Source organism: Periplaneta americana, chromosome 9 (assembly GCF_040183065.1).
Source record: "Periplaneta americana isolate PAMFEO1 chromosome 9, P.americana_PAMFEO1_priV1, whole genome shotgun sequence".
NCBI classification, from domain to species: Eukaryota; Metazoa; Arthropoda; class Insecta; order Blattodea; family Blattidae; genus Periplaneta; species Periplaneta americana.
This window is the reverse complement of record NC_091125.1, coordinates 162,654,160-162,798,338: the sequence shown is the minus strand read 5'-3', so window position 1 is coordinate 162,798,338 and position 144,179 is coordinate 162,654,160. Positions and strand designations below refer to the sequence as shown.

At 36.0% G+C, this 144,179-nt stretch overlaps 2 protein-coding genes across 5 annotated transcripts; one reads left to right on the top strand and one right to left on the bottom strand.

The window, feature by feature from the left end:
• Positions 1-2,249: 2,249 nt before the first annotated feature.
• LOC138706692 (uncharacterized) lies at positions 2,250-41,647 on the bottom strand. Of its 3 annotated transcripts, none has more exons than XR_011334050.1 (4): positions 41,141-41,647; positions 19,439-19,573; positions 6,092-16,797; positions 2,250-5,939 (listed from the first exon to the last, which is right to left on the bottom strand). XR_011334050.1 is itself a non-coding variant. In XM_069836275.1 (3 exons), exons 1-3 carry the CDS (start codon positions 41,141-41,143, stop codon positions 11,479-11,481), a joined length of 5,457 nt encoding a protein of 1,818 aa, XP_069692376.1. In that variant the 5' UTR covers positions 41,144-41,647; the 3' UTR covers positions 2,250-11,478. The 3 variants fall into 3 exon arrangements, 1 of the variants encoding a protein (XP_069692376.1); XR_011334051.1 differs by lacking the exon at positions 41,141-41,647 and adding an exon at positions 29,704-30,035; XM_069836275.1 differs by having other exon boundaries at positions 2,250-16,797.
• Positions 41,648-55,807: 14,160 nt separating this feature from the next.
• On the top strand, positions 55,808-143,756 carry LOC138706688 (G-protein coupled receptor Mth2-like). Of its 2 annotated transcripts, none has more exons than XM_069836270.1 (5): positions 55,808-55,923; positions 125,939-126,843; positions 135,485-136,066; positions 139,005-139,376; positions 140,594-143,756. In XM_069836270.1, the coding sequence occupies exons 2-5, from the start codon at positions 126,099-126,101 to the stop codon at positions 140,773-140,775; spliced, it is 1,881 nt and encodes a 626-aa protein (XP_069692371.1). In that variant the 5' UTR covers positions 55,808-55,923; positions 125,939-126,098; the 3' UTR covers positions 140,776-143,756. The 2 variants fall into 2 exon arrangements, with proteins under 2 accessions (XP_069692371.1, XP_069692370.1); XM_069836269.1 differs by lacking the exon at positions 55,808-55,923 and adding an exon at positions 90,489-90,577.
• The last annotated feature ends 423 nt before the right edge of the window (positions 143,757-144,179 follow it).

Genomic DNA, 144,179 nt, shown 5'->3' with positions numbered 1-144,179 from the left:
TGTTCTTTTCGTATTTATTGTGTTTTTTCTTATTGCTTGTGTATATGTTTTTTTAATGTATTATCTGTATATTTAAGTTACTTGGATTATTTATTGCAGTTTCAATAAGGAATTGAATTGAATTGTTTATATATATAGGCCTATATGTTTCACTGTGGTTTTTTTCTTTGATGTCTTGCATTTATTTTATTTTTATTATTATTTTTTTTTTTGAGAAAATTTGGTATGAAGTTAGATTACATTAGTTGTAATTATGATAATGATAATGGTAGTAATAATAATAATAAACTGTTGTTTTACTATTTTATTATTAGTAGTATTATTTTTATTTTCTTTGGAGATTCAAACTGTGCACAGTTATAGCATGAATGGCCGTACGGGCTCATGCGAAGGATCTTGTGTACGTGAGTTTGTATAATTGTGTATCGATAAATGCACTCCATTCATTCATTCATATTATTTATAAATAAAATTTTCCGCTAGTTACAGTCACCTTAAAATTACCTGAAAGTTTCCATTTTTCCCTTTTATTTTTTGTAAATCTGTAGAACTTTAGATTATTGAATAGCTATGTGCTTTTCATTTTACTAGTCATCTAGTGCTACCAATGAATAGTTATCTGTACTTGAAACAACATAACTGGTAAGATAAATCACTACAAAACCTCAATCAAAGTACATACCATGATCCAACAATTGTGACAAGTGCAGTATTTGACTCTGGTTTCTGTGTGTGTGTGTGTTTTTATACATACAGGCTGTTTCAAAAGTTTAGCTACAAACTGCAGGGGTGAGTAGAGGACAGTGAAACAAGGCAGAATATTCTAATAAAGATAGGTTCGAAAATCAATCATTTCTGAGATATGTCGTCACTGTGGCTACCAACTGAACACACCTCGTAGATTTGCAGCCTTATTTATTACCTGGCATACTTAATGGTCGTGCGTACCTCTATTTTTCCAACATAAGCTACACATTATTCTGGACAATGTGGCTTTTTGGGAAGGACAGCTGTTGTGGTACATGCGTGTGGAGCACTGGCTAACTTTTATTTGAACGTTTGAGAGTTCTTATTAAGCACAAGCTTCCACAACAGGTGAAATGGCCATGGCTTGCCAACACCATGGCCTCCCATGTCCTCCGACTTCAGTCCTTTGTATTTTTTTGTTTGGAGATAATTGAAATGTATTACAATTCTGTTGGTAATGGAAACAGTTGGTTTCCCAACCTATATTTATTAGGACTTTTTGTTTTGTTTTGCTGTCCTCTACTCATCCTTGCAGTTTGTACCTATACTTTTGAAACATCCTGTATACAATATTTATATTTTGCTCTTAAAGTAGAAGGGGTCTAATAAATTACTAAATACAGTACAAGATCTGTGGTTATCTGTTGTGAAGAAAAGGCACCTATTATTAATTTTATGCTCGACCATGCCGAAATGTAGTAATTATACACCTGGTAGCAGTCCTTTAATACATGTCATTAAAGTACACCTATTCATTAAAGTTCAGGCTTTCGATTATTCTCGGATATGCAATCGAAAGACAACTATCAAAAGGTCACGAAGGCTGGAAATCCAATACTGTCGCAGAAGGTTATGTTCTGTTACTATAATAATTAGCGTTAATTGTAAATAATATTCAAATAAATTCAATTTGTCATCTCGTTTTTCAATGTCGAATTCAGTTTCAAGGTTATATCAAGACTAATGTTTATCTTACTCTCTAGATTATATCAAGGTCGTCGACATTCGTTTCCCGGAAAAAATCAATACTTTTGCGTCTGCGCACATCTCACAATTCATGAGGTAGGCTATTGCACTCACTCACATAACAATAACATGAATAATTATGAATAATTTCAAGTTAGAAATATGGTCGAGCATAAAAAGTCGTATGAAACTTGCCTATAATGGTAATTAAGACGCTCGTATGAAAATTATGAAACTCGCTTGTGCTCATTTCATAAACATCCTCGCGTCTTAATTACTACCATTTAGGCTCATTGTATAATGTACTATTACTATAATGAATCCATTACCAGTTATTGACATCACTTTAGATTCTTTGTAGATGCCTTCATATTAAAACCATTTGTTGGTCTGAGGTGATTACTATACCCTTTTATTATAAGGCAAATGATACAGAGGGAGTATGTTGAGAAGTAGGTAGAATTATATTGTAGAGGAACTTTTAAAGGATCCCTCTGGGTAAAGTAGCCTTATGAGTAGAAATATAATACGAGAAAAAGAACAAAGAAAATATTTTTAATGCCACATCATGCGTGATTATGAAATCATTTCAGTGCTTATAAATTACTTAGCCTAGATTCTGTACAAAATATATAAATACACATTTATACATAATATATAAAACAGACAAAATGTTCTTTGATTCATTGTCACACAGAATGGTAATTGTTTACTTACATATATACATAATATATAAAAGAGACTCAAAATGTTCTCTGATTCATCAAGTCACACAGAAGGGTAATTGTTTACTTACATATATACATAATATATAAAAGAGACTCAAAATGTTCTTTGATTCATCAAGTCACTCAGAATGGTAATTGTTTACTTACATATATACATAATATATAAAAGAGACTCAAAATGTTCTCTGATTCATCAAGTCACACAGAAGGGTAATTGTTTACTTACATATATACATAATATATAAAAGAGACTCAAAATGTTCTCTGATTCAAGTCACTCAGAATGGTAATTGTTTACTTACATATATACATAATATATAAAAGAGACTCAAAATGTTCTCTGATTCATCAAGTGACTCAGAATGGTAATTGTTTACTTACATATATACATAATATATAAAAGAGACTCAAAATGTTCTTTGATTCATCAAGTCACTCAGAATGGTAATTGTTTACTTTAGCAGCAGCAACTGTGGCCAGATGTGGGGAGACAGTAACGACATCTGCAACTAAGCTTCTCACAGTTCTCAGTCTCTTGTTACTTAGCTATCCCCTTATCTAAGCCACTCTTGTCACATTCCTCAGCTTCATATCACTTAGCTCTCCCTTCATCTAGCCTACCCTCAAATCGCAATATTTACGGAAATCGAGGGTAAAAACATAGTGCAACACGATCCCCATGATCAAACACTACATGTGCCAAGTATGGTAAATCCATGGTGCCATTAAAGTAAATAATTACGCACAGAATTACAGTCTTTTATTATACATATTTACAATTAGCAGCACTAAATTTGAAACATTTTTCTTTATTTGCATCCCAGTGGAAGAATTTGCATTTGTACTCAATAACTTTCTACAATCTGCACTCACGTTTCTCCATCATACAATAATGGTCATCAATACTTTTAAATTTTTTTTTAAGTTGGTTATTTAACGACGCTGTATCAACAACGCGAAGGGGTGGAAAAATTAAAATATCTTGGAGCAACAGTAACAAATATAAATGACACTCGGGAGGATATTAAATGCAGAATAAATATGGGAAATGCGTGTTATTATTCGGTTGAGAAGCTTTTATCATCTAGTCTGCTGTCAAAAAATCTGAAAGTTACAATTTATAAAACAGTTATATTACCGGTTGTTCTGTATGGTTGTGAAACTTGGACTCTCACTCTGAGAGAGGAACATAGGTTAAGGGTGTTTGAGAATAAGGTGCTTAGGAAAATATTTGGGGCTAAGCAGGATGAAGCTACAGGAGAATGGAGGAAGCTACACAACGCAGAACTGCACGCATTGTATTCTTCACCTGACATAATTAGGAACATTAAATCCAGACGTTTGAGATGGGCAGGGCATGTAGCACATATGGGCGAATCAAGAAATGCATATAGAGTGTTAGTTGGGAGACCGGAGGGAAAAAGACCTTTGGGGAGGCCGAGACGTAGATGGGAGGATAATATTAAAATGGATTTGAGGGAGATGGGATATGATGATAGAGACTGGATTAATCTTGCACAGGATAGGGACCGATGGCGGGCTTATGTGAGGGCAGCAATGAACCTTCGGGTTTCTTAAAAGCCATTTGTAAGTAAGTAAGTAAGTATCAACTACGATATTATTTAGCGTCGATGAGATTGATGATAGCGAGATGGTATTTGGCGAGATAGGCCGAGGATTCCCCATAGATTACCTGGCATTCACCTTACATTTGGGGAAAACCTCAGAAAAAACCCAACCAGGTAATCAGCCCAAGCGGGGATCGAACCTGCTCCCGAGCGCAACTTCAGACCAGCAGGCAAGCTCCTTACCTGACTGAGCCATGCCGGTGGCTTCTTTTATAGTAGGTACAAATTTAAAGATTCTTGTCATTTTAATACAGTTCTGGATTCGATTCCCGGTTGGGGCAAGTTACCTGGTTGAGGTTTTTTCCGGGGTTTTCCCTCAACCCAATATGAGCAAATGCTGGGTAACTTTCGGTGCTGGACCCCAGACTCATTTCACCGGCATTATCACCTTCATCTCATTCAGACGCTAAATAACCGAAGATGTTGATAACCTCCTAAAATAAAAATATGATCACAGTCATTGTCATTATTGTCACCATAGAACTACAGTACTTTTGTTATGACTGTTTCCAGCATTTGTGTCCATGCTCACAAGGGAATGTCACTCAATGTTAAGAAAACTTCCAAACAATTTATACATCATTCGAAAAAACATTCTGAAAAATGGTGAAATCTATAATGTTACATCCTGCAATCCACATATGAACCAGCTAGAGAGAGTGAGTCTCTGCCATTCAATGTGAATCTATTACGTTTGACCTGCTGGGCATGAAGATTGAATAATGTGTATATTGTGTTGTCTGACAAAGCAGCGTAGCATAGGGAGCAAGCTGCGATAGCAGTGTACTTCCTAAACGTAGCAAGGAGAGGTTACGTACATTAAAAATAATTAGGAACCACAACTGTATGTTAAGCAAAGTTCTAAACAATTTATATATAATTTTTGGAAATATAATGCAGGGACGTATTAAAACTGCTAATTTTACATAGCTTACTGCTATTATATTGTGAGTGTGTGGTGAGTGATCGAAAATTTTAAACACATTACAATAAATGCATATGAGATTCTCGAAACAAACATAAAATCAAACACGTACTCATTAATAATGTGACAGTTCCTGCTTATTCTCCTTCAACAAATTCATTCTCCTGTGAATGATAATGATAGTTGAACAAAAACACAAAAGTTTCTTGCACCAACTACACTTTACTAAAGAGAGTTGATGACACTCCATTCTTCCATATGAAATTCACATGTACCAGTTGCCCTTCTAATACAGTGGTCAGTGCTGTTTTCAAATGTGTCGTTTGTGCTGATTAAACCTATCAGTTTCTACCATATCTATGAGAGAAATGGAAGTGTGGCTCGCTCCCTATGCTGCTTTGTTAGAAAAAACAATATACGTATTCGATCCTTGTGTCCACCAGGATGGCGAAGACCCCCACCCCATCCTCTTTAACTTTCTCTAGCTCGTTCATACGTGCATCACAGAATGTAATATTAGAGATTTCACCATATTTCAAGATAACATATATCAAACTATAATTAATTATTTATTCCGTCTTATGGCTTAGCCATTGAATTACATATGAAAGGAAAACATTGATGTATTACATCATATTTAGTCTTAATACTAACGTTTTCGCCCTTTGTAGGGCATCTTCAGGTACGAGATATAGCAAAATATCATCTAAAATAAATTAAAAAACATGCTTTACATTTAGAAAATGACATGAATAGAGTAAATATAACATAGTAACAATATTAATCATCCACAGCAACATTAAAATATCCTGTCAAAATTTTAAAATGATGTGAATTTGCGTAGCTATGAAGTAAAACAATACGTGATGTTGGCATACAAACAGTGGCGGCTCATGGGTATTGAATTAAGGGGGGCTGCATACAAAAATAAACCAAGCAACTTACCTACTTTAGTTGAAACAGAGCTTCCGGGCTAAGATGCCGTGGTCTACTGGTGCTGACGTTACCAACGTCAGCACCAGTAGACCACGGCATCTTAGCCCGAAAGCTCTGTTTCAACTAGACACCGGCCGTGAAAGCCTGCATGCTAAGATTACCTACTTTATTTAAACATTAGTTCCATGCGCCTTATCTTGTAAGTTGTGTTTAAATGAGACAGGCTCATGTCAGTAGATTTACTGGCATTTAAAAGAATCCTGCAGGACAAAATTCCGGCATACCAGCGACGCTGATATAACCCCTGCAGTTGCGAGTGTCGTTAAATAAACCATAATTTAATTTTTTATATGCAGATTTGAACCTTAGAAATATCTAACTGGCGATGTTGTACTTGGTTGTATAACTTGTATACATGATACATCAATAAATGGAAAAAATAACTGAGCCAGAAATTGGATTCAGGATATTCAAGAGTACGCACCAGGGCGCTTGCCTCATTTATTGTGATGTTGTTAGATGTTCCAGATTCCATTATGGTTTGAAAACATTCTAGCAATGGCTCCTTCTTCTCATAAACAACATTTACTGTTCTTATTGTAAAACTCCATCTTGTTGCTCCAGCTGATGGAATTGTCTTTGGAACACATTAATCTAATACAGACTGTGTGGAGATCGAGAGAAGAAAGCAGGGATACTGGATAAATTAGCAAAAAATATGCGAGCCTTTGTATTTTGTTTAGCGGCTCTTTCCATTGTGAGATTCAACTGATGGACACTTAATTTCACATTTCTCCTGAATTGTTAAGGTACTGAACTGAATAGACTGTAAATATTGTACAGATTTAAACATTGTTGCACTTGTTATACTCACAACATTAAAGAAAATGTATTTAAAACTGCGCGCTACTGACAAACTGCTGCAAATTTTGCAGCACCTGGAAACTCTGGATTCACGACAAGGGTCAGCAGGGGGAGGGGTAAAACTAACGCGCAAAGCATCCGAGACGACACTGGCAGCTCCAGGGGAGGAAGTGGCTTCACCCTCTAGTCCTTGTCTCTGGTTTTGCTCTGGCAGCACCAGGGGAGGAAGTGACTTCACTAACAATTGCGTGCATGTCATTGAGAGCGATTTTTTTTTAAATCGACCCGCTAATAGAGACAGTATAATAAATGTTTTTCACTAAATAAAACGAGACAAGATCCACAAATGTCTGGGGGTGCTGCAGCTCCGCAGCCCCTCTTTGAAAGCCGCCCCTGCATACAAAGTAGATCTCCATACATGGTGTCCTCAATATATTGTGTTGTTGCCAATAACTTGTTGAAAGTAAGTAGAGAAGCATAGTCATGTCACTTTCCAAATGTAAAGCATGTTTTGTAATTTATTTTAGATGATATTTTGCTGTATCTCGTACCTGAAGATGCCCTACAAAGGGCGAAAACATTAGTATTAAGACTAGATATGATGTAACACATCAATTTTTTCCTTTCATATGTTGTTGTTGTTTTCTAATGCCAGGCGTTTGACAGTAAAGTCATTTGACCTCTTGCACTCCAATATTTTTCAAAGATATTATCATGACCAGCCACTGAAGCACAGATTTTGAGGTGTTCCGAATCCATTTCTTGGTTTGAGTTGCACAATGGGCAGTTAGGGGACTGATATATACCAATTCTATGCAGGTGTTTGGCCAAACAATCATGGCCTGTTGCCAATCTAAATGCAGCTACAGACGATTTTCGTGGTAAATCGGGAATTAACTGTGGATTTTGATGCAGTGAGTTCCATTTTTTCCCTTGGGATTGAGTTATCAAATTTTGTTTGTTGAAGTCTAAGTATGTAGATTTAATAAATCTCTTCACAGAGTAATACGTAGATTTAGTAACAGGTCTGTAAGTAGCAGTGCTGCCCTTCTTTGCTAAAGCATCTGCATTCTCGTTTCCCAGGATTCCACGATGGGATGGTATCCATTGGAATACAATTCTTTTATTGAGTGATAATAATTGAGAGAGCATTTTAGTTATTTCTGCTGTTTGAGATGAAGGTGTGTGTTTAGAGACGATTGATAGAATAGCTGCTTTGGAGTCTGACAATATAACTACATTCCTAAATTTATTGATGTGGCATAGAAGATTCCTGAGACTTTCACTTATTGCAATGATTTCACCATCAAAACTTGTTGTTCCATATCCAAGAGATCTATAAAGGGAGAAGAGACAGCACGTAACACCTGCACCGGCAAAAGGGTATCTGTCGGATACAGGGGGGAGAGCCATTAATCCTTCCCATTGAAGGCTTTAAGGAACCAACCTGGACAAATACCCAATGTCCCATCCCTACCTTCCCGTGGTGCAGCTGTTAGTAAGCATAATTTTACGAGCTGAACTAAAGGGAGGGGCTACTCATCAATTAGCACTGGTCAGCTTGATGAGTTAATGACTGAATTTGGTATAATTTTCCTCTATCCAATACCTAATTCCCTCTTTTCCCTTTCCTATCCAGTCCTCTGACTGAACTCTTACTTTCTTCGACCCCGACGGCATTAGAGCATTCGAGGCCTAGGGGTTCATTTCCCTTTCCTTCCTCCTCTTTCTACTTTTCTGTTCCTAGTGCTGACCTGCTATGGCACTAAAATCGTCCTCCAGTGGCTTAAGGAAGGAAAGCTGGTGATCAACAATATCTCCCAGCTAGGTCCAATGGACCCGTCGACCAACAGCAGGTGTGGTCCTCCAGACATTCTGGGGGTTGTGTGTGGATGAAGTAGCCACCAAAACGTTAAAATATGGTGTTCACTTAAATCAGCTACAACTTGCCATTTAACTCCAATATGAAAATTATCCTTTCATATGTAATTCAATGCTTAAGCCATAAGATGGAATAAATAATTATATTTTGATATATGTTATTAACATGAGGCTTAGCTGACTATTTCCAATATGAATTGTAAATATTTCAGGATGCTCTTTCGAATGGTCTATAAATTGTTTGGAAGTTTTCTTAACGTTCAGTAATGTTACATTGTCAGATGCAGAAACCTCTCATCAGCTTCTTTTCTTTTCTGATCTTTTGCTATATTGAGGGGAGAGTTTCCATAAATGTTTCTTGATCCTATATCTGCTCGAACTGGACCAGCAGTCAGACTGCGTCGTGTAGATCTAGTTTAATTTGTGATTGGTTTATGTCCTAACCGTAAGGCACGCAACAAAAGGGGTTTACAGGCAAACAGCAGAACTTCCAGTCATGGGCAATCACATGGATACATGCATGTGTTGATTATGCAAGCAAAGGTGATATCTTATACCGCACTGCTTTTAAAGCTGTCAGCTCACAGTACAATCGCCTGATTAGATCATTTCTGTGTTGTGTTTTAGCCTATAACTTATAAATTGTAATCAGCATTAGCCATTCTCAATCCTTTTTTTAAAAATGAGTAGCTTTTAAGTTTTCTACAGGTTATACCTAGTAAAATAGAGAAGAAGAAACGTATGTTGGATGTTTTGAAAGAATTAAAAATTGATTGTGTTTTAGAGAAAATTCAAAATTATAGACAAATGGAGATCTCATGAACTCAGAATGCGATCTACAAGAATACCACGCAAAATAATAAACTATCGTCCTTCAGGAAAAACATGTTTAGGCCATCTGCTGAAATGATGGAGTGAGACCACAACAGACCACTAGACCTACTGACACATGATGGAAAGTACGGAAATAAACTGGATGATGAAATGCTTCGTGTATCATAAAGTTTTAAATGTGTAAAGAATTTAAAATACTGAGCCATTACAATAACAACCATGCAAAAGGTTGTGAAAACAACATAAATGATTAGCCTATTCTGCAAGAATAGGAACTCAACAAGAGTAAAAACGGTCTACTTTACTTTATATTTTATATTTTTAAATTAATTACTTCATTAATTTTCGCTTAAATTAATGCACATAGGATTTACTTTACTTCATATTTTTAATATTCTTCCAAACTTTAATTCATTGACATGGATTTATTTTATCATTGTATTTGCTTATTTATAAGGGTACAGTACATCAGTTATTCGTAGATTTCAAAAAGGCGTATGACTCGGTTAAGAGAGAAGTTTTGTATAATATTCTTATTGAATTTGGTATTCCCAAGAAACTAGTTCGATTAATTAAAATGTGTCTTAGTGAAACTTACAGCAGAGTCCGTATAGGCCAGTTTCTATCTGATGCTTTTCCAATTCACTGCGGGCAAAAGCAGGGACATGCACTATCATAGAGGGTTTGGAATTGAACAGGTTACATCAGCTTCTTTTCTATGCAGATGACGTGAATTTGTTAGGAGAAAATCCACAAACGATTAGGGAAAACCGGAAATTCTAGTTGAAGCAAGTAAAGCGATAGGGTTGGAAGTAAATCCCGAAAAGACTAAGTATATGATTATGTCTCGTGACCACAATATTATACGAAATGGAACTATAAAAATTGGAGATTTATTCTTCGAAGAGGTGGAAAAATTCAAATATCTTGGAGCAACAGTAACAAATATAAATGATACTCGGGAGGAAATTAAATGCAAAATAAATATGGGAAATACCTGTTATTATTCGGTTGAGAAGCTTTTGTCATCCAGTCTGCTGTAAAAAAATCTGAAAGTTAGAATTTATAAAACAGTTATATTACCGGTTGTTCTGTATGGTTGTGAAACTTGGACTCTCACTTTGAGAGAGGAACAGAGATTAAGGGTGTTTGAGAATAAGGTTCTTAGGAAAATATTTGTAGCTAAGAGGGATGAAGTTACAGGAGAATGAAGAAAGTTACACAACGCAGAGCTGCACGCATTGTATACTTCACCTGACATAATTAGGAACATAAAATCCAGACGATTGAGGTGGGCAGGACATGTAGCATGTATGGGCGAGTCCAGAAATGCATGTAGAGTGTTAGTTGGGAGGCTGGAGGGAAAAAGACCTTTGGGGAGGCCGAGACGTAGATGGGAAGATAATATTAAAATGGATTTGAGGGAGGTAGGATATGATGGTAGAGACTGGATTGATCTTGCTGTGGATAGGGACTAATGGTGGGCTTATGTGAGGGCGGCAATGAACCTCCGGGTTCCTTAAAAGCCAGTAAGTATTTGCTTATTTTACAGATAACTATAATGAAAGCTTACTGGCTCCCAACCTCAAACATGCCTACATAATCTTGTGCTTGTACATGATCTCATGTTAAAATTGTTATGTCACCTTTACTGTGGGATTCAAAATGGCGGATTATTCTGCTTGTATAATAAAGTGTGGCCTATTATGGTCTCTATCGACTCTTCTACTTTTTTTAACGTCATCATTGTGAGAATGATTTAATTATTCATCGTCAGTGTTGCACTGTTTTGCGCTTCTAAATTGTTCGGGACAGGAAAATAATACGTCTCATTACGAGAAAGATTAAGGCAGATTTATGAACTGTGAGCAGCCTGAGACTTTCACAAGCCTAGTTTAATTAAACAGGGCAATTGCTGAAAATCTCTGAAAATATATGAAGTTTCAGTAATCTATGTCTGTTAATGTATTCAGTTTATAACGGGAATTAGCCTTGACAGAAAATTCCCTCTTGTTGCACCTTGTTCCTGTAATTCTTTTATTATAGCCTGTCGTATCTTCTCCCTCTTGAAGGCTAGGTCAAGAGGTGTCATACCAAACGTATTCCTAGCATTTATCAGCACTTTCACTTGTGTTAAGTATTTTACAACATTCAAATTGCCCAGGTAAGCAGCACGATGCAGAGCTGTCTCCCGCTTCTTATTGTGTGCATTGCGATTAGAACCTAAACCAATCAGAAGTTTAACTAGATCTACATTGTCGTTGCCATAGAACCGGTACACCAATTTGTTGCGACTACTTCCGGCATTTGTGTCCATGTTCAGATGCAGAAACCTCTCATCGGCTTCCCATCTTTTCTGACCTGCTGCTATGTGAAGGGGAGAGTTTCCTTCAATATTTCTTGATCGTGTATCCGCTTTCAACTGGACCAGCAGTCGAATTGCGTCCTTTTTGTCCTCACCTACAGCCCAGTGCAGCGGTGTGTTGCCAACGTTGTTCTGTATGTTCACAGTTGCACCTAACTCCACCAGCTGGGTAATAAGCTCACATTTTCCATTTCCAGCTGCAAAGTGCAAAGGACAGTTTCCGTGGTTGTTTTTAACATCAACAGAACTGAGTGCTGCCAAGTGTTTGATGATCTCAACGGTGCCGTACTTCGCAGCCCAGTGGAGAGGCATATTGCCCTTCCCATTGCCGATATTCACGTCCGCTCCGAGGTCAATCAGAGTCTTGACCTTGTTCCACTTGTTCTGTTTAGCGGCCCAGTACATAGGAGTCTCGAGCTGGTTGTTACGGACGTTGATTTGTGCACCCAGTTGTACTAAAACTTTAATACTTTCCTCTGTGCCCTTCCATACTGCCCAGTGGAGAGGGGTGTTGCCCCCATTGTTACGGATGTTGATATCTGCGTGTGACTGCACCAGCTGGCGTATAATGTCCAGTTCTCCCTTCTCGGCAGCCCAATGAAGAGGCGTATTACCGATGCTGCTACCGATGTTGATGTTGGACCCCAGGTGCAGTAGGTGGTTGACTACGTGCCACATCCCTTGACCTGCAGCCTGGTATAGAGCAGTATTGCCGTCATTGTTGACAATACTTACATTCCCTCCCAGACTCACAATCGTGGTCACGACAGACAGAGACCCATTGCGAGCTGCGCAGTGCAAGGGCGTGTTCCCGAAGTTATTCCGAATGTTTATATCTGCGCCAAGTTCCACCAGCTTGGTGATCGCTTCTGGTTTGCCTTGTCTTGCTGCCCAGTGCAGAATGGTGTCTCCTTCACCGTGCTTCCCATTTATGTCTATGTGGTTTGACACTAACACTTTGAGCACATCCCACTGCTCGTTCTTCACAGCCGTGCGCAGTGGAGTGTAGTTCTCGTACAGGAAGTAATGTTGAGCTCTTTCACTTGAGCTGAGCTTAGTCTGTAGTATAAACTGCAGAAGCTTGACATAGCCCTTGCTGGCAGCTATGTACAAAACATCCTGCTTGTTCCTACGTTTAGAAGCTTCTAGCTTAGTTGCAATTAAATCCTCTGTCGTTCCCTTGTTTTGCAAGAAGTACTCTATGACATCCCATGCTTTCATCTTGTCGGCGTAGCGCAGAGGTCTCCAGTGAAGCACATCGTCTGTTACGTTGATGTCAGCACCGCTGTTCACAAGCTTTTCTAACAAATTGTCAGTGCATGAATCAGACGTCTTGTATGATTCCAGCTTTTTGTTGATGTTGGAGCAGTAACAGGCTGCAAGATGAAGAGGTGTGCGGCCCCCTCGATCCCTTAAATTTACGCCCTCTCCATTTTCCAGCAACATCTGAATGGAAGCTTTGTCATGATTAATAATTGCAGAGTGCAGTGGTAAATCTCTAGCTAGGATACTGTCCAGTATGTTGCGTACAAAATCAAAATCGTGCTCAAATATCATTTCATAGATTGATTCCATCATGGTTTTTGTGAAATATCTCGTTAGTGAATGGTGAATGGAATTGTATTTGTCTGATGGTGAAAATCTGAACGAGAGACACTTCCCCACGAAGTAATCGGCGAATGTCCTGTGAATGAACTGATGTTGACTATCTACAACATTGTTGATTATTCCAGTTTTTTCATGGCCTTCTTCGATTTTGGTCATGAAAATGTCCATTTTTATTTTAGTGTCAATTGTATATAAATGTCCGTATTTTGAAGGAGGAAACAGTGTTGTCATAGAAGCCAAAATATGATTTTCGAGAAATAAATTATGCCAGTATTCATTGTCTTCTTTGACACCAGGTATGGTTGTGTCTACCTTTTTCTTTTCCTTACAGTAAATTTCAACTTTTTTCTCTACAAATTTGTCATACAGCTCCAGTAAGTTGAGGTTTTCTGGAAGATTTTTGAAAGTGGACACGTGATTCTCACATGCTTCTGCCAACATCATTGTCTGAAGAGGGATGCCCATGAAATGACCATCCAGAAATTTCGAGGATAATTTGAAAAGGCGTTGAGCAATGTTATCATTGTTCCTGTTCAAATTTGATATTCTGCTCATCCAGAAATTGAAGATAAAACACTTCTGATCATCTGCAGAGAATGGACGTAATGTATATGCAAATGTTGACAGAATTTTCTCAAGAAAGTTCCTCATGATGGGCCTTGAAGTAACCCACAGCTTCTTGACTTTGCTTTGGCATAAACATTCCAGTATTACGCCCGCTTTCTCCGCATGCGTTGGACTTATTTCGTCATACCCATCCAGGAATACTGCCATGTTCCCTGTTTCCTTAAAGAAATACTCCAGTAATTTCATCTCCAGAACTGATTCCGTATTTGCAGCCATGCACAAGAAGTTGAAAGTCTTCTCCATATCATACGTTTGGGGGTCAATCTTATCAAGATAATTAGTGTAATCATTCAAATTGACCCTAATTACCCACATACCGGGATCTGACTGTTTGGTTCCCATTGCCATGTGAGTCAGTAGTGTTGACTTGCCCATGCCAGCTTCTGCAACAATCAGCGTGAGTCTGTCCGGAGTGCTCATCACGTTATCCAGCTTGTTATAGACTGTTTTGATAGTCTTGTTGAGATGCTGATAGATAATGTCCACATCGCCCTGAGACTTGACCCATTTAAGGACTTCAGCTCCATTTTGTTCATGCTTTGCAAGCCAGTGGACGTTTGTATGGTACTGACACAACTCGTGAAAACCTTGTTCGTTATCTATGATAAACAGCGAGCAACACTGGGACTGACTTGATTCAGACTCATGGCGTGTTAAAATGATGTCAGAAAAACATTGTGCACTTTCCTTTCGTATCAAAGAAGAAACCATTCTTCTTTTCTGTGCTCCTTGAGCAACATCAAATTCTGTTTTTGTTGTTTCTTCTTTTTCTTGTTTATGTCCATCACTTCTAATTCTCTGACTTGGTGACTCGCAAACATCACTGCAGTCCTGCAGTTGTAACGTTCTGATCTCTGTGCCTTTGGGTACATACTTTAGCAAGTCCTTTGCTGTATATCCTGACACAGCTATCACACCAGAAAAATCTATTGGATTCGTTGCTAGAATGGTTGTGTTGATGCATTGGCAACTGTCCATCACTCTCGGTATATAATAACTAATCACGTCTTCAAGTTGTTCTCCTATCTTCAGATTGTAATCGTCATGAATAAGTTGAGACATGAAGTGTACGTTGATGGAATCAGATAGAACACAACACTCCTCTATAATAGTATGAAGGGGCACTGGGGCACCTTGGAATCTTACAGTTGTCTTGTTCAATAAAGTATTTTGCGACTCGCAACTCAGGTGCTCAAAGCTCAGCTTATCTACTACTTTCACGAAATTTTCTTCAACCCTCTGCCTGACTGATGAATCTGAAATGTTGTCTTGAGACTCAGACACGACTAGAGCTTTGTGCTTTCCGTCTACTTCCACTACATTGAATATCAAGTCCCACATTTTATCCAAGTTTTGTAGAAAACCATCACAGTCAATAACAAGTACCGGACACCACTTGCTCGGCCAAAGCGAAAGAACGTCCTTCTCATAGCGTACAAGAGTTTCCATTCCTACCAATAAAAACCCTAATTTCTTCTCCTCTAAAACCTGGTGCACTTTCAGACAGCTCAGAGCTGTTGATTCGGCATCCGACACTATGTTCACAAGATGATTGGATTTGAGAACGTCTCTTATTCTCTGCGTTGCAACTGACTTGAACTGAATTCCTAACCTAGTGAGTTCCCGTCTTTTAATGTCATTTATTTGCGAAATGCGATCAACTCGTGTTTGGACTATATTTCTCCAAAATGGAGTTTCTTCCGACAGATAGAAGTTGTCGTACTTCCACCACTTGTGCATATTTTCAATTAGTTCCTTGAAAATGGCGGCCGTTTCAGTCTTTGTGGTCATAAGAGTGTCTTGAAGCTCGGCCTTTATAATTTCGTCAATCTCTCTCTCATTTGCCTGTGAAGTGAACATGAGAAGTTTAGAAAGAAATTCGCTATAGTCAGAAATGTCTCCAAGATGTTGAACTGCATGAATTAAGTGCTCTATCTTATTGGAATCGAAATTATTTTTCAATCCAGTCAGTTTGAGTGCTAACTCATTGGCTACTGTTTTACTAAACTCCTCAATCTTTTTATTGGTATCATTTAAATAAATCCCTGACTTCAAGTCTTGTAAGAATTTCAGGTAGCGAGGTATATCTTTGAAATAGTTGAATAAATACTGATCATCCTGTTCGTTGAACATCATCATATTACCTCCTGAACCCAATATTTTTTCTGCACTTAAAGCTCTGTAAGTTGTAATTCTCAAAGGCAGATGTTTATCCATAGAAGCATTTGTGTAGATTGCAAATATACACGAATCTATTTTTTCTCTGAATATCACGTGATCATTTTGACTTGCGAGCTTTTTCTTGAGGTCACTGTATGACTTGCAGTATTTAGGAAGACTGAAATCTCCCTTCAGGGCCAGAATATCGCTCTCCTTAATGATTGCCTTTCTTCCATCACTCTTTTTATGTTTCAATTGAAGAAAGCACACGGTATAAGCTTCATCAGGGCCTGGTTCTTTGTACTTGAATATGATGTCATCGAACAGACCAGCATCAGCCAAGTTTGTTGCCAAATAGAATGACGTGCCCAGCCGCAGACCGCGCACAAAGAGAAGAGTTGCAACTTTCACTTCATACAGCCCACCACTCATATCGGCAACTCCTTTCGGCTTGCAGTAAAGGAGATTGTACACATTTTTGAGCAGCTTTCCATGCTGACTCCTATTTTGTGTTGATTTCTTGCTGTTCTGAAGAAATAAAAATAAAAAACATAAATTATACAGTAAATACAGTGTGTCTCTAAAAAATGTTAACGAAAAAACATAAATCATATAGTAATACAGTGTGTCTCTAAGAAAATGTTAACGAAAAAACATAAATCATATAGTAATACAGTGTGTCTCTAAGAAAATGTTAACGAAAAAACATAAATCATATAGTAATACAGTGTGTCTCTAAGAAAATGTTAACGAAAACAACATAAATCATATAGTAATACAGTCTGTCTCTAAGAAAATGTTAACGAAAAAAACATTAATCATATAGTAATACAATGTGTCTCTAAGAAAATGTTAACGAAAGAAACATAAATCATATAGTAATACAGTGTGTCTCTAAGAAAATGTTAACGAAAAAAACATAAATCATATAGTAATACAGTGTGTCTCTAAGAAAATGTTAACGAAAAAAAACATAAATCATATAGTAATACAGTGTGTCTCTAAAAAATGTTAACGAAAAAAACATAAATCATATAGTAATACAGTGTGTCTCTAAGAAAATGTTAACGAAAAAAACATAAATCATATAGTAATACAGTGTGTCTCTAAGAAAATGTTAACGAAAACAACATAAATCATATAGTAATACAGTGTGTCTCTAAGAAAATGTTAACGAAAAAAACATAAATCATATAGTAATACAGCGTGTCTCTAAGAAAATGTTAACGAAAAAAACATGAATCATATAGTAATACAGTGTGTCTCTAAAAAATGTTAACGAAAAAACATAAATCATATAGTAATACAGTGTGTCTCTAAGAAAATGTTAACGAAAAAAACATAAATCATATAGTAATACAGTGTGTCTCTAAGAAAATGTTAACGAAAAAAACATAAATCATATAGTAATACAGTGTGTCTCTAAGAAAATGTTAATGAAAAAAACATAAATCATATAGTAATACAGTGCGTCTCTAAAAAATGTTAACGAAAAAACATAAATCATATAGTAATACAGTGTGTCTCTAAGAAAATGTTAACGAAAAAAACATAAATCATATAGTAATACAGTGTGTCTCTAAGAAAATGTTAACGAAAAAAACATAAATCATATAGTAATACAGTGTGTCTCTAAGAAAATGTTAACGAAAAAAACATTAATCATATAGTAATACAATGTGTCTCTAAGAAAATGTTAACGAAAGAAACATAAATCATATAGTAATACAGTGTGTCTCTAAGAAAATGTTAACGAAAAAAACATAAATCATATAGTAATACAGTGTGTCTCTAAGAAAATGTTAACGAAAAAAACATAAATCATATAGTAATACAGTGTGTCTCTAAGAAAATGTTAACGAAAAAACATAAATCATATAGTAATACAGTGTGTGTCTAAGAAAATGTTAACGAAAAAAACATAAATCATATAGTAATACAATGTGTCTCTAAGAAAATGTTAACGAAAGAAATATAAATCATATAGTAATACAGTGTGTCTCTAAGAAAATGTTAACGAAAAAAACATAAATCATATAGTAATACAGTGTGTCTCTAAGACAATGTTAACGAAAAAACATAAATCATATAGTAATACAGTGTGTCTCTAAGAAAATGTTAACGAAAAAAACATAAATCATATAGTAATACATTGTGTCTCTAAGAAAATGTTAACGAAAAAAAAACATAAATCATATAGTAATACAGTGTGTCTCTAAGAAAATGTTAACGAAAAAAAAACATAAATCATATAGTACTACAGTGTGTCTCTAAGAAAATGTTAACGAAAAGAACATAAATCGTATAGTAATACAGTGTGTCTCTAAAAATGTTAACGAAAAAAAAATAAATCATATAGTAATACAGTGTGTCTCTAAAAAATGTTAACGAAAAAGACATAAATCATATAGTAATACACTGTGTCTCTAAGAAAATGTTAACGAAAAGAAACATTAATCATACAGTGTGTTTCTAACAAACATTACATTCAGAACATGGGAAGAGTGATAGTAGGAGGTAGAAGAATAAACTGCATAAGATTTGCTGATGATATGGCCTTGTTAGCAGAAGAGGAGACGATACTACAGGATATGCTACTAGAGCTAAATGACAGCTGTGAGCAGTATGGAATGAAGATAAATGCAAACAAGACGAAGACCATGGTCACAGGAAGGAAAGTAAAGAAGATAAACTTGCGAATTTTAAATGAGGCAGTAGAGCAAGTGGACTCTAACAGATGCTTTTTCAATTCACTGCAGGCTAAAGCAAGGAGATGCACTATCACTGTTGATTGGGCAGGCAGTGTAAGCAGCCATAGGATGTGATCCAGCAGGCAGTGGTATAATCACATTAAACATAAACTGAATCACTACCCATTTAAGTGTTAGCATTTAATTTACAGTGGGCTGTGTTTCTTATTCACCAAAATAATGATTTAAAACATCTCTGTCAATTGAGACAGTTGATGTCTCTGCAAGATGAGTTTCTTTATATTAGTAGATATATCTGTAGGCTACATGAGGACCATTCTGCTTGACTGGAGTCAGAAGCCATTATCTGTCTTAAACACATACAGTCAATTGCAACAATGATGCATTTTATAATTTTTTTTGAGTTTTCAAGGTTTCATTCTAAGCATATTACAATATAGGTATTTCATTCAACTCACCGACAGGTCCACCTCGTCATGTGTAAATGAATACTGTTCTGATGTGCTTGTATACTGCCCCGCCTGGTCTTGATGAAGCAACAGTGACCGCATTTCCTCTGAACCGCCCGCAACAAATTTTGGAGGAAAAGGCAGCTGTGGAAAGTAATACACTATTTAAGTACTGCATTGATAGTCGAATGTTCTGTGTCACTATTTATGCTGTCAATATCTTTTTATACCAGTACCGTCCCCCCCTCCCCCAATAGTCTGAATAATTTGTAGCCTGCTGCAGCTCTTACAAACTACAGTAGCGTGCAAATTAATCCGAACACGACATATTTTTACATTTTCTGTCATTGTTGGCCTCACAGCTACTCATACAGCTTTAATTGACATCTGTAGTACGTGTAATTCCATTGTTGAAGGTCTGTCATTATTTTTTTTTTATAATATGTGACATTTTGCCTGTCGTTTTGTACTTGTAAGCATTTCAGTTGTGTTGAAGACTTAATACTGCAATCCTGTGTACATTCTATCTTCTTCATAAATGGATACAACTCCACGAAAACGGTCTAAAATTATAACATTAGCAGAGCATTCTTCTATGATACAGAGGCAAATTGCTGCAGAATGTCACATCGGTTTGGCTACTGTTAATTCGATCATAAAACGATACAGGGAGACTGGATCCATCACACCCCAGAAAAGAGGAAACTGTGGCCAGAAAAGGAAGACTTCACCTGCAGATGATCGTTTCATTGTCAGGAAAAGTAAATTAAATCCTAGTCTAACTGCTGTCGACTTAACCCGCGAGTTAATGGCTACCACTGGGGCGAATATTCACGTCACAACAGTGCGGCGTAGGCTTTTGGAAGCTGGACGAAGGGCTCGTAAGCCTATTAAGAAGCAACTGCTAACCCCTGTTATGTGCAAAAAACGCTTAATGTGGGCAAAATTACATCAACACTGGACAGTGAATGACTGGAAGAATGTACTTTTTTCTGATGAGTTTCATTTCGAGTTTCACGGCCACAGAAAAAAGATAAATCTTTACATTAATCCCCAAAACTAATATTTTAAATAAACTATCTTCTGATATTAAAAATATTATAATTATAATATTAACTGCAAGAATACTTTTTACGCAAATAAGACATCCGTGTTTCTTATGTACAGAAAGGATCCGAAAAAGTAACAGCAGCTCATCTCCAACAAGCACCCAAATACCCCCCTAAAGTAATGTTTTGGGGTTGTTTTACACATGAAGGGCCTGGAGCATTAATACCTATCATGGGAATGATGAATTCTGACAAATATATTCACTTATTGGAAACCAGAATCGTACCCCAGCTGCAAAAATCATTTCCGGATGGCAGAGGTGTGTTCCAACAAGACCTGGCACCATGCCATACGTCTCGAAAAACTACAGAATTCTTCAACAAGAAGAATATTCAGGTACTCCCCTGGCCAGGCAACTCACCCGACATCAACCCCATTGAGAACTTGTGGTCAATTTGCAAAAGGAGAATGCAAAAAATGGATTGCTCTACAAAGGAGAAAATGATTTCTGCCCTCATTGGTGTATGGTTTTGCGATGAAGAAATGAAGAATATTTGTGGGAAATTAGTGGAATCCATGCCAAATCGTCTCAGAGCTGTTATTAGGAAAAAGGGAGGCCACATAGATTACTGAGGTATGTCTTAGATCCTTTTTTTTATCCCGTTTGAGTGTTTTTGCATAAGTAATTACGTTGTTCTGATTAATTTGCACGCTACTGTATATTTTGCCATAATTATGTCCTTTTTAATTCTAATTTAGAAGCAAATTTTCACAATTTGCAAAGTTGGAAAGTTCATCATTTTATGCTGTCTATATTAGTGCAAGTTTCATTGCCCACACTTTGATGTGAATCTGTAAAGAAAAGTTATGGTACTTCACTTGTGTGCTGAGTTTTGCATTCTCTGACGTTTGGAAACTTTGCCTTACATTATGAACCAGGATTTGACAGCTATGAAGCTAGCAAGATTGAGATGCAAAGAGAGACAGGAGTTGCTATGGGCACATAATAAACTTAAGTTGCCACATTTAACATACTTAACTTTGTCAACCGTTTATGAGTACCATAGATGCAAAATGATCTAATGTCTAATTTTACGCAATATTTGTGCCAAGAAGCCCTTTGAAATAAAATACATTACAATTATTGAAGTTAAAATGGCGTCATCACAAGGACGTGCACAACCTGTTATATGGTTTGCTGAGTTAATATCAGTGGTAAAACGAAATTTCAGAAGTATGTATAAAAAATATGCATCTCATAAAAACACTATCAAATCATGCTACAACAAATTTCTTGCCATTGGAAGCATCATAAGGAAGCATTGAGGTGGAAGACAGTATCATCTGATGAACGAGTTGAGGAAATTCGGCAAACATTTTTTCGAAGTCCAAAGAAATCCAGGCATCAAGAGAACTACGAATGCCACATTGCACAATTCACGAAGTGTTTCACAAACAACTGCACTTATATGCATATCAAATTCAATTAATGCAAGGAATTATTCGTTGTACTGTATTTTGACACATCTCCACTTGCATCATGCTTTCTTTGTTATACTGTGATTGAAAGTAACTGCTGCTTCTATTCAGGGATGTCATAAATAAAATAGTATCAGGGTGCTTCACGGAAAGTTTATTATTAGTAATTAATAATAATAATAATAATAATAATAATAATAATAATGATAATAATAATAATAATAATAATAATAATAATAATAATAATAATAGGGTAAAACCCCGACAAGATGCTCTTCAAGGAATCACAATATGTAAACTGCATATTTAACAGGCAGGTATTCTAATTTTGACTTACATGCAGTATCTGTTATTTTCGTATTGAATTACATGATTCATGGACAGTACAACACTATTAACCCATTATGTAATACGTCAAAAACATTTGTGCGAGATCGTGCGTATTTGCTTGTTTTCCGCACAGAACCAATACGCGGTAAGTGTGAAATACCACATTCAGTATTCCCAACGTAACACACACAACAATTTCCCTCTTCTTACCGCTTAAGCGCGACATTCATTTTACTGCTTTAGGCTTTTAACATATTGTTTTTAGAGACGTTTAACATAGTAATAATTGTAAATTGGAAACTTACCACTGCAATTTCACCTAAATTGCAATGTTAATTATTGTTTTTAAATATTTGCAAAAATTAAGTAAACTCTACTACTCCACGAAACTTATTGCATTCCTGATACAAGTAACATTAAGGAAGCCGTGAAAAAATCAGCAAGAATCCAGAAGCCGATGTTATTACTGCAATATGTTATATAAATAATATTGTTAAAATATTAAAATGAAAAATAAATCATTACATAACCTTACCGTTTGTTTTAAGTTCGCAAAAATAGACTGGGGGGAAAAAAAGACAGACGTATATCACGGCCTGCTGGCACATAAAACATTTTATAGCAACAATGTTAAAGAAAGATATTTTGGTTTTCCGAAGTTGCCGTCATTAAACAGAAACCAACATGGAGATTTCATTGCAACTAATTAGAAATTCGTCTTTCAGGTATGTAATAAACGATCTTCTCACAAAATAATGTACGATACACGAGCGGTATGCTTGTTTTCATGTTCTCGGAAATTAAAAAAGCTCAACTACGTTTCGCTTTTTCAATCTTTTCCTCGACCATGAAAACGTCAACATACCGCTCTTGTAACGTATTTACTATTACAGTACCAGAGCGTACTAAATTCTTTTGGGGGGGGGGAGAAGTATTTTGTAATTGTTTTCCTGGTATGTGAACCCTTACAATGAATAATCACATTTTCAATGCGATTTAAATATGAATTTACAATGAATATTACTGTATTGTATTGTATTATATTTATTTACATTCCATGGTATTTGTACATTGCTTCACAGCTAGAATATCCAACATGTCAGAAAAATCTTAGGGAGGGTATTAAAAATTATTACTGCCATATAACACACTCCTTTTTTGATAGCACAATAGATTTGCTGATGGAGTATGAAATTCATTTTTTTACGAGTATTTATGCCATGAGCTATTGAATTAGTTACAAAGCTTTCACGATTACTGATGAGAAAATGTATTAATGAAAAAATATACTGACAAGCCATGGGCATTATTTGCAGTTTTTTTTAAATGGTCCTACTCTAGATTTGGCACCTACTGTTATTCTAAATTACTCTTTTTTGTAGTAGGAATATACTGTTACTATCTCTAGAATTTCTCCAGGATTTTATATCAAAACTCATTACTGAGTGGAAGTATACAAAATAAGTTATATTGTTTTTAAGGTATTGATATTTACTATCTCTTGCATAGATCTAATAACAAAACATGCTGAATTTAGTTTGAGGATAATTGAGGGGTTTGGTGCAAAAACGACATAAGTCCACTTTTGGTAAAAAATGAGTTAAAGTATGCATAGTATATAATACGACAGTGCGCATCTTACGGTGCAAGAACCAGAGTTGTTTGTACTTACCTGAATGATATACGCTTATTTATCAACAGAGAACTTGGTTGTATTTGGAGCAAGAATCAGACTAGTCCTGGGCTTGTATATGTACAATTTGTAGTTTGCTCATATTGTATGATTCACATGTCAAGGTATTTAAGATTATTGATAGTTACTAATAAAATTATGACCAAGCATTGTTTATATTTTGTTAGTCATGAACTTTACTTAGACAATAATGATGTTTTGCTAGTAGTATGTCAGATTTTAAATTTTTGATGCAAAAACCAGGTAAGTCCAATTTTGTTTTCACGTTTACTCCAAAAGTGTTTTTCTGGACTTAACTGGTTCTTGCACCAAACCCCTCAATTTCTTTAATATGATTTTTCCAATTTAGCATATTATCGATTTGTAAGCCAAGAAATTTGGTTGTTGTTGTTTCTATTAGAGACCTATTGTTAATTATTGCACTTGAAATTTGCGAGATTGAATTTGAGCAGGATTTAAAATTCGATTTTGTTAGTTTTGTTACAATTTAATACCGGTACTAATTTATTGGCTGAGAACCAATCACATATTTTGAGGAGAATTGCCTCTGTTGACGATTGGAATACTTTGAAGTTATTGGCTGTAATTACTATACTTGTGTCATCTGCAAATAATATGGAATGACCGAAATATTTTATTAGGGAGGGGGGTTGATTGTTTAGATTAGATCTTTATTAGCCGAATAGAATTACAAGCATTCATGGCGTCGTCAGTACACAAGAAAAATGACATAACATACAATATAATACAAAAATAGACTTAATTCTAAATAAATTTAACAGTTTAATATTAAATGATATGCAAATTGATCTTCAGTCTCCACTGTTCTATCTAGTATCTTCTCTTTTTGCTTTTCCCTGTCTTTTCTTCAACTCTGAGTTACCTGAAACATAAATGGTCAAGGGCAGTATCAAGAAACGTTAAATTCTAAAATTTTAAATTTAGATATTCATTTGTGCAAAATGGCATATGTGTTAATAAAATGTTCTTTACCTCTTTTTTTAATTTTCTTATGTTAAGTTCTTTGATTTTCTGTGGAAGTTTATTATATAAATTGCTGCCTCTATGTGATATGCTGTTAAGACTTCTGGTAAGCCTGTGGTAATTCAGATGTATGTTTTGGGATGTTCTGGTGTTATACTCTTGATAGGTTGAATTTGTTTTAAAGGAATCTATGTTTTGATGAATAAAGCACACTGTTTCTAAAATATACAGTATATGCAGGGTACAGGTAAGATTTTTAGTTCTCTGAAAATTTTTATACTTTCAGTCCGAATAGGAACTTTTTTAATGATTTTGAGTATTCTTTTCTGCAATTTGAGGACTTGTGTCACTTGTGAAGATCCCCAGGTAATAATGCCATATGATAGTATTGAATGAACATATCCAAAATAGACTGATATTAAAAGTTCCATGGATGATATCTTCGCAAGGACTCGAAAAGCATAACATAAGCGACTCAGCTTCTCAGTTGGATGTTGTATATGCTTTTCCCATGTTAGACTGGAATCTATCCATATACCTAAAAATTTAGAGCATTCTACTTCCTTAATTATGGTATTACTAAGAACTGTGTGAATCTGGTCAGTTGGATATTGATTAAAAGTTACATAGACAGTTTTATTTACATTTAATTTAAGCTTATTATTTGCTAGCCACTTGTCTAGTTTCGTTGATGTTGCATTAATTTTCATTTGCAAGTTCTCTTCCTTATTATCACTCAGTATTATGTTTGTGTCATCTGCAAATAAGACAGTTTTCCCTTCAGTTATATTTAACGGGAGATCATATATGTATAGGAGAAATAATATTGGACCAAGAATTGAGCACACTGGAAAACGTAAGGGTCCTAAAATTGACCCTTGTGGAATTCCATTATTAATAGTTTCCCATGTTGAGGCAGATTTCATAGTGGTACTGATTTCGACTTTCTGTTTCCTATCTGTGAGAGATGAGTGAAACAATTGGTGTGCAACACTTTTAATTTAAAAATAAACTAATTTGTTTAGGAGCATTTTATGATTTATACAGTCAAATGCTTTGGATAAATCACAGAAAATCCCCACAACTTGGAAGTTTTTTATTAATTGCGTCCAGAATTTTGTCAGTTAAACTAAATGTTGCATTTTCCTTGGACTTATTTTTCCTAAATCCAAACTGTTGTGGAACTAAAATGTTGTATCTTTCGAGATGAAGATAAATAATCTCTTATACACTACTTTTTCAAAGACTTTGGAGAAAACATATCATCAGAACAAGAGCTTTCCATTTAACACTTATTGTAATGAGAATTACAGCCGTCAGTTTGAGAAAGAGAGTATTGTAACTATATGTAAGTAAGCTTAAGGGGTTAGATACAGCTTACAGCAGTTAAATTTTTGTAAATATTCAACATTTTTTTCCTCCATTACTGTATCTTGTACAACAATGAAAATTGGTATACGAAAAAAAAATATTTTTTCGACTTAAAAAAATATTTATTTCTTTTTTTCAAAATTCAAAATGGTGGTAGTTCACTGTGCAGTGATGAAGCATTTCCCTCATAACTAATAAACTTGTTAAATTTTTCATGTTCTCTCTCTTTTATTTTATTGCTGAAACTCATGTTTACAATATCATGCTCTTTCAACTACATTCCTTAATAAATAATATATTTTTTTATTTTGTGTTAGAAGAAAATACTGGTATTTGACCATTATTTAAATGAATTTATTTTTTATCAGATAATCTATCAAAGGTAGAGAAGTGATCTTGCATCATATTGTAGATATGACATACATAAATACACACAAAACGTTTCATCACAGAATGTTGGATAGTTTTTTAGTTGTGTGGAAAACGCTCCATCACTGCACAGTGAACTGAATTTTGAAATAAAACAAATGTAAATGTTTTTGTTTAATGGTAAAAATATTTTTTTTTCATATAGCAGAAGGGCAGTGTTTTACACATACTAATTTTCATTATTGTACAAGATACAGCAATGGAGGAAGAAAAGTTAACTATTTTCAAAATTTTACTGCTGTAAGCTGTATCTAATCTCTTAAGAGCGTAGGTAAAGGGTCGAATAAGACAGTGGGATATTCTATGTAGGCTAAAGTGCGCAGGTAAATACCTATGTCATTATTATTATTATTATTATTATTATTATTATTATTATTATTATTATTAGTAGTAGTAGTAGTAGTAGTAGTAGTAATGCCATTGTTGTTATAATACTACTAATCCATAATATTTATAAAGTACAAAGTTGAGTAAGACGCAATTAAGAAAGTGTAAACAAACTGGACCTGGCAGACAATTACTACTTCCAACAGGACAACCATCCTAAACATACTGCAGAAATTGTTCGTCTGTGGATCGTCTACAACAGTCCTCATCAACCTCACACTCCTCCACAGTCACTAGACATTAAACTCATCGAAAATTTTTGTGATGAATTGGGCAGAAGACTGCGTAAACACGCCATCACTGGCGAAAAACAATTGAAGGAGATGCTTCTGAAATAGTGGCCAAAAAAAGCGGCTGAAGTCACTGGAAAGCCTGCAAAACAGGCTTAAGATGGTTTTTCACAGAAAATGAAATCCATCGAAGCATTAAACGAGTAATAATTTTGCCTGTAGAAGCAAAAAAAAAAAAAAAAAAGAACATAGTTGTACTCTGCTTATACTTGTGTCCACCATTATCAGAGACAAAAAGAACAATTATTTTATTTTCTGTGTTAAAATAACTTTTATTTTGATTTCTAAAATAACATTTTATACTTAGAGGAGTGGAGATTAATTTATTTTCAGTTCCAATGTTATATGTATTAATAGAAATATAATCACTGATTAACTTACAAGTTCTTCACTGTGTTAACTTTTTAGGAAATTACCTGGCTAACTAGTTTCGAAGTGTTATCACAGTCTAGTATATACAGTCACGAAGCTCAATACGTAGTAACTATGCATACATAGATAGTTGCTAACCACTAGGATCGCTAATATCGCCTCATTACAGACAATGCGAAATAGTACCGGCACAGTCAACTGTTCCTAGCACTCTCACAACTCAAGCTTCGTGACTGTATATACTAGACTGTGGTGTTATCCTTCATTGTCCGAAGCCTAGTGAAGATCCCGCGTTATCTTCTGGTTTCCTGTTGTGATGGGGTGTGTTCATGATTGTGTCGAAATATAAATTTGTAAATCTGTAATCTGCTGATGTGCTTAAACTTTTGTCCGTGACTGTACGTACTTCTATATCAGTATCACCATTATCTGTTGTACTCTTTCTCCGCGATCTTTTCCTTGAAAACCTTTTCATAGCTAGATTCACTTTCTCTCGGTGTGGTGCTATCATATGAACCGATTGAAGTTTTATCCAACATTAAACACAACGTCTACTACAGAAAAACAAGATAGTTACATATTAATTACGTTAATAATAATATTATTTATTTATTCTGGCGAAGTTGTACTTGTAAATAAATTAGTTGTCTTATTCTTACGTACTCGCCATAGCCACGGACATTAACAAAATTAAGAACATTTTATAATTGATATAATCAATGGTGCTTAAGGAGAGAGGATGGTATTTTTTAAACCTTTTTTCCTATTTGGTGTAAAATATTAATTTTTTGTATGTAGAGAGCTCATGGCAATAGCAACTCAACCAAATATAAATATTTTGAAAAGACTTTTTGGGAGCCAGATTTGAAAACAAAAATGTACCCAGTGCAGGATTTTACTAAACTCGATATATCTAAGCAATTTTTAAAGATAAATTCAAACAGTTTGTTACAATTTATTTGTAAAAGCATGTTCTACAAACTGTCTATAACAGAATTTTGATATTGATCCCTACATTTGTAAAATAAACAATTAAAATTTAATAAAATTTTTTTTATTTTCTTTCTTGCAACAGACAGACTTATTTTTAAAATGAAATCAATTAGGAAAATTCTGTTACAGAGAAAAGTTTCCTAGTAGTCTAGAAAATGTGTATTCTAAATTTCATACATATATATTTAATACTTTAAAAATTGTATCGATTTTTGTCTGGCAATGTAGCAAAAAAATAAAGTTCCAGAAACAGCAATCAAAGGGAGTGTGATTTAATAATCCAGAGCGCAGGAACTTTAAAAATGGCGTCTCAACATCCAATAAGAGTACAGATATCCACAAAATGTTATACAATGTACGTATTCCACACACATCACAGAGTATTTTAAAGAAAAATTTGGTTTTGAAAAAAAATGAAGTTCCGGAAACAACAAACAAAGGGCGGTGTGATTTAAAAATCCAGAGCGCAGGAAGTTTAAAAATGGCGTTTCAACATCCGATAAGGGCATAAATACCCACAAAATATCATACAATATATTCCACACATATCACAGAGTATTTTAGGGAAAAAATCTTATTTTTCCAAAATTTACTCATTTTTCACCAAAAAATACCATCCTCTTCCCTTAATTATTACATTTTATTTTCATAACAATATTCATATTTAATGAAATATATTTATTTGATATTAATTTCCGGATCCTCGTGGTCATCCTTAATTAAGGCTGGACGATTTATTTCTCTCTCTCTCTCTCTTGAAAACTCCCAAGAACTATTGGAGACCATAAAGAACTCCATTTGCTGAAAAGGGGAAGTTTAGAAAATGGTGACATTATAAACTTGGACAACACTGCAGGTTTGCGCAAATATAAACGATTTTGAAACTGTGTGCTTACCATCTCAAGTTATAGGTTTCCCTTCAGATCGCCAATTCCCAAAGCATCTCGATGTTCATTGTAAGCTGTTCAAGGTGGTCACCCTGCTAATCTTCTTAGAAAACACCCACGAGGCCGCTTCACAGAGCACTCATGTTTACCACGGAAATTAGCGACTTTAAGACTTCAAATCCATTCTTCTTGTTATTACACAGTCTGATACGAACTTAACCTCGCTCGTTGTTAGCTTGAATAAGTCTGATAATGTTCTTCAATGTAGCAGGGCTTTCCCGCAACCGGTAGAATGGAAGTTCCGGTGTTGCGATAAGCAGACAAATGTGTAATCTACGGCGACACAGTTTCTACGTATGAAATTATTTTTGCTGTCTTATGCTTTATCTTCCCTTCCTTATCTTAGAAATTTCTGGTAGGTGGGGTCAGTTTGATGCAGGGCTCAAAGTGGACGTTTTCACGAACCGGAAAACACTGATTTTCATGGACACGGTGGTGTTGACGGCGAAGGAAAGAATGACCAGTGAAATGACGCCGAGAAATACCATGAAGTATTTATATTCACAACAATATTAATATAAACATTTCGGACATATCTTCGGAAATTTTCATCCATTTATCATATTTACATCAGTGGCGTAACGTCAATGTAAGCTAAAAAGCTTAGCTTCCCCAGTTAATAATAATTTCATAATAAACCTGCAGTTTATGAAGAAAATTATTTATTAATTTTAATAGAATTTATATTTACGCCTTAAATATTGTGATGCGGCAGCTCAGGATGATTTGTGATGCAGCAGTAAACAAGAAGCCTGCACACACCAGCTTCCAAGCAGACCGGTTTCTTCTGTGTAATCCACCCCGCAGATTTTCCTTCCCTTTTAAACTACCCTAGTCGCAAGGCTCGCAAAGAAGCTAGCTTTAACATTTAAAATAAGTAGTTTCCGCGTTATCCTTTTTCGTCAGTTAGGTTCAGTTGAAGTGTTAGTGTGCATTGTGGCTAATATAATAAATAATGAGCGAAATAACAGTTCCTGACACTGATTTACTTGAATTCTTTTAGAACAATTGTATTATCAAGACTAACTTACGAACAAAAGTGTGGTTTAAAAAACAAATGACCGACTCCCTTGCTGTGAATGAAGGACACAACCAAAAGACAGACGCATACTTACGTAATGATACTAATATTGTGATTTCTCTAAGTATGACAGGGAGTGAGCTAAAGTTATACGTATACGTGTCTATTTGTTAAGAGATATGTAAACCGTGAAATCATATTTTATTACGTATCATTTGAGGTCATGCCTAATTGGTGTTACTTACGATGTTCCAACCAATCTTCGACTGCTGACTTGAAATTGACTACTATTTATTTTAAGACTGTATTTTTGTAATACGTTTTCTCATATTGCATGAAAGACAACTTGAGTTAGCTTCCCCTACTCAAAATTTCATGCTACGCCACTGATTTACATAGACGGAAACGTCGTTTAGCCAAATGCATAAATAAAATACACACTTCTGACTAATAATAAAAAGTGGTAACCTTAATTTTTCTGGTAATTTTCGGTTTTAAAAAATAATTAATTGGTGTTAACTACACCTCTGATTGAGGTTCTGGCTGATATGTACTGTACATCTATTATCAGGCAGTACATCTCACTTGACGATATGTGTCAGAGGAAGAACATTGTTTGTATGCGTTTGAAGTCTGACTAGTGTAATATGTAGCTAATCGGCGATGTATGCATTGGAGGGGGAAAGGAACTGGCCACCCTACCCCATTATCTCCTGGCCTAGTTGCCTCATAAGTGATGCCTTATTGGTGACACTTATGAGGTTCAAACTTGTCTTCGGACAGTTGACTAAACACCAACAACATTATAATGAATTATCCTGAGATCGAAAATAGCATTTTAAAAATTTATATTTGTATGTCTGTATGTTTTCTTTCCACGCGATAATGGTTGAACAGATTTCTATAAAAATTGGTATGTAAAATAAGTTAGGTCCCACTTAGTTTTAGATTATAAGGCATTCAAAATATGTACTTTCTTTAAAAGGGGGGTTATAAGAGGAACTGAAGTAAATAAATCGAAATATCTAGCTTATTATTGATTTTTTAGGATAATATTACATAACAAAAGACGCTTTAAAAAATGTTTCCGACAAGTTTTACTCTGAGCAATATTTTTGTAGGACCATTATTTAACGAGATAACAATACGCTTTATATCCATGTAGCCTCATTCAGGCTCATATAATAAAATGAAAACAAACGACTCTGTGATTATTTAAAGTGGCCTTGTACAATAAGCTGGTCGGCCTGGGTGGCAGTCGGTAGAGTGCTGGCCTTCTGTGGCCAAGGTTGCGAGTTTGATCCCTGCCCAGTCCGATGGCATTTAAGTGTGCTTAAATGCGACAGGCTCATGTCAGTAGATTACTGGCATGTAGAAGAACTTCTGCGGGACAAAATTCCGGCATACCGGCGACCTGATATAACCTCGGCAGTTGCGTATTTTATATCCACTTATGTACTTTATTTAATATTTTATTTTCTTGTGTGTAGAACTTGGGGTTGGGGGTGCAAGTATAAGAGGTAATAGCTACCGTTCTGTTACTGACGGACTCAGGGCAAGTAGAAGGGGAAAGAAATGCCTTCGCATCCTCTCAACTTGTATGAAATGTCGTTTAGCTAACTTTACTGACAATGGACGCAATCGACAGTTTGGAAATTTAATATCCAAATGTATGTACCAGTCTTTTCTTTCCTTGAGTTCAGTTTTCATGTCAGTGTAGTGGTGACACTGCCAAAAGTAGCTAGTTCCAAAGCAAGCCGTATAAGGCAGTGGCTTCAAGAATTTCCGAACTTTTCGACAGACGGAAAAATTACAGGTATTCTGCCAAACATGTAACAAAGAGGTTAGTTGTTGTGTTTCATTTTTTCGTAGTTATTTCTTGACAATTTCAGAGTTACGATTTTCTTTTCACTACATTATTAGATGAACGCGTTAGGCCTAATATTGAAGTAAGCAAATGTCAAGCAGATTATATTAATTTCGATTCTAAGAAAATTGGTCACGCTTCTATTGGACACACTTTCTATTGTTCATACCGAAATCGTCATATACATATTTGTCACATGTGGATTATTTGTCATTCTTGTCAATTTGTCACTAAGTGTTTTTGTTCACGTGCAGAATATTTGTCTTATGATGCAAATCAAGCGGGCCGGGTATCGAACCCGGGACCTTTGATTAAACGTACAAACGCTCTAAAATGATACAAATCAACTTTACCTGAAAGCTTGATTTGCATAATACACGTCACTGTTCGTTAACAGAAAGCCACAATTTAAGTCACACAGAGTTAGTGTGCACTCAATGTTGGTTTCTTGATGGTTGTCAGCCCACTTTGAGGTCTGTGGATACAGAGGGAAGAGTTGGATCGGTGTCGGGTAGAGTTCCCGGGTAGCTCAGTTGGTAGAGCGTTGGTACGTTTAACCAAAGGTCCCGGGTTCGATACCCGGCCTCGGAACAATTTTTCCCTAAAAATTATTGATTTGTCTTATGAGTTTATGATTTATTAATGACAAAACTGATCATGTACAGGTGAGATTCTCTTTTGAATTAGGTGAAAACAGCTTGTATGAAAGTTAAATTAACATGTTTCCTGAGAGATTATGACCTACCACGAAGATAAGTTAAAAGATTCCCTTGTGTTTTATATTCTTCGTAATTCTGTACAATTCTAGCTATTCGGGAATCCGGCTCAGTATAGTCTACTTCCTTTTTTTGGTAGGTGGAGAGTGTCCAGCTTGTAATTTTTCGATGTCTCTGTCTATTTTAATACTTCACATTGCAGTTGTTCCAAAAGATGATACAGAGATGGATGAGCCCTTCCTATCAGCGTGTTAAGTTTCGTGTACGAACCTTTACAAGTGTTAATTGTACGTGGCAGATTTTCTACTGTCCGCTGATAACAATTTTCCATATATTCGGTGGATATCGTGGTTGCTGCATACCTCTTCCTCGTCTTCTTCCTCATATATAATTGTCTTCCACGTAATCAAACACGGGAATTCATTCTCTATTGTAAATCAGTCTGGCCTATTTTTGTGGTCATTCCTTTACGTGTGACAAATCCTGAATGCGTGACAAATTATAGGCATTATGAATTCTTAATATGTGACGAATTATACCAGTTACGAATCCTTAATGTGTGGCGAATTCTATCAGTTATTAATTCTTAATTTGTGACGAATTGTACCCGTTACGAAAAATCTGTGACAAGTTTTCCGTACATCATTAATGATTCTAGGAAAATCAAATACTTTGCTATTAGCACTCTATATACATTCATTCATTCATTCATTCAGTTATTAATTCTTAATTTGTGACGAATTGTACCCGTTACGAAAAATCTGTGACAAGTTTTCCATACATCATTAATGATTCTAGGAAAATCAAATACTTTGCTATTAGCACTCTATATACATTCATTCATTCATTCATTCATTCATTCATTCATTCATTCATTCATTCATTCATTCATTCATTCAGTTATTAATTCTTAATTTGTGACGAATTGTACCCGTTACGAAAAATCTGTGACATTTTTTCCGTACATCATTAATGATTCTAGGAAAATCAAATACTTTGCTATTAGCACTCTATATACATACATTCATTCATTCAGTTATTAATTCTTAATTTGTGACGAATTGTACCCGTTACGAAAAATCTGTGACAAGTTTTCCGTAATCATTAATGATTCTAGGAAAATCAAATACTTTGCTATTAGCACTCTATATACATTCATTCATTCAGTTATTAATTCTTAATTTGTGACGAATTGTACCCGTTACGAAAAATCTGTGACGAGTTTTCCGGACATCATGAATGATTCTAGGAAAATTGGTCTGAATTATTTATCAAATACTTTGCTATTAGCACTCTATATACATTCATTCATTTATTTTATTCCATAGATCTTACATGAGAGTCCACACCTGTGAAATAACGGCTAGCGAGTCTGGCCGCGAAACCAGGTGGCCCGGGTTCGATTCCAGTTCGGGACAAGTTATCTGGTTCAGGTTTTTTCCGGGGTTTTCCCTCAACCCAATATGAGCAAATAGTGGGTAACTTTCGGTGCTGGACCCCGGGCTCATTTCACCGGCATTATCACCTTCATCACTCAGACGCTAAATAACCCAAGATGTTGAGAAAGCGTCGTAAAATAACCTACTAAAATTTTAAAAAAAATCTTACATGAGCAATGAAGCTTTAAGACGTGGAACAAGTCAAAATTTTACAATATTACAATTACAATTTTTACAAACTTTTACAGTTTTACAATTTAGTAATTGTCTACAATTTTTACAATTTTGTGCAATTTTTCACAATATTTTGGCGAAATGTAGTGAGATGAGGTGAGGTCCGAGGATTTGCCAAAAGATTACCCGGCATTTGCCTTTTGGTTGGGGAAAACCTCGGAAAAACCCAACCAGGTAATCAAATCAAAGGGGTTGATGCCGAGTACTCGCCTTCTTCTCTTTTTCAGGTTTCGAGTGATAAAAAAAAGTCCCATTTAATTCAGCATATACAAGGAGCGTTACATAAGGCAAATGCCGAACACGAATCTAAATTTAAGCAAACTCTTTTGGCACAATTATCTGAAGAATCCAGCAAAAATAATCTATTTTACAATGACTTCTATCTTGCCGTTGTGGCAGCTAACGTTCCATTGCGGAAACTGGGAAATCCAACATTCAAAGCATTTCTCGAAAAATACTGCTACCAGACAATCCCTTCTGAGTCAACGGTGCGCAAAAATTACTTGATTTCAACCTACAATGACGCAATTAACAGAATCCGACAAGATATTGGAGATCCACAATCTGGATAGCAGTCGACGAAACGACTGACGATCTCGGGCGATACATTGCAAATTTAGTTGTCGGGAAATTGAATCCAGAGCTTACCTGATATGCACAAAGCAACTTCTTAAGAAAAACTAGGAAACACTTGCACAATATGTCAACAATGGACTGAAAGTACTATATGGGCTATTCCATCTCAAATCGACCGAAATATAGAGAAAATTGACCTTGCAATTTTTAAGTACAATGAACCTTTTTCTGTCCGAAGACAACTATGTTACAATGCTTTGTGCAAAGTTTGAGGCATCAGAACTTCATAGTGTTTAAATTAAAAATATTTTAATTTATCGTATTTTCATAAAATTAGCAACTTTAAACTGTTGTGGCTCCGAAACCCTTTCACCCAATGATCAAAATCATGGTTTATTTCTATGCTGAAAAGTTAAAGTTTATATTGACATGTAAACAGTTTTTCTTACTTTTTATGGAAATGGAGAAATTTAGATTTTTCTTAATTAAGACACCTTTGCCCACGAAAAAATATTTTTAAAATATATGGTTAGATTTCGCATTGAAAGTACAAATAAACAAGTATTTTTTACTGGTGCAATGTTAATAAGAAAGTATTGAAAAATCAAATAAAGAAAATAAATAGTACGCGCGTGAACTAACCAGCTGACTGTGAGGCAAGCAAGTCCAGGAGACATAAACACGTGATGTTTCGTCTAGTAGCGCATAGCTGGGCTAGCTTTATCACAGGTTTTCATAAACACAGGAGTAAAATGACGCCCAGCGCTCGCTTATCTTCATCTTTCGGCCAGTCCGTGCTGTGTTGCGCCGTTCAAGTCTAGGTGTGTGAAAATAATTTATTTAATACCCCCGAAACTTATTGCCATGACACTAAGCAAACAATGCCGAATCCCTCTTAATAATGCAAGGTTTTTTTCTCAATATCGTTTTTTACATTTTTACAAATGGGCAAAAAGCCTAAAACTAAGTAAAATCAGATTATCTGTCTTTCTGTATAAAATAAAAATAAGGGTTACTTATCATAACCTACCAAATGTCAGCTTCAAAATGAGCTCCCGTTCAATGTTCTGCAGTAAATGGTTCCAGAGTTCTGAGCGCTGAAAGAGGCTTGTTTTTCTAAAATACGCTAAATTTGTCGCTCAACAATACGAAAACCGTTTGACTTTCGATAGTATATTTTTGCAAATGCACTCTCCTCAGCACCTTGTATAAATAGAGAAAAATTAGAGTATAAAAAAATGCGAGGTTTTTTACTGATCGATTTCATATGGAATAGCCCATATGCAAATAATGTTGACGAAAACAAAGTGCTGATCGCATACACAGATGCTGCGGCATAATGGTTGCTGTAGTGACGTTTCTGAGGGCGTTCTATTCTTTTATGTTACACGTGACGTGTCTTTTCCATGGTATGAGCCGCATAGCAGAACAAGTAAGGGTAGGAATCCCTAGGATCAATAAATTAATCTCTGCGGTGAAGAAAGTTTTTGTTAAGGCACCGTCAAGGATATAGGCTTTCAGACAAGAGCTCCCAGATATTTCCCTACCACCTCAACCAGTTCTTGTACATGGTTAAAAGCAGCAGAGTACTACAGTGAACATTTTTTAAAAGTTCAAAAAGTTATTAAAAATCTACCCGAGGATGATATTTGTGTCATTTCGACAAAACCGTTACTCGAAGATCCCTCCATTCCCTGTGATTTGGTCTACATTTAGTTCCACTTTACGTTTCTTGTGGCAATCATTTCAGAATTGGAAGACTGAGGGTACTTAAAAATATATTATTATTTCATATCTAAAAATAACTTCGAATGTTGAAATAGTACATTATGCAACGAGCCTATAATGGTAGTAATTAAGACGCGAGTATGTTTATGAAACGAGCGCAATGGTGTTTTCTGATTGGTGGAACACCTGAACTTTAATGAATAGGTGTACTTTAATGAGGTCCATTAAAGGGCTGCTACCAGGTGTATAATTACTACACTTCGGCATGGTCGAGCATAAAGTTCTTTACATAAAGTAGTTCAGTATATTATACCTGATTACCTCTAAAAATATTTGCGCTTATACCCCTAACACTCTCTATAGTTTACACTTTTTGTAACATGTTTTTGATGTGAAAACATCTTTGTTCGAAGTACAGTTGATGAGAAAGTCTAATGTTTTTACAGTAATACGAAGTTGAAGGAGTTTCCGCTAGATGCTGCACATGCCAAAGCATACGCATGCTGCGATCTATAGAGTTGGGTAATCTATTTGGAAGTCAGCGACGAGGATATGTAACAAGCAACCGGACACAGACAAAGGAAGTTATGACGTTATTGGACGAGCCCATGTTATAGACGGGGGTCAGCTGTGAATGGAAGTGTCATTATGTACAAGAAGATAGACTGACAATACATTAATGTAATATGTTGTTAGTTAGTGTTCTAACATGGACAGTCAAGATCAGTATAAAAAATTAAACAAATATCCGCAACTCCAATGATAAAAAATGATAATAAGGCCGTGTCTCAAAGCTACATTTTCAGCTGAAGTGAACTAGATTGTTGACAAAATAGCCGGATGTGACGTAAGAAGTTATGATCCAAATCTACACAGTGCATAGCAATAAAGTCCGTAGTAGCTAGTAAACGAAAATGCTTCCTTTATTATTGACTTGTTTACTAAGGCCGTGTCTCAAAGCTCAAGTCCATACTACACACTAGTGACTAGCAACTAGGTGACTTGTAAACTACACACTAGGGAGCTTTGAACATGTATGCTTGAAACATGGCCTTCTTCATAGATTATTTTTCTAAAAACCATGACATCACGGTGCAGCACTAAATTAAGAAGGCATTGTCCTAATGCAGATTCATTACGAGTTGTGTGGAAATGATAAGGGCCTAATATATTACAATAATGTTTAAAACATTGTACAGAAGGTACTAACAATGTCAGTGTTCAAAGTTAACGTGTTATTCTACATTATATTTACATTATTTCACTTCCAAAGCATTTTCAGATTTCATAACCCCAATTGCTGATGAGGTATCCATGTTTGTTTAGTGAACAAGTCATCAATCAAGCAAGCATTTTCGTTACTAGCTACTACGGACTTGATTGCTATGCACTACGTAGCTTTGGATCATAACTTCTGACGTCACATCCGGCTATTTAGTCAACAATCTAGTTCACTTCAGCTGAAAATGTAGCTTTGAGACACGGCCTAAACACACATGGATACCTCATCAGCAATTGGGGTTATGAAATCTGAAAATGCTTTGGAAGTGAAATAATGTAAATATAATGTAGAATAACACGTTAACTTTGAACACTGGCATTGTTAGTACCTTCTGTACAATATTTTAAACATTATTGTAATATATTAAGCCCATCCTTATCTTTTCCACATAACTCGTAATGAAACTGCATTAGGACACTGCCTTCTTAATTCAATGCTGCACCGTGATGTCATGGTTTTTAGAAAAATAGTCTATGAAGAAGGCCATGTTTCAAGCATACATTTCCAAAGCCCCCTAGTGTGTAGTTCACAAGTCACCTAGTTGCTAGTAGTCACTATGTGTAGTATGGACTTGAGCTTTGAGACACGGCCTAAGATAGGAAACAAAAGAATAAAGATTTATTTGCTATTATTTCACCAAGACGACGACAAAAAATTTGCTATCATTATTATTTATTCTACTTATTGCTACACGTCTGCGTTCCATAAAATAGTTGACTAAGAATTTTTTTCGAACAGTATTAAAACAATTAAGTTCACTTTATCCTCGTTTCTTCATAATAGTTTAAGAATAATGCAAAATAACTACACATATTAAACAAAAAATGATGTTACAATTTTAAAACTGTTTAGAACTCAAATTATATGAACTTCAATCCATTTATTAGGATGTTTTCGACGAAGTCCGCAAGCTCACATTTTAAACTTTTTTCTACCACACTAGAGAACATTTTGCTATTTCTGTGGGCTGAGCATGACTTCAAGTCAAAGCAATACACATCACGTCAACAATAAACAAACATCTATGACTTACACAGGATTCGAACCTACAAACGCGGGGTTCACTCAACATTAACAGAGGCTCATTATTTACTTACTTACAAATGGCTTTTAAGGAACCCGAAGGTTCATTGCCGCCCTCACATAAGCCCGCCATCGGTCCCTATTCTGTGCAAGATTAATTCACTCTATATCATCATATCCCACCTCCCTTACATCCATTTTAATATTATCCTCCCATCTACGTCTCGGCCTCCCTGAAGGTCTTTTTCCCTCCGGCCTCCCATCTAACACACTATATGCATTTCTGGATTCGCCCATACGTGCTACATGCCCTGCCCATCTCAAACGTCTGTATTTAATGTTCCTAATTATGTCAGGTGAAGAATACAATGCGTGCAGTTCTGTGTTGTGTAACTTTCTCCATTCTCCTGTAACTAATATTCCTAATTATGTTAGGGTAAATCCCGAAAAGACAAAGTATATGATTATGTCTCGTGACGAGAATATTGTACGAAATGGAAATATAAAAATTGGAAATTTATCTTTTGAAGAGGTGGAGAAGTTCAAATATCTTGGAGCAACAGTAACAAATATAAATGATACTCAGGAGGAAATTAAACACAGAATAAATATGGGAAATGCCTGTTATTATTCGGTTGAGAAGCTTTTATCATCCAGTCTGCTGTCGAAAAATCTGAAAGTTAGAATTTATAAAACAGTTATGTTACCAGTTCTGTATGGTTGTGAAACTTGGACTCTCACTTTGAGAGAGGAACATAGGTTAAAGGTGTTTGAGAATAAGGTGCTTAGGAAAATATTTGGGGCTAAGAGGGATGAAGTTACAGAAGAATGGAGAAAGTTACACAACACAGAACTGCACGCATTGTCTTCTTCACCTGACATAATTAGGAACATTAAATCCAGACGTTTGAGATGGGCAGGGCATGTAGCACGTATGGGCGAATCCAGAAATGCATATAGAGTGTTAGTTGGGAGGCCGGAGGGAAAAAGACCTTTAGGGAGGCCGAGACGTAGATGAGAAGATAATATTAAAATGGATTTGAGGGAGGTGGGATATGATGATAGAGAATGGATTAATCTTGCTTAGGATAGGGACCAATGGCGGGCTTATGTGAGGGCGGCAATGAACCTCCGGGTTCCTTAAAAGCCAGTAAGTAAGTATGTCAGGTGAAGAATACAATGCGTGCAGTTCTGCGTTGTGTAACTTTTTCCATTCTCCTGTAACTTCATCCCTCTTAGTCCCAAATATTTTCCTAAGAACCTTATTCTCAAACACCCTTAAACTCTGTTCTTCTCTCAAAGTCAGAGTCCAAGATCATTACTTCAGTTATATATTTAAAAACTTGTGCGAATGTCAGTGTACAGTAAGTGATAAAAATATTGTCTTTGTTGCTACGTGTAACAATGTTATAGGTACCTGGTAGTTGGAAGGTGGAAATGCAGAATGTCAATAATAACATAACGATATTAAAGTTGTTGAAATGTTAAGTAAGCAATTACCATGTTGTCTGTTGTGGTGAGATGATGATGGTTCTTGTCCAAGAAATGTTACCTAAACACAGCCATATTCTGAATTTACACTGCCCGTTCACAGGTCCGTTTATCACAACACACACACATCTTCAGAAATAGTACACTTTTTTTTTCTAGGCTCAGATTACGTTCAGAATAATTTAAATTAAATTACACTTTATCTGTCTTTGAAGACAAGTTGACAGACTGAACGTTTTATTCATGGGAATTTTCCACTAAAAATGATGACACTTCGTTTTTAGAATTAGCCCAGTGCACTGTATGTATACACACGTTTTTATCTCGGTAAACCATCGTCGATAGTACAAGTGGAATGCTGAAATACAGACAATGTCGTTTTCAACTTCTCACAGATAAAGAATTGTGGGAAAAAATACGTGACTCATATCTGAGATATGTATAATCAGAAGAGTGGCAATAGGTGCGTAGAATCACTGAAAACATGAACTTGCAAACAACAGCGACCTGTCAACATAGCTGACAGAACTGCGAGAGGAATTTAGTTTCCGAAATGCCCACCAGAAGCGCTGCCAAGTCAAGGTCTCACGGAAGCATTTACATTAGGCCCTCGTGTTTGGTTACAACAAAGAGCGGGAGAGAGCTTTCTAAATAAGGATAGAAAAATATCAAGCGATATTATGCTAATTAAGGTTTGAGATAATTTGCCGTGTATTCTCATGTTCTTACTGGCTTTTAAGGAACCCGGAGGTTCATTGCCGCCCTCATATAAGCCCGCCATTGGCCCCTATCCTGAGCAAGATTAATCCATTCTCTATCATCATATCCCACCTCCCTCAAATCCATTTTAATATTATCTTCCCATCTACGTCTTACCCTCCCTAAAGGTCTTTTTTCCTCCGGCCTCCCAACTAACATTCTATATGCATTTCTGGATTCGCCCATGCGTGCTACATACCCTGCCCATCTCAAACGTCTGGATTTAATGTTCCCAATTATGTCAGGTGAAGAATACAATGCGTGCAGTTCTGTGTTGTGTAACTTTCTCCATTCTCCTGTAACTTCATCCCTCTTAGCCCCAAATATTTTCCTAAGCACCTTATTCTCAAACACCCTTAACCTATGTTTCTCTCTCAAACTGAAAGTCCAAGCTTCACAACCATAAAGAACAACCGGTAATATAATTGTTTTATAAATTCTAACTTTCAGATTTTTCGACAGCAGACTGGATGATAAAAGCTTCTCAACCGAATAATAACAGGCATTTCCCATATTTATTCTGTGTTTAATTTCCTCCCGAGTATCATTCTTATATGTTCTTAATATTCCAAGTAAGAATATGCAAATGCGATTTCGCTAGAAGTGACATTCTCAAAACATCTTTTAATAAATTAAGTTAAAACTCTACGCTCTATGTTCTTTACAGGTACCTTCTTATTATGTTCGTTATTTATTCGAAATGAAACAAAAATATAATTTGAGGGATTGGAGATAACTTACGTATTAAGAAATAATATGAGAAGAGCAAATGACTCGATAAAACACTATGCAATGAAAAACGCGACTATAAGAAATGTTAGAAAGCCGGAAGAAAATACATAATTAATATAAAAGATTGACTGCACGTGTTTAGCAAAAACAAAATATATGTATATCACACGAAATAGTAATATGCGTTACAAGAGCGGTATGTTGAAGTTTTCATGTTCGAGGAAAAGTTTGAAAAAGCGAAACGTAGTTGAGCTTTTTTAATTTCCGAGAATTGAAAGAAAACATACCGCTCGTATATCGTACATTATTTTGTGCGAAGATCGTTTATACATACCTGAAAGAGGAATTTCTAATTAGTTGCAATGGAATCTCCATCTTGGTTTCTGTTCAATGACGGCAAATTTGCAAAACAAAAATATCTATCTTCAACATTGTTGCTTTAAAATGTTTTCTGTGTTTACTATACTCAGCAGGCCGTGATATACTTCTGTCTTTTTTTTCCCCCCAGTCTATGATAGTCTGGAATCTTGTTGATTTTTTCACGGCTTCCTTAATGTTACTTGCTTCACGAATGCAGTAACTTTAGTGGAGTTGTAGTGTTTATTTAATTTTTGCAAATATTTAAAAACAATAATTAACAGTGCAATTGAGGTGAAATTGCAGTCGTAAGTTTCCAATTTATAATTATTACTGTATTGAACGTCTCTAAAAATAATATGTTAAAAGCCTAAAGCAGTAAAATCAATATGTCACTTAAGCGGTAAGAAGAGGGAAATTGTTATGTGTGTTAGGTTGGGAATACTGTATGTGGAATTTTAGACTTTCCGTGGATTGGTTTTGTGCGGAAACCAAGCAAATACGCACGATCTCGCACAAACTAAAATTCGTAACATTCAAACGACGATGGCAGTGGACTTTATTCACATCCCTGACGCCGCCTGCGAAGCTATTAAATACCTCCCACATGTCTGGACTGATTTTTGGGCTGCCTAAACAAAAACGAATTGCTTAAATCAGACACCTTGTAGGCTACATTTCGACTAGAGTTGGAATGTGCATTGACGGTGGGATCTTCTCTTTCTTCTTATATCGAAGGTTGGCATTCAACACACACTGTAATTCTGACTTCGGCACTGCCGGAGGATACAGCGACCTCTTGTCCATTCAGTACCAGTCTTTCAAGTTTTTAAGCCAGTATTCTTCTTCTAGCAGGTCTTTTTGCCTTGCGTCACGAGCTGTAAGATGCGTTATTTTTCGTCGCGCATAATATGTTCTACCGTATTTACTCGAATATTTCACGCACTTTTTTCCCGCAATTTCGATCTATAAATTAAGGGTGCGTGAATTAAGCGAGGAATTTCACAAGCTGGTATTTTTAAGGGTAAAAATGACAAAACTACGCAGTTCCCTTACATATCCTAGTAACTTGTCTTCAAGATCAGGGAATTTTCCACTTTTTGACCCACGAAATGCTTTCCTTGATGCATTTGTTTTTTGAAGAGCTTGTTTTTGTTTCCTCCAGTAGCGAATATTAAATTCTGGAACTGTGAATTCACGTCCAGCTGCTCTGTTGCCATGTGTTTCTGCATACGCAATAACTTTTAATTTGAAGGACGCAGTATGACTCGAATATCGGGATTTACCATTCATTGTTAAAACTTTTAACAGACGGCTTTTGACAGGTTTCCCTTTTCGAGTCTCAAACTCAACTGATGCGATCCAACACAAAGCTTTCAAACCGTAGGGGGAGGTCAATACCCTTTAGGATACCGTACATTCAGGGTTCCTCAACGTAACACACCTCATTACTTCAAGTTTCAGTATGTACTTGTTACAGTATTTCACGAATATTAAATGCGTGAAATATACGAGGAAATTAATTTATTAAATTATATAGTAAATAATTTGGGTGCGTGAAATATGCGATGGCGTGAATTACGCGAGTAAGTACGGTATTTAATCCAACGTCCATTCTTTCACTGTCCTCATAAATAGTGTTCATACGTTCTATAACTTACATTTTGTAGCTCTTCCAGCCTATGAGATTCTCAACCTACGTTTTATTTACATCCCTATATCAAAGGCCTTTAATTTCGTACATAGGGTCTGTGTTAATACTAGTGAAAGACTACAGTCGCTAATCGCGGTTACCACTATAGCGATTATCTCCGATCGCGATTACCGAAAATGTGTGGACACGCTAGATCATCTTGTCTGATCAACAGTTGAATTACCATAGAGCAGCATTTCTCAAAATTTTCTGAAGTGGGGACCACTTTCTTAAGTCAGAAAGTTCCGCGGACCACCTTACTCTTGTTCCCTTCGAAAGCAAATTTATCATTTTTGTAGCATATTTTAATATCAATATACTTACATTTTAATGTAGAAATAATTAATAAAAATTAATTTAATTCAATTAATTTTATATTAGTATTAACTAATTAAGTTAATGTTAATATAAGAAAATTTCTTATATCGTCATCTGCAAAAAGAGAAAAAAAAAATTAATGCAGAAACATGCTCAATTTTCAACACGTAAAGATGCAATTTTGCATGTTCTATTATTGGCGTACGACGTACAGTACGTGACCATTTCAATGTGCAAACTATTAAGAAAGTCATAAATACATGAGAAGGTTACAGGCACGACGCCAGATGTGCAGGGAAAAGATAACAAGAAACACCACGTTCATAGTGCTTCAAATCCTTCTTTTTTTTTTTTTTTTGCTGAGAGTAGAGTGGGAAGTTGATAGACGGGTAGGGTAAATAAATTTCATAAAATGTCAGTACTGGGAGAAAAAGTGAAAGGCGATTGCCATGCGTCATTTCCAAACTCTGAGATTTTCAGCTATAGTGTGATACGCAATTCGCTTGAATTTTATTTTTTCTTCTGTCTTTTTTGAAGGGCCACAAGAGCAGATCTTGAGGACCACAGGTGGTCCGCGGACCATTGTTTGAGAAACGCTGCCATAGAGGAAACAATTTTCTCTATGTACTACATACTTTTATCACAGTCTACTATATACAGTTACGAAGCTTGAGTTTTGAGAGTGCTAGAAACAATAGACTGTGACGGTACTATTTTGCATTACCTGTAATGAGGCAATATTAACGATCCTAGTGGTGAGCAACTATCTAATGTTTGCATATTTACTACGTATTGAGCTTCGCGACTGTATATACTAGACTGTGCTTTTATGTTTGTTTTCCTCCTGGATAACATCTGAAGGTCATACTTTCTTTCGATGCTTGTTCATTATTTTTCCTTTGTTTTTTTTTTTTTTAATTGTTGTTTCTTGCAGCTTGATATGGGCATTTATTTATTAAAATTCTTAGAAATTTTATAATCCAAACTGATGCAATTTATACAATTACTGTTTATATTATTTTGGAAAGAGATTTTATAATCTAAATAATTTATATCATTAGGCCTACTATTTATATTATTTTGTAATAAAACACATTTTTGAAATGAACCCAACCTCAACGATATCGCCGTAATGGATAAATGGAGGCTCAAATTAAAAATCTGCAAAATAAATCAGTTAATCCAAGATATATTGAAATGAAACATCTTTCAGCAGCCTTCTGTTGCGCTCCATATATGAATAATTCGTCTGTCATTTATTAATATATTTATTTTTAATTGTCTAACTCTGCATTAAATTTCTCCAGTATGTCTAATAGTAGCCAAATACCATTTTCTAGCCATTTACTTCATTTCCTTTCCTCTTCCATATAATATGGAAGGGGTAACAAAATTCCACAGCAGCAGCTATCACGACTTGCTAAATAATAGAAAACCCATACCTATCCGAAATACTAGTCTTAAAAAAAATGAAAAATATATCAATTTTAGTTTTTATGTCGAATAGTGCGAGAGTGAGGTTAAAGTTGGTATCCTAATTTAGTAACTACTAGTGCGGAAAATAAATCTTACTTTTGTTTATTTCAGTGCTAGTAACGTGTGTTTGCTCACTTGCAGTGTAAATAGATACATACATATAATATGAAGGGTTCAGAGCCATAGTGGGCCAAGCGCCATTTATTAAAAACGGAGAAATCATTGGTTAAATTTAAGTGAATGCATACTTACTTACTTACTTACTTACTTACTGGCTTTTAAGGAACACGAAGGTTCATTGCCGCCCTCACATAAGCCCGCCATTGGTCCCTATCCTGAGCAAGATTAATCCAGTCTCTATCATCATATCCCACTCCCTCAAATCCATTTTAATATTATCTTCCCATCAACGTCTCGGCCTCCCTAAAGGTCTTTTTCCCTCCGGCCTCCCAACTAACACTCTATATGCATTTCTGGATTCGCCCATACGTGCTACATGCCCTGCCCATCTCAAACGTCTGGATTTAATGTTCGTAATTATGTCAGGTGAAGGATACAATGCGTGCAGTTCTGCGTTGTGTAACTTTCTCCATTCTCCTGTAACTTCATCCCTCTTAGCCCCAAATATTTTCCTAAGAACCTTATTCTCAAACAACCTTAATCTCTGTTCCTCTCTCAAAGTGAGAGTCCAAGTTTCACAACCATACAGAACAACTGGTAATATAACTGTTTTATAAATTCTAACTTTCAGATTTTTTGACAGCAGACTGGATGATAAAAGTTTCTCAACCTAATAATAACAGGCATTTCCCATATTTATTCTGTGTTTAATTTCCTCCCGAGTATCATTTATATTTGTTACTGTTGCTCCCAGATATTTGAACTTCTCCACCTCTTCAAAAGATAAATTTCCAATTTTTATATTTCCATTTCGTACAATATTCTCGTCACGAGATATAATCATATACTTTGTCTTTTCGGGATTTACTTCCAAACCTATCTCTTACTTGCTTCCAGTAAAATTATTATTATTATAATTTTATTATTATTATTATTATTATTATTATTATTATTATTATTATTATTATTATTATCATCATCATCATCATCGTCATCCTCGTCATGGTGATGAATGATAATCTAGAATAAGTCAACTTCCACTTCTTCACCTGGAATCGCACCAGGCTGTTTCGCCTCGTAGTCTCAGATCTATAAATATTCCAAAACTTTCCATTAAAATAAACCGTTACAGATAAGCGACTATGCTAATTTACACGATATTCCCGAAGCTCGGGAAATAACAGCGTCGTGAGTGGTGATGCAAGCGTCCCTGTCTCAACTTTCACTCGCTGCAGTTTCTGTGGAGGAGGAGCGGACGATCGTCAGCGCTGCCGTGAAGGCGGAGTGTTGGTTCAGGTGTACAACTTGCCTTCATACAAAGGCCAGGGTCCCGCCAAGTTTTCATGCAGTTAAATATTGACACTATCAGGAATTCTTGTATTGGGGATCACCAGTGCGGTTTTCGGCGTAATAGATCGACTATTGATCAGATTTTTTCGTATTCGACAGATAATGGAGAAAAAATGGGAGTATAAGGGTACAGTACATAAGTTATTCATACACTTCAAAAAGGCATATGACTCGGTTAAGAGGGAAGTATTATATGATATTCTTATTGGATTTGGTATTCCCAAGAAACTAGTTCGATTAATTAAAATGTGTCTCAGTGAAACATACAGCAGAGTCCGTATAGGCCAGTTTCTATCTGATGCTTTTCCAATTCACTGCGGGCTAAAGCAGGGAGATGCACTATCACCTTTACTTTTTAACTTCGCTCTAGAATATGCCATTAGGAAAGTTCAGGATAAAAGGCAGGGTTTGGAATTGAACGGGTTACATCAGCTTCTTGTCTATGCGGATGACGTGAATATGTTAGGAGAAAATCCACAAATGATTAGGGAAAACACGGGAATTTTACTTGATGCAAGTAAAGCGATCGGTTTGGAAGTAAATCCCGAAAAGACAAAGTATATGATTATGTCTCGTGACCAGAATGTTGTACGAAATGGAAATATAAAAATTGGAGATTTATCCTTCGAAGAGGTGGAAAAATTCAAATATCTTGGAGCAACAGTAACAAATATAAATGATACTCGGGAGGAAATTAAACGCAGAATAAATATGGGAAATGCGTGTTATTATTCGGTTGAGAAGCTCTTATCATCCAGTCTGCTATCCAAAAATCTGGAAGTTAGAATTTATAAAACAGTTATATTACCGGTTGTTCTGTATGGTTGTGAAACTTGAACTCTCACTCTGAGAGAGGAACATAGGTTAAGGGTGTTTGAGAACAAGGTGCTTAGGAAAATATTTGGGGCTAAGTGGGATGAGGTTACAGGAGAATGGAGAAAGTTACACAACGCAAAACTGCACGCATTGTATTCTTTACCTGACACAATTAGGAACATTAAATTCAGACGTTTGAGATGGGCAAGGCATGTAGCACGTATGGGCGAATCCAGAAATGCATATACTGTAGAGTGTTAGTTGGGAGACAGGAGGGAAAAAGACCTTTAGGGAGGCCGAGACGTAGATGGGAGGATAATATTAAAATGGATTTGAGGGAGGTGGGATATGATGATAGAGACTGGATTAATCTTGCTCAGGATAGGGACCGATGGCGGGCTTATGTGAGGGCGGCAATGAACCTTCGGGTTCCTTAAAAGCCATTTGTAAGTAAGTATCAGGAATTCTTGAAATTTCCTAAGACAAGATGGTTCCTCGCCCGTTATTGTAATCCAGCACCCGTTATCAGCTGTCCTCGATGTGTGTTATCGTGACTTTGTCAGTTTGCGAACCTCTGAGAACTTATTTTATCACGAGGCAATTATCGCAATGATGGATTTAGTTTTATTGACTAGTGATCATGTCTTCGACTTCTTAGTGTATTTACTAGGAGGAAAGAGAAATCATATTTATTTAGACACACTAGACGAGTGAATACAGTTCAACTTGGCTATAGAGTCATCAAAGAGACCAAAGAAATTATAGCAGTAAACGAGTTTTGTTAAATAAAAAATTAGTATAGTAAATAAATTTAAAACAAGAAATTCATTCACATTATCACATATCACGTCAGATTAAATAAATAAACAAACAAACAAATAAATTTGTAAGTCAGTAAGTAAGTAAATAAGTAAATAAATAAATAAATTAATTAATTAAATAAATAAATAAATAAATAAATACATAAATAAATAAATAATATATTCCAGATTTATGCAACAATCGCTCCTCTATTATGTACTAAAAGATTCCGATGCACACCGCTAGAAGCGCTGATTTACAGAATTGTTGCATCGTAATAATTCACCATTAACCCTTTCCAGCCCAAATTAAATTGAAAATTAAAATAAATATTTTGACATGAAGGAGAATCGCTGCCCGATAGTGTTTTGTTTCGGGATTTCAGGGGTGCCAGCTATCTTAAAAATAACTAAGAATATGGCTATGATAACATATGGAGTCATTTGGCATTTTACATGCATTCTCAGAGCAGGTAAAGTGTATGATGCCATATGGAATCATTGGGCTGGAAAGGGTTAAAATGGGACACACTCACGGACCGGAGAACGCGAATTCGATTATGCGCAATGTTCAAAACATACAGAGGTGAGCCCTCCTGGAGAGACATAAAAAATAGGTTGCAGCCGCCAAATTACTCTTCAAGGAACGACCACTAATATAAATGAGGGAAAGAAGACAGAGGACGGACACTGGAAAGTTTTCTTTTCTCAATCGTACTATCAGGGACTGGAATGCTTTACCTGCAGACTTACTAAAGGCTTTACCAATAACCAAAAATATATTTAAAAATAGGCTTAAGGACTTTACTAATAGACGGTAGTATATTATACACATTACTTAAAGGGTGTAATTGATATCTTGTTATTTGAAGTGCTCTATCAGTGAGGAAGTGTGTTGTGTCAGTGAAGTGTGTAGTGTCAGTGAAGTCTATTGTGTAAGTGAAGTGTGTTGGTGTCAGTGAAGTGGCTGTGCAAAGTATTTGAACAGTGAAATGGTTAGAAGTGTTAGTGAAATCAGGTAGAATCAGTGCAGTGAGTGAGTTGACAGCGAAATAAGTGTAGTGCCAAAAGGTACTTGTGCAGGTATGAACCTGTCACACTCGTGGGTCTTAGTTCGAACTTAGGGTTAAGATACAAATTAGATTTACTTTAAATGTTATTTTAAGTGACCATGCTTCATTTAATTTAGAATTCTCCTTGTTATTATATTATTATTATTATTATTATTATTATTATTATTATTATTATTATTAATTATTGTTTTTATTAGTTGTCTTTATTCTTGTCATTATTGAGTGTAATTAGTTACCACTGCCACCGGGTATACACCCATTTGCATTGTGAATAAATACATACATACATACATTATTTCTTGAATTTTCTTGTAGGCTATATGAATCATAATATGCGGAGACTACTATTGTAAGAGGAAGGCACAAAAAAGAGAAGATTAAAAAAACTGGGTTTGCAGTGAAGGACCTGCCCTTGGGCAGAAAACTATGAGTGAATGAATGAATGAATGAATTAATTAATTAATAACCCAAAGAAAAAATAAAAAAAAGAAATAGTAGATAAATAAATCTATACTAGGCCTAATAATAAATCTGTAGCCGAAATTTTTCTGGTAATTTTCGATTTTCCAAAAATAATTGGTCTTAACATATACAATTAACCACCCTGAAATCGAAAATCGCTCTTTTGAAATTTTTGTTTGTATATCTGTCTGTCTGTATGTTTGTTACCTTTTCACGCGATAATGGCTGAACGGATTTCGATGAAAATTGGAACATAAATTAAATTCGTTATAACTTAGATTTTAGGCTATATGGCATTCAAAATACATTATTTAAAAGGAGGGTTATGAGGGGGCCTGAATTAAATAAACCGAAATATCTGGCTTATTATTGATTTTTGTGGAAAATGTTGCATAACAAAAGTTTCTTTAAAAATGATTTCTGATAAGTTTTATTCCGGGCAAAACTTTGATAGGACTGATATTTAAGGATATACAAGAGTTTTAAAATAACAATACAGTACATTTCCACGGCCACCTCAGATTATAGTGTCGTTGTTCCGTAACTTCTAGGTGCAAAATATTAAATTTTTTTAGTAGGAGGAAAAACAAATTTATTCATTCTATGGCAGTAGTGCATAGGAGATCGTGAGTTCTTACATTTTCGAAAGAAAGGAATATAATTAAATTATATATAGTAGATTGTATTATTTGCTGCATCATTAAGTTATTTAGTAGAGCAAAAATCTGAAAATCGATATATGGCATAGGAGTTATTGCAGGAACGACGACGATGGCTACAATGAAATCAAAACAAATGACTCCGTCTATTTAAGGCGGCCTTGGCGTTTATCAATATTAATATACAGATAATATTTTGTGTGTTTGTATGAAGTAATCTCAGAAGCTACAGTAATTAACCTTCACAATCAACTCTATTAATTTGGAGTGATTTATTAAAGGATGCATTCAAGATTAATTTAGAAAAATGTTAAACAAATTATATTTGAACCAAATGAGTGGTCTCTGGACCAAAATGATAGCATTTTAGTTATTTAAATACAATTTAAATTAAGTACCATATTAAACGATTTATTCTTCTATCAAACACGAATGTTCCCTGGACCCAATGTTGTATTTTAATTATGCAATTACTTTATATTTATTTCTAATAAGTGCAGCGGAGCGCACGGGTACGGCTAGTATGTAAATAAATAAATAAGCAAAGAATGAATGAAGATATTTTATGACGTCGGGCCCTCACTCCGCAATAACTTGCATTCCTAGGCAATATTGCATGGAAATGTTGGATACTCCTAATTGGGCGGAGTTAGAAGAGGCTCGTCAAGGTCAAACCGCTTCTTTTTTTTTTAGTAGGTTATTTTACGACGCTTTATTAACAGCTTAGGTTATTTAACGTTTGAATGAGATGAAGGTGATAATGCCGCTGAAATGAGTCCGGGGTCCAACACCGAAAATTACCCAGCATTTGCTCATATTGGGTTGAGGGAAAACCCCGGGGAAAAATCTCAACCAGGTAACTTGCCCCGACCGGGAATCGAACCCGGGCCACCTGGTTTCGCGGCTAGACGCGCTAACCGTTACACCAAAAGTGTGGACCAAACCGCTTCTTTTTTTCACTTTTTTAACTTGGTTTATTTTACGACACTTTATCAACTGCGATGGTTTATCTAGTGTCTGAATGAGATGAAGGTGATAATGACAGCGAAATGAGTCCGGGATCCAGTGCCGAAAGTTATCCAGCATTTGCTCTTAATGGATTGATGGAAAATTCCAAAAAAGCCTCAACAACTTGCCCCAACTAGGATTTGAACCCGGACCCCTCGTTTCACGGTTAGACATACTAACCACAGCGATGCACTATTCCCTTCTATTACAGTTTGTTTTTGGAACGTATGTAAACCCATATACACGTGACTCACTGCTACCGCATCTGTGCCACGTTTCTTCACGCCAGCATATCTGAACAAAACAAAAGAACGCTGTTGGAAGGTAAATATACAACCGTGAATTCCAGTGCAAGATTCTTTTTAATCTGGAGTGCATACGGTACAGGCCGATCATCTCTCAGCTCTAGAGTCAATTGGCTGGGCTTCAGGCACCACTCTCCCTATCTTTTAGTACACTGTATCCCAAAAGACACGGTGGGGTTTCAGAGATTATATTTTTTTAATGAATAGAGGTAGAAATGTAATATTGGTGGCACATGAAAATAAAACTCTCAGGGCCATATTCATAGATTTTATTTTATTTTATTGGGTTATTTTACGACGCTGTATCAACATCTAGGTTATTTAGCATCTGAATGATATGAAGGTGACAATGCCGGTGAAATGAATCCGGGGTCCAGCACCGAAAGCTACCCAGTATTTGCTCGTATTGGGTTGAGGAAAAACTCCGGAAAAAACCTCAACCAGGTAACTTTCCCCGACCGGGATTCGAATCCGGGCCACCTGGTATCGCAGCCAGACGCGCTGACCGTTACTCCACAGGTGTGGACCATATTCATACATATTCTTAGCGCGGGCTTCCGGTGGAGGATCAGTGAACTAACGTTTTTCGTATTCATAAAGCAGTGTTAGCGATGTGATATGATATAAATCCTGTACAAGTAACCAGTCGATAGCCGGGGCTAGTTTAGCACGCTCGTAGCGCGGGCTAGCGAAATGTCTATGCATAGCACCCTCAAAGTTTGAGGCACTGAAGGAAACAAAAGACGGTAACAATCGAAGAACAACAACAAAAATATCAGTTCAAACGCGCACGCTTAGCGTTGATTTCGGAAGAGGAGTGAATTATTTGCAAGATGAAGTAAGCTTTATACATTATTTTTGGAGATTTTTGCTTTACTCTTAATTTATTTTAAATTATATCTGGTGCTTAAAATATAATAATAATAATAATAATAATAATAATAATAATAATAATAATAATAATAATAATAATAATAATAATAATAATACATAACATTTTAAAATACCGATAATGTAAATTGTGGACAATTTTAATAATGAAATCCCCTCCTTGACAAAATTCTGCGTACGCCAATACTATGGACTACTGCTATAGAAAACAATAATGCCAGTGCTGTATCTATAATTCAGAGATTTTCCAAAAGAGTCCACACCTGTGGAGTAACGGTTAGCGCGTCTGGCCGCGAAACCAGGTGGCCCGGGTTCGATTCCCGGTCGGGGTAAGTTACCTGGTTGAGGTTTTTTCTGGGATTTTCCCTCGACCCAATATGAGCAAATGCTAGGTAACTTTCGGTGTTGGACCCAGGACTCATTTCACCGGCATTATCACCTTCATCTCATTCAGACGCTAAGGCCGGATTGTATAAACCATTTAATCTTAGATCAGAGGTTAAATTGATCCTTGTTTCAGCTGAACTTGGAATTTTGTGTTGTATATAGTCTAATCTGAGATTAATTTGTCTCAAACTAAAGTCAACTTTGACTGAAGAAATTTCTCCGATTAAGTTAGATGATCCAAGTTCAGTTATTTCTTTTCTGTTTGAAATATACGAGTGACAGATTGTGCAAATAAAATATCCATTATTATTAATATTAATAGATATGATAGGTACATTTATATATATATATCTTTCAATTTCTTGCCTTAATACACAAACAATCTTATATTTTATAAGGCTCTATCGTGTTCAGCAGTATCAAATAACATAACCTATAATTATATTATATTTATAACAACCATTAATTATTAATGGATATGATAGGTACATTCATAAATTTTCAATTAACTGTATTACTAAACGAAAATTGTCGTTTTATAAAGCTTTATTATGTTTAGCAGTATCAAACACCATAACATGATAACAACTCGGAGAACAGTCAACCTTCTTCTTATTCAAATCAAGATTTCAGGTATAACTCCCTGTAAAGTTGATTTGAATAATTTCGAGGGAAAAATTGTTCCGGAGCCGGGTATCGAACCCGGGACCTTTGGTTTAACGTACCAATGCTCTACCACTGAGCTACCCGGAGAGTTCCCGGGTAGCTCAGTGGTACAGCATTGGTACGTTAAACCAAAGGTCCCGGGTTCGATACCCGGCTCCGGAACAATTTTTCCCTCGAAATTATTCTTCTTCTTATTGTCCGCCATTATTTACATTGCACAAAAAACCAGTGTCTCCAACAGAGTGTACGGAAAGTCACCAAAAAGTAGTTGTAAAGTCGCTAGATTTCTCATTATCAACAAAGAAAGATTAAATTTTGTCACTATGGGGTGCTAAAAAGGTCACTAAATCCCTATTTAAGCAATGTAAAAGTTAAAAGAAATTGTTGTTGAAAAAGAGTTAAAGTCGCTAGATTGGCAACACTGAACAAACCTGTCCGCGCATCACGTATTTCACTTGTTTATGTGATGTTGCCAAATCCTTTTCACGTGAACTTAGATTGCATTTGAACCAAGGTAATTTGAACGCAGAAAAGTTTTATACAATAGAAGAAGTGTCTGAACTCGGTTCACTTTTCGATCTTCAATCAAAGTTGATCTTTAGTCAGGGAGTTTTATACAATTGGGCCTAAATAACCTAAGCTGTTGATAAAGCGTCGTAAAATAACCCACTAAAATAAAAAAAAAATTCCAAAAGAACGGCATATATACGCATCAATCGCAAACTGATCCATGTGCCCTTCTTCCGGTAAATCCCTTAGACAGCAGCGGGCTCTTCGATGAATGTCATTCCCTCTGTTGACAGCAGATACTCCAGTCTACTTAGTAGTGTGCCCGTCAGCTTGCTCATCGGAGTGCCACGTGCAGGACGTACTGTCTCCACCCGATGAGAAGCATGGAAATAACTGAAGCAAACTGTATGGTGAGTGAAACGAAAATAGTGATTGATAGATTGGCAGTTGCAAATTTAAGTTTCAGTTTCAAAAAATGCTTGCGGGCGGTATGGAAAAATGGAGGTATTTTAATAAAAATGTATAACATGTCGAAAAGTAACAGATTGTATAGATTAGATGAAACCATTAGGAAGTTGGCGGAATTATTATGAATGCTTAATGTCTTGAAACGCGAGTAAGTAGAAAATTACAGGGTGGAAACTTCAAAGATGTTGGTATTGTATTGTATTCATAATCGAAATGATAGCCGTCCAAATCTTGGATTTAAAATAGCTATCGGCATCCTAATCAATTCAAATGAACAAAAAAGAAAATGTAAATTAATGTTAAAAAAATTCATAATGAATTTTTAAAAAAGAATATTCTGCGACAAAATGTGGTAGCTATCAAAACGATAAAAATTTATTGAAAATAAATAATATACATTGAATATTATAAAGATGAATAGAGATGGTGATTGATGGTGTTCAATGAAGATTTTAAAATGGTTGATGCAATTGTCGGAAGAGTCTTTTCAGGAACCTTTAATTTTCTGAGGATCTCCAATGTAAATTTGGGAATTGTTCCTCGCGCACCAAACATAAGTCCAATGACATTCCAATCTTGAATATTATATTTATGACTGAGATCATCACAGCATGGAAGGTAAATAGCGCGTTTCTCTTCATGTACCTGCTTTGGTTGATCTTCATTAATTTCGAACCTTACAGTGGGGTCAAGACTGAGACCAGTTTTTTTTTTATCTCGGTCAATTATTATGATGTCAGCTATTAACATTCCATGGTATTCATACATTGCTTCACAGCTAAAATATGGAACAAGTCAAAAAACTTAATACCATTGTAAAGTCTTAATTTATAGTCACAGTCTAGATGAAATATATATATATATATATATATATATATATATATATATATACACGAGGTTTACAATATAGTCTACTAGTACAACACAAAGTTTTAGTATCAATTTCATGAAGTGTTATTGAATGTCATGAATTTACCTACACAATAGAAGGCGTGAGAAATTAGGTACTTCTTTAATTTGGCCCTAAATAATCATATGTTTTGAGTTTAATTTTTTATATCGATAGGGAAACTATTAAAAAGTTTACTACTTTATAACCAAAGCTCGGAACTTGGGGACTTGTGTCGTGTGCATGAGTAAGGTTACAGGTACAACGTACACAAAGCTCACCCTGCAAGTGCTCAGGGACAGTCGTGTGTACTAAGAAAGTGGCCACAACTAATGACAGGAAGACGGACGAAGAAACTGTTATGTCGAAGCCAATGACATTCAGAGAATTAAAGGTAAATGGTCTGTTTCAGGAAATAGAAAATACGTGTTATTTCGAATGGGTATTATAGAAGTTTGAAAATACATTTTGTTTTAAATTTAAGATACAGAATTTCGTGGAGAATTCGGAGGAGATACATTATTTTTTTTTTCGAATGGAGAGTTTATATTTTGTAAGTTGTGCCACACACAAACTAGAGGCTGGAAACGAAATTCATTGAAAGGCATTGCAGACCCTCAAATTGTAGAAAAGTCTGTCCATAGCCATGGATCGAGACGTAGAGGGCTTGCCCTAGTAGTGACACACTAATTGAAAACTATTTTCGAGAAAAATGTAGGATATACTTATCTTTCTCAGATACGAGATCAGCTAGCAACTGCTGAAAATCGAACAGAAAACAGTAACAGTGAAAACATTCAGTATTTTAAGTCTGCTACCGAAAAATCTTCGAATGTAGATAGTCATAAACTGTAATAAAATGTACACAGCAGAACAGTAAATTTGATATATTTCTCATGTTTATTTTTATTATATATATGCTATGAAATTACGTGTTTCAACCTACCATAATATTATCAATATGTTGTTGCAGCCAGAAACCACTTTTGTAGCAGACCTGACAGTACCTCCGTGCTGAAAGCGGGAGTTTGTTGACATTGAAGTCCGGTCGCTTAGTCACGTGCAAAGACACAAGTCCCCAAGTTCCGAGCTTTGTTTATAACGCACTCCTTTTTGATAGTACGATAGACTTGCCGATGGAGTATGAAAGCCATCTTTTTAACGTGTTTGGTTGAATAGGGAACTCCTGAACCCATTGCATGTGACCAGAACGCGCAATTTACATATGATCAAAGACGAGGCGTAAATTATCGAGTACTGGGCAAGTACAATTAATTTAAAACTAGCAAAGTAAACGGTGTTTATTCGTAAACGATCACGAAATATAACAACTTTTAGATGTCCACGAGAGATAGGCCTATGTAATGTATGAAGTAGACCTACAGCAATTTTAGTAATTGTACAGTAACAAATATAAAAGACACTCGGGAGGAAATCAAACGCAGAATAAATATGGGAAATGCGTGTTATTGTTCGGTTGAGAAGCTTTTATCATCCAGTCTGCTGTCAAAAAATCTGAAAGTTAGAATTTATAAAACAGTTACATTACCGGTTGTTCTGTATGGTTGTGAAACTTAGACTCTGACTTTGAGTAACCGAGATTAAGGGTGTCTGAGAATAAGGTTCTTAGGAAAATATTTGGGGCTAAGAGGGATGAAGTTACAGGAGAATGGAGAAAGTTACACAACACAGAACTGCACACATTGTATTCTTCACCTGACATAATTAGGAACATTAAATCAAGACGTTTGAGATGGGCAGGGCATGTAGCACGTAAGGGCGAATCCAGAAATGCATAAAGAATGTTAATTGGGAGGCCGGAGGAATAAAGACCTTTAGGGAGACCGAGACGTAGATGGGAGGATAATATTAAAATGGATTTGAGGGAGGTGGGATATGATGATAGAGAATGGATTAATCTTGCACAGGATAGGGACCGATGACGGGCTTATGTGAGGGCGGCAATGAACCGGCGGGCTCCTTAAATGCCATGTGTAAGTAAGTTAGTAGGCCTATTATTATGAAGGAACAATTAAATTGTATCCCCTTCCTTTTCTCCATATTTCTCTGCTGGTCACCAGCACGCTCCTGCCGATATTTACCTCTCGTGGTGTACAGAATGTCATTTATGTTTGTTGTGTTTGTCTTATTGTCCATTAGTCCATTAAAACTAAAGATAGTATGTCACACGAGACAATATTTGCCTTCATGGTTGCGGAAATGTAGCAGTGACATTTGAATAATTTCATCAGTATCGCATAACGTTTACATAGGGAAAGCTTTGCATTTAAGTGTGTTATTCAGTACAGACATGAAGTGTAGTCGATTCAGACGATACTGAAGGAAGTTAAAGACAGGATTCTAAACGCTCGTGTACCTAAAATCTTCTGAAATTGTAGAAGAGAAAGGTTTTATTAATTTGGTTAATGAGTTGCTCGAATTAGGGGCCATCTGTTAAGCCGTAGATGCTGAGGGCGTACTAACGTCATTTCGAGTCATAAGCACGAGTTTGCTAACGAAGTCAATGGTGAATTTTCGCCTCGACTGAAGGAGGCTAAGAAAACAATGCTCCTTAACCCTTTCTAACCCAAATTAAATTTACAAGCAATCCATGTTGAAACAAATAGCTGTGTTAGGACCAATTCAGTGACCAAGTTACGGGAGTGGCAACATTTGAAACAAAACTATATTGATGAAAATGTATTGAAATAGAAGTTATCCAGCAAAATTTACCTTCATATGTAACACATAAGTATATAAATGCTATAAAGTTAATTATTGCCATATGGTATCTATAGGTAAGAAAGGGTTAACAACTGACATGTGGCGTGAAAAAAGATCCAAAAATCTTAAATATATTTACTCATTGAAATAGTAAAAATGTACGTTGCTCACGTAATCTCTAATAGCCTATGCAATGATATGAAAACAATTGACATTTGCTATTCATGCAAACAATATAATTGGACATCTACATGCCGTCATTATTAGAAAGTTATGCAAGTTGAAAACATCAGAAAATAAAAAGAAGAATTTAACTGTAATGTACTCGAACACACAGGATGGGAAAATTCCAGGGAAAATGTGCATTTATCTACGTACGAATATATGACGTACAGGCTTCAATTGTTTCCTCATTCCACATTGCAATAGATGACACTGGCCGTGTGCAGGTTCTTGGAAAAAATGCGAACGGCGATTGTCAGCCAGCACGTTCTTGTAGTGCATTGCAAAGCTCTTTCAATATCTGCAGACAGGGGATTAACGGGAGGGATGGGGGGATTCCCCCCTGTTGTAAAGTTATCCCCCTCTCATAAATTCATATTAGCATACCTGCCAGGGATAACTTATATCCCCCTCAAAATAAATAATTGTTGTAATATGAGTATACTTTATAAAGTATTAAGTAAGCAAAGAAATTAATATTGATGTATTAACACAGTCTAGTATATACAGTCACGAAGCTCAATACGTAGTAAATATGCATCTATAGATAGTTGCTAACCACTAGGATCGCTAATATCGTCTCATTACAGACAATGCGAAATAGTACCGGCACAGTCTATTGTTCCTAGCACCCTCACAACTCAAGCTTCGTGACTGTATATACTAGACTGTGATATTACCATCGGCAAACCAACAACAATCAATAACTGAGGAATTACACATCTTATCTTAAGCCTGCTCATGGACATTATTATTATTATTATTATTATTATTATTATTATTATTATTATTATTATTATTATTATGATCAAGATGCAAGACAAGCAAATCAGTGCGACCAAGCGTTGAGCCACTTGCAATACAGAGGTGAGTTTATTCATTACTTTATTATTTTAGCTTCCAATATTTACAATTCATTACAGTAATGTCAATAATAATAATAATAATAATAATAATAATAATAATAATAATAATAATAATAATAATAATAATAACAATTTTATGTGTATGGTATTCTATCTAGGATTCAGAAACCTCAATTCGTACCCTGTCTACAGATGCAGTGGGAGCATTCTTGAAGTGCTCCAAATCACAGAAAATGAGTGTTAGGCCTGTACACAGGAGGACATATTCGCACAGAAGCATTTACAACCAGACTGGAATATGAATTTTTAATGTACGATTGTACACTGGCGTTCAAAGATATCTGACCTAGAATTTTCTGATCGTGTAAGCGAACTTTCTAACCACGAGATAAAACCAAAAATATACAGGGACATCATTTTATTTTTACTAACATTTTTAATATTAACCTGGCTATACCTTTGGATTAATGATTGAGACCCGGAAACACCGTTTGCTACCTTCTTCCACGACTGGAGTTCGATGGTATTGGCGTAAAATACAAACAAATCACTTTACTAGGTATAGGAGGGAAGAAAAGTAGTTCATCCATTTACGTAAACTAGGAACTATCGCGATTTTGAGTGTGACAATTTTCATTAGGTTTTGTTTAAACAACAGTACAGTGTTAACAATACGTGTTTTTACTCACGAACTGAGTTATCCATGCGAACGTAGGCCTATTCATTATGCAGTCTACAGCACATTAGCGCACAATATAGATAATGAAGTTAAAATGAAAAATAATCATAATATGGATATTGTAAATTTTTATACTGAACAACAACGTAATTTTATTATTTCAACAATTACTCTTCACTTTGCAGCTGGCTACGGACTGGAAGGTCCGGGGTTCGATCCCAGGTGGTGACAGGATTTTTTCTCGTTGCCAAACTTTCAGAACGGCCCCGAGGTTCACTCAGCCTCCTATAAAATTGAGTACCGGGTCTTTCCCGGGGGTAAAAGGCGGTCAGAGCGTGGTGCCGACCACACCACCTCATTCTAGTGCCGAGGTCATGGAAAGCATGGGGCTCTACCTCCATGCCCCCCAAGTGCCTTCATGGCATGTTACGGGGATACCTTTACCTTTTTTTTTTTTTTTTACTCTTCACTTTCTACAATTTAATTCCACTCCCGTCAACAATGGGATTTGCTCTCCACACAGTAACACAGTATTCGTTAGTGCACTCCACAGACGACAATGTCAATTTACTTGGACTATTACGAACAACAATGAACTGTTAATCTTAACTAATATTCACAAAGCACTGTTTACAACATAGAACTGTCAGTTCTCAGTTCACAGCTCGTTTGTCTTGGCTAGTTCTTCTAGCTCAGTCACTCGCGTTCACAGAATCTCGAACCCCAGACCATCAGAGACGATCCGCTGCACTTCGAACTCAGGTCCCCCAACTGCGGTCCACTGCACTCGAACTCCGGGCTTCAGGCTCCACAGTTACGGACACAACTCAAGTCGCGCTCTGGTCTCGAAGCTGGCTTCACTGCTACACAAGACTAACTCGCTTACTGTCCAAATCTGCCTGTAACAACACTGGCTTACTGACTGACTGACTCAAGTTCACTCGCGTGCGTAATTTATACTCACACCATAGTTGCGAGAAAGTACGAGTTCTCGATATTTCGACGCGTGTCCAGAGGTAGCACTCCAGAGATAGCACTCGAACAATCCGAACCCCTCTCCTCTCTGCCGCGGTCGCTCTTTCCCCTCTCTCCTCTCCGTCATAGCACATGCGCCAGGAAGCAGATGCGCGCGCAACCCGCCCAAAACACGGCCGACTTAGCCTCTCCTCCGTCGGTCGTGAGATCGTACGTCATGTGGCCGTCACAATATTTAAACACATTTTTGAAAATGGTGGCTGTTCATTTCGATACAGGCTTCACTTCTTTTGTGCCTACTATTGCACTATAGACGATTGCATCAGATTCCAATTACCAGTTTCGTCCTTCATACTTAGTAACTCATGTTGAAATAATTCTGTACCTACTCTATGAAAGAGTACCTTACGTACTGTAAATTCAATCTTCACTTCTGCCCGAGCCGCACAGATAAAATTACTCAGACATGCTATCTACTGTCCGTCCAAGTGGTTATGTCGCAGGATCGTAGAAGGGGGGGGGATCACATGATAGTTAATTACTTAACGAGGCCCGTTTATTTAAGTTATTTTAAACAGTTGCATAATATTACGTAGGCGTCCAATTAATTCCTAATAGAAATTAATGTTTTCAGAAAAGAGCTAAGAAAGCCCAGCCACTAGTCTTTACAGTGGAGCAAGCAGAATCAGGTGGGGGAAATCGGGATGCGACGTAGGCAAACGGACGACAGTACCTGTGTGAAAATATGATTCAATATTGGAAGTTTTCGTCACTGGAAAACGCGAACATATTTCTGGAACGTACTATAATCACTAACTCAGTACTGCGGCCTTGGTTCTGTGTGGAGGACAGTTGGAACTTGGTTAGTGGAAGGGGTGGGAGTGAAGTACATTCAAAAACTCAGGTACAATAAAAGTTGAAGTAAAAATAAAATGATGTCCCTGTATAATGCGAGTATATATAGTTGGCAAACTTTGAAATAGTTCCGTTTGTTCTCAATAGATGACCCTACTATTGGGACGGGTAAAAATGTATTAGGGAAAATAGTGATGTAGATTAAGTAAAAATTATTTTCATAATTGACAGTATCAGCGATTTCCTGCTAAACCAAGTGTTTTTTTTTTTTACAATCATCAGAGGGAGATGAAATTTTGAATTCTACAATGCATAATTTACATGTATTTAAGGTATTCTTTGAATCGGACTGTACCGTGGTGTGTTTCATAATAACGATAATTGATATGAGTTGCTGGTATGAAAATATGAACGACTCAGAATGTTACGCCAGTCATTCATGCAGCTCATATAAACAATATTGTCATCGAGGTCACCTGCCAAAATCGCTGTCTACCGCTCACTTATATACCCAAGATGCTATATTATGATATGACCATATAATAGGCCTATTGGAAGGTGTATAAATAAACTTACCTTGAAATCAGTAAGAATGTAAAATCTTCCAGATGGCAGGTCATGAGTCATGACTAGATCTCGGACTTTTAGGTCCTAAAAATCTTAAATTAGGTACCTAAAATAGGTTCTATCACAAATCAAAATAGGTTCTAAAATTACAAAAATAGGTGAACAAAAAATGGCATTATTTAATTTCTCATTACAAATTAGCCGAAACATTTGACATTATTTCATTGTACATGTCCATAATTAGAGCCAGAGTAAACAACTAACACCTTTTCTAAGTTTTCCATTGAGAAACTGCATCGCTTCTCAGATAACACCATCTTATATGCCGAAAATGAGCGTTCCACATCAACTGATGACACCAGAGCATATTTAAATGTTGGTATTAGATGCAAGGGACCAGCACATTCATGTTCAGGTGTTTTGCCAGCCAAGATGTCAGCAACTGTGAGGAGAACTGTCAGTCCTGGTGTTTTTTTTTTTTTTTGAAGCTCTGATTTGAGTTTTTCAGAAACTTTTTCACCAACATAACCAGGAACCACGTTAATTTTTTTTGTCACCTGTTTCTTTTCTGTATACACCAGTTGCGTGTATACCGGTATGCCTGAAGACTCTAGAGCATTAATAATGGGGACCAGAAATACATAATGTGATTTGATGAATGCAATATACCGGGCAATTGTTGGGTCCTGCAGAAGTTTTTTAGCTGAAGTAATGCTCACTGCATCCTCCCCCAGTTTCAAAACAAAGTTCTTAATGTTCTCCAAATGCTTGCTGTAATATTCCACGACCTGTAACCATGTTCCCCATCGGGTAAGAATAGGTTCTGGTGGAAGTGGCACATTGGGAAGTTGCTCTCGAAATGATTGAATCCTCGTAGGTGCTTTAATAAAAACCTTTTTAATTGTGGAAACCAGCTTATTCACCTGTGGATATTCAAGCCGTATCGTCACAGCTACGCGATTCATGGCATGGGCAAGACAAGTAATATGGAGCAAGGCAGGGTAAAATACTTCAAGTAATTTAACGGCAGCAATCATGTACGGGGCTGCATCAGTGTAGATTACTAGCTGCGATTGTTGTCAAGGCACGACTGGCATACAGAATTATACAGCGTTTCCATATTACCAACTGTAGAAATTGGAAAATGTAAAATTAGGTAAAAATAGTTTCTAACGTGAAATTAGGTATTTTTAGGTTGTATAGGACCACCATTTTCGAACATATATTTCCATAATTCGTAGCCTATACATACAACTTTTCTTTTGTATATATCATGAGGAACAAAATAGGTTTTTACCTAAAATCCGAGGTCTAGTCATGACTTACACAGAAGGAAATGAAATCCATTTCCTTTAAACTCTAACAAACGCATGTTTGTATCCAACTGTACCTTGCCCCAGCTGATTGTTGAAGTGAGTGCGTCAAATTCCATTCAGCCCGTTTGCTGCTGGAGAACAGGTAAATATTTGTTTAAGTTTAGATGACCTCAGACTGGCAAGAGATGCAATGTAAAGCCGTGTGGCTTCTGTAGAGCAGTAAACTGTGTGTTGTACTATTTGCCAATAGTAATCCATTATAATAAAAAAAAAGGACCAAAGACAGAAGGGTTATATTGAACTACATATCCAACTGATGGGAAGTAAAGTGAAAGATTGTGTAGGGCCTAGATGAGAACGAAATAGCAGACAAACTGTGAAGAAATTGCGGTACATGTGTCTTACAGACTGCGAAGAAGAATATTTCTATATTCCGCAATTAAATACTCCATCAAAAATAGGACCGGAATCTTAAATGAAAAGAGGATAGAGAAAGCTACAGCAAACAAAAGCTGTGAGTCTGGAATGAATCACTACAGCTCTCAGAAGATCAGCGATAGCTATCTTTAGAATAAATATTGGCCATGACCGCCTTGCAAGCTAAAATTCACATGTTCGCCAACCTGCACTCAGCTTCTGTGATTCTCAATATAGCCCATCATGGACGGAGAACATCTTCACTCCTGCACTGCTATCACATCGGAAAGTGACGTGTGTAAATATTGGAATGCTCGAATTCCGATGGCTTCATTATCACATATAGTGTATTAGATACCACCACCACCACCACCACTACTTTATCAGAGCGTTGGTTGCCATCACGAACGTGACGTTCCCAATGCTCGTGTAGAATGATTCTTACTATTCGCGACGCCGTTATTCCCGGCGTGACTCCTCTTTGCTTAGTCTTAGGAAGTCAAGGCTCTGTAAAGTCTAGGTAGGTAGTATCGTTAGCCATTTTTGTTCTTTCGTTGCCGAGCTACCAGACGAGGGATCTATTTGCAACACTGTTAAACATTATCATGTCGTAACTCCTATGATAATAAATCAAACGCACTGTAATTCAGCAAATAATTGAGCGGCAAATAACGTCCTCGTATGCTTTCTGCGAACGCCAACGAAAGAGCCAAAATGGCGGGCGATTGTATTAAGTATTTATCCAGCCTTAGGAAATGAATAACGTCTTCCTCAGCGAATCACAAGACGCACACGTTTAAATGTAGCCGACCTGCAACGTGATTGGCTGCCGGAAATTAGAGCGACGGGACTATATTAATATAATAACCCGTGGCGCCACAGCCCACGAAGTGCCAAGACCGATCAGCCGGCTGCTGGCCTCACGGCCACATGCCGAAGCAGAGGTGGACGATCATCCAAGCAGAATAGAGGTATCGTGTGGTTAGCACGATGAGCTCCCCAGCCGTTATAGCTGGTTTGCGTAACCGGATTTCTCTACCTATCGTAGCTCTCCAAGTGCATCACGATGCTGGGTGGGCACCGGTCCCATACACTGGCCGAAATTTCATGAGAAATTTGTTTCCCCCGTGAGGACTCGAACCAGCGAGCATTCCGTAACGCGAGTCCTAGGCAGGATGCCTTAGACCACGACGCCACGGCGCGGGACATTCTTACTATTACATTCGGATAAATTCCCAGCGGAAGGCTGATAATCCTGTACTTTATTTATGAAGACTTCATAGCCATGTATTATGTTGTCTACAAAACACTGCCGTGAAACAATAGGCAGCCAAGCGAAACTGAAAAGCGAGTGAAGGCCAGACAGAGTATTGAGAGCTTTGCTCAGCACAGAATGCGAAGGTCGCTGTGCTAAATGACGGGTTTTTCAGATTTTTTAATGTTTAGTCGGAACAAATCGGAAATTCTAGCCTGGTCACATATTGCTTCACACACTTGTTAAATTGTGACAGCATATTTAAAACTGATTAACTGGTAGAATGCAGTATGCGTCAAAAGAAATAGTAGACTAGATACCAAAATTATCTCCCGATTACTGCGAATGTTTGCTTAGCAACCAAGTATTCATTTATTTGTCAAAATATTGAGATTAATTGTAGATTGTTATACTTACTTACAAATGGCTTTTAAAGAACCCAGAGGTTCATTGCCGCCCTCACATAAGCCCGCCATCGATCTCTATCCTGAGCAAGATTAATCCAGTCTGTACCATCCTATCCACCTCCCTCAAATCCATTTTTATATTATTCTCCCATCTACGTCTCAGCCTCCCCAAAGGTCATTTATTTATTTTTCCCTCCTGCCTCCCAACTAACATTCTATATGCATTTCTGGATTCGCCCATACGTGCTACATGCCCTGCCCATCTCAAACTTCTGGATTCTGGATTTAATATTCCTAATTGTCAGGTGAAGAATACAATGCGTGCAATTCTGTGTTGTGTAACTTTCTCCATTCTCCTGTAACTTCATCCCTCTTAGCCCCAAATATTTTCCTAAGCACCTTATTCTCAAATACCCTTGACCTATGTCAAATACCTAAGTTTCACAACCATAAAGAACAACCGGTAATATAACTGTTTTATAAATTCTAACTTTCAGATTTTTTGACAGCAGACTGGATGATAAAAGCTTCTCAACCGAATAATAACAGGCATTTCCCATATTTATTCTGTGTTTAATTTCCTCCCGAGTATCATTTATATTTGTTACTGTTGCTCCAAGATATTTGAATTTTTCCACCTCTTCAAAGAATAAATTTCCAATTTTTATATTTCCATTTCGTACAATATCCTCGTCACGAGACATAATCACATACTTTGTCTTTTCGGGATTTACTTCCAAACCGATCGCTTTACTTGAATATTAAAAAACACAAATGATAAAATTAATCTCCATAAATGCCTGCTCCTGGGTATCCTGAAAAATTATGTTTTTGCTAAGAAGCAGCAGGATCTGCATCAGTTGTGACAGATGGTCGAAGTCATTCCTGAAAATCGATGAAAATCGTGTTCCGCCATCTTTAAATCAGTGCTTAAACATTTTGAATTGTGTATCGAGAAACAGGGCCTCCATTTTGAACAAAATCTGTAAAGGAATATGTAGTTAAATGTAAATTGAATGTAATTAAATGTAAGGAAGTGTTTGGGAAAAGCGACTTTTCGCTCACTCTGTAGCCTATAATGAACAAGGGGGAAGAATTCATTAAAACATATGTAGTGGTATGGAGTCCCAATCATAGAATGTCTGTAGAAAAGAAGACAGTAGAGATGGAAAATAAGTTTTTATTCAGATTTACTTGACCATCTCAAAATAAGTGTTCAAAGTGTCCGCCATTGCCTTGACTACACGAATCAAACCATCCTCGAAAGGAGGCGTACTATTTAAGCAAATGAAACTTCGTTTCTGGATTCAATGGAGTAAATTGACGCATTTGGGTGGAGCCTATGGCAAGTGAATGGGCGGAGCATATCAGTATAGTACTGTATTGCGGGCTGCATCAGCTGACGGTCGCTAAGGGGTAAGATGCGCGTGACAGAAGGTGTTAGGTAGGGGGTGGCATTTTAGACGCTTGTCTTCAACCAATGCTGTCCCTCAGAGCGGTCATTGGATTGGCCCCCTCTACTCACTACTTGCGCAAAGGACTTGTTTTGATTCCTTTCAATTCCAGAAATGGAGTAGACCTGTAAGTGCTCCGCTGGCTGCATAACCTTCAGGCGAATAGACGACAATATTAATTTGGCATTGCATAGTGCATAAATCACATGTCGGAAATTTTGTTCATTTAGTATTAGTATTACTTATTTAATTAACTTAGTAGAGATTCGGCCATCCGGCCTTCTCTTCCTCTCTAGCAGGGGATTATAACTGCAATATTAAGAATAGAATTAAAATTATAATTAGGGGGTGATGGGTGAAATTTCTCTTTTCTACAATTTTTAGGCAGACTTATTTTGTACACTTCATCCCCCTCCTATAAGTATTCTTAAATGTAAGTATTATTATTTTTGTATTTTAGGAGGTTATTTTACGACGCTTTATCAACATCTTCTATTATTTAGCGTCTGAATGAGATGAAGGTGATAATGCCGGTGAAATGAGTCCGGGGTCCAGCACCGAAAGTTATCCAGCATTTTCTCATATTGGATTGAGGGGAAAACCCCGGAAAAAACCTCAACCAGGTAATTTGCTCCGAACGGGAATCGAACCCGAGCCATCTGGTTTCGCGGCCAGACGCGCTAACCATTACTCCACAGGTGTGGACTAAGTTTTATTATGATCAGATGAATGGGTTTTGAGTTATTCAAATTTTAAAAAATTACATATTTTCAAAATTTATCTCCAAAAAAAAAAAATAATAATAATAATTAAGTTTCACGCAAGACTTTTCTTTTACGACATCTGTGATATGGTTAGAGAATAGTTAATCCATTCATAATTTTCTGTTCTTCACTCCAAATCAAACATTCTCCAATCTTTCCTATTTTCTGCCTTCCTCTTTGCGCATATTATCCGTATACATGTCTTAATATTATCTGTCATATGATATCTTTTTCTGCCCAGAACTTTTCTCCATTCACCATCCCCTTTAGTCCATCCTTAAGTACGCAGTTTTTTTATTAGCTAGTGACCCAGCCAATTCATTTTTTTTTCCTGCTCAGTCTGAGAATTATTCTTTTTTCACGCACTCTTTCCAACACAGCTTCATTTCTTATTCCGTCCGTCCATTTTACACGCTCCATTCTTCTCCATATCCACACTTCAGTTACTTCTACTTGTTTCTCTTCACTTCGTCGCAATGGCCATGTTTCTGCCCCATACATTGCCACACTTCACACAAAGCACTTCACTAGTCTCTTCCTGAGTTCTTTCTCAGAAGGTCCTCAGAAGATGCTCTATTTTCTATTAAAAGCTTCCTTTTCCATTGCTATCCTCCTTTTGACTTCCTGGCAGCAGCTCATGTTACTACCTATAGTACACCCCAAGTAAAGAGTGCGTCAGAAAGAACGGATGGATTTCAAACTATCTATACGCAACGAGGAGAGAGATATAGTGAGGGGGACCACGACTGTTGGGTCAGCCATAGAATGCAGTTTCAGTTGAGAACATGGTGTTGGTCTGGTGTACAACGTGCTTTCATCGTAGAGACATTTTTGAAAAATGAAGAGTCTGTGATCGCCACTCAGGACTCATTTCGACATCGGATGTCACGCTAGGATTCCAACTCGGAATACAATTTTGCGGTGGGAGGCTTCATTTCGTATCACAGGTTCAACATTAAAGAAGAAATCACCTGGACGAAATTCTATTGCACTGAGATTGTCCGAGGCTACGGTAAGATCTCGCGCCCTGCGACTTCTTTCTTTGGGACCATTTGAAGGCGTAAGTTTGTAAACATCGATCACATACACTGGACGAACTGAAGACAGCGATTCGTGAAGAAATCGTGGCAATTGCACCAGCTATGACTGTGAAAGTGATGGCGAACATCAGAAAACGCCTCGATGCCTGTATTGAAAGCCAAGGACATCATATGGATAATGTTGTTTTACATAAATAAACTGCATGTATTGGTGAATATGTTGATAACAATAAATTTTTGATTTGATGAATCTTTACAATTTTCTTGCCATGTGAAATCCATCCGTTCTTTCTGACGCACCCTGTATTTGAAGCTGTTCACTTTCTCTACTGCCTTATTTCGAATTCGCACGTTTACCTTCTTTATTTTTCTTCCTATGACCATGGTCTTCGTCTTGTTTGCATTTATATTTATCCCATACTGCTCACAGCTGTCATTTAGCTACAATAGCATATTCCCTAGTACGAGTTTCGTCTTCTTATCTGCTAACAACGCCTCATCATCAGCAAATCTTATGCACTTTATTATTCTTCCTCCTACTATCACTCCTCTCATGTTCTGACAACAGTTCTTCACTAAATCCTTCAGGTAGATGTTGAACAGGTTCGGTGATAAAGGGGTTCCTTGTCGTACTCATCTCCCTCAGAATTTTAACTTTACATATATAAATGTGGAGAATATTTAAAATACATATGCAACTTAAAAATTTAAATTTGTTGTGAGCACTAAGTAACTTATGCTTCATTTTTTAATTTCGAAAGTATGTATGATAAGAACTTTCTTGTGTTAAATTTTAACGTACCTTGTTAACATGTTTCGACCTATTTTGGGTCATCTTCAGAACTGGTCGTGTTGATCTTGGCGCCTCTTGTTTCCTGTGATGGTGCGTTCGTAGTGTAGAGTCAAAGAGTGTAGCTGAGGTACGTTAAAATTTAACACAAGAAAGTTCTTATCATACATATTCCGAAGTGATATAGTGTTAAAAGTTGTGTAATCAAGATGTAAATTCGGAAGTATCTAGTGTATCACAAAATACTGCTGTGTTTCGTTAACCATAGTAGACCTATACAAGTATAGAACACACACAGTAAAAATGTCGTGTTTTTTAGTTGGTTGTTTAACGACGCTATTTCAAATATTAGGTTATTTACCTTCGAAGAAATTGGTGGTAGCGAGATAATATTTGGCGAGTTGAGTCCGAGGATTCGCCATAGATTACCTGACATTTACCTTACAGTTGGAGAAAACCTCGAAAGAAACCCAACAAGGTAGGCCTACTCAGTCCAAGCGGGAATCGAACCTACGCCCAGGGCAGTACTGAACTTGCGCAGCATATAAAATAGAGATTGCTGATTCATATTTCACAAGAAAAGAAAACGAAAATGGGATTTTTTTTTGTTAAAAATAGCCAAAATTTCATTCGTGTACCACCTTAAAATTATTGCCTAGACCATTGATATCCAATCTATGTTACGCGTGGGGGTACGCAGGGCTGTTTCAAGGGGTATGCATCCCTCTAATTACGTATATAAAAATGCAGACATATTTATTTCATTATACTTGTTGATAATTATTACATTATACATATTATGGTTTTTTCTGCAATATCACCCTTTTTTTTTCTTGCTTGAACACCATTTTATGTAAATCATTACTATTATTATTGCATCAATAACAACCGTATAGGCTAATAATAGACTAATACTTACTTACTTACTGGCTTTTAAGGAACCCGCAGGTTCATTGTCGCCCTCACATAAGCCCGCCATCGGTCCCTATCCTGAGCAAGATTAATCCAGTCTCTACCATCATATCCCACCTCCTTCAAATCCATTTTAATAATAGACTAATAATAATAATAATAATAATAATAATAATAATAATAATAATAATAATAATAATTTATGTTTAGTACATCAGTCATAGTCTTTTCTTAATTATTATATAACTGGAATACAGTTTGGGGGTACAAATATATTTGGGAGTACGCTACAAAGATGATTGAATACCACCGGCCTAGACCCAACCAATCATCCTAAAACAGATTTGGCATATCTGAAACACCCAACACATGTGTGCGAGATTTTGTGGTTCAATCTAGAGCTGAAAATTGCCGAATTGCGTTATTCCGGCCCTGTTTTAAGGAATTACTAGAATAGATTGGTATGGTTATTGTCACCACTAAGTAAAAATAAATTTATTTTAATTAAAAATGCAAGACACACTCTCATATTGTGCATAGCGCTTACTTCTAATGCATTGCAACACAGAGTGCGTGAAGAAAATGAATTTCATGTGACCTGACAACGCTTACTCGATTCTAAACAAACTGTCAAGCATTCAGCTATTTGCTTTGGTCGGAGGATTTCCGGGCATGCGCTCTGATGTTCGCCATGTTTGCTTTCTCCATCATGCAGACGAGTGTTTGTTTATACAGTAGCAACAAGTTCCAGACATAGAGATGCAACGGGCTATGTACAGGACCCTGCTTAATAAAACTAGCAATCCATGTATAAAATAGTGTAGACTCATAATTTAGACTACAGTAGTCTAGCTACAGTACTGTTTCATAAAATTTAACGATAATTTAGGCCTAAACTCCAGATTAGTAGTAAATTCTACCAATCAATATAGATAAATACAATATAATATTTGTTACTCAGTCAAATGACAAATCAATGTAAAATAATGACTTATATTATATGGTCATTAAGTTTTATACACATGAATTACATATTGCAAACGTTTTCGCCCATTCAGGCATCTTCAGGCACAATTATACAATATCTCAATATAATTGTGCCTGAAGATGCCTGAATGGGCGAAAACGTTTGCAATATGTAATTCATCAGTGGCGTAGCATGAAATTTTGAGCAGGGGAAGCTAACTCAAGTTGTCTTTCATGCAATATGAGAAAACGTATTACAAAAATACAGTCTTAAAATAAATAGTAGTCAATTTCAAGTCAGCAGTCGAAGATTGGTTGGAACCTCGTAAGTAACACCAATAAGGCATGGCCTGAAATGATACGTAGTAAAATATGATTTCACGGTTTACACATATCTCTAACAAATAGACACGTATACGTATAACATTAGCTCACTCCCTGTCATACTTAGAGAAATCACAATATTAGTATCATTACGTAAGTACGCGTCTGTCTTTTGGTTGTGTCCTTCATTGACAGCAAGGGAGTCGGTCATTTGTTTTTTAAATCACACTTTTGTTCGTAAGTCAGTTTTGATAATACAATTGTCCTAAAAATATTCAAGTAAATTAGTGTCAGGAACTGTTATTTCGCTCATTATTTATTATATCAGCCACAATGCACACTAACACTTCAACTGAACACAACTGACGAAAAGGGATAACTCGGAAACTACTTATTTTAAATGTTAAAGCGAGCTTCTTGCGAGCCTTGCGACTAGGGTAGTTTAGTTAGAAAGGGATGGAAAATCTGCGGGGTGTATTACACAGAAGAAACCGGTCTGCTTGGAAGCTGGTAAATTTTGATATGTGTAGGCTTCTTGTTCACTGCTGCATCACAAATCATCCTGAGCTGCCGCATCACAATATTTAACGCGTAAATATAAATTCTATTAAAATTAATAAATAATTTTCTCCATAAACTGCAGGTTTATTATGAAATTATTATCAACTGGGGAAGCTAAGCTTTTTAGCTTACATTGACGCTACGCCACTGTAATTCATGTGTATACAACTTAATGACCATATAATATAAGTCACTATTTTACATTGATTTGTCATTTGACTCAGTAACAAATATTATATTGTATTTATCTATATTAATTGATATATTGACAATCTGAACAATTTTCATCATGCTCTCTAAGTTAAATTCTACCAGTTAACAGAGACTGATGAAAGTAAGTAGTAGAATATAGGCCTATTTCAGTAATGAAATATCTAAAAGTTGGAATTTATAAAACAGTTATATTACCGGTTGTTCTTTATGGTTGTGAAACTTGGACTCTCACTTTGAGAGAGGAACAGAGGTTTAAGATGTTCGAGAATAAGGTACTTGGAAAAATATTTGGGACTAAGAGGATGAAGTTACAGAAGAATAGAGGAAGTTACACAACACAGAACTGCACGCATTGTATTTTTCACCTGACATAATTAGGAACATTAAATACAGACGTTATAAAACAGTTATATTACCGGTTGTTCTGTATGGTTGTGAAACTTAGACTCTCACTTTGATAGAGGAACAGAGATTAAGGGTGTTTGAGAATAAGGTGCTTAGGAAAATATTTGGGGCTAAGAGTGATGAAGTTACAGGAGAATGGAGAAAGTTACACAACACAGAACTGCTCGCATTGTATTCTTCACCTGACATAATTAGGAACATTAAATCCAGACGTTTGAGATGGGCAGGGCATGTAGCACGTATGGGCGAATCCAAAAATGCATATAGAGTGTTAGTTGGGAGGCCGGAGGGAAAAAGACCTTTAGGGAGGCCGAGACGTAGATGGGAGGATAATATTAAAATGGATTTGAGGGAGGTGAGATATAATGATGGAGAATGGATTAATCTTGCTCAGAATAGGGACCATTGGCGGGCTTATGTGAGGGCGGCAATGAACCTCCGGGTTTCTTAAAAGCCAGTAAGTAAGTAAATACAGACTTTGTGATGGGCAGGGCATGTTGCATGTAACTTATGGGCGAATCCATAAATGCATACAGAGTGTTAGTTGGAAGACCTAAAGGAAAAAGACCTTTGGGGAGACCGAGACGTAGATGGGAAGATAATATTAAAATGGATTTGAGGGAAGTGGGATATGATGGTAGGGACTGGATTAATCTTGCTCAGAATAGGGACCGATGGCGGGCTTATGTGAGGGCGGCAATGAACCTACGGGTTTCTTAAAATCCATTTGTAAGTAGCCTAATTTATAAGTAGGCCTAAGTAATACAATATATTTATTTTGAAAACAATTTTGTAGAAATGCATTTATCAAAGAAAATAATATTGTAAGACATCCAAGAATTTTTAGATTCAGAATAAACTACAGAAGATGTAAAGTTAGTTATTTGAGTAGGCTTAAGTTTAGTGAATTTGATGGATTGCCATTAATTTTTTATTCTCCAAAGCTTTTTAATAAAAGTTTTATTGTTTTCAGGAGTTTTTATTTATTCTATAGTCTAGTGATTTTGACTTATTGCAAAACGATTCAACTGAGTTATTATTAACAATAATATAAATTCAGTGCATAGTGGAGGCCATGAAATACAACAGAGAAGTAGGCTATACTCTTTCAACGAGGCAACGTTGCGTAATACTAAAAGTAGTGCAAGAAATTTAGGAGTGTAGAGTTTTATTTATGAAACAGAATTTTCTACTGGGTGTTCATTTCAAAGTGTGTCATGACGTCACTGTTGTGAGTCAGCGATTTGAAGCGAGTTTCAGCTTTTATGTCAGAGAAGTTGCCTATTAATCAAGGCGTTCAATCTGAACTTGAGAACGTGTACGGTATAACTTGAATGTCGTAGCAACAGATGGCGGTCTGTAAAGTCTGTGTGCTACCATAACCTCTTTCGAACTGTGTTTTGCGCGGGTATTTGTTATCATCGATTGCGTACGGCAACATTCCACAACACAAATCAAATGGCTCCGTGTCCATGTTGATCGTCCAAGTTAATGTCAACAAATACGTAAGTAATCGTCTTAACCCTCTCCCCATATCCCGACAGTAAGAAAAAAACTCACTTCAGTACGTGTTTCCAAACAGTTCACATTCTTGCCACTAATGGCGTTACCGTACGTATCGGCAAGTAATCTTCAGAATGAACGCCGTACTTGCTAGGCAACTTCTCTCGCATTTAGGTAATACGCCTCTGCGGAAGTGTAGGAAGATTGAATTCTCTAGGCTCATCGGCTAGCCACATGACGACATACAGCGAGCCATGACACATTTTGAACTGAACACCCAGTATATTGCTAACTAACCGAGCGAGGTGGCTCATGCGTTTCTCACGGGACTCGCACTCGGGAGATCCGTGGTTCAAATCCCCGGACCTACAACCTGTTCCACAGTTACTTATGCAAATGCCTGGTTGGAATTTTCATTTCCACGCTCAATTTCTCTTCCTCTTTCCTGTAGAAAAATTTATATTTCATATCATATCATTCATCTGCATCTCATTCCATAGGCTTATTCAGGTCATGACGCACGTCTTCATCCACTTACGGGAAGGACGTCCTCTCCGAAACCGTCTCTGAGTTCCATGCCTTCCGCAATAAATCTGCCAGGATTTATTCCTTGAAAGAAGGCGCTCACTTATAGGAAAAAATCGTTCGTTACGTTCGGATTGTTATTGTAGTATCGTTCACTGTCCCCATTTTCGAATGAATCACGAAATAGTGTTGTAATTTACCGCTAGAGCGCATTATTTCATTGTAGCGTTCTGAACTGAACCTGGAAATATAGGCTAATGAATAGCTCTGTAACTTAAATAAACTATAAAAGACATACCTGGTTAATTTAGTATTTTCCCAATCTCATCCCATATGTTTTTTCTCCATATTACATTGCTTTAATTCCAATTTCATAAATTATAAAGCTCTTCATATTGTTGGACTTAAAATTCAGTTCACTGTGCAGTGATGAAGCGTTTTCCACATAACTAAAAAACTATCCAACATTCTATGATGAAATATTTTGTGTGTATTTATGCATGTCATATCTACAATATGATGCAAGATCACTTCTCTATCTTTAATAGATTGTCGGATAAAAAATAATTTCAGAGGCCAAGTGGGCGATGCTGCATTTAAAATGATGCAAAGAATAAAAATCCGAACGCGCCATACGGATCCATTCGGTAAGTGGGCGCCTACGTTAAGAGCACTCCCAAGGGCGCTTCGACACCTTGGAAGGGCCGTCGGAATTGATCCTGTGCTGCTAGGTCACCTTGGCGGTATGAACTTGGGGCGGGGGAGTGTAGGGGGCCCATTGCTTGAGCGAATGATGAGTATCATGCGGCCAGTGGGCTGGTAAACCTCATTCTTATTCAGGCCGTTATTCGGGATGCACAATAGGCCTTAGTCTGCCTGACGTGCTGAAGAGTAGTCCTTAAACCGCACCTGGCATCGTTCCTTAATCCCTAATTCCTTAATACTGCTAACCACTAATTTTCTACTGTTACTCCTGTAAATTGATCACTTCATTGTAATCTTGGTATTTCATTGTAACGTCGTCTTCTGGGCTTATAATGAAGCAATCTAGAAATTCCATCGTCATCCATTCTCTTTACATTACATAACCATTAATTTAATTAACAGTTTTCCGTTTATATCTCTCACTTAGTCCGTTACTCATGCCTTCAACAGCTGCGACCGCTCTTCGTGTGCTAATTGGAGTCGCGGCCTTGTAGATACTCGTCCGGTAGTTTTGGTAGAATAAGAAAATCAGGTTACTTTGCGGTAGAAATGGTCGTAGAATTGGTACTATTGGTCAGAAAAGAGCCTTGAATGCGTGTGTAGGAATCGAATCATGTAACGACCAACGAAATGTCTTGGTAGACTTTTTGTGAATGGTAATTTGGCCATATGTGAAAGATATCAGATATGTATTTAGCTAACTAGAAGTTCCAGATATGTCGAAAGAATCTGTGTTACTTCTCTTAAACAATCGCAGACATTTTTCTATAAATGGTTACTAGTCCCCTATTAGAAATACAGGGTGTATCAAAAGGTCAGATCAATCCTTAAGGAGTGATTCAGGATCTTATTTGCAACAAAAAATCCTAATACACTTTTCTCAATATTCATCCCCGTTTCCGAGTTACACGAATATCACGTACCGTATCTATCCCTATTTGATTCCACACCTGCTTGAGAGAAGGTAGGGTAATTGTCAGTTGTCTCGAGCAGATTCTCAAAATGTCCCCCTCTCGCACGAACACACGCTTCAGCACGCCATTTGACTTCTCGCTGCACATTATCCAATTCGTGCTGGTGTATCTCCATTGCAGCAGTATTAATCTTTGCTCTTCCTTGCTTGCTATCTCTGTTTGGTACACTTTCTCCTTCATGCAGCCACAGAAAAAGAAGTCCAATGGTGTTGAGTCTGGGGACTAGGCTGGCCAGGCAATATGGTATCAACTAAACGATGCTCCAGCACATTTCAGATTTCCAGTATTGATTTTGATTTATTGATATAGTTCACAGGTACAAAACTTAATAATATAACAAAAGATCTATAAACAAATGTAGTTCTACATACTAAATATACAATTTCCTAGACTCATTTTTATCGCAAATCTCAATAATTTATTGGTTCAAACTTGCACTTACATCAGATTTCCAGTAAGCCAATGGTTAGATCACCATTTTCCAGGTAGATGGATTGGAAGCAGTGGTCCCATTGCCTCGCCAGCGCGGTCTCCAGATCTAACATCAATTGGACTTCTTTTTCTGGGGCTGCATGAAGGAGAAAGTGTACCAAACGGAGATAGCAAGCAGGGAAGAGCTCGTTGCAAAGATTAACAAAGATAGATAACATCGCCTGTTTTTATGCAACTGACAGAACCATGATGTATGTGAGGTTGCATTGTGTTCTACGAATGCTATTAGGAAAACTACTGTATTCTATATTGTCATTTCGTATTCTGTAATAGTCTACCGTACATTTACAACTCTAATGCTAATGAACATAATTGTTATGTTCTTGAATAAAATCAAATTTAATATTCTTGTTCAAAGTTTATGATTTTGCTTTGTACCTTACATTAAAACACATTCTCGGTTTAGTGACTTGTTAAACAACCAGAGCTAGACCTCTGGGAGATGCCACGACATTTATGATTAATGGAAATTTTATAGAAATATGCATCATTTTATTCTAGCACGCAAGTATTACGAGACATAAAGAAATTATCTTGTATTTTGTAACGACCTCGTGTGGAACTTTTCGTGCATGCGGATATCCGCATTCTCTAACGTAAGAAGACACGCTCATTCCCTTCGATTCCCTCTGACAGGAAGAAGCGCTGCCGGAAGGAATCATCTGTGACTTCACTTCCTATAAACGTCAATATTTTAATAAAAACTTGGATTGCTATGAATCATCCAGTGTTGACTAACGCATAACATTGAAGTACGGTGTAATATTATTTCGTATCCGAGGTTCAGTTACGCATTTGCAATGTCCATGGAGCTTGGAAAGTGGTGATATTACAAGCAAGAATATTGTAAGATCGAAATTGATGTGCAATAATGCTTGTAGTACGACAAACGGAGATTTTTTTAAGGGTATGTGTACGCGAACGACCACAAATATTATCAGAAAATGCAGGCTCTAAATTTCTAAAATTTTATAAGGAAATGATCTCACAATTCGACAAAAATTACAAGGTACCACAACAAGACTTACTAGAACTTAAATATCTGATAAAAATATAAAAAAGGTTACTAATATAATATTTTTTTTTTAGAATTCACTTTTTACATTAAATTAAGTTTTCCAAAATTTGAAAATTTTCACGCATATTATTATTTCATAACTCCACAAACATTAGAGATAGAATTCTGAAATTTTGTATACTGATTTAACATGCATTTATGCAAAAGATAGACTAAAATAATGCCCATTTATTTGAAAATAGAAAAATTAGGTCACAAAAATTATATAAATTTTAATACATTTTATATAGGACAAATAAAAAATTTATTGTATTAAAATAAACAACTCTACATGTCTGAGAGTAGTCTACTTTTCAGAAATAAGTTTTTATTACATGCAGGAAAAATATTAAAGATGTCAGAAATACCATAACAATGTTATGGTTATCAAATAATGTAACTGAAAATGTTTTTGTTTTTTTTTTCATACTCTGATAAAACTGGTTTAAAAATATTACTAGTAACCTTTTTTTAATACTTATATTAGATATTTAAGTTCTAGTAAGTCTTGTTGTGGTACCTTGTAATTTTTGTCCCATTGTGAATTCATTTTCTTATAAAATTTTAGAAATTTAGAGCCTGCATTTTCTGATAATATTTGTGGTCGTTCACGTACATATAACCTTAACTCATTAATTAATAATTACATTGTATAGCAATGTAAAATATGTGTCGTCTCTTTTCACCGAATATTTAATTAAAATTAAAAGTAAGAGTATAAAAATAATATTTTTAATTTACTTCGTTTATTATAAAATAAGCATGTCGTATTTTTATTTTTTTCTTTAGAGTTCTAAATGTTTTAAAATTTTGTTTTTATAAGGTGTCATAAGAATCATTGACCACCTCTGTGGTGTAGGGGTCAACATGATGGTCTCTTACGCAGAGGGCCCTGGTTCGATTCCCTGTCGGGTTGAATTTCCTGGTTGAGGTTTTTCAGGGTTTTCCCTCAACTGTAAGGCAAATGCCAGGAAATTCGGGCCACAACATTCCTGAATATCACCGGCTTCATTCATAACCAAAATCAGTAATATATTTATTTATTGGTTTATTTTACGACGCTGTATCAACATCTAGGTTATTTAGCGTCTGAATGAGATGAAGGTGATAATGCCGGTGAAATGAGTCCGGGGTCCAGCACCGAAAGTTACCCAGCATTTGCTCGTATTGGGTTGAGGGAAAACCCCGGAAAAAACCTCAACCAGGTAACTTGCCCCGACCGGGATTCGAACCCGGGTCACCTGGTTTCGCAGCCAGACGCGCTGACCGTTACTCCACAGGTGTGGACTCAGTAATATATCTACAGACGCCATCTAGTTCACAACAATAGAACCAGTCTCAACAATAGTACACAGGCCTTCGGATTTCACCCAAAAAAAAATTAACTCGCGATATGACCAGAAATGTTAAAGCGAGTATAAATAATAGCAAAAACAAATGAATTATTATTGTTTACGTTCTCTAGAATATTCTATTGAAATGGAAGAATAGAAATATGTCTTAATCTTTTAAATTTAGTTTTAAATAAGCGTATCTTGTTGTCTGCGTTTTCTGAACATTTAATTAAAATTAGGCTGTAGAATTTATTTAAATTTTCCAAGATTTTTTGTTTAACGTGAAATGAGCAGTGTTCATTCTCTGCTGTCTAACACAGATAAAACGGATTGAACACAAAAATTAAACGGTATATCGTCTATTTTTTACGAGTTTAAAAACAATGTACGTGACAAATACCTTCAACTTCCCTGTTCATAACAAGCCAGATAAAGGGGTATTCAGAGCAACACAGCCATTTGTGCACTCCCTGCTGATTACACAGCGTTACACGATCTCGTAATTTATGTATTTTATAATGCTCATTTTCTGGAAAACTATTCAAAATATAGCAAAATGGTATTTGATTTTTTGTTGCTCTTTACTAAAGGAATCATCCACCAGAATTAATGACATAACTTACGGTTCACCCTGTATTACCGATTAATTTCTGTCCTCTGTTCATCTCAAATAAGAACTTTTATCATAGTGAAAAAAATGTTACACACTTTTGCATCGACCCAATAATAGTCATACTATTATTAATAATAAAGACAGTATTGTAAATATTGTACAATTATACAAATTCTAAACCTATAAAGTAGATGAATCTAATCTGTTTATGTACAATTTTACAGTTTTAATGCATCTGGACACAAGGGACTTTTAGAAGTATCACTCTTGCAGAAAATATTGCGACTTCTTATACCTTTCGTAGGAACACGAAGGTTAAAGTTGTTTGTGAAAGATTTTATAGATTATAATAACTTCAAGGACAGTGGATAAATGAAGGGCATCAAGATCTTGGCATCTGCACTATAAACTGTTATATTTTAAATAATCATAATTTTTATAATAACTATTCTTGAAGTCATTGGGCAGAGATGTTCTTTATTTCGTCCTAAGAATCATACAGGATGATGTTGGATGCGTCAAAAGAAATTAAAACTAGTATTAGTTCTAAAATTAATATACATAAGCATGATAATACATAAATACAAATTATATATATTATATATGATATATTTGATCACAGCACTTCTTTACATATAATGGTGTACCTCACATTTCTGTATCCGGTGCCACCATTAACATATTATTACAATAACACATTATTTGCAGTACGCGTCTACACAAATACTCCCAATTACACTATGTACCTTTTTTTTTATTACTTGGTCAATCTTCCCTTCAGTATTTCTCCTACATTTCATTTGCTATTCTCTATTTGATCATTAATCGTAATATATCTAAAATTATATACGCCTTTCAAACCCCCTTTTTCCTCTAACTACTATTCACTAAAAATTTCAATTTCACTTATTCTCTATAAATTATCATATTGAATTATTTGCCCTATTTGTTCTTTGACCTTTTCTCCTATCTTTCTCTTACATTCATTTACTGTTCCAACGTTCAAATGTTAGTACTAATTTTATGCTGTCACTTGTTCATTTCTCTTAACTCTTTTTCACTATTTTCACTCATTCCTATTTGCGCTCACTTTCACTTTCTCACTATTCCACTTACACCTAATCCTTTCACACTCTCACTTCCTATAAATACTTATATTTATCTCACCCCTATACTTCTCTATCATTTACAATTTCCCTTTACTTGCACTTTTTGATCACATCCCCACATTTTTTAAATCATATCTAATACCTTTGCTATGTCCTCAGCTGTCGCAGTTTCTGATCTTTCTTTACTGTTCATCTCTGCTTTATTTCTATCTCTGTCTTTCTTTCTATTTCTTTCTGCTTCTTCTATTCCTCTTTTATTCCCCCCCCCCCCCCGCCCTACGCTTTTACTTTCACATCCTAGATTTCCACTTACACTCGCACCCTTAATCTTTTCACTACTATATATATTATGTAATAACATAGATCTATACGAACATAACGACATGAATTTGTGTTGAACACTGGTAATTTCTAACTAATCAGAATCAGTTCTAGCAGAATTCCATACAATAAAAAATGCATGTTCAGATTTGGATCTTAATAATATGAAATATTATAATTACCAAGAAAATATTTTCCTGCAGCTTATGCATTGCCTTAGTAATTTTCCCTTGTGAACTATTACAACATTGGTAGTAAACAAGGTTGAAGTTCATTAAAAAACGCACAGTGTTCTCAAACCACAAACCTCTTGATTCGTCATACAATTCGTGTTGCAAACATCCGGTCAAACGTGTGTTAGCATTCCTTGCCAAGTCATGATCTCTCTAGCGTAGGCCGTGCTGATTGTTGTCACAGATGCGAGTTGCAGTATAGGCCTATGTTGAACTTCTGTCAAGGGAACAACCTTACACAGCGTTAAATAGAAATCCCCATTGAATGTGTTTACACGGGTGAATACTGCTCTAAATGAAAACGATCTGCAATAATGTAACTACCAATATAAAGTTTAAGGCACAATAAAAAGGTTAAAATTAAAGAAAAAAGTGTAATTGATAAGAATAGGAACGCCATTTCGTGACACTTTACTCGGATAACCTAGAAAATGAAAGAAAAGGGCTCCAGTGAGCCATGGTATGTGCTTAAACCGTTTTACCACAAATTTTATCAAAAGTAATCTCACTAGAGGTTTTGATTTATCTAGAGAAAATCAAAACTCGAGTGGGATTTAATTGCCTATTACACGATTAGAAGAAACTATATAAAGATTAGAAGTAACAAAGTACTCCAATACAATAAAATATTAATTGGCTTACGAAAATAAAACTGTCTTCAAATGTATTATTGAACCATCTCAACATTACGCTAGATGGCAGTAGTGTTTTATGATTATGTTTTCTTGTTATCAGTTGTCCCAACTATGGAATCTTCATTGAACTCTGTGGACGGTTACTAGTCAAGAAGGCTTTGTTGATTGTTTCATTTTTATTAAACCATTTGCATTCCACTTCAATCATCCGGATCCCAGTAATCAACGTCACTTGACAGATGATTTTCAATAAATCTTACTAGCCTATTAAACAATCTCTGATACGTGACTATCCATAATATCATATAGCAGAAACTATAACAAACATAACGTAAATAATATAAACAAGTGTTAGAAAAGTTTTAATTAGGGATGGTTATATAAACAAGAAACGTTTTAATTGACGATGATGAAATAAAAAAATAAATATGAATAATTTTAAAAGAAACAATTATTGAAAGTACAATTTTCAAATTTGAATGTTTTAATGGTTGGTGGTTCAGTTGATGTTATATTGGACGTGTGCGTAAAAGAAGTGAACTCGTTGATGTACATGGTGTATCCCTCAACTTATTCAGACTTTCCGAATGGTGCTCTTCATATATGACCAGTGATCTTTATTAATTCTTGTTCTTGAATGCCAATGCGAATCATATTTTAAAAACTACTGTGCATCGACTGGAGTGGTTTGTAATTTTCTGTTTTTTGACGTCCAGACCAGTGCAGTTTGAAATGTTGGCAAACAAAGAAACAAATGCTAGGGTAGTGATAAAAATAAACAAATGCTAGGGACGCGATAAAATTAAACAAATGCTAGGGACGCAATAAAATTGTGCGATAAGCAGCCATGATTGGTTGAAAGACGCTCTTTCGTACCGTTTTATTGGTCAAAAGTAGTGTGACGTAGTAAAAGTGTAATAGTCCACATCAAATGCTAATTTTTACTCAATGTGTAGTGTTTTTGATCCAGGTAAAATACTAGCCTTTTACTTAAAAAAAAAAAAAACTTTTTGCGAGTGTTTTCGTATAAAACTAATAATTGCCCCGACCAACAATATGATACAAATTGAGTAAAATGTAATATTATTATCGCTAAGTTCGCTGTAGCTGTTCGCTTTCATTTTCTAGGTTAAAAGAAGGAACCTAGATTCCGAAGTTACCGTTGAATAAACATTATGTAATATACATATTTGTGTATGCCGTGTTCAATTTTGAATGGGAACTTCCGGCAATATGTTGTTGTTGTTATCTAATGCTGGGCTTTGGCAACGAAGCCATTAGCGTTCTTGCTCTCCAATATTTCTCTGTGGTGGATCCATCAGGTAGAACTTCACAGGTTATGAGATGATCTTCAGTCATTTCTTCTTCTTTGTTGCATAGAGGGCAATTTGGATTTGTGTAAATTCCTATTTTATTCAAGTGTTTGGCCAAATAATCGTGTTCTGTAAGCAGTCTGAATTTTGCTACTGCAGATTTACGTGGGATTTCTGGAATAATTTCTGTTTTTTTTTTATTAAAATGGTCCATTTTTTATCTTTGGCTTTGGTACATAGTGCTTGGTTTTGCTTGATTTTATATTTATTTTTAATTAGTGTTTTGATGGATGTTAAAAGTAGGCTTGTATTTGTATTCTGAATTAAATTGGATCCTTTTTTGGCAAGAAAGTCAGCAGTTTCATTTCCAGCAATTCCGCAATGTGCAGGTGTCCATTGCAATTGAATTCTTTTCTGTAGTTTTTGAAGTTGTTGGATCATTTTGTGACATTCTTTAATTTGGATTGACATCATTTTATATGAATTTATTGCATATAATGCTGCTTTAGAATCAGAGAGAATGACAGCACTTTGAAATTTATCTATTCTGTATAGTAGGTGCTTGAGTGAGATATGAATAGCCATTATTTCCGCATCAAAATTTGTTGTATGATGTCCTGCTGGTTGATAAAGTGAGAATAACGCACATGTAATTCCTGATCCTGAGTTGTTATCGATAGTAGACCCATCTGTGTAGATATGTAACCATTCTTCTGGTGGGTATCTATCCGGCAATATTATTTTTACGTTCACGATGTCATAGGTTTGTTTGCCGAGTCTAAACACAGACAGTCGATTTTATTGCTTTACGAGGGTGTGTTAAATAATAACGAGACTGTTTTTTTTTCTGAGATTATACCTTCTTCTATTGATATTCAATTACATACTTTCAAAATAATCCCCTTCTGATGTGATACACTTATTCCAGCGTTCTATCCACTTTTCACTGAAGCCCTTGTTTGACAGTCTGTTTAATATACCCGAAATTGCACTGTTAAGTTCATTATCTGTTTGAAAATGGCGTCCACGAAGCACTTTTTTCACTTGTGGGAACAGATGAAAGTCGCACGGTGGAATATGGTGTAGGTGGCATGACTTTACTGATAGATAGATAGATAGATAGATAGATAGATAGATAGATAGATAGATAGATAGATAGATAGATAGATAGATAGATAGATAGATAGATAGATAGGTAGGTAGGTAGGTAGGTAGGTAGGTAGGTAGGTAGGTAGGTAGATACGTAGATAGGTAGGTAGGTAGATACGTAGATAGGTAGGTAGGTAGATACGTAGATAGGTAGGTAGGTAGATACGTAGATACGTAGATAGGTAGGTAGGTAGATACGTAGATACGTAGGTAGATACGTAGATACGTAGGTAGATACATAGATAGGTAGGTAGGTAGATACATAGATACGTAGATAGGTAGGTAGGTAGATACATAGATACGTAGATAGGTAGGTAGGTAGATACATAGATACGTAGATAGGTAGGTAGGTAGATACATAGATACGTAGATAGGTAGGTAGATACGTAGATACGTAGATAGGTAGATACGTAGATACGTAGATAGGTAGGTAGGTAGATATGTAGATACGTACATAGGTAGGTAGGTAGATATGTAGATACGTACATAGGTAGGTAGGTAGATACGTAGATACGTAGATAGGTACATAGATACGTAGATAGGTAGGTAGATACATAGATACGTAGATAGGTAGGTAGGTAAGTAGATACATAGATAGGTAGATAGGTAGATGGATGGATAGTTTATTTTGCAAAAATGGTGTCTTGTGTACCAGGGGCTCGATGGACAGGGGCATTGTCCTGGTGCAGAATCCATCCATCATGTACAAGTTCAGATCTCTTCTCGGCCAATATATTAAGTCAACTATCATACAGACGAGGACAAATTATTAAACTAAAACATAATATAATTCGTCATATTAACTATCAGTTTAATTCACAGAGTCTCTATTGTTGTAAATATGATTGTTTACATCTTTTGGTATATTTTTTTCCAATGGTTAAGTATTTTTTTCTGGCTATGTTGGTACTACTGGTGTTTTAATTATATACTGCAGAAGATATTCTCCCATGGCCTGCAAGAAGACCGGACATGAACGAAATTGATCTATACTGAAGAAGAAAGTGAACAAAAAGAGGCTTACAACAAAACATGGACTCATTGAAGCACTGTCTGATATCTGGCTAAATGATGCTGATATTCAAAGAAAGTGTCAAACTTTGGTTTCCAGCATCCCTGACAGAATCAACGTGTTAATAAAGAATAAGGGAATGTTCACAAAATATTAGTAACCTCCAGACTCAATTTTCTGTTCATTATCTGTGCAAAATACATTTTTGTTCATTATTTCTGCCGATAAATGCAGCTCCGTTGCACATACAATTAATTTAGTCTAATAATTTGTCCACATCTGTACAAGGAGCGCACTCAATTTAGTGACTTGGTGGCCGGGATTCCACAGCATATGCACTGTTGGGCGAAGAATCTACGTAAAGATATGCCAACATATAATATGTCGAATATGGAGTAAGGCCATAAATGGAAAAAACACTAGAGGAGAGGGATTCGATCCGGTGCTGTGGATTGAACTTCGGCGTAGGTCAGTGGTTAGAACGCTTGATACGTAGAACCAGGGATCCAGGTTCAATCCCCGACACCGGAACGATTTTTTTCTCTTCTAATAATCGCTGAAATCTATATTTTGATACGAATTCCCTACCTCTAGCTATAATACTCTGAGATAAGTACACATTACAGCAACTGTAATTGTGAGAATCATTGCAAAGTTCGTGGTTTCAGTTGCGTTGATATTTTTTAAGAGTACTCGGGAGTAAGAGCTCTGACTGACGCAGCCAGGTCCACCGCGCTATTGGCCAACTCGTACGCGAAAAGCAATTTAAAATTGCCAACAATGCCCTAATTGATTTACCAACACCATCTAATATTAGAGAGTCCACACCTGTGGAGTAACGGTCAGCGCGTCTGACCGCGAAACCAGGTGGCCCGGGTTCGAATCCCGGTCAGGGCAAGTTACCTGGTTGAGGTTTTTTTTCTGGGGTTTTCCCTCAACCCAATACGAGCAAATGCTGGGTAACTTTCGGTGCTGGACCCCGGACTCATTTCACCGGCATTATCACCTTCATTTCATTCAGACGCTAAATAACCTAGATGTTGATACAGCGTCGTAAAATAACCCAATATATCTTATATCTAATATTAGAACATGATGAAATATTGGTTCATTATTAGAATTATGTTTAGTAACACAAACCGCTACAGGACATATTTCTGTAAAATATGCTCGTGTATCAACATCTATTCCTACAGTAAATATATGATGTGCTCATACTACAATGACGATCTGGACTCAATCTGGACATGAACACGGAAATTCTGACTTAAACTAAATCCAGAAAAATCACAGTCAATCATTGTGGGCCATTCACGTTTGTTAAGCACTATTACCGTACCAAATTTGTCCCCGATTAAAATACACGGCACCGAAATTCCGTTCAGTGAATCAGTAAAGAATCTAGGTATTTATATGGATAAAAGTTTAAATTGGAACATTCAAGTTGCAGAAACCTGCAAAAAGGTATTCTCATTAATCCACTCGTTTAGACGATTGAAGAATTTTCTACCCTTTTCCATGAAAAAAAAAAATGCTAGTACAAACACTCGTGATGCCCCACTTCGATTACTGTGATATTCTGCTTACTGACCTAAGCGTTACTTCGGCGCAGAGACTACAACGTGTTCATAATATGTGCGTCCGTTTCGTCTGCAATATTCGCCGGGCTGATCACATAACACCATCCCTCGAAATGTTGTCCTGGCTCCGTCTAGAAGATAGTAGGAAAATCCACTGTCTTTCCCTTCTCTTTCACATATTGCATTTCTCCACTCCTGTCTATCTTGCGTCTCGTTTTCAAAATTTATCCACCCATCATAACCTAGACACACGATCACAACACTCCTCAATATTATCCATTCCCTCCCACCGAACATCCTCATATTCATCTTCTTTCACTGTGGCTGTTCCTCGGCTTTGGAATTCCCTACCGAGTAATGTCAGGGACTGTCAGACATCAAACCAATTTAAGAATAGGCTAACGAGATATTTTGCTAACAATTATTGTCAACAATAATAGCTGTTTCAGGTTTCTCAATGTTTAATGGTTATATATATATCACAGATAAATATCTAAATTATCTCATTATTATTATTATTATTATTATTACTATTATTATTATTATTACTATTATTATTATTATTACCCTACTAATATTATTATTATTATTATTATTATTATTATCATTATTATCATTATTATTATAACTATTTCTTACCAGTGTTTATTATTGTCACACTAACATTAGTTATCCAATTTTCATTATTTACTTTCATGTTGTTTTATGATCTAGATATTAATGTAATAACTATGTAAGCAAATGTATTTAATTAGAATTAGAGTCTGCTGGGCGGAAGAGAAGGCCTACTGGCCTTAGCTCTGCCAGATTAAATAAATAAATAAATTATTATTATTATTATTATTATTATTATTATTATTATTATTATTATTATTATTATTACAAATCCTAGTAAACCAATTGCTAATATAGCAAAGATTATTCCTAGGTTTCCAAAAGCTTACTTTTTACCTCTTTCATTACAAATGAAATAAGTGGGAGATGAAGAGTGTTGGTGGAATGATGGAGGAAAACGGGAGTACCCCGAGAAAAAACCCTCTGCGTTGTCCACCAGAAATTCCATCATGATCTGGCCGGGATCTAACCCGGTCCGCCTAGGAAAACCAACGCGCTAGCATTTGAGCCACAGACGGGGCGTCCATAGTGACAGTCAACGCCCCAAAACAAAGGAATCTAGCTGTGAACCAGAAGATATCACGCTGTCCTATTCATCACGGAGGATGCCTCACGGGCATGTCCGTGCCAACGCCGCATTGTAAACACGGCCCGGTCAGAGAAGGGGAACTCCCATCACAAGCCTGTGGTCTGCTCGACTCGAGCCGAGAACCTGTCCAGTCAGTCTTGTGTGGAACTCGTCCGCGGCGTCATGTTGTTGATATCAGCGCTGTTGCTAGGCCTACTGCTCCTGGTGCCTGCAGGTGCTCGTGAAGCCTCCATAGAGTGAGTACACACGGAGATTTGTGTTCAAAGTGGGCCGGTATGAAATCTGGGAAACAAACAGGCACTTAGTTAATAAGGATAAAATGTGAATTTAATGTAACTTTGTACCGTGTATTTTTCTGGCTATAGGACATGGGAATTTAACATTGCCAAAAGAAACTATGTGTAAAGACAATGAAGAAATAACTTAATCAATGGGCCATATTTAAAAATTACCAAGCTTTGATAATAATTTGTAAAACAACAGAACATCAAACTTTCACTTTGTAACTATCAACGAGTTATACTGGTGGCAGACTACAGTACTAATCGCGATTAGCACTTTTCGCGATCAGGCCCGATCGCCATTACCGAAAATGTGGTGAGACACTATGTCCCGTCTGGTCAACAGCTGAATTACCATAGAGGAAAGAATTTTCTCTTTGTACATACGTATATGTTTGTTCATTTTCCCCCCCTTTTTTTGTTGTTTCTTGCAGCTTGATATGGGAATTTATTTGTTAAAATTGTTATATGCTTTACAATGTAAACTGATACAATTTATATTATTTTGAAAAGAGATTTTATAACCTCTAAAATTTATATCCTGCCAAAAATTTATATTATTTTGTAATAAAACATTTTTAAAATCAACCTTAACCTCAACGATAGCGTCGTAATAGAGACTGAAATTCTCTCTCTCTCTCTCTCTCTCTCTCTCTCTATATATATATATATATATATATATATATATATATATATATATATATATATGCGTGTGTGTGTGTGTGTGAGAATAATTCGTCTGCCATTTGTTAATATATTTCTTTTTACTTTTCTCACATCTGCATTAAATTTCTCCACTACGTCTACTAGTAGCCAAATTCATTTTCTAGCCATTCATTTTCGTTTCTATTTCATATAATACAATGGAAGGGGTAACAAAATTTCACAGCAGAAGCTATCACGACTTCCTAAATAATATAAATCAAGGTGATTCGAAACCAAAGATTACTAAAATGTTACTTTCGTCCACTGGGCCGTGCCTCAGCGCTATTATCTTGTTCTGGAAACAGGATTTAGCTCCTGATCGCGATCGGGACGGTGACACATTACAAACCCGATCGCGATTAGGTCGATAATCGCGATTAGTGACTGTAGTCTGTCACCAGTATTAGGGTACGTACACGTTGGAGCGACGATAAACGATAAAAGAAGCAGCGATGCTATATCAGAGAGAATTGAAGCATGCATTGTCATTGAGGTGTGCATATTGGAGTAACGATAAAAGCGGCGAAAAAGAAAAATTCCATTTCCTTCGCTCTTGTCGTTCATATGATCTCTGATTAAGATAATATTGCGTCTAGCTGCGAAACCAGGTGGCCCGGGTTCGATTCCCGGTTGGGGCAAGTTACCTGGTTGAGGTTTTTTCCGGAGTTTTCCCTCAACTCAATATGAGCAAATGCTGGGTAACTATCGGTGCTGGACCCCGGACTCATTTCATCGGCATTATCACCATCTCATTCAGACGCTAAATAACCTAAGATGTCGGTAAAGCGTCGTAAAATAACCTACTAAAAAAAAGATAATATTAATCTGTATAATGACCGGTGGTTATCAATATATCCGAAAATGTATTTACTTATTATTATTTCGGCATATTAAATTAATTATCATAGATATTGACAAATTGTTCAGTATTTATCCCTAATACGTTATGTGATCACAAGAACCAATCACAACACAGTGAATTTATACTAGCTTTGGGATGAGAAACGGGTTTAATTTTGTACGTAGTTAAGTTATATTAACCTTGAACCTAGCAGCTGATATTTTCCATATATGTATTATCTTCTTTCATTAAGTGGATGCATAGAATATCTTCTACTGATAAATCAAAATGTTCGCTTCCCGCGTCCTAGTTGCTCCGATATGAACACTTGATTCTTTGATAAAACCAAAGCGTCGCTAGATCGTTTCTTTTATCGTTTATCGTCGCTCCAACGTGTACGTACCCATAGAAGAGAGATTCTCGCTTCTAATTCGTTGGTAACTATAAAAATGATGTTCTCTTGTTTTACAAATTGTCAAAGCCTGCTAATAACTGTACATGGTCCAAAGATTGTTATTTCTTCAGTGTTCTTTGTATACAGTGTGGTGACTTGGAACACTCACCATAGAGTTTTCAGTGCTGAAATTTATATTTCATTATATTAGCTCCCCTAATTATTGTAGAAGAAGATGTCATTATAAAGTTTTTCGTAGAAAAAAAAATGCTGTATCCATTTGTTTTATTAACTTGATGTCTTGATTACGAGTGTGTTTGGAATTATTTAAAATCAAAATAAAATAGTTTAGGGTCCAACCAGTTACGATAAAATTGAAAGGGAAAACAAATGACTGTGACATCAATGTGAATTCATTTTTTTTTTTTTTACAGATTAACAATGAAAATGCCAATATTTCATGGTAAATTAGTAAATCACAATAAATGTTCAAATAGACTTCCATTTGCTGCTAAACAGTAACTAAGTTGAATATAAAACTCTCGTGTAACATTATTTGCTAGTTGCAGGTTTGATAGCTTGTTGCATTCTCTACGTGCACTGTTTCCAGCATAATGCCATTTAATAATTTGAGCTTTTTCTTTCATTAAATACATTTTCTCAGATTAATAAATGAACCATAAACAACAATATCTTTGCATTCAATTGTTTCTACTATTCCATGGCCAACTATGATTAGCATGCATTAAAAATGAGTGCAATTTCTGTGGCGCGAGTGTTACTTTTTAGATTTTATCCCCATCCAAAAATTGTTTTTTAATGGTACCGGTATGATTGGTTGCAGAATTTTTTTCTCTACAAAAAACATTAATGACTTTTTCTTCTATAATAATTAGGGGCTCTAATATAAGAAAATATACGAGTAAATTTTAGCATTGAAATCCCTATGGTCCGTGTTTCAAGTCGCCACACTGTATAGGTTTCTTATGGCAATGTTACACCCCTATGTCCTACACCCAGAAAAACACACGGTATGAGGTTACCATTCATCTGAAATAGTTTATTTTGTTTAGATTACATTTAATTACATATTATGACGGAAGCTCCACAGAGGTAATTTTATATAAATTGTAAGGGATCAACAACTTCTACTTAATTCGGGATGGACATGATATTCACATCTTGTTGACTCGTGAGACACGTGTGAAATCAGCGGCTACTGTATGTGTGTCAAATTGAATTTGACTGCATAATCTGTCCAACACGCGAAAGGAAGGAAGCTGTGGTTCTTGTGAGTTTCTGATACGTCAACTGTGTCCTTTAAATAAAAATAATAAGTAGAGTATAATGTTTGGTCACATTGAACTACAAATTTAATGTACACACACCTATGCTCTCCACTGTTTTGTGCAACGAACGATGCAGCTAGGACCCAACTACTGACTGATATTGGACATAATTATGTAAACTTGTACTTGCCTTTGAAATTGTACAGTCAGCTTACGAAAGAAACTAGTGTATTCATCTGCAAAACACTGTTTTAGAAAATCGTATTTTGCTTATATTACTTATAAGAAAAAACATACATGATTGTTTATAATTTTTAAAAAGAAATAGGCCTATATAGTAACTTATAATTGTAATGAAAATAGTATTACAAGACTTTCGGAACAATAAAAACTACAACTTTTGTTCAAACATGGAAAACAATAAATCTTACAAATATGATATTCAGCAGCCATTTTTAAATCCATTACAATGAATGTCTGTTATAATTTTAAAATGTTCAAATAAAAATATTTTTCTTCTTTTGGGTAAGCAATGTTTATACTTAGGGAAACTTATTTCATTTTCAGAATAAGTTACTGGTGCATATATAAAAGTGATACAGCGATGTATTTGCATGACCCTCGTCCATAAAAAACATGTAAACCTTTATTAATTGTAATCAGGCGCATACGCAAGGGGAGGGTTACAGGATTTGAACTGCCCCCCCCTCCTTTTTGAACTTAAAAAAAAAAAAAAGAAGAAATATTTAGATTTGAGTATTTTTTTATCCATAATCGTTTTCCCTTCTTTAATTGTTCACTGTTAGAGTAACAAAATCTACATCGCCTAAGACATAGTAGTCCTATTCCTCCTTCAATATATTCATAATGACAGTTTAATTTTTCATCCTTAGTAGGTTCCATGTTCCATTGTTGTCTTTAATTATTACATTTATTTTAATATATTTGGTTGTTTCCATGAATTTTCCTGTTATGTAAAGTGTCTTATACAAATAACTGTTGACTGTCACTTATTTTCAATAGTTTGGATTAATAACAATTAATCTTACAGTTCAAGTGAATATTTTGATTTAGAAATGTCACAGTTGTTTTGAGACTAGAAAAATGAAGGACATTAACTCACCTGTAACATCCGTGACAAAATGTGTGTAAGATCCGTGATTTGGAAGAAACAGCTATAAAATATTTACCGATTATGTTTTTTTGAACTAATTGGATGCTATAGACACTATGAGAATGAATTTTTGCTTGAGGCAGAGAGCCAAGTTTTACACTTTTTGTTAATAAGATGTGAAGTGAGTTCACAAATCTTGTAACATCCGTGACGGAACCTTTTTTTTTTTTCTGCAATAACAATAGATTTCATTCAACAACTTTTTTTCTGTAAAATAATACTGATCTTCTAAATTAATTCTAGTAATAAAAGTTGACGTCCACACCTGTGGAGTAACGGTTAGCACGTCTGGCCGCGAAACCAGGTGGCCCGGGTTCGATTCCCGGTCGGGGGAAGTTACCTGGTTGAGGTTTTTTCTGGGGTTTTCCCTCAACCCAATATGAGCAAATGCTGGGTAACTTTCGGTGCTGGACCCCGGACTCATTTCACCGGCATTATCACCTTCATCTCATTCAGACGCTAAATAACCTAAGATTTTGATAAAGCGTCGTAAAATAACCTACAAAAAATAAAATAAAAGTTGACAAGTCATTTTATTTTCAATATATAGAGTTTGAAAATAGTAAAAATGTAACATTCGTGACAGCTGGAATGGCTGAATATGGTTTAATTTGGAGTAAATTGCCTTTGTGTTTTTTTGATCAAGTAAAGGTTATTAGGCTCATATTTTTCGGATAATTTAACTGGTAGATGATCAGCATGAACAAAATCAATCCAATAATTTAAGAGAGTGCTGAAAACATGTACGTCCGTGAAAATGTCGCAGTCGAGTTTTCATAGCATCACAATGCAATACTTATCCTTTTTATTTCATACTAGCTGAAAGCACCCGGCGTTGCCCGGGTTGTCCTTTTTGCTTCTTTTATTTAATTAAACTGGTTGTTAGACTTCTCGGAAATCTCAGAAACTCAACTATAGACAATCAAAACGAATTGTCTTCAATAAGCTTTCCTCGTCCATAAAGATGAATCTTTACATAGCGTCACTTACATGAATTAATGAACTTCTTAACCAAATGCCTCAAACAAATAACAGATCAGGCAACGAAAGGAAACATTTCATCATTGCCTTACTTTCAAATGTGTTTTAATTTGTATGTATATACGTATACTGTATACATATGTGTTTATTTATTTATTCTGACGTAATTAAGGCCATCAGGCCTTCTCTTCCACATCACCAGAAGTACAAATAAAATAATAAAGAAACCAAACTATAAATAAAGTACCATTACAAATGCTGGTCGCACTGAAATTGCAATTACTTAAAATCGAAAGGGATGTTAGTGGGTACCATAGGAATACGTGAGATAAAAACATCTTCTCGTTTCGTTTTCCAAGTTAATATTGTCACTTCTATTGCTACGTTTTGAATGAGTTTTTTCACACCAATTCTTGTTCCATTGCATGATTTTGGTGGGTCAATATTTCGCAATAGTACTATTGGTGATTCAATATCAAGTATTAAAACAATTATATGGTAGAAATCCTTGCAGTCTCAAAGAATTCAAGAATTCAGTTGAATAAAACACAGCTTGCTCAGTATCTACAACTACATCGAAAAATTCATAATATGGTCCTGGACTGCGTAAATATATTTATTGCATGAATTGCCTAGATTTTAGCCTTCAAGCTGTATCAATAATGTTATTTAATTTCATGTTATAATTTCCATGGCCTCGTGAAAGTCGATGTTGAATACAACATACAATAATAAAAAACAATTGACTATAGAAGATTGCAATTTAATATTAAACATGAATGTTTGATCGTACTTATTTTAATTTTTTTATTGTTTAATTAATTTAACGTCCATTTGCACAATTTTAATGTAGCCTATGTTTTTCTTCTGGTTATGAAGGTTAAATGTGCAAACTTTGGCACATATCGGTCAAAGCGTGTAGATTTGTATAGAGAATATACATACATACCCACATTCACTTTTATATATTAGATAGAGTTCAGATTGACACCGCTTTACATGACTTTTTTTATTTTCCCTTGTCGTCCTTGGTGGTACTGTGCAGTCCGTGATTTTGAACCTTCTTACACTCGCCAACCCGTGAAAATTAAGGGAACGTTTCGTATATTGATACATTTTCAACGTTCATCTGTTAATATTGTGTTCACATAATGATTCAGTACATACAGTACGTAATCACTACATTTTTGTGTTTCATGCTCTTACGTAGGGCAGTGCAAAGCCTGCCACGGCCTATCTGCGATATAATCTGTATTTTTTTTTTTCGTGCCGTGTATGTAATGTTCCGCAACACGTGGTTCAATATGCTTCTGCTGTCGGAAGTTGTACCATGTTTTGTTACAGATGGCTAGCTACATATTATAGCGAAAGGACAGCTTATATGTGCTTTTAGTTGTAGGCTACTCAAAATATGAACATTATTCATTACAAATAGCTACAAGTGGATTACCACAAGGCAGTGCGACAAAATAAATCAAAATAAATCCGCGAACAGTATAGAAATGAATGAATTAAATAATCAATCAAACAATGAATAAATAAGTAAATTAAATCAATCAATCAAACAATAAATAAATAAAAATAAATGAGCAAGAAAACATTTAAGTTAATAAAGAAACAAACAAACATTTAAGTTGTTGTTTAGTCAAATGACCGAAGACAGGTCTGAACCTCACAAGCGATACCAACAAGGCACCACTTATGAGACAACTAAGCCAGGAGATAATGGGGTAGGGTGGTCAGTTTCTTTACCCCCTCCATTGCATACATCGTCGGTTAGATAACGATTATTTATTTGTATCTTCAGTGCGGCAAAATAAATAACTAAATAAATATTTAAATTAATAAACTAAATTAAACAAAGTGAATAAATACATAAATAAGTAGGGCTAAATGTTGCAATACTTCAGCACAATCTTTAATGTGGCGTGTAAAAATATAATATTGTTTTTGTGTGTTTGTGTTTTTGTGTGTGTTTGTGTTTTTGTGTGTGTTTGTGTTTTTGTGTGGGTTGGTTTTTTTGTGTGGGTTTGTGATTTTGTGTGGGTTTGTGTTTTGTGTGTGGGTTTGTGTTTTGTGTGTGTGTTTGTGTTTTGTGTGTGTGTTTGTGTTTTGTGTGTGTGTTTGTGTTTTGTGTGTGTGTTTGTGTTTTGTGTGTGTTTTCTTTGTGTGTATGTGTGTTGTGATGTGATTGTGGTTTCTGTCTGTGTGTGATTGTGGTTTCTGTCTGTGTGTGATTGTGTTTTGTGTGTGTGTGTTTTTTTTTGTGTTTGGGTGTATGTATTTGTGTAGAGTAATTCGTGCCCCACTTTTAACTTTTGACTTTTAAAATATAAAACGTATTAAAAAATAGCAGGGCGAGTTGAATAATACACGAATATTCGTATTATTTATCATCGTTGATAATTATGGGTTTTGATGAATTCGAACTACATTATATGGAGTTTTATGTACTGATTACGAAAATATGCTTAGTTTTGCCTATCACATCAGAATAATCCACAGATTGTCATTTTCAATTGTTACATAAAAATAACGATTATTTGTATCTTCAGGACATTTCGGTAAATAGCACAAATTTAGAAAGGCAGTGAATGTTTTCTCCTTTTATCTAATGCGCGTGGAGGAATGTAATCCTTGTAGAGTTTCCGTCACCCTTCGTTCCATACCTGAGCGTTAAGTACTCAAAACTATTGTTTGCGAAGTATAGCCTTGAATACATGAGGGACTGTTATTTTCCAGATCATCCAGCTCGCATTTTACCAGAAAACCTGTTTACTGCCAATGTCATACCTGGGTAGTAGGTATTCACAATTTCAACGTGCTTAACCACAATTTTTTTGTACTCCAGCGTTATGAACAGTCTTTATCATTAGTGAAAATCCTTCATAATATGCCAAATTATTGTACACTTGGCTGCAAAAGAAATGCCGATATCGTTTTCCGAGGACTTTAGCAAACGTGACGGGGAAAATTGTTGTGGAAGTCCAAGGTTAGTAGGTTTAATATTGAGCGTTTCTTAACGTACTTCAGTGGAAAAATTCTTCCTCTCATTGCTGTGATTACGTCCTTCCTAATGCCTTCTCATGTACATATCCTGTGTCGCAGATGCATTTCAGGTAATAGCGACTTAGACTCGTGATCCTAGGCTGTTCTAGTAGGTGTGGGTTCTAGCCTCGTTTGGACTAATTGCCTGGTTAAGATTTTTCCGAGGTTTTCCACACTAACATGGCAAGTTCTCTGCCTCATTTCGCTGTGATCAATTCCATCAACACTAGATAATCTCGCAGTTGATACGACATCCTTAAATAACATACTATAGTCGTGACGCTGTTATTCCCGGCGTGACTCCTCCTCTTTGCTTACGTCTTAGGAAGTGAAGGCTCTATAAAGTCTAGGTGGGTAGTATCGTTCGCCATTTTTGTTCTTTCGTTGCCGAACTACCAGACGAAGAATCTATTTGCCGCACCGTTATCATATCGTAGCTCCTATGATAATAAATCAAACGCATTGTAATTGAGCGGAAAATAACGTCCTCGTGTGCTTTCTGCGAACCCAACGAAAGAGCCAAAATGGTGGGCGATTATATTAAGTATTTTTCGAGCCTTAGGATATGCATAAGCGAATCACAAGACGCACACGTTTAAATGTAGCCGACCGACAACGTGATTGGCTGCCGGAAATTAGAGTGACGGGACTATAACATATTTGCTATACAGAATAACTTTCTTTGATAAAATAGAAATTTATCAACAGTAATCTCACTAGAGGTTTTGATTTATCTAGAGAAAATCAAAACTCGAGTGGGATTTAATTGACTATTGCACGATTAGAAGGAAGTATATAAAGATTAGAAGTAACAAAGTACTCCAATACAATAAAATATTAATTGACTTACGAAAATACAACTGTCTTCAAATATATTATTGAACCATCTCAACATTACGCTAGATGGCAGTAGTGTTTTATGATTAGCTGTTTTCTTGTTATCATTTGTGTGAACTATGGAATCTTCATTGAACTCTGTGGACGGTTACTAGTCAAGAAGGCTTTGTTGATTGAGTTTCATTTTTATTAAAACATTTGCATTCCACTTCAGTCATCCGGATCCCAGTAATCAACGTCACTTGACAGACGATTTTCAATAAATCTTAGTATTAAACAATCTCTGATACGTGACTATCCATAATATCATATAGCAGAAGCTATAACAAACATAACCTAAATAATATAAACATGTGTTAGAAAAGTTTTAATTAGGGATGATGAAATAAACAAGAAACATTTTAATTAACGATGATGAAATAAAAAATAAACATGAATAGTTTTAAAAGAAACAATTATTGAAAGTACAATTTTCAAATTTGAATGTTTTAGTGGTTGGTGGTTCAGTTTATGTTATATTGGACGTGTGCGTAAAAGAAGTGAACTCGTTGATGTACATGGTGTATCCGTCAACTTATTCAGGATTTCCGAATGGTGCTCTTAATTTATTTGTAAATAGAATTTCAGGGAAGATGCATAGCTATGACCAGTGATCTTTATTAATTCTTGTTCTTGAATGCCAATGCGAGTCATATTTGAAAGTGCTGTGCATCAACTGGAGTGGTTTGTAATTTTCTGTTTTTGACGTCCATACCAGTGCAGTTTGAAATGTTGGCAAACAAAGGAACAAATGCTAGGGTAGTGATAAAAATAAACAAATGCTAGGGACGCGATAAAATTAAACAAATGCTAGGGACGCGATAAAATTGTGCGATAAGCAGCCATGATTGGTTGAAAGACGTCCTTTCGTACCGTTTTATTGGTTAAAAGTAGTGTGACGTAGTAAAAGTGTAATAGTCAGACTAAAAGCAGCGTTAGAATTAATACTTGTTTTTAATCTACAGGATCTACAGTTTTTTTTTAAGTTTCTCGTATTTGCTCTTGTTATGTCTTTTTTATTATTCATTTAGGGTAGAAACTAGATATAGTAAATAAAAAAAAACAATCTATAGTGAAATTGAAACAACACTGGAAGGCGCTAAAGATTTCCATGGCAACAGCCCTTCTCCGTTTGTGGCCTATAAGACTCTACTGCTCCCTCTTTCCTTCACCCACGATCTGTTCAGATGTTGAAGAGAAGAGGGAGCGGCGGAATCTTATTGGCCACAGACGGAGGAGAAGGGATGTTGTCATGGATTGTATTGTATTGTATTGTATTGTATTGTATTGTATTGTATTGTATTGTATTGTATTGTATTGTATTTATTAACATTCCATGGTATTCATACATGCTTACAGCTAGAATATGGAACAAGTCAAAAAACTTAATACTATTATAAAGTCTTAATTTATAGTCACAGTCTAGATGAAATATATACAGACGAGATTTACAATATAGTCTACTAGTACAACACAAAGTTTTAGTATCAATTTCATGAAGTGTTATTGAATGTCATGAATTCACCTACAGAAAAGAAGGCGTGAGAAATTAGGTACTTCTTTAATTTGGCCCTAAATAATTTTATGTTTTGAGTTTCATTTTTTATATCGATAGGGAGGCTATTAAAAATTTTTACTGCCATATAACGCACTCCTTTTTGATAGCATGATAGACTTGCCGATGGAGTATGAAAGTAATTTTTTTGACACGTATTTATGCTATGAACTGTTGAATTAGTCACAAAGTTTTCACGATTACATACGAGGAAGATTATTAATGAAAATATATACTGACAAGCCATGGGCATTATTTGTAGTTTTTTGAAAATAGTCCTACACGATTCCCTAGATTTGGCACCTACTATTATTCTAATTACTCTTTTTTTGTGATAGAAATATATTGTTACTATCTGTGGAATTTCCCCAGAATATTATTCCAAAACTCATTACCGAATGGAAGTATGCAAAGTATATTGTTTTTAAGGTATTGATATTTACTATCTTTTGCATAGATCTAATAGCAAAACAAGCTGAATTTAGTTTCGGGGTAATTTCTTTAATATGATTTTTTCAATTTAACACATTATCGATTTTTAAGCCAAGAAATTTGGTTGTTGTTGTTTCTAATAGGGATCTATTGTTAATTATTGCGCTAGAAATTTGCGACGTTGAAATTGGACTGATTTAAATTGAATTATGTTAGTTTTTTTACAATTTAATACTAATTTATTGACTGAGAACCAGTCTTCGCTCCACTCTTGGAGTCTTCAAATGTCATAAGTTGGTTGTTGTTTCAATTCCACTATATCAAATAATTAATAATAATAATAATAATAATAATAATAATAATAATAATAATAATAATAGTAATAATAATAATAGTGATAATAATAATATATTCCTAGAACAAAGATACATATTTTTTTTTATAAAAATTACTCTAACAGCCCCAGAAAGAGTATATATTCGTGCTCAAGGGCATTTCACAAAATTGAAATACAAGTATTTTAATAATTAACAGTAGATCTAATTAACAGAATAAGAAGTAAAAATAGAAACAGAGAAACACGGATATTACAGTAATTGAAAGTATATATTTTCTCCCTAAACAATAATTTTAATTGATTTTTTTTTAAATAAGGAGCATTAGCAAATTGAATGTTTGGGAATTTAGCTGTTACCTGGTTATAAAGCCTTGGACCGAAGTTGCTACTGTGATTGTAAGCTACAGTTGTGATGCATTTAGGTCCTGTCAAGCATATGTCGCCAGAACGGGTAAAAAGAAAGGACAGTGAAGAAGATCTTTAGATGGTTGGATGGATGAATGAATTTATTCGTCCCATAATATTCTCATAGTTGCTTTATAGCAGAGGTCATCAGCACAGTGCATCCTCGGGCTAGCGTCTTTTACCCGCGGATAAGGCATTGCACTGGTGCGCATCCGTGGCTGCTGGCGGATATGCTTCCTCCTTCTCCCTTCTGCACGACGGTGCATATTGCAATACACTTCTTACCCATTACCCATTTCAGCGAGTGCAGACGGCCACTGCTCTATAGCATAGAATAAAGAACATGTCCAAATCTTACGTTTAGCATATAAAAATGCAAATATGAAGTATATACAGAATTATTATCTTAATAATACAACATATTATACAATGCAATATGTTTACCATTTAATAGTATTAAAATATTTACACAGTACTATGAAATGTCAAGAATTTATCAATAGAATAGAAAGTGTGAGATATTAAGTAATTTTTTTTAGTTTTGTCTTAAATAATGCAGGGTTTTGGTTATGATTCTTAATGTCTTCAGGAAGACTACTGAACATTTTATTGCCATGTAACGTACTCCCCTTTGATAGCATGATAAATTTGATGATGGCGTATGAAAATCATTCTTTCTGCGAGTTGGGAAGTAAAAGAAAAGGAAGACCCAGATTACGATGGATTGGTGATATGCGACACTTATTTATTTATTTATTTATTTATTTAGGTATTTATTTAGTTAGTTATATAGTTATTTATTTATTTATTTAATTATTTAGTTATTCATTTATTTAGTTATTCATTTAGTTATTTATTATTTAGTTATTCATTTAGTTATTTATTTATTTAGTTATTCATTTAGTTATTTATTTATTTAGTTATTCATTTAGTTATTTATTTATTTATTTAGTTATTCATTTAGTTATTTATTTAGTTATTCATTTATTTATTTAGTTATTCATTTATTTATTTAGTTATTCATTTAGTTATTTATTTAGTTATTCATTTAGTTATTTATTTAGTTATTCATTTATTTATTTAGTTATTCATTTATTTATTTAGTTATTCATTTATTTATTTAGTTAGTTATTCATTTATTTATTTAGTTATTCATTTATTTATTTAGTTATTTAGTTATTCATTTATTTATTTAGCTATTTATTTATTTAGTTATTTATTTAGTTATTTATTTAATCTGACAGGATTAAGGCCATAAGGCCTTCTCTTCCATCCCACCAGATAGCACATATAAATACAAAAAAAGAAATACAGACGCTGGTGAAAAACTGAAAATAAAAATATTTCTAAAATATAGCTTAACACTTTCATTTTAGTAGCACTTTTTTTCAGCCTGATGGTGCACACGTGCTTGACACGGCTATCCGTGATCCCCCACTTCTCACCAGCTAAACATGTTTACGAAACAGGCCTGTAAACATTTTGTTTTTGACCTTCATTATACTCGTTTTCTATTCTCAGACAGTACAACACAGTTCATAGTAGACACTGATTTTGTTAAATTGTTGGTAGTTACCCATATCTGTCTGCTGTAGTGTGACGTATCTCGCTTGTGTTCACTAACGACGAATAGAAAGGTTAGTAAAATAGTACAAACCCAGAAACAAAACTTGGGCCACCTAATTTTACTGAGTTCAGATACAACGCATTGCGCATGTACAGTAAACAAGAGCGCCTAAATGTATGCTACTTGTGGACAGTCTTGCGAAGCTTGTTGCCTACATAGGGGAGGACTGCTACAAAGACTCGGCTCATTTTTTAATTCCGTATCTGTACATTGATGATCGTTTTCAGAAAATTTTAAATGGGAAAAATATTCACTTTATTAGGAATTTATTCTACTTACTGATTGTGATATACTTCTTGTCTATGCGGATGACGTGAATATGTTAGGAGAAAATCCACAAACGATTAAGGAGAACACGGAAATTTTACTTTAAGCGAGTAAAGCGATCGGTTTGGAAGTAAATCACGAAAAGACGAAGATGACTATGTCTCGTGACCAGAATATTGTACGAAATGCAACTATAAAAATTGGAGATTTATCCTTCGAAGAGGTGGAAACATTCAAATATCTTGTAGCAACTGTAACAAATATAAATGACACTCGGGAAGAAATTAAACTCAGAATAAATATAGGAAATGCCTGTTATTATTCGGTTGAGAAGCTCTTATCATCCAGTCTGCTGTCAAAAAATCTGAAAGTTAGAATTTATAAAACAGTTATATTACCGGCTGTTCTGTATGGTTGTGAAACTTGGACTCTCACTCTGAGAGAGGAACATAGGTTAAGGCTGTTTGAGAATAAGGTTCTTAGGAAAATATTTGGGGCTAAGAGGGATGAAGTTACAGGAGAATGGAGAAAGTTACACAACACAGAACTGCACGCATTGTATTCTTCACCTGACATAATTAGGAACATTAAATTCAGACGTTTGAGATGGGCAGGGCATGTAGCACGTATGGGCGAATCCAGAAATGCATATAGAGTGTTAGTTGGGAGGCCGGAGGGAAAAAGACCTTTGGGGAGGCCGAGACGTAGATGGGAGGATAATATTAAAAATGGATTTGAGGGAGATGGGATATGATGATAGAGAGTGGATTAATCTTGCACAGGATAGTGACCGATGGCGGGCTTATGTGAGGGCGGCAATGAACCTTCGGGTTCCCTAAGCCATTTGTAAGTAAGTAGTGATTTTGATAAGATTTTACATTTGCGTGAACATTTTCTTCATATTGAGCATTTTTTTCTTGTTTATTTTGCTAAGTTTTATAATTCTTACTGATATAATTATCATTCTTTTCTTAGCCCGATCAGTAGACGAACTACTGTAATAGCTGCTCAAATAGTTACCATTTTGTACAACATATATATTTTTGTAATACATAATCACACGAAAGGCAGAAGCCAATTGGGATTCCCCGGTCTCTGATCGGGTCAAAAACCCTGATAGAACTGACATTTAACTCTTGCGGTTAATTTCGTAGAAGCCCGGAGGGCCTAATTAGTCATATCCACTCTCCTCACCTTCACGCTGGGGGCCTCTGGGATCTTTTAAGATGCGAAAGAGAAAGCAACTGGAAGCTACCGCATTTACCTTTCCCAAGAAAAACTGCAAACATGACATGACGAGTCTTTCCGAAGTCAAAGAAGCATTTGAAGTTTGGAAATGGAGAGGAATGGAGCGTGTGAAATGGACAGACAGAATAAGAAACGAAGCTGTGTTGGAAAGAGTGGGTGAAGAAAGAATGATGCTGAAACTGATCAGGAAGAGAAAGAGGAATTGGTTGGATCACTGGCTTAGAAGAAACTGCCTACTGAAGGATGCACTGGAAGGAATGGTGAACGGGAGAAGAGTTTGGGGCAGAAGAAGATATCAGATGACAGACAACCGGTAAGTTAGCAACAAAGGAATGTTTACATCATCCTAGGGCTTTAAACAATTCATTACGGCCAACTAAATGATAAGAATGAAAAAATTACTATAATAAAATTAGCCGAGCGGTAGCGCTTGAGATTCACATTCGAGAGGTCCCGGGTTCAAACTCCGTGTCCGGCCAATGTGACGTTTTTTCATGTTTTCCCTCAGTCATCAAATGCTGAATTAGAAATTTACAAACCATGATTCATCACCGCCTCAATCACCAATATCATAAACATTAATCAAAATCTGAAATCAGTTACATGAACACAAGCCATCTACGACACAACAGAAACAGGAATTCAACAATAGTAACCACGGCCTACTGGTAGGCTATACCCACAGATGCTAACATGCGATACCATCACAATGTTAAAGCGTGTATAAATAAACTTGACGAATAAAAACAACAATTCATTTGTTTATTTATTAAAATTTATAATGATAATAATAATAATAATAATAATAATAATAATAATAATAATAATGGTGATAATAATAATAATAATAATAATAATAATAATCAATTTAAAATAAGTAAATTAAAACTATGGTAATATTAATTAATGAATGCATAAAAAATAAAAATAAAACCATGTAAAACGAAGAATTTTTCTCTAATGTATGATAATCTTATGCTATGAGAATACTAGAGATGACACAATGAAATTAATTATAATTTCTAAGAGAATATAAATCATTGCCAAGAGCAAACTAAGTCTATACATTGAAGGGATCGAATTCGCAGCCATGCATGTTGGCATTTTTAATGCATCTGGAGACTGGTGAAAGAAATTTTGAATTTCTGTTATAGAAAAGTTTGTGAGCTCTCATATCTTTCGTCGGAATACGTAAGGTAATATCACAGTCTACTATTTACAGTCACGAAGCTTGAGTTTTGAGGGTGCTAGAAACAATAGACTGTGACGGTACTATTTTGCATTGCCTGTAATGAGACGATATTAGCGATCCTAGTGGTGAGCAACTATCTAAAGTTTGCATATTTACTACGTATTGAGCTTCGCGACTGTATATACTAGATTGTGGTAATATCAAATACCTTACTGTAATAATACCGGACAGCTAGCAGTTTTACGTGCGAACGACGATGGTGATGCTACCTACCTACCGGGATGGAGATACTCGCGAAACAAGCTGTAATCAACTGCAATGTATATTTTTGCTGGGCTAGTTAATTTGTTAATAGTTTTATGAATTAGTACTAGTGTTAAAATGTCAGGGTGTATATGTGCTGTTTATAATTGTGACAATTGCAGCATTACAAATTGCTGCAAATCGTACTTTCGATTTCCGACAGTTCATAAAACGTAAGTCAACAACATTCTTTAGTAGGCCTAATTCCTTCGTCTTTGTGTTGATAGAAAAATACAAATTAGCTTTTTTATTTAGACCTAATAAATAAATAAATAGATGTTAAAATGTATTGGATTTTAAGGTTTTCTCAAATTAAGTTTTATTGTTGTCCACATGCCTTTACTAATTATTACAAGCATCAGATTACTATCAATTTTATCTTTGCAGTTGTCAGCAATGCGTATATAAAACATTATTGTAAATTCATTCCTAATATCAGATTGATTTTGTCTTGGTAAACCACAGAAAAAATATGTAACAATTAATTACGGAAAGTAATATGAAGTATGCAATATTTCTCATAATATGCAGCTTTGATATAAGATAATAATTTTACATTAAATATTATTCAACATTTCTTAAGTGTTTCATATATAATTCCACATTAGTAACTCACGTTTTAAACAATAGTCCGAATCTCGCTATGTTAATATTTGTATATATGAACGTAATTCCATCCCTCTGCGCTAGATGTCAGGTCTGCGATTTTTCGCACTCACGCCAATGCTGCTACTATACAGCTGTCCGGTATTATTATAGTACGGTATTTGGTTATATTGTTTAAGGAGGAGTCACAGGATATATCATCTTTGAGGACCTTACAAAAGAATAGATCATCGAGCTCATGGCTCTAGCATATAGGCTTCCACAATTAAAGTGGATTGTATACCCGGAATTAATGGGCCGAAATCTGAATGAACATAAAGATATGACATTTCTTTGTACAGGGACATCATTTTATTTTTACTAACAATTTTAATATCAACCTGGCTATATCTTTGGATTAAAAGTCTAGAACCGGTTTCACCGCTTGCTCCCCCTTCCACGACTGGAGTTCGATGATACTGGCGTAAAATACAAATCAGTTTACTAGGTATAGGAGGGAAGAAAAGTAGTTCATCCATTCACGTAAACTAGGAAATATCGCAATTTTGAGTTTGATGATTTTCATTAGGTTTTTGCTTAATCAAAATACAGTACTGTATTAACAATAAGTGTTTTTACTCACGAACTGAGCTATCCATTCGGACGTATTCATTATGCAGTGTATATAATATTGTCTACAGAACATTAGCGTACAATATAGGAATTGAAAAATAATCATAATATGGATATTTAAACACATTTTTGAAAATGGTGGCCGTTCATTTCGATACAGGCTTCAGTTCTTTTGTGTATATTATCGCACTATAGACTATTGTACCTAATTCCAATTACCAGTTTCGTCCTTCGTACGAGTGACTCATGTTGAAATCTACTCTATAAAAGAGTACCTTACGTACTGTAAATTCAATCTTCACTTCTGCCCGATCGGAAAAGATAAAATTACTCTACTGTCCGTTTAAGTGGTTGTCGCAGGGTCGTATCAAGGGGGGGGATCACGTGACAGTTAATTACTTAATGAGGCCATTTTATTTAAGTTACTTTAAATAGTTGTATAATATTACGTAGACGTCCAATTCCTAACAGAAATTAATGTTTTCAGAAAAGAGCTAAGACAGCCCAGCTACTAGACTTTACAGAGGGGCGAACAGAAGCAGGTGGGGGAAATCGGGATGCGACGTAAGCAAACGGACGACAGTACCTGTGCGAAAATATGATTCAATATTGAAAGCTCTTTCGTCACTGGAAAACGTGAACATTTTTCTGGAACGCACTATACTCATTAACTAAGTAGTACTGCATACGCGGCCTCGGTTCTGTGTGGAGCACGCTTGGAGTTTACTAGTAAAGAGGGTGGGAGTGAAATACATTAAAAAAACTGAGGTACAATAAAAATTGAAGTAAAAATAAAATGATGTCCCTGTATATTTTCTAATTTAATCAGTAATTGTAATCGAGTTTCAAAGTACAGATTCATATTCAAGAAATAATAATAATAATAATAATAATAATAATAATAATAATAATAATAATAATAATAATAATAATACAGTTACTAGATTAAGATAAAACATTGCATATTACTTATATGTGACTAAAAGTCCACTATGTGTTCGTGAGAAATTGACATGAACACATCTTCACAAATAATGCTCAATTTAATATTTATATAAGATAAACAACAACTATCATTCATTCATTCATTCATTCATTCATTCATTCATTCATTCATTCATACAATTGTATGTATGCATGAAGAATCCGTTTCTTCGATGCTGTGACCATATTCACGGATGCATCACATTCGGAAATTCAGCCATGCGCGACGCGTGGAGATTTTCGTGACGATGAACGTCCTTCAGTGCGTGCTGTCTGCAAGGTGACATAACAGAAATTCCGAACAGACATAGCCAATTTGCTCAGACTGAAGAGGCTACTCATTCTACACGTGGGTTTTCCGTGGTTTCCTCAGCGCAATTACAAATGCCAGTGTGTGTCCTGCAAGAAACTTCCCACGGACTCACTCGCCTTTACAATAGAGGGGCCCAGTGAAAAAGGGGCCCCCCAATCCCACATTCCTGTTGATTTTTAGTTTCTTCGATAATTAATCCAACTAATCTTACCATCTAGGACCTCTTTTATGAACATCCAGTCTTGTGGCATGTGTCTACCGGACATGGTAAAGCATTTATAAATGCCTCTTTTTCACTTAAAAAGAGAATCTCTGTGATATGGGCCCCTTTTTCACTGAACCCCTTAATCTATAGATATAATTTCAACTGGTAATGGAAATTACGGGAAAACGGCTGAACGGATTTTAATAAATGAGCCCTCATTTTGAAGCTTAGAACCCAAAGTTTTTCAGGAAAATGGTAGTTTAAAGAGAAATGTCAATTTTCGTACATTATTTCCCTATTTTCCAAAATCCATCTGTCGTCAGTTTTGAAAAATAATGGCTTTTCAAAATAAAACAAAACACAAACACACTACAATAAATATTACACGAAGGCAGGATTACTGACATATTTAGAGATCAAATTCAATTGGTTACTTAAAAAAAATAATAATTTACAGGTCTGATTCTGCGGTGTGTAATTTTCTGAGTACAGCTATGTATTGGATATTAAAATCTACAAAACTTGAGGTGGTTTGATGACATTATTACCATTAGAAATTAAATATTGTTACAGTTAGTGCCATGATGTGACTATTTTTCATTAATTATACATATTAATGCTATTGATGATATGAAAGTGAAACGTTTTGGGATTATATAAGTAGAAGTAGAGAATATATCAAATTAGATCTTCATTTCTACAATTTACTGAGTGACGGCTATGTAGTATATAACTACAAAACTTACGTAAGATAATATTGTTATTAAAAATGAAATATTTTTATAGTTATTAATCATGTGGGGTTGGGTCTTTTCATATATTTAATGGCGGTGTGATGTAGATATTTATATGCGTGATTCTCTTCAGTATTGGCTCGAGAGAGCGCAAAAATTACAGTTCCTATGGAAAGACCAAAAGGTATTTACTGATAAAATAAGAGGCCTAGAAAATTTTGTACTCTCTCGATCATTTCAGCAAGATCTCTTAGTAGGATAAAATGATTTTACCCTTTACATTTCAAGCTCTACATGCAGCAGCTATACCAAGATGCTATGTCTATTGTTCGAAAGCATAGCAAACCTGACTTTTTTTTTTAAGTTTCACCTAGAATCCACAATGACCTGAAACATCTATTGCTTTACTCCCACATGAAAAACCCACTGATTGTCCTGACATTGTTACTTGCGTTTTCGCCTTGAAACTCAAAAACTGAAGCTGGAAAAGTTTAAGAAAAAGTATTTGGCATAAAAAACATTCAGAGGGAGTAAGTTTCATTATAATGGAAGCAAATAACTTTCAAAATGTCTGGTATTCTTCATTGAAAATAAATCTTAAAAATTTTTATTTGAACGTCTATGAACTTAGTTTGCAGCATTTGCTGCACAAGCCACTAGTTATCTTATATTTGTGCTATGTCACTCAAAATTCTACTGTCTACTGGAAACATTTTCAGGGTTCAGTTCCCAGTTTATGAACGATGGAGTCGCTGAGTCTTTAGTTAGCCTACCGTTGAATGCAAATAGACGAGTCGCGGATGACCCTGTGACCGAGATGTCTCGTGCACGTGATTGGATATGCGGCTTGGCTGTTGAAGGAGATGGAAACAGCATCTCTTCTGGGTGGGAGTGTCGAAAGTATGTCCCATCATTCATAGTTGTGTATTACTTGACGAAACTCTAGTTTAGCAGCTCGGTGATTCTTCGTGATTGTACAGTTAGCACCATTACTTGTGAATGAAATGTGTTTATACTAATACACGTAGGCTACAAGTTGATCCTCATCTCAGTACCTCAAATTTAAGTTTACTTTTACTGTAAAGATATTGCGGAGTCATCTTTGGTGATGTAGGGGTTATTTTCCTAGCCCTTGGATTCGAGGTCGTTCTCTAGGGCAGGATTTTTAAAGGTGATAAAATCTTTGGCATGACTTCTTTCAGAAAGAAAGCGAAATTGTGGGTCTCATGTCATAGATTTACGGCACTGAGAAAGAACCCTATCCAAGATAGAGGACTGCAAGTGAAATTTGTCCATCATTCCTCGTTTGAATTGAGTTTCGAGGCTGAATAACTTCTGAAGCTGAAAACATTGTTAAATAGAATACTATTACTAATAGGCCTACTTTGTGTTACTTCTTACGTGAAATATTCAACTTAATTTTAATAAAATTATTATTCGTGCACAAATGGAGGTGATTAATAAATGCGGGGAGTATAAATACAGAATATTATAATAAGGAACGGTCATGTATTAATAGCCATTGTATGAGAGCTGCATATGCTGTTTTCTCTACGACAGTTACATAAGTAGAACCTAGACAATAACTATAGGCCTACATTTATTTAGCAACGTTGAGTTTTAGTGATACTGATGATACAGAACTATCTACACCGTCTGAAATAGTGGGAAACAAAACACTGTAAGCGATAATATGTGTCTAACGAAAAAATCTATCGAAATGAATAATGGGGAATAATTAAGCAGCATGTCTCGAAACATCGATACCAGACAATTGAAGATTTGAAGCAAGTTGTTAGCCTAGATCATATATACCCAGATTGCTCTGAGTTATAGGCTTTGACGGTAACAACTTTTGTCAGGTTTACTATGCTGCCATCTAGTTGTTACATAAGGAGTCACGTTGCAACTCCCATTTTAATTGCATTAGCGACTGTACTGCCATCTCGTGTTCGTTTACGGCGGACGGCTGGCGATCCTGGAGGTTCTCTTCAAAGTGCAACAGATTTTAACATAGGAATGAGCAATCTATATGTGATCTGGGCTGTTAGGAAGGCGTTCAGGGAAATCACAGCGCCTTTGCTGTGTCACCTCGGTATTTCACACAGGACATGACGCCGCATCATTTTTTGTCGCAACAATGATGGTGCCATACTGATGTTCTGGATCACTAAACAAGCTGGAACGTAAATTATAAACCATTGTCACACATCTGCTATGACATGTTCAAAATGGTTGCACATCAACATACAAATAAGGGGGAGGGGGTGACAAGACTTTCGGACCTTATTGAATAATAACATGATACCGGTATTTCAATATAATTATGCAGCTGCTCACTTTCCTTTTACTTTCGCCACGACCGCGACAATGCGATAACAAAACAATTACTTTCACAAGGTGTTTAAGAAGTGTTTTAAAAACAAATTTCGCCGGGAAAGAAAAAGGAAGAGAGAGAGAGAGAGAGAGAGAGAGAGAATGTCGCCCCCTGGAATTGCCACCCTGGGCACTTGCGTAGGGTCAAATCCGGCACTGGGTATCAATTCCCACCTTGAGGACAACTGTCGTGTATCGTATTCATGCCGATTGGAACTTTACTGCATGAAATGATCCCCAAAAACCGTAGTTGTCGGCATCTTATTACAGAATACTCTGTATATCCGCGTGTTTATATAAACAGTTTTATTATTTGTTCTATGTAACTTTTAGTAGCAGTAGCAGTAGCAGTAGCAGTAGCAGTAGCAGTAGCAGTAGTAGTTACTGGCTTTTAAGGAACCCGGAGGTTCATTGCCGCCCTCACATAAGCCCGCCATCGGTCCCTATCCTGAGCAAGATCAATCAAGTCTCTATCATCATATCCCACCTCCCTCAAATCCATTTTAATATTATCTTCCCATCCACGTCTCGGCCTCCCCAAAGGTCTTTTCCCCCCCCCCGGCCTCCCAACTAACACTCTATATGCAATTCTAGATTCGCCCATACGTGCTACATGCCCTGCCCATCTCAAACGTCTGGATTTAATGTTCCTAATTATGTCAGCTGAAGAATACAATGCGTGCAGTTCTGTGTTGTGTAACTTTCTCCATTCTCCTGTAACTTCATCCCTCTTAGCCCCAAATATTTTCCTAAGCACCTTATTCTCAAACACCCTTAACCTATGTTCCTCTCTCAAAGTGAGAGTCCAAGTTTCACAATCATAAAGAACAACCGGTAATATAACTGTTTTATAAATTCTAACTGTCAGATTTTTTGACAACAGACTGAATGATAAAAGCTTCTCAACCGAATAATAACAGGCATTTCCCATATTTATTCTGTGTTTAATTTCCTCCCGAGTGTCATTTATATTTGTTACTGTTGCTGCCAGGTATTTGAATTTTTCCACCTCTTCAAAAGTCTTTTCGGGATTTACTTCCAAACCTATCTCTTTACTTACTTCAAGTAAAATTCTCATATTTTCCCTAATCGTTTGTAGATTTTCTCCTAACATATTCACGTCATCCGATAGACAAGAAGCTGATGTAACCCGTTCAATTCCAAACCCTCTCTGTTATCCTGAACTTTCCTAATGGCATATTCTAGAGCGAAGTTAAAAAGTAAAGGGGATAGTGCATCTCCTTGCTTTAGCCCACAGTGAATTGGAAACGCATCTGACAGAAACTGACCTATACGAATTCTGCTGTACGTTTTACTGAGACACATTTTAATTAATCAAACTAGTTTCTTGGGAATACCAAATTCAATAAGAATATTATATAAAACTTCCCTCTTAACCGAGTCATATGCCTTTTTGAAATCTATGAATAACTGATGCACTGTACCCTTATACTCCCATTTTTTCTCCATTATCTGTCGAATACAAAAAATCTGATCAATAGTTGATCTATTACGCCTAAAACCACACTGATGATCCCCAATAATTTCATCTACATATGGAGTTAATCTTCTCAATAGAAAATTGGACAAAATTTTGTACGACAATAATAATAATAATAATAATAATAATAATAATAATAATGATAATAATAATGATAATGATAATGATAATGATAATAATCGCATACACACAGAAATTTATAAATTTCCATTTCGAAAACTTGGTAATTAATTAATTGCCATTAATGTTATATTTTATGCTTGTATCTTGAGTATAGGCGTGTTTTGCAGGAATTATTTTGTGCAAGGCATGGAAGTGCATGGGTACTGATTGTCCAAGCTTGGATATTTGTGTAAGGTGGGCAATTTCTTCTTTTGTTAAGTCTTTTTTTTCTCTTTTTCTCTCTCTTCTTCTGCGGAAACCATGAGAAAAATTTGCGGAGTGCAGTGGGAGACCCTGAGTAAAAGTTGCCGTGTGCAATGACTAAGTCCATATTGTTATTGCCGTGACCTTGATGTCTGCTAATAGATACTGTTCTCCATTATCCTGCACTTGGTGGTCTGTAATAATTAACAGTCTAATCTAGCTTCTGCTCGTCTGCAGAAATTTGCATCATCATCATCATCATCATCATCATCATCATCATCATGATAAGTTTCCTTCCCAGTGTTAAACGTGCAATATTACTCTACAAAGTCAAATCAGGACATGTCCCCTGCTGTGGCTGAGTGGTCACACCTTCAGCCTGTTATGCAGACGGTCCGGATTCGAGTCCCGGCGAGGCCTGGGATTTTTCGTCGAAAAATTCATAGTGGCACTTGTGGCGGACAAGGTCGCAGTTTGGGTTTTTCTCGGGGTTCTCACAAAATAAATTATTATTATTATTATTATTATTATTATTATTATTATTATTATTATTATTGGCGGCCGGGTAGCTCAGTTGGTAGAGCAGCTGGCTACGGACTGGAAGGTCCGGGGTTCGATCCCAGGTGGTGACAGGATTTTTTCTCGTTGCCAAACTTTCAGAACGGCCCCAAGTTTCACTCAGCCTTCTATAAAATTGAGTACCGTGTCTTTCCTGGGGGTAAAAGGCGGTCAGAGCGTGGTGCCGACCACACCACCTCATTCTAGTGCCGAGGTCATGGAAAGCATGGGGCTCTACCTCCATACCCCCCAAGTACCTTCATGGCATGTTACGGGGATACCTTTACTTACTTACTTTATTATTGTTATTATTATTATTGTTATTGTTATTATTGTTATTGTTATTGTTATTATTGTTATTGTTGTTATTATTATTGTTATTGTTATTGATATTGATATTGTTATTGTTATTATTGTTATTGTTATTGTTATTATTATTATTATTATTATTATTATTATAATTATCATTGTTATTATTATTATTATTATTATTATTATTATTATTATTGTTGTTGTTATTATTATTATTTCCTCATATTAGAAATATACATCATTCCGTCAATATTTCTTTATTTCGTCATCATTCTATACTATTCTCCTAACGCCCGCTGGCGCTGCACGGAGGGGGCTGGCCTAGGGACGAGTGGGATGCCTGCTCGAAACCTGGGTACGCAGTGAACCTTAGTGTCGTGAGCCGGTGTGAGTTTGGGAATGCGCCTAGCTTGAGAGTTAGCGCAGTAGATCTTGAAAAGTAGCAGTGCTCGCGAAATTGCGTTCCATTCCATAAATCAGAACATAGAAACAGGATGTGTGAGGAATTGCGTACTGTACCTTCTTCCGTCCCACATTGCTTACTCATGGCTCGTCACTAGAGTCGGCAGCAATTGGGAAGGCGATCGTCTGCTAGGGTTTGCGTCGAGAGAGAGAGAGAGAGAGAGAGAGAGAGAGAGAGAGAGAGAGAGAGCGCAAGGCAGCGTACAACATTGCTACATCGTACTTAACGCGTGTGCGTAATACTGTACAATTAGCACAGGAGGGAATTTAAATTCTCAGAAGATAATAATGAAATGACCTTACCCGTTGATTACTGTAAACATGGCACCAAACAAACCCTCTTTCCTTAGCTAGCAATATTCCTTACACGGTTCTCAGTCCTACACCACATGCTTCTGCAGTCGTTTCTTGCTGTTTGGCAACGTAGCAGTCAGAATCATGATCGCCGGCAGCGTTCTGCTCGTAATACAAAATTATACACCTTTTAATAGTAATATGCGTTACAAGAGCGGTATGTTGATGTTTTCATGTTCGAGGAAAAGATTGAAAAAGCGAAACGTAGTTGAGCTTTTTTAATTTCCGAGAACATGAAAACAAACATACCGCTCGTGTATCGTACATTATTTTGTGCGAAGATCGTTTGTTACATACCTGAAAGACGAATTTCTAATTAGTTGCAATGAAATCTCCATCTTGGTTTCTGTTCAATGACGGCAACTTTTAAAAACTAAAATATCTATCTTCAACATTGTTGCTATAAAATGTTTTCTGTGTTTACTATATTCCAGCAGGCCGTGATATACGTCTGTCTTTTTTTTTTCCCCCCAGTCTATAAATGCGAACTTAAAACAAACGGTAAGGTTATGTAATGATTTATTTTTCATTTTAATATTTTAACAATATTATTTATATAACATATTGCAGTAATAACATCGGCATCTGGAATCTTGTTGATTTTTTCACGGCTTCCTTAATGTTACTTGCATTACAAATGCAGTAACTTTTGTGGTGTTGTAGAGTTTACTTAATTTTTGCAAATATTTAAAAACAATAATTAACAGTGCAATTTAGGTGAAATTGCAGTGGTAAGTTTCCAATTTGTAATTATTACTATGTTAAACGTCTCTAAAAATAATATGTTAAAAGCATAAAGCAGTAAAATGAATATGGCGCTTAAGCGGTAAGAAGAGGGAAATTGTTACGTATGTTACGTTGGGAATACTGAATGTGGTATTTCACACTTACCGCGTATTGGTTCTGTGCGGAAAGCAAGCAAATACGCACGATCTCGCACAAACACTATTTCCAACACCTGCCTGTGCAGTACTTGTTTTTTACAGTCTATCCTTCCATTTATTTATCTTACACATATACAATATATGTTTTTACAGGGTGATCGGTTTGGGCATGGATAAAATAAAAGCACCGTAAAACATATACTACTGAACTATATTTGTTGAAACTTTGTGCATACAACACTGAAAGATGGGAGATTCCTCAGAGCTCAACATGACCCCCACTGCCCACCCTGCACAACTCATAACGGTGATGCAATTCAGCCCATGTCCGTTGTAACATAAGAAGGATGATTTGTTGGAAACCTTGAGTAATTTTTACTCTCAGATCATTAGTGTTCCGGGTTTCTGTGAGTAAACAATGTCTTTAACATAACCCCACACGAAGAAGTCATGAGGGGTTAGACCTGGAGTTTGGGGACCAAGCCAAGAGATAGCTGGTTCTTGTACTGAGTTTCTTCTGCGACATCCTGCATGTCTTTTTAAACACAGGACCTGTTTCTACAAATGTTCGATACCACTACATTATGGAATCGTATTTAGGTACATTACGCACACCGTACTCACGTCGAAATTCCCTTTGAACTCTTTTAACACTCTCAAATTTAGCATACCAAAGAACACATTGTGTTCGCTGTTGATTTGTAGTAACCATTTTAATCATCTGCGATTTTCACTTGTCCTTTCAGGTTATGCATTGTTGATTGTCATATATGGAAACTCCCATCTTTTAATCATAATATAACCAGCAAGAAATTTTTCCTACTATCATAATAGCTTTATAATAAACTACCGTACCCGTGCGCTCCGCTGCACCCGTTAGAAATAAATATAAAGTAATTACATAATTAAAATAGGACATTTGATCCAGGGAACATTCGTGTTTGATAGAAGGGTAAATCGTTTAATATGTTACTTAATTTAAATTGCATCCAAATAATTAAAATGCGATCATTTTGGTCCAGAGACACTCATTTGGTGCAATGACAATTCCTTTAACATGTTTCTTAATTTTTATTACATGCAACCATAGTTTAATGAAGATTGACATCATTTAGATTTAATGTGTATATTTTATTTTACTTGTTATAGGTTTCCATTGAATTATGGTAATAACTTAATTTAACCCTTGTTTTCTACGTATTCAGTAAATGGCGCTTGGCCCACTATGGTACTGAACCCTTCAAATAACTTAAATTATATTATATAATATTACATATTATATTATATTATATTATATTATATTATATTATATTATATTATATTATATTATATTATATTATATCAGAAGTTACTGTAATACATTATAGCATTATGTCCATCTAGAGAAACTACACTTTCCAATGATGAAATAATAATTTATTATACAAATCGGTTAATTTAACTTCCGATATTACTTCATACAAACACAGAAACATTCTCTGTAGGCTATCTTTCATAGCTTTCGATTGGTGCTGTCCAAGACCCCTTATAGACGAAGTCGTTTGTTTTTTAATTCATTACACGGCCTTAGATGGCAGTTATTTTAATTTTAAAACTCATTTATCTCATTAAATATCAGTCCTATCAAAATTTTTCAAGGAATAAAACTTATCGGAAATTATTTTTAAAGAAACTTTTGTTATGTAACATTTTTCACAAAAATTAATAATAAGCGAGATATTATTTAATTCAGGTCCCCTTATAACCCCCCTTTTAAAAAATGTATTTTGAATGCCATATAGCCTAAAATCTAAGTTACAACGAACTTAATTTATATTCCAACTTTCATCGAAATCCGTTCAGCCATTATCGCGTGAAAAGGTAGCAAACTTACAGACAGACAGACTGACATATATACAAACAAAAATTTCAAAATAGCGATTTTCGGTTTCAGGGTGGTTAATTATATATGTTAGGACCAATTGTTTTTGGAAAATCGAAAATTACCAGAAAAATTTCGGCTACAGATTTATTATTAGTATAGATCAATATTATCCATACTGATCAGACTATACTTATTCAATGCATTGAAACACTCACACGTGAACAAACGAACTTGGGAAGCATTTGTTATAGACTGAGTCCGGTTGGTTCTGCTGTACAAGCTTGTGACGTCACATATCAGAAATCATGGCTAACGAGAAAGACAGGCTTCGGCACGAATCGAAGTCACGTGATTATGTTCTAGTCATGGCCATCTGGACAATCGTCTAATATAAATACATGTTCAGACTTCTAAAAAACAAAGGAATTGCTATATTAAACTCAAGTTAAACGTGCATTTACATATAAACTTGTTCAATGTTGGCCATGTTATGACTAAGAATGTGATGTTGCTCCGTAGCCTGTCTTTCTCGTTAGCCACGTCAGAAATGCTACGGCGCATATAGCAGACTACCGCCTTCCCAAATGCTGTCGACTCTAGCGGATACGATGGTAGCCCATTTCTATAATCCCATCACGTTGTGGTTGGAATCCGTGACTGTGACCTCCCAGCAGCGTCAGATTTGTGTTCGTTTTGTACAGCACGCTTGCCTTGCTCACCTTGATATTATGAAGACTAATGATAAAGGTGTCCCTTACGGTTGGCTGGGATTACTTGTGTCTTCATGTTCCCAACGCGAAATGTGAATGTTCATGAACAGTCTGTAGTAAGATGAAACAATTATACTAAATGGATTAGCCTTAATAGTTATATATATATATATATATATATATATATATATATATAAAATTTTATTTTAATGTACCGAAGTACATATGATATTTCCATGCAGATATTCTGCGTCATCATACGATGAAAGAGTAATGGAACGGAGAAAAATTCTCTCCGGCGCCGGGATGGGTATCCGGTGTGGCTTAGTGGATAAAGCATCAGCACGTAGAGCTGAAAACCCGGGTTCAAATCCCGGCGCCGGAGAGAATTTTTCTCCGTTCCATTACTCTTTCATCGTATGATGACGCAGAATATCTGCATGGAAATATCATATGTACTTCGGTACATTAAAATAATATATATGATATGCGTAAATCACTTCGTGATTTAAGACGGCGCTTATTCCGTCGGATCCCGGCCAACTAGTCACTCATAACGAGTGCACCTCAGCACATGTGTGGACTTCAGTCCTACGTTCATATACATTATGACGTAGTGCAGAGGGCGGCCACTAGAGGGAACCCAAGAGTTGGAACTTAAACTGAGACGATTCTGTCCGACACCGGGATGGGTGGATAAAGCATCAGCACGTAGAGCTGAAAACCCGGGTTCAAATCCCGGCGCCGGAGAGAATTTTTCTCCGTTCCATTACTCTTTCATCGTATCTCAATAGTTTTGCTTAATCCACTGATATAAATTTACGAAGTGCGTCATTTGCGACTCTGAAAATTATTTTTATGGTTTACCAGAAAGTAAATAGTGTTATTTATTACTTGAGCTAGGATTCGTATGTAGTAAAAGCTAATATTTTTAGTCGGTATAGTTTATAAACATGCAAGCCATGCCCCCACTCCTTATAATTGCCATTCTTGTCATTCAGTACTTCTGTTAGTTAGCGCTGAGGGTCTTTAATCCTCTTAACCACCACTTACAAAACAACAGGGGGTTCAAAAGCTGCATTGTCTAGTCCTTGTGACTTTTCTTGCATTTCGAGTCTTGTCAGCCATGTTTAAAACTTTTTTATCCGACATCACATCGACTTAACTATACTCGGCGTCATTCTTAACTCATACTACATATAAATCCTAGCTCTGTTTATTACTACCAAGAACAACAGAAACGACGTAAGAAGACTAATATCTTCTACTTTTTAAAGTACTAGTTGTATTTTCGTTTATTAAAATTCTGTAGGCCTAAGCTATGTATTTTACCTATCTTCTCTTTACTCGTTAAAGCTTGTCTACAGGAATCAGTAATACACAACAGATTACAAATTATTAGCTTTAACTTAAAGGCCTATTGGGAAATGAGAGTGTATGTTTTAATCAACAGTAATCTCGCTAGAGGTTTTGATTTACCTAGAGAAAATCAAAACTCGAGTGGGATTTAATTGACTATTACACGATTAGAAGAAAGTAGCTATATAAAGATTAGAAGAAATAAAGTACTCTAATACAATAAAATATTAACTGACTTATGTCTGTCTCGGTAGCGTAGTTGATATAGTCCTGGCCTTCTAGCCTTCTATGTTAGAGGTTGCGTGTTCGATCCCGGCCCAGGTCGATGGCATTTAAGTGTGTTTAAATGCGACAGGCTCATGTCAGTAGATTTACTGGCGTGTAAAAGAACTCCTGCGTGACAAAATTCTGGCACACCGGCGACGCTGATATAACCTCTTCAGTTGCGAACATCGTTAAATAAACCATAACTTAAATTTTAATTGACTTATGAAAATACTAAATTGTCTTCATATATATTATTGCACCATCTCATCATTACAAATATTCCGCTAGATGGTAGTATTGTATTATGATCGGCTGTTCTCTTGTTACCAATTGTGCCAACTATACAATCTTCATTGAACTCTATAGACGATTACTAGTCAAGAAGGCTTTGTTGATTCCGTTTCATTTTTATTAAAACAGTTGCATTCCACTTCAATTATCAATATAATTATATTAAACGATCTCCGATACGTGACTATCCATAATCTCATACAGCAGAAGCTATAACGTAACATAAATAATATAAACAAGATAAATGATAGAAAAGTTTTAATTAAGGATGATGAAATAGACATGAGTCATTTTAAAAGGTACAATTTTTTATTGAAACTACAATGTTGGCAAAGAAATGCTAAGGAGGTGATAAAAACAAATACTAGGGAGGTAATAAAAATTGTAGGATAAGTAGCCATGATTGGTTGAAACACTTTGTTCCGTGTCGTTTTATTGGTCGAAAGTAGTATGACGTAGTAAAAGTGTAATAGCCAGAGTAAAACTGTTTTTAAATGAGAACACTAGAATTTAAATTTTAAATCCCGGGCACTGAAGTATTTAAATTCCGGCATCAAAATTATTAGTCTTTGGCAGCATAGACCATACAGTATTCAAGATAGACAACATAACAAAAAAAGAATAGCCAATATCTTCATCGTTGCTTTACTGTTTTGTAGCGAATATAAAAGTAACAGCCCTCAGGAAATTCAGTCGCGACCAAACTTGCAGCGTGAGACAGAATAGGCCTATTGCTTAAAATTGAGAAACGTGTGTGTGTGTGTGTGTGTGTGTAATGCCTACCCACTTCACTTTACGTGATTCGAGTTCCGCATACTGCGGATAGATGGCAGGACTGCGACCCATTTTTTTTCAAATTGCACACCACTTCGGCGGGCCGCGTTATGCATGATGTATAGGCCTATCTGTGAAGAGTTATGTCGTGTACTGGGATGAGTGTATGTTAAGTGTTCGTGTAAGTGTATTGTAGGGAATAAGTGAGGATGATAATGAAGGTGAGGAAGGGAGAATAGGAAACCCGGTGCCGGCACGTAGCCTACTCCTGTCGAATAGCACCAAGGAGCCCGCAAGGATTAACGTTCCCATCTGACGGACGAATCGCTATCAACAGTGATATATTATTATGCCTTCCCTTCATACGCACTGTGGAGAGATTTGAGATTTAACCCAGGCATATTGGTGCACAATTTAGTGATTAGAAGTTGTGCACCGCCATCTCTCCTAGTCTCGAGGTAGAAATTTTACAAGAAAATTTCTGATCCCGCCGGGAATCGAACCTGGGCCAGCTAGTCTGGAGGCAGACACAGAGATAACTCGGCGGACTAATTGAGAAACATAATAGACTATATTATATCAAATTAAAGAGTGTGAAATTCTCCATCACATGAAATACATTATAAAAATACTGTTTCTTAAACTAATTTTGGTGTCCATATACCTTAATATAGACAAACGTCTACTTTTTAAAAATAGCAGTTTTATTTTCTTTGATATAATATTCTGTATGTGATGTTGTATTTTTAGCGATATTCTCTTTGCTTGTTTTTGTAATATTATACCATTTCATTATATTTAAATTACTCTTCCCTCTGGTCTCAAGTTCTTTCAGATTTTTAGTCAATTGTTGTAATAGGCCTTGATCGATCGATTCATGTTGCAAACATACCAGTTGATATAATACAGGCCGTCAGGCAGACCATGTGACTCGCTTAGCCCGATCACGAAGGGCGGCGTTTCAACCATGTAAATTAGTTGGAATGCATAAAGAGTAATATATATTTTTGTCTAAAATGTAGTGTAATTGCATTAATAATATTTAAAACAATGATTATGAAACAGTTCAGACATAATTCACTTGCGAGTTAAGGTGTAATATTATTTTTGGTGTGAAAATTACGTTGTTCGTATTGTAATACCTGCCTTTATTTCGATTAAATATTTCGAAATTCTTGTACATTCATTTATGCACAATTCAATAATTTTCAGTTGCACTGCACAGATATTTAGATATGTTGAAATTATAGGTTATGTTTACTGTACTATTGTCCCGTTCTGTCTAATTTTATTGGTCTCCAATGCCCTGTCATTATATATGTTATATGTCATATGGAAATTATAGGTTATATTTACTATATTTAACTTATATTCTTTTTTATTAAACCTCAAAATAGCTTCCATTCTAAACTTATAATGTTGATGCGAACAGATTATGTTAACATATAAAATTCTCTTCACATTAAAATAACACAGTTTGTAATTATTTCTGCAACATACGAGTATTATCCAACAAGAAGTAAACGGAACTTATGGACACATTACACTAAATAAAACTTAGCAATGATACGCAATAAAGTTCTAATATAATATTTCACTGAAATAGAAAACCCGAACATACATTACGGCCTGGTCTAGATCGAAAAGGCATTGACTGTGCCGTATTTCGCACTGTTGTGAAAAGTTTTGTAAACTGTGAAATGTTCGTTATCGGTTGTAATAACTGTAATTGACTAAAATACAATAATTTGAATAATAATAATATGGAACAAGGAGACGTTTGTAGTACTATAAATTGTAAGAAAAAGAGGTCAGAGTTATCCTCCTTCCGAAAGATCCAGGAAGGTGAGTTTATAAAATATAATAGGCCTATATAGTGGAAGGATGGTGTTAATTTTTTCAAAAGAACACGATATCGAAAATACAATACATTTTATCGTCTGCTAGGGAAAGGGTCTGTGATGAGGCGATAGTAGCGATCCTAGTGGTTAGTAACTATCTATGGATGCATATTTATTAAGTATTGAGCTTCGTGACTGTATATACTAGACTGTGGTATAATTCTGATGTAGATTCTTTGCGTTTCCTTTCTACGAGCTTTGTAATGTATGTATGTATGTATGTATGTATGTATGTATGTATGTATGTATGTATGTATGTATGTATGTATGTATGTATGTATGTATGTATGTATGTATGTATGTATGTATGTATGTACTGTATGTGTATGTATTTATTCACACTGCAAATGGGTATATACCCGGTGGCAGTGGTAACTAACTACACTCAATAATGACAATTAATAATAAACACAACTAATAAAAACAATAATAATAATAATAACAATAATAATAAAATAATAACAAGGAGCATCCTAAATTAAATGAAGCATGGTCACTTAAAATAACATTTAAAGTAAATCTAATTTGTATCTTAACCCTAAGTTCGAACTAAGACCCACGAGTGTGACAGGTTCATACCTGCACAGGTACCTTTCGGCACTACACTTATTTCGCTGTCAACTCACTCACTGCACTGATTCTAATGATTTCACTAACACTTCTAAACATTTCACTGTTCAAATACATTGCACAGCCACTTCACTGACACCAACACACTTCACTTACACAATAGACTTCACTAACACTTCTAAACATTTCACTGTTCAAATACATTGCACAGCCACTTCACTGACACCAACACACTTCACTTACACAATAGACTTCACTGACACTACACACTTCACTGACACAACACACTTCCTCACTGATAGAACACTTCAAATAACAAGATATCAATTACACCCTTTAAGTAGTGTGTCTAATATACTACCGTCTATTAGTAAAGTCCTTAAGCCTATTTTTAAATACATTTTTGGTTATTGGTAAAGCCTTTAGTAAGTCTGCAGGTAAAGCATTCCAGTCCCTGATTGTACGATTGAGAAAAGAAAACTTTCCATTACTTTACTTCCATTAAACCACTTAAATAAATCCTCTGTGTATCTCAATCAGGAAGATTATTGAAAAGTTTAGTGATATCGTTTGTGTTTTGTTCACTCAACATCTTCACAACTATACCCATATTTAAACGATCTGTATGTTTGTTTGCAGGACTTGTGCAAGTGGCAGAAGACCATTAGGATGCAAATGCGACGAACTTTGCGCCCAATATGGCGACTGCTGCCGGGACGCCCCCTTCTTTGTTGCTGAAGACCAGCGCCCTGGAGCGTCACCATTTTCCTGTGAGACTTTCGATACGGAAAGCGTGTATATGATCTCGACGTGTCCTTCGGATTGGAAGGACCCTAATACACGGTTTCGCTGCGAACATCCAGACACCAATTTCAGGGACCCTCTGCTGGATTCCCCGATTACAAGTTACATGACGAACATCACTTACCGCAACTGGCACTGCGCTTCATGCCATGGCGACCTCGCCGCTGACTCGAGCTTCATCTGGCCGGTCTATTTCGTGTGTGGCTCCACCTATGTTAACATTAATGACGAGGAGTTTATTGACCACCTGGAATACAACACGACGGCTCAGAGGTGGACTCTGAATATGACTGAGAAAGTTGACTACCTGCTGTTTGAAACTGTAGACAAGTTCAGGCCAGACAGACATATTTACAGCTGTGACGTAGTCATGAGCATCCCAAGGATAGATTTGGCACCGGTGCGCGACTGCAAAGCCGCCGTGGTGGACTCTTGCCCCGACAATTGGACTGATACATCCGTGAGGACGCAGTGTGAGGCCTTCACTTCGTATCTGTGCAGTGACGAAATCACGTACCGCAACTATTACTGTGGCGTGTGCAACAACAATGGAAGTTTCGATGGGGACTCTTGTAGCAATTTGTATTTTGACGTAAGAATTATGTATGGTTATGTACCACCTGGCTTTTCAATTCTACTAGATTGGCGTAGTTTGTCGAAGAGGGAAATATGTTGGCAAGAAACTGAAAAGTACGATCCATTCACAAAATCGTGTCGCAAGGTCTTTATAGAGACAGAGGGTAAGTGTGATTCATTGCAGTTAATGTCGGACCATCGGATCTGTGCCCCTTCAGCGCTGTCGTCGTTCTTGGAAAAGTTAACGCCTGTACTCACTCCATTTCACCCGCTTTTCTCCCACTACGTTAAACAGCAGGCCACGAAACTTTCCGAATAAGGATGTTGCCAAAGTTCCGTCAAACGGTGTCCTAAATAATTGGTCCTCCATGCTACAATATCATGTCTTTCAATCAAGATACATCTTGAGAGATACCGGGTTCGATTCCCGGTGCCGGAACGAATTTTTCTCGATTTAATGGTGATAATACACATTGACTACTTCATAGTAGTCGTGTTAATATTCAATGAGGATGGCGAGACCTCATATAATGAATATTTAATGTATTAAAATGTTTACAGTTATCACAAACTGTTGTTGAATATGGCCACAAAAGTCATTTAAATATGCGCTCCTGCATATTGACTTACATAGGTTTAAATGCAGGTAGTAGGCCGTAAAACAGTACAATGAGAGGAGTTCGACCGGCACCGTGGATCGTGTCCCGGCATAGCTCAGTTTGAAAGAGCCCTCAGCGCGCAGACCTGAGAGGTCCCGGGTTCGATTCCCGGTGCCGGAACGAATTTTTCTCGATTTAATGGTGATAATACACATTGACTACTTCATAGTAGTCGTGTTAATATTCAATGAGGATGGCGAGACCTCATATAATGAATATTTGATGTATATATTGTCGGACCATCGGATCTGTGCCCCTTCAGCGCTGTCGTCGTTCTTGGAAAAGTTAACGCCTGTACTCACTCCATTTCACCCGCTTTTCTCCCACTACGTTAAACAGCAGGCCACGAAACTTTCCGAATAAGGATGTTGCCAAAGTTCCGTCAAACGGTGTCCTAAATAATTGGTCCTCCATGCTACAATATCATGTCTTTCAATCAAGATACATCTTGAGAGATACCGGGTTCGATTCCCGGTGCCGGAACGAATTTTTCTCGATTTAATGGTGATAATACACATTGACTACTTCATAGTAGTCGTGTTAATATTCAATGAGGATGGCGAGACCTCATATAATGAATATTTAATGTATTAAAATGTTTACAGTTATCACAAACTGTTGTTGAATATGGCCACAAAAGTCATTTAAATATGCGCTCCTGCATATTGACTTACATAGGTTTAAATGCAGGTAGTAGGCCGTAAAACAGTACAATGAGAGGAGTTCGACCGGCACCGTGGATCGTGTCCCGGCATAGCTCAGTTTGAAAGAGCCCTCAGCGCGCAGACCTGAGAGGTCCCGGGTTCGATTCCCGGTGCCGGAACGAATTTTTCTCGATTTAATGGTGATAATACACATTGACTACTTCATAGTAGTCGTGTTAATATTCAATGAGGATGGCGAGACCTCATATAATGAATATTTGATGTATATATTGTCGGACCATCGGATCTGTGCCCCTTCAGCGCTGTCGTCGTTCTTGGAAAAGTTAACGCCTGTACTCACTCCATTCCACCCGCTTTCCTCCCACTACTTTAAACAGCAGGCCACGAACCTTGCCGAATAGGGATGTTGCCAAAATTCCGTCAAACGGTGTCATAAATAACTGGTCCTCCATGCTACAATATCATTTCTTTCAATCAAAATACATCTTGTATTTCTACATTTTAAACCTAAATCCCATGTCTTGAATCACTTTTCGTAGCGTTTCTCTACAACCTTGGAAATTATCCCTTCTCTCGCAACCTTCAGTAATTTCTTCAATGTTGGAACGTCTTTCTGCACGGTATAAAATTCTTGTATCTTTCTTCTTAAAATAGGCTACATCGGTTCATAACATCTACGAGAACTAAAAGTTCCCTTGGTCTGTTCTATCCTGATGATTCTAGCTTTTCTTCTCCTGCACAGACTCCCTCTCTCCTGATTTTCTTTATTAGGAGCTCTGACCAGTCTATATAAATTACATAAAATATTGTGTTATTAGTATTAGTTAAGTAAGTAATTTTAATACGTAATCAATTAAAATAAAATAAGCCTCGCCTGTGATAGCTGCTGCTCTTTTCGTTGCCTGATATATAGGAAAGAGATACTGACCTGTTTGTTTCTCTTCATCGCAAAATGCTATTACGTACTTGCTTAATATTTCTTTCGCCACTCCGTGCTACAGTATTCATGTTGAGTCGACAACACTGGACTGCAAGTGCAAATATTGTAAACCGTCCCGCAAGAAGGCCAAAATTGTGAATAGTGGGGGACAGAAAGGGAGAGAGATAGAAAAGAGAGAGATAGGAATGCATGGAGAGAAATGAATTACCGAGGCTGAGAAGGAATTAGGGTTCAGTTCGCATATCTTACGGGGGTACAGATCCGATGGTCCAACAATAGTATGAAGATACCTACTCAAATTATTTACCTGCTTTCGCGTGCTTACTCTTCACCGTTTTGTCCTTTTCTAATTTCTCATTTTCCTTGTCCTGTCTTTATTACCCACCCCCTGCAACGTCCTGTTGAGCGATATTAATAAAAGGAACTTACTCAGGAATCTGAGCATTGTCGCTGTTTGATATTAATAATAAGATCTTGCTCATGTTACTCGTCGAGATCGTGCTCAATCCGCAGAGCAAATGCTCATGTTTTGATATAAATAAAATAGAGATCATTCTCATTGTTACGAGCAAATGATTACGATGTCCTGAGGTAGCTCAGACTCAACGTACTCTAGTATTGTTTATAACCGTGATAGCAGCATTCATGAATGTGATTCCTGACCGAAGAAGAAAGATTTATGAAAGACGTAGGGACTCTAATGTGCATAGTTACAAAGAGTTGTACAGATTTGAAGGGGAAAATGTGCAGCGGCTTACGGAACATTTCTTACCCGAGTCGAATGAAACAAGAGGTGAAGCACTAAGCAATGCAGAAAAATTGAGAATATTTCTAAGGTACGTAGACCCTTGTTCTCAGGTTAGTGTAGCAGAAGATGTTGGTGTTTCACAGTTCTGGGAAGTTGTCTGTGCAATTAAGACAATTGGATACAATCTCAACAACCACTGCTGCTCTTGAGGCAGCTAAAATTCAATGGTCAAATAAGTATAAGCTACATTCCTTAATGCTATAGGGTCAGTGAACTCACGTGATCGGTGTCTGGTAGAGTTCCCGGGTAGCTCAGTTGGTAGAGCGTTTAACCAAAGGTCCCGGGTTCGATACCGGTCCCGGAACAATTTTCCCCTCGAAATTATTCAAATCAACTTTACAGGGAATTATACTTGAAACCTTGATTTGCATAATACACGTCACTGTTCGTTAACAGAAAACCACAATTTAAGTCACACAGAGTTAGTGTGCACTCAATGTTGGTTGTCAGCCCACTTTGAGGTCTGTGGATATAGAGGGAAAAATTGGATCAGTGTTTGGTAGAGTTCCCGGGTAGCTCAGTTGGTAGAGTGTTGGTACGTTTAACCAAAGGTCCTGGGTTCGATACCCGGCCCCGGAACAATTTTTCCCTCGAAATTATTCAAATCAACTTTACAGGGAGTTATACAGGGTGCGTCAGAAAGAACGGATGGATTTCACATGGCAATAAAATTGTAAAGATTCATCAAATCAAAAATTTATTGTTATCAACATATTCACCAATACATGCAGTTTATTTATGTAAAACAACATTATCCATATGATGTCCTTGCCTTTCAATACAGGCATCGAGGCGTTTTCTGATGTTCGCCATCACTTTCACAGTCATAGCTGGTGCAATTGCCACGATTTCTTCACGAATCGCTGTCTTCAGTTCGTCCAGTGTATGTGATCGATGTTTACAAACTTACGCCTTCAAATGGTCCCAAAGAAAGAAGTCGCAGGGCGCGAGATCTTACCGTAGCCTCGGACAATCTCAGTGCAATAGCATGTTTGCGGGCTGATCTTTGAGGTGGCTGGAAAACCTAATGTCTGTCTCCACATTTGCAGGTGTACACGCGCTCTGTGTTCATTCAGGTGATTTTTTCTTTAATGTTGAACCTGTGATACGAAATGAAGCCTCCCACCGCAAAATTGTATTCCGAGTTGGAATCCTAGCGTGACATCCGATGTCGAAATGAGTCCTGAGTGGCGATCACAGACTCTTCATTTTTCAAAAATGTCTCTACGATGAAAGCACGTTGTACACCAGACCAACACCATGTTCTCAACTGAAACTGCATTCTATGGCTGACCCAACAGTCGTGGTCCCCCTCACTATATCTCTCTCTCCTCGTTGCGTATCAATAGTTTGAAATCCATCCGTTCTTTCTGACGCATCCTTTACTTGAAAGCTTGATTTGCAGTGAACTCACGTGATAATAAAAAACAACTATATGCGGGGATGAATATATAACGTCGGCTAAGAATGAAAACCCCGTATCTCACGAAAACCAAACTTTACCGAAGGAACAAACAACTGTCTGCAGACTTAATTTTTATGTATTTTTTTAACATAGTTTACCAAATTTAACTTTTAAATCGGAAATAGAAACGGTTGTTTTTACACTTTTTACGGTTGAGTTACGAGATTATCTTCCGATTAAAAAATAATAATAATAATAATAAAATAAAAAAAATAAAACAAACGAGATACGAAGTTTTCATTCTTAGCCTACGATAAATAGAAAAGGAGTGCAGGTTAGGTGCAATGGAAATGAGAGCTTCACCAGAGTTAACGTCAAGTGGGTTGGCTCTGTGCACGATTCCCGTATATGGAGAAATTCTGGTGCGTGTCGTGTAATGATTGACAATGTAGCGAATGCATTACTTCTTGGAGATGCGGGTTTCGAGATTACACCATGGCTAATGACACCGTATCGAAATCCCAGTACTGCAGATGCATTACAAGGGAACGGGTTGTAATTGAACGATGTTTTGGCCAAGTGAAAAGCCACAGAGAGAGTACCAGCAGTTTTATATATAGTGTGCTGTATGATACTGTATAATGTGACGTAACGTCTCAATTAGCAAGATTACGAAATCCCTGAACCGCAGGATGGTTATGAAACAAATCCGATGTCCATTCACTCTGGAATAAAAATATATCCAGATGTTAGGTTAGTTTATTTAGGTTTATCGGGATGTTGCTGTTTACTATAGAAACATTAAAGTACTAGATAAGCTATCTATTTCCAATGCAATTAATGGACCAATTAATAGTACATTATGCAACGAGCCTATAATGATAGTAATTAAGACGCGAGTATGTTTGTTTATGAAACGAGCGCAAGCGAGTTTCATAATTTTTATACGAGCGACTTAATTACCATTATAGGCAAGTTTCATACGACTTTTTATGCTCGACCATAATTCTAACTTGAAATTATTCAGAAGTATTCATTTTATTTGTACCTGACTGAAGCTCGGAAGTGACTTTGTGGATAGCTCGTAAATTGTGAGATGTGCGCAGACGCGAAAGTATTGATTTTTTCCGAGGAACAATAATGTTATTGACCTTGATGTAATGTAGAGAATAATATGAACTAATTTTGATATAACCTGGAAATTGATTTAGAAGTGAAAAACGAGGTGACAAATTGAATTTATTTGAATATTATTTACAATTAACGCTAATTATTATAGTAACAGAACATAACCTTCTGCGACAGTATTGGATTTCCAGCCTCTGTGACTTTTTCCTCGTTGTCTTTCGATTGCATATCCGAGAATAATCGAAAACATGAACTTTAATGAATAGGTGTACTTTAATGACATGCATTAAAGGACTGCTACCAGGTGTATAATTACTACATTTCGGCATGGTCGAGCATAAAATAAAATAACTTATCTTTTATTCTTATTCTTACCTGCCAGTTCACTGATTGAAGGGTTTTTGTCCCCATCCAAAAGTTTAAGCAATTTATCCTTCCAATGCTTTAAAATTATTTTCTTGTTGTCAGTCTTTTTAGATTTGTTTTTGATTTCGTCGGCTTCTCATATTATTATTATTATTTTTTTCATAATCTGATTTTCTGTCGTTTCCGTGCCAAATTCCTGCTTTATTACTTCCCTGATGGATTCGACAGCTATCGGTACACGTTTTCTTCTTTTGCTGTCGAGGAGTTGTGATTTCTGAAGCACCTCTTTATGTACAGGAGTGGCAAAAAAACCGGGCCGACCCTTGTAGCTGATTTCAGAATCACAGATTCAAATTTTGCTAGTCACAAAACACATCCATTTTGTATAATTAATTGTAACAATGAAATTTATTGCATTTGTTCGATTGTTATCGTCTTTTGTTTCCTTCAGTGCCTCAAACTTACAGACGAAAAAACTTTGAGAGTTTTATTTTTATCTGGCATCAATATTACATTTCTACCTCTATTCGGCAAAGATAACTGCGTATTTTTACATTAAATAGCAATACATACCTCTGGCTTCACTATCAATATTGAAATTACCACAGTTTGACACAATATACAGCACAGGATTCTTTTGTATCAGCTACAAGAGTCGGTCTGGTTTATTTTGCCACTACTGTACTTCAATAATTTCCACAAAACGTTTTTGGAACGCCGTGCTTTCTTCCATTGGATAACGTAAACTTAACTTTTAAGGCTCTCCTCAGACCGAATACATGTTTGTTGTGTTAGCCTGTCTAGTGTTGCCAACCCTCTGATGGTAGGAAGTGCGGAAGGATGTAAATAAAGCAAAAACAAAAGATGAACGAATACGCTGAACTTTTGCTCTGCGATTTGAGGATGTTTTTTATTAATACCAACTAGCGACAATCTGCTTATGCTCATCAGGTCTTACTCACTAGGAGTTTCTCAGTTTTATTAATATCAGCCGTTGTCTCTTCCTTTACTCCATCTTATTTCCCTTTCTCTCTCTCCTTTTCTCCATCTTCCTTTTTTTTTTATAAATTTATTTATACACATTTTAACATCTCGGCTCATATCGATCTTTGGGTTTATCAGTAGCTTGCAGCTGACTATTGTTGAGTTTGTTTCATTGTTGTGTGTGATATGCTTGGATTAAAAATACTTTTTTTTTGTACTCAGCATTATAATACCGTAGTGTATTACATATTAAGAGAGAGAAACATTATTCCGAGGTACATGATTATAGCCCGACGAATGTATTCCTCGGGCTACAAATATACCGAGGGAAAAATTGTTTCGATACTGTGGTGTCCTATTATTTTTCCACGACCGGGAGTAAATTCTCATATTTTATTTCTGAAATTCTTATTACTGAAGTTCGCTGGAGCTATGTTATTGAGCGCATTTGCACAGATGGAGTGGAATGTCATATCAACAACGATTGATATAAGGAGAGAAATGAAATGATAGAAATACTACTTTCTCTCCCTGTGGAGAAATTGTTCTCTCTCTCTCTCTCTATTTTGGTAACCTAGAAACCGACATTTATTTCCGGTCGTGAAAAAAGTCTTTATTGACCCATGTCTTTAATGTAGGGGTCAGCATGCTGGTCTCTTACGTAGACGGCTTGGGTTCGATTCCCGGTCGGGTTGAATTTCCTGGTTGAGGATTTTCAGGGTTTTCCCTCAACCATAAGACAAATGCCAGGAAATTCGGACCACAACATCCCTGAAAATCACCGGCCTCATTCATCACCGAAATCATATTCATAACAAATCAGTAATACATATACAGTCGTCGTCTAGTTCACAACAATAGCACCAGTTGCAACAATAGTACACAGACCTTCGGATTTCAACCAAAAAGATTGACTCGCGATATGACTAAAGATGTTAAAGCGAGTATAAATAACAGAGAGAGGAAAAAAGTCTTTATCTGTAGTGAAAATTGTGCACAATATGCCACATTATTGTACCAGTACCATAAAATACTCGTATTACCGTAACTAAAACGTTATGACTTCTATTATGACGGCATAACTTGTGCCATCGTGGCTAACGAGAAAGACAGGCTTCGACACGAATCGGAGTCACGTGATTATCATGGTCTAGTCATGGCCATCTGGACAATCGCCTAATATAAATACAGGTACAAAGTTATTAAAAACAAAGGAATTGCTATATTAAACTCATGTTAAACGTGTATTTATATGTAAACTTCGCTAATATGTTTTCGCGGGATATCAGCCGAGTTAGGATTTTGGAATGCTCCAAGCTTTCGATTGCTATCTCTGCAGGGAAGTCCTGAAGATGGCTGCAGAGATAGCAGTCGAAAGCTTGGAGCATTCAAAAATCCTAACTCGGCTGATATCCCGCGAAAACATATTAGCGAACCAACGCCGAGAAAGCCTCAAATCATACATATATGTAAACCTGTTCAATTTTGGCCATGTTATGACTAAGAATGTGACGTCTTTCTCGTTAGCCATGTTGTTCCATAAAGTTAATGTTATGAAACAATTTGTCGTATTTAATATATCATTGTTGCCATAGCAACATCTTTCTTCACAGAACATGATTATCAAACTACCCATTATTACAAATTCTGGTGTAGTAGGCCCTATTTCAAGAAATATACCTACAAGACAATAAGAACAACAAAACAAATAGATTTAACAATGAATTGAACTACAACAGTACCAACATTTTTGTTTACTATAATTTTGATTTCCATTGCAGTGTGCCCTAGTTGTCTGGACTTTTTCTTATATCTTCTTTCCGAACAAATTTTGATAACGATTATTTTAGTTACAGACACCATACCTGGCAACAATTCGAATGAAAGCAGAGCCGACCTGAGAGCTACGAACTCGTCCTCCGACTTCGCTACTTGTAGCAAGATAATGTTGGAACCTGAGGACTATGTCATAGTGGACAACGACACCATGGACGTGCTTTTAATGGCTTACAATATAACATTAGAGCCATCAGAGTATATCATTCAGAACGACAGCAAAATATTGATTTGTATACCATTTGACTACGACACCGATGAACTGAATAACTACCCACTGAGTTATGCGTACACTACCATTGTGGGAGTGAGCTTTTCAGTGGCGTTCATCATCATCCATCTGGTGGTATTCCTCCTGACTCCCAAGCTGCGCAATTTGTCGTCCATGAACCTGGCCTCTTTGAGTGTGGCCCTTCTGCTCATGTACTGCGCCTTCGTAGCTGGATCATATCTTCTGGAAACAGACGTCCCCTGCATTGTAGTGGCTGCCATTACCTACTATGGCCTGCTAGCTGCCTTTACCTGGATGTTCACTATAGCATACGACATCAGCAGGGTTCTGCGACAGACAACTACAAGATTTGCAATAATGTCAGGTAAAGCATCTTAGCACTACTGTCTTCCTCCAACGAGTTTAGCGCTGGGACCTGAGGTATTCTTGCCATCGGTGCGGGGGGGTTGCAGGTAGATTCTTTTGTTGCTACAGCCAAGCCGAGCCGAGTGGAGTGGGAAGTATTAATCGTCCAAAAATATGCAGTCGTCAGTCTTCTCCCTGATGTTAGCTATGTTAATATTATATGAATTACTCATATGAAATATTTCACCGTTACAAGTCATTTTTAAGGAAACATGCTGTGGAAAATTTTTGGTTTTATTCTATTAAAATTTTAGAATATTTGTGATTTGTATCGTGAAAAACAGATTCCTATAATGTCATGCGAAAATCATTTGTTGGCGATATCTTAAAATACAAAATCAAGTAGTTATACTTCTCAAGTGAGTTCAGCAGTACAGTAGCCTATATTTAAATTGGTTACTTTACAAATTTAATTCAATTCTATTAATCACTAAATTTTATAGTATGATTCTTCTTTTCATTTATATTATTGTAGTTGTATTACGATTTTTCTTTTTATTTATTTTATTGTATTTGTGTTTCTGGTAGTGTGATGGCCTTAACTTCACCAAAATAAATAATAAATAAGTAATAAATAAATAAATAAATAAGTACCCAAGTAACTAAATAAATAAATAAGTAAATAAATAAATAAATAAAAATAAATAAAAATAAATAAATAAATAAAAAGTAAATAAATAAAATTTTCTACATTACTTTTCTTCTCTGAACACGTAAGTACGAATGGTTGTACCTCTATCTCGCCAAAAATACGTTAGAAAACTAATAGGCATACCGCTCTCGTAAATTGGGCGAATGTTTTCAGTATGATTGTACTTCCTTCCAGACTGCCGCTGTCACTGTTCCCTCCCACTCCAGTACCGCGCTAGACTAGTCGGAACCGCATTCCTCTCAACTCTAAACTCCTCAGAGGATGACAGTACAATATAGTCGATCCAATTTATCGTGATATAGGTACTAAATTGTGACTTCATTACTTACTTGATCACCCGCTTAAATTTAGTGATTTTCTAGCTATTAGGTCAGGATTGCCAGATGTCCTGGATTTCCCAGGATTGTTCTGGATTTTAATGGTGTGTCCTGTGTCCCGGGTTAAGTTATATTTATCCCGGAATGTAAAAAAAATAGGAAAAATACAATTTTTGCTCATTTCTAGAACATTAATTTTAAAATTCCGTATTCATTTTTCCAAGACCCTGTCCAACCTACGTTCAACGTCGTCCTCAACACTGTCTAGCATCTCCTATCGGGTTATATTGAAATAAAAACGGTAGCACTACAGTCGGTAATTTTGTTTATTCTATACTCTCCTTGGAAGTTTATTTAATATTCATAGGATTTAAACATTGTATCATGCATTTTTTTTCTTATAAATCAGGCTATATATATATATATATATATATATATATATATATATATATATATATATATATCCCACAAGGGTAGCTGCCCTTCAGTAAGGGTTGCCAAAAGACACACCATACAAAACAAATAAAATAAAAATAAACATTTCAGTTATCACTATTTACGATGGTTTTATTTTCAAATAGAAGCTATCCTTGGGAAAGTACTTATTATTAGTAATTATTAGTACCGGTAATCAAATAGAATATAAGGAAATTTAGGTGTACAGGTGATTACGTAAAATCTGAACAGAATATTTCATTACGTCTATAGCAATAATTTTCAAAATATTTGAAGGAATTCCAAAAGACTTAAAACATTCAACTGAGAATTTTGGAATTGTTCCCTTGCTCCGAACAATAGGCCATATACTTCAATCTGTCCTTGTATATGATAATAATCTCTAAAGTATTGAATTGTAGGGTCATAGATGGTCTTCTTTTCTTTATGTACTGCTACAGGTTGTTCAACTGCAGTTTCAAAGCGCACGGTGGGATCGATGATAATTGCTCTGTCATTTTTTTTACAAATTTTATCAATAGTTCAGACCAAATTTCATAAACTAGTAAAATATAGATGAAGGGTACACGGGAATAACGATCAAGGTCCATTTTAGAAAGTTTCGAGAAAAACGAATTTTAAAGTTTAAGTACTTAATACTTTGTTATGTGTGTATTTAATAGAAATTGACGTAGTGGAATGTCAAGAATGATGATTTCTTATTACTAGCTAGACCACATGATAGTACTTCATTTCCACTATAAGATGGCATTATTAACTCAATTTCGATTTTTGATGGACCTTGATCGTTTTTCCCGTGTACCCTTCATATACCTAACTTGGAGTCAGGCCACAAAAGGAAATATCGAAGGAGGAGAATTCGATCCAGTGTTGTGGATTGAATTCGGCGTAGCTCAGTGGTCAGAGCGCTTGGTACATAGAACCAAGGAGCCGGGTTCGATCCCCGGCGCCGGAGCGAATTTTTCTGATAAAATGTTGTGTCAATATTACAGATAAATTCTGTAGGACAAATTAATACATCTATAATATGACGATAGTTAGCCTATACTGAATTCTAGATAAAAAATATCGAGGTAAACAAATATTTGATGTGTAATGTGATACGTAACGTGATCTGTTATCTAACTGCAGCGCGCAAAGTATCCACGTGCGTTCGGTACAGTCTGTTAATATGGAAATTAGTTTGTTACTATGAAGACAAGCACTGAATTCTATGAAGTAACGCAGTTTTATAATATCTTGTTGATGATTAGTTCGATTTTTTCAAACAAGAACAATAATTGTATAATTGTATGAAAATTTTATTACGCAGTTGTCTTATGCTGTTGCCTGTGAGGAGTGGTAGGACTGGTTGCGGACTGAAAAGAAAACACCGTATTTATTGAACTGCAAAAATATAAAATAGTACTATTTATTCTTAGCATCTTCTCTAATCAAACAATACATGCTAATGTTACACTGTTTGTTGGCAGGAAAACACTGGCAGAGGTTTGCCTTCTACTCCGTGTGTAGCTGGTTGCTTCCTGCTGTCATTGTGGGGGCAGCGCTGGGAGCTGACTTCTCCAATGTAGTTCCTGAAGATCTGAGGCCTGGCTTCGGGGTTAAGCACTGCTGGTTCAGCAATACTTACTCACTTCTCATATTCGGTGTAGCACCTCTCCTAGTTGTGATGGTTTTAAACGTCATATTCTTTGCCTGGAGCGCTTACCTCGTCTACACGTCTGCAAAGGAGCTGAGGCACAATTCTACCACGCACCAGGACTTCCGTCTGTATGCCCGTCTTGCACTCATCATGGGTCTCACCTGGATCATTGGACTGATTGCTGGATATGTTGATTCTGAAGGTAAAGCATTGCTATTCTTCCACTTTACTGTTTTGGATGTTAATACTTGCTTACAACTTGTGGCAAGTGGCTTTTAAAAACCTGGAGGTTCATTGCCGCCCTCACATAAGCCCGTCATCGCTCTCTATCCTGAGCAATATTAATCCAGTCCCTACCATCATATTCCACCTCCCTCAAACCTATTTTAATATTATCCTCCCATCTACGTCTCGGCCTCCCCAAAGTTTTTATTTTCCCTCTGGTCTTCCAACTAACACTCTATATGCATTTCTGGATTGATCCATACGTTCTGCATGCCCTGCCCATCCCTGAAAATCACCGGCCTCATTCATCACCGAAATCATATTCATAACAAATCAGTAATACATACACAGTCGCCATCTAGTTCACAACAATGGAACCAGTCTCGACAATAGTACACAGGCCTTCGGATTTCGCACTAAAGATTAACTCGCGATATGACCAAAGATGTTAAAGCGAGTATAAATAACACAGAGAGAGAGAGAGAGAGAGAGAGAGAGAGAGAAAAGTCTTTATCTTTATCTTTAGTGAAAATTGTGCACAATATGCCACATTATTGTACCATGGCAACAGCAACCTCTTTCTTCATAGACCATGATATAAAACTACCCATTATTACAAATTCTGGTGTAGAATTTCTAGAAAAATACCTAAAAGACAATGAGAACAACAAAACAAATAGATTTAACAATGAATTAAACTACAACAGCATCAACATTTTTGTTTACTATAATTGCCATCTGTTCTGGATTTCTAATGAAAGAATCTGGCAACCCTGTATTGGGCTCACTTCACTACAAGAGGACTATGATATTATAGGCCTCTTGCTTCACTACTGACAGCAGTTCCTCGAATACACGCATTTTACAGACATCACGAAAGTTAGCCTATATTGAATGCCAGACAAAAAAAAATTAAGCTAAACAAACATTTGATGCGAAATGTATTGCGTTATTGTGATACTTAACGTGATGTGTCATCTAGTTTCAGTTACTATGAAGACAAGCATTGAATTCTATGAAGTAACGCATTTTTATAATACCTTGTTGATGAACAATAGAACCAGCCTCAACAATAGTACACAGGCTTTCATTTCATTCAGACGCTAAATAACCTGAGATGTTGATACAGCGTCGTAAAATAACCCAATAAAATAAATAAAAAAATATCTCTAATTTTAAGTTTCTTTGTTTCAGTGGTGTGGTACCTGTTTATACTCTTCAACACACTACAGGGATTATTCATATTTTGTGCCTTCACCTGCACCAAAAAGATATGGAATGCTTTAAGCAAAGAACATGGATTATTTCCAATAAATATACCTTCCCAGAAGACGAGGAGATCACCATTTGCAGGAACTGCTACTACGTTGACATGACATGAACACAGCTGGTCTTCCTGGACTAGTGCATTACAATGCACGAAACATGACAGTGTAGACTTCTGTGCTGATTAGGCCTGGTCAAATCACAAACTAATGTAATGTGGTTTTACATCAGGCATCATCAGCGACAGTGGTAAGTAAACATACAGGGAGTGTGCAGAAAAGGCTAACAGCACTCAAATCATTCTAAACTGTTATTTATTAATATGGTGTTGGGCCACCAGTTGACTTTAACACACTTTTTGTGTTAAGGGAACACTGTGGTGAAATAATGCTGAAAAATTAAGAAAATCCACTTTTCTTGTTTTTATGATAGTAGCTATATTTGGGATTGTTTTTAATTGTCTAGCCATATAATCAAATGTAGCCAAACATATGGTGTGCGAGTAAGTTGAGAGAAATGTCTTTTTATTTTTTTAATGCTGTTTTCTCGACTTTTTAAGCAGTTTATTGAATAAAAAAAAGGTCCTTGCACAACAGTTGTCAGATTGGTCTGAAACTTCTCACAGAGGTCAATTAAATATTGATAAATAAAATGTAACTAGCATTTGTATGAAATATTAATATTAAGTTACTTCGGGGCATATTCATATTACACTTAGATTAAAATTGCTGTAATGGTAAATTCATGAAGCTTAAAAATTTATCGTGACAAAGCTCGGAACTTGGGGACTTGTGTCGTGTGCATGAGTAAGGTTACAGGTACAACGTACACAAAGCTCACGCTGCAAGTGCTCAGGGACAGTCGTGTGTACTAAGAAAGTGGCCACAACTAATGACAGGAAGACGGACGAAGAAACTGTTATGTCGAAGCCAATGACATTCAGAGAATTAAAGGTAAACGGTCTGTTTGAGGAAATAGAAAATACGTGTTATTTCGAATGGGTATTATAGAAGTTTGAAAATACATTTTGTTTTAAATTTAAGATACAGAATTTCGTGGAGAATTCGGAGGAGATACATTATTTTTTTTCGAATGGAGAGTTTATATTTTGTAAGTTGTGCCACACACAAACTAGAGGCTGGAAACGAAATTCATTGAAAGGCATTGCAGTCCCTCAAATTGTAGAAAAGTCTGTCCATAGCCTTGGATCGAGACGTAGAGGGCTTGCCCTAGTAGTGACATACTAATTGAAAACTATTTTCGAGAAAAATGTAGGATATACTTATCTTTCTCAGATACGAGATCAGCTAGCAACTGCTGAAAATCGAACAGAAAACAGTAACAGTGAAAACATTCAGTATTTTAAGTCTGCTACCGAAAAATCTTCGAATGTAGATAGTCATACACTGTAATAAAATGTACACAGCAGAACAGTAAATTTGATATATTTCTCATGTTTATTTTTATTATATATATGCTATGAAATTACGTGTTGCAACCTACCATAATATTATCAATATGTTGTTGCAGCCAGAAACCACTTTTGTAGCAGACCTGACAGCACCTCCGTGCTGGAAGCGGGAGTTTGTTGACATTGAAGTCCGGTCGCTTAGTCACGTGCAAAGACACAAGTCCCCAAGTTCCGAGCTTTGATCGTGACTCTCTATTTTGACTGAGCTCAGAAAACTAATTAATTTTTATTCTCATGACTATTTCCAAGCATTTGAGAAAATATGAACTACCGGTACAAATTTTGTTGCAAGGTGCCTTTCTAGTGACATCAATATAAAATATATTTAGAAAATATAATTTCAAAACTATTAGTCCTAATGACACTAAATTTTATGCAGATGATAATATTGTAGAAGTTTTAAAAATCATATGTGTCCCCTTAAATGAAATAGATTAATACAATTATGAATGATTTGGGGTAACTATTGGACTGTTATTGCCAGAGATCTCGAACTTCTTTAGCTCAGTCTGTGGCGTGAATAACTACAATGCATCAAATGGGTAGATTTTGTGCAGCAATGTTGAAAATTACATTTTAAGGAAATTTTTGTTGAATCAATTGTCCTTCAATATTTCTAAATATAAACGCAACAATTTATTCTTCACATACGTCACTTCATGCTATGTTTCCCAAAGGCTTTACATAAGTTTTACAATGTAGTTCATGTTAGTTTTCGAAGCCTAATTTTTGTCCTGTAGGAAGTTAACTGCATGAATAAGCTGTAAATAAACTTTCAGCTTCCAAAAAGCAATAGTAAAGCTTGTATTTCGTTTATTTCAAATTTAACTAGGAAACAAACTGGTATTTGGATTTAAATTATAAAACTAATTACATTACACCATCGGAATAAAATTATACGACAATGTACCAACTAGTTGTTTAATATATGTAAATGGTTGACTTCGGGCACACTGTACAGATATCTATTGACAAAACTGATAAACATATGCTTCAAGCCATCAGCCACTTTTCAATGCTAAACTGCAGAACTATCCAGATCAAATCTGAAAGAAACTTGTGAAAAGATACTAGTAATATTAGACAATTTCAACCAGCTTCTTTTGATATGTTTTCATTGCGTGAAACTTATTTTTAACAGAGTTGCAGCAATTTCAGTAGTATCCTGGTTTCCGAATAATCATATGCATTGGAATGCTATATATTAAGTTCCTCTGTAGAGAGTCCCCAAAATCAGTTACCGGTACACCACTGGCTCCAGCTAACTGTACATCAACAAACTGTCCTATTTTAAAACCAAATAAGTTTGTCTTTTGTACATTTTTCATGTTATGTTACACTTCAAACAATATCTCTTCACTGAGTTTCTCTCGAATCTCTCAGTAAAAGAACAATAATATTGTGAAAGATAACCATAACAATGGTTATATTAGCGTTTGCAACATAAATATGCGACCCTAAAGTACATAGTAAAGTGACATCAGAAATGTTTTCCTTGCATTTTTAACTATGTCCTCATTGTACCTATGCAGTGTAAAATATTACCATGGCAACTAAAACTTACCATTAAGCAAAGCCTGCATGGTATAGTCAAAAAAAAAAAAAAAAAAAAAAAAACAAGGTACAATAAAAGTATAAGGAAAATAATTAATTGATGAACTAGTGGACTTACTCGTGTTAAATATGAAATATAGAGCCTACTAGATCGCGGCGTCATCTCGAACTTCTCTGCCTGTTAGGAGGGTGTGTTTTTATTGTTGGAAGGTGTTGAATTGTGGAGTCGAATAGTGTGTGTGTACTGAAATTGATCTGTGTGTTGAGGATTTGATCGGGGTGTGTTTTAGTGTGTTTGTATATTTCATATTGTTCCAGTGTGTTGAGTTTTTGGTTCTTGGGTTGTGTGTGTAGGATTTCCATGTCCGTATTTATGTTATTGTATGTATGGTTAGTATTGGTTATGTGATCGGCGTATGTAGATGTATTGTGTTCTCTGGTTATAGCTTTAATGTGTTCTTTGTAGCGTGTTTGGAATGATCTGCCTGT

Excerpts from the sequence above, each read along its gene's own strand:
- LOC138706692 (XM_069836275.1), bottom strand. Across the intron at positions 16,798-19,438 it reads ATGACGAGGTGGACCTGTCG|AACAGCAAGAAATCAACACA; the intron begins GTGAGTTGAATG and ends TTATTTCTTCAG.
- LOC138706688 (XM_069836269.1), top strand. The coding sequence starts at position 90,504 with ATGTTGTTGATATCAGCGCTGTTGCTAGGCCTACTGCTCCTGGTGCCT. Across the intron at positions 90,578-125,938 it reads GCTCGTGAAGCCTCCATAGA|GACTTGTGCAAGTGGCAGAA; the intron begins GTGAGTACACAC and ends GTTTGTTTGCAG. Across the intron at positions 139,377-140,593 it reads TGGATATGTTGATTCTGAAG|TGGTGTGGTACCTGTTTATA; the intron begins GTAAAGCATTGC and ends TCTTTGTTTCAG.